The sequence below is a fragment of the Coptis chinensis genome, chromosome 1, assembly GCF_015680905.1.
Source record: "Coptis chinensis isolate HL-2020 chromosome 1, ASM1568090v1, whole genome shotgun sequence".
NCBI classification, from domain to species: Eukaryota; Viridiplantae; Streptophyta; class Magnoliopsida; order Ranunculales; family Ranunculaceae; genus Coptis; species Coptis chinensis.
In genome coordinates, this window is record NC_141456.1 from 77123336 (window position 1) to 77267514 (window position 144179).

The 144179-nt window shown below is 37.1% G+C and overlaps 4 protein-coding genes, 3 long non-coding RNA genes and 2 pseudogenes across 19 annotated transcripts in view; 3 read left to right on the forward strand and 6 right to left on the reverse strand.

The window, feature by feature from the left end:
- LOC147525241 (uncharacterized) overlaps positions 1–1220 on the forward strand; it is a 1964-nt gene extending 744 nt beyond the window's left edge. Inside the window, exons 1-3 of the long non-coding RNA XR_015197878.1 lie at positions 1–7; positions 613–784; positions 878–1220. The exon at positions 1–7 is cut by the window's left edge and continues 744 nt beyond it. This is a non-coding gene — a long non-coding RNA (uncharacterized LOC147525241). The remainder of the gene's footprint in view (positions 8–612; positions 785–877) is intronic.
- A 29102-nt stretch (positions 1221–30322) lies between these two features.
- LOC147525242 (uncharacterized) lies at positions 30323–31006 on the forward strand. Its single transcript, XM_086578785.1, has one exon. It carries the CDS (start codon positions 30323–30325, stop codon positions 31004–31006), a length of 684 nt encoding a protein of 227 aa, XP_086434911.1.
- A 3390-nt stretch (positions 31007–34396) lies between these two features.
- LOC147525243 (receptor-like protein 18) lies at positions 34397–36542 on the reverse strand (annotated as a pseudogene).
- A 4204-nt stretch (positions 36543–40746) lies between these two features.
- Positions 40747–44680, reverse strand: LOC147525244 (uncharacterized). Its single transcript, XR_015197891.1, has 2 exons — positions 44007–44680; positions 40747–41130 (listed from the first exon to the last, which is right to left on the reverse strand). It is a non-coding gene; the product is annotated as an uncharacterized LOC147525244 (long non-coding RNA).
- A 1850-nt stretch (positions 44681–46530) lies between these two features.
- LOC147525245 (pentatricopeptide repeat-containing protein At2g15690, mitochondrial pseudogene) lies at positions 46531–49597 on the reverse strand (annotated as a pseudogene). 11 transcript variants are annotated; one of them, XR_015221152.1, is made up of 4 exons: positions 47894–49597; positions 47366–47384; positions 47187–47280; positions 46531–46927 (listed from the first exon to the last, which is right to left on the reverse strand). The product of XR_015221152.1 is annotated as a pentatricopeptide repeat-containing protein At2g15690, mitochondrial pseudogene, transcript variant X11 (transcript). The 11 variants fall into 11 exon arrangements; XR_015221150.1 differs by having other exon boundaries at positions 47366–47477; XR_015221147.1 differs by having other exon boundaries at positions 47187–47295; positions 47366–47477.
- Positions 49598–64266: 14669 nt separating this feature from the next.
- LOC147525246 (uncharacterized) lies at positions 64267–65004 on the reverse strand. The gene has a single exon (XM_086578797.1). It carries the CDS (start codon positions 65002–65004, stop codon positions 64267–64269), a length of 738 nt encoding a protein of 245 aa, XP_086434923.1.
- Positions 65005–72605: 7601 nt separating this feature from the next.
- Positions 72606–77387, reverse strand: LOC147525247 (uncharacterized). The gene is made up of 5 exons (XR_015197893.1): positions 76266–77387; positions 75687–75766; positions 73934–74011; positions 73338–73621; positions 72606–73247 (listed from the first exon to the last, which is right to left on the reverse strand). It is a non-coding gene; the product is annotated as an uncharacterized LOC147525247 (long non-coding RNA).
- Positions 77388–79021: 1634 nt separating this feature from the next.
- On the forward strand, positions 79022–94436 carry LOC147525248 (kinetochore protein). 2 transcript variants are annotated; one of them, XM_086605801.1, is made up of 8 exons: positions 79022–79312; positions 79402–79467; positions 79552–79698; positions 91251–91364; positions 91453–91542; positions 91639–91761; positions 91839–92301; positions 93864–94436. In XM_086605801.1, the coding sequence occupies exons 1-7, from the start codon at positions 79150–79152 to the stop codon at positions 92285–92287; spliced, it is 1152 nt and encodes a 383-aa protein (XP_086461927.1). In that variant the 5' UTR covers positions 79022–79149; the 3' UTR covers positions 92288–92301; positions 93864–94436. The 2 variants fall into 2 exon arrangements, with proteins under 2 accessions (XP_086461927.1, XP_086461928.1); XM_086605802.1 differs by having other exon boundaries at positions 79023–79312; positions 91878–92301.
- A 16667-nt stretch (positions 94437–111103) lies between these two features.
- LOC147525249 (ubiquinol oxidase 2, mitochondrial-like) lies at positions 111104–114379 on the reverse strand. Its single transcript, XM_086605808.1, is given in 5 exon segments — positions 111104–111419; positions 111849–112335; positions 113725–113831; positions 113834–113857; positions 113947–114379. Coding segments are annotated over 5 exon segments (999 nt in total). The 5' UTR covers positions 114268–114379; the 3' UTR covers positions 111104–111359.
- Between the last annotated feature and the right edge of the window lie 29800 nt (positions 114380–144179).

Genomic DNA, 144179 nt, shown 5'->3' on the forward strand with positions numbered 1-144179 from the left:
ACATCAGGTTTGCTTCTTAATTCTAGGTGCTTTCTTCTTCATTTTTTTGTTTGTTTCTGATACTGTAGCGGCTAGTATCTTACTTACTAGTTACCATTAGTCTGGCTAAGCCAATATACTTTGACAGCAAGTTTGTTAATAGCGTTTGTGAAGCCCACTATTTTGTTAATAGCGTTTCTTAATAGAAGTTTGTTCAACAAGATGTTGCTAGAAATTTTTTGGTATCTCTTTTTTAAGTTTTTTTGGTTGTAAATATGCAGGCCCCAATTCTTTATTGTTGTTTTGGGACCGGGAACCATTGAATCATTGATTTAAGTCGAATAAGTATAATGCATGATTTTCTGTTGATCCTACCTAACGTAATATGTTTGCTTCCTTATCAATGGGTTTTAGTTAAGGCGAAGTTCATGTTGGTAGTTGCAGATTTGGGACTATTGAAATATTGGTTTGAAGGATTGGAATTTATGGCTAACTACAATATCGCTAAAATCTCTATCATATTATCAAATTGAGAAATTCTAACTTTGCAGGCTTATTATTTCGGTGTTAAGTTGAATGATATTGCTGCAATATTCTCATTTCTTGCTGATTTGTTATTACCTTTGGTGTGAGGTTTTAATCATGGATTCTCAATGACGTAAGAATGTAACTTAAGCATGCATCAACAAGAAGCATAGCTATAACACCAGGATGCAGTAGGATGATAAAATGAAGGGTGCTAATAATTAAGCTTTCCTTCTCAAGTTGTCCTTTTGTCTCCTAGCGATCTAGCTTGTGAATTCAGGTATGCTTTTTGTCCTTCATAATACGCTATATAGTAGTGTAGGTTAACTAGTTATTAACTTCTTGCTCATGCCAATTATTTATCTGATTATAGTTGAAGGTGATGAATGCAAATAAGATAGGAATAGAATGGTCTACAAATCCAAAAGCTCGCTTGGAGATCCCAATTTGATGCTTGTGCCTTTGTCACGCGTAAGATCAGTCACATCAGTATGACAAACAAGCCCAGATGGCAAGATAGCTGGAGGTCCATCTTTGAGGGTTCCCATAAGGCCGCAAGTACTTGACTTTCAGTTGATTGCACCAAGCTAGGCGACATCTCATCTAGTAAGTTTTACCTCCTGAGAACTAAGCCTAGACTTGCACCTCATCTAGATAATAGTTCATATTGGGAGTTGTAGACTATGGACTGTTGAAAACACTAGCGTAGGTAGTTGTTCTTGTTTAGATAAGTGCCCTAAGCATCCGGGCTACCTACATGTATTCACTTCTATTGTGGAGCTTGCTGGATTAAATTTCACTGGTGAACCAGCGAGGACAATGAAACAAGCTGAGAAGAATGCTGCCATGGCTGCTTGGTCTGCTCTCAAACAACGTAAGTCTTGTTTTTATGATTCTCCTCTCCAATGGTTATGCAAGTACTTGAATCATGCTTTCTTTGTGTTATATTACATTTGATTTTGTTGGACTTTAGTTCATGCATAGTGCTGATTTTTATAACCATGCATGTATAATAAACAATCTCGCTAATAGAGTTTATGATGCGTTTAGAATTGTGTAGAACTATTTTTGTGGTTTGTGGTAGATTATTTATGCTTTGCTTTGGTTATTTCAACAACAATATTAGGACTGCAACTATGTTGGAAGATCTAAATACGTATGCGAAACAAATCATAGAGGTGAGTGGGTATCATTTCAGTGTCATAAGGACAAAATCTTGTTTTGGCCATATCTTTGTCGTTTCAAATCCAATTTACGAACTATTTTACCGTTGTCTTTGTGATTTCAATGAGCATCCTACGGAACTACTAAAATGTTCAGAACTAGTGCTTTAATACTATCAATTGGTCGTCCTTTGTTATGCATCGGTGTACGTCGAGACTTCAAGCCTTGACATGTTTGGGCATGCCAATGCAACTATGGAACAGGTCATATCGCCTGTCTGAGATTTTGTCTTCATGGATATGATTGTAAGGGGCTTGAAATTTAATGAGCTTTTCTTTGGGTGGAAGACTTCAAGTTTCTTCAGCTGTTCTACTACATACAAAAAGCTTTTAGTTTCTATTTCTGATCACTTGTAATCGTCCGACTACTTTGCACAAAATATTGGCAATTGCGTGAATTCTTCACTACTCTGACTTATGATGATACATCAGTGGTAATCATTTCATCCAAACATTTGTTAATTTAGTAAAGTGATCGACTAGTAAACCGCTCTAATTATATGAGTTTACCGTGCATTTCTTAGTGATTGGTGTATATAATATCTCATATCACTTGTTTGTTTTCTTGTTTAGAAAAGTGTTTATATAGTACATGTGTTAATTCAATTCTTTGCTTTGTAAAGCTACTTTTTATATCTTTCGAGATGATGAGGCTGAATGGAAATGGTGATTTTGAGGTGTAGGATGGTTATGTAAACTTTACTAGGTGATTGGTAGGTTTCTGTTGACTGCAGGTGAAAATGTGAATTGAAATATCAATTATTATTGTTTTTTTTAAATAACTTTGCCACGGTCTATAGCTGTAGCAAAAACATCAAAACCCACGGCCTAAAACCATAGGAAAAACTGCCCTTTTCCCATGGCCCAACATCGTAGGGAAAAGTGACCTTTTGCCACGGATGTTCCGATGGTTTCTGCCGTGGCCATACCGACGGCAATAGCTGATGCAAAGACCGTCGCTATTGGTAGGTTTTACCCACGGTCATGACTGTGGGTAAACTATTTCTGACGCACAAAAAGCCCATGGTTCTGCGACAGTCCAAAACCGTGGGAAAAGCTTTTTCCACGGTTTTGAACCGTGGGCAAAAACCTGTTTTCTTATAGTATACGACAACTTATTTATAAAAAGGTAGTATGTTTATCAGCTCAACAATATATATGTCGAGCCCTTTCAATATTTCGTTATTGTTTACTACTTAACCCACCAATTCTCGTAGTTTGAGAAAACTAAAAATATTTGGTTTTCTCGTAAGTTTAGTCAAACACTGATGAAACAGGTCTACTGAAAAAAGCACATCCATTTGCAATGAAAAGGTAGAGCGAGAAAAAAAATGAAAGACATGCACTAGCATGGAATCAAATGCATGGCCAATATATGAGCTCGACGTAAAGAAACAAAACAAAGTATCCCAAAGAAGTCCAAATCTAAATTAGAAATTTATAATAAACACACAACTACAGTTTAGTATATGGAGGGCACACTATTCCTCTTACACACACCTCGTTAAAATTAGTTCATATAAGAAAGATTAAAACAGACAAACATAATGATATGATTGTACAAATAACTTATATATAACTCGCGTGTCTATTATTTAAAAAAAAATATGTATAGAGATTTATTCAATCGTTAAAAGAGGAAGTTTAATGACGAAGAAAATGTAGGTATGAGCTACGTTCCTACTATGATTGAGACAATGACTAATTTGAAGTGCAAGTAAAGAAGCAAATGGCATGGATATATAAGAATTAGAATTTGGAGAAAGAAAATACCTTAAGAGTTTGGCTTATGTACAACCACGCTTCTTGTCACTGTGATTACAAAGAAACTGATAAGTTATATATTATACCATGAAAAAGAAAAGGAGAAAAACAACATTTAGGCATTATATTGGCACAGTTCTTCCTAAGCATCAAAGATTGACTGGATTTTAGTTTTATGCCCAAATGCAAACGAACATATACCATACAATCAAATAAGTAAATGAACAAAGAAAGAAACTTTGCAAATGCTTCGGAAATATTGAATAGTGAAAAACCTTAGTAAGGCTTATTTTACAGCAACCCAATTTAACTGGGACAAATAAAACAATTTTGAAAAAGAGCTATTGCTTGTGGGAGATAACTATACATCCAAATGTTTTTTACGAGTCTCTTACCCATTAAGGGAAAAATAGACACGTAAGCATAATTAATAGCCTAATATTCAAAACAACATCATTTTATAACGATAACGAAATATGCATAAACGATAGGCTAACACAACCTACACTTTTTAATACAAAACACAATGGTTTAATCAAGCACATGAAAGAATTCTTGCAAACAACAACAAACCCTGTACACATTATAATACAAAACACGAATCTTGAGTACCCGATACACATATATATCGGTTTGGCTAGGGAGACATGAGTTTCCGAGACAGCCAAAAACAGCCATTGGATCCAAACAATCTTGATCAAGATTAAAAAATGAAATTTCGAAATTAACCTCACAAAATACGAAACAAAATACGAAATTTCAAAATTTTCGTAAAGTCACAGAAACAAACTCACGAAGGGTAAAGAATTGGGTTCATTTTCAAACAACAAACATCTCAATTTCTCAATTTCAACTTACTACAAACAAATATCTCCACAATTGTAGCTTGACCACGTGGACTGCAAAAGATCTCCATTGCAAAAGAAGGAAAGACGAAGCTAATCACAAAATTTTTTTTCCAAAAATGAAGGTAATTTAGATTAAGTTTATAACTTTGATTAAGTTTGAGTTTTATAATTAAGTTTTTGTTGATGGGTTTAAAAGATGTGAAGATTGTGTGGAAGTTACTTGTGGTTGTACTAGTCAACGTTATGGTGATCCTATAAGGAAGCTTAGTGTTTATCCTAATGGTGAACTTTTCATCCCTTGTCAATGTACTCCTGGTTGTGAGGAAGGTTTGTTTAAATCTTTTGGAGTTTTTGATGTTGGGTTTGTTAGTTTCTTTGTTAGTTTCATGCATTGCTTGTTTTTGTTGGTTTTGATTATGTATTGGAGTTTATAAGCTTTTTGCATGATGTCTGTTTTCTTAGAGTTCTTAGCCTGTCAGAGTTTTTAGTTTGCTCAGAGTTCTTAGCCTGTCAGAGTTTTTATTTTGCTCAAAGTTCTTAACTTGTCAGAGTTTTTAGTTTGCTCAGTGATAAGAGCCTAAAATTGTAGTTTTAACCCCTTTAACAATATTGCTTTAGACCAAATAAGTAAGAGTTAGTACTGTTATCGTGCTTTTGTGTATTTCAAGCTTCGGAGTCGAATATGTGCAGAAATGCGCCCCTTTTGCGAGATAAAGGAGCAAGGGCTGGTTGCTAAGAAGTTCTATGATTAAAGGCCAAGATTCAAGAAGAAAAAGCATTTTTAAAGCCTGGTCAAAGCTAAAAAGTCAAAGTTAACGCGGGCAGAAACAGCGCACAAAAGTCAGCAGAACTTTCGAAGGTCGTATCTTTGGACTCAGACCTCGGAATTGAGCCTACCTTATGTCAAAACGACCGGCTCAGAAAGAGATTTCCAACAGTCCAAGCATTGACCCAGAAGAGCAGAAGTGGGTGAAAAGTCTGTGGAAGTCAAATCCAGCTGAAAAGGCCTCTATGGACTAAAGAAATTGGGTTTTGGGCTCGATTTTCCGGCCCAAAATATGGCTCCTCAGCCCATGCACGAAAAAGTGGATCTGGTCTCCTCCATTTGTATGGAGAAGACTTAACTCTTAAGGATACCTAGATCTAGATTAGAAAATTAGGTTAGACTCCATTAATTAGTTAGAATAGCTTGTTTTAGATCTAGTGTTTACCTTCAATTAATTAGTGTTAGAACAAAGTAAATTATTATTTAGAATCACTATTAGTTTTATAATAAAGTATTAGTTTTCATTTCAATTTAGTTATTAATTAAATTCTTATTTAGTTTTAGTTGTTTTAAATTCATAAATTAGGTTGTCTTCATTTTGATTCTTAGACTATTGTTAAAATTAGATTTATAAAGTTTAAATTAGTTATTAAATTATGACTTGTTATTATTGTTCTTGTGTTGGGAATGATAGTATAATGATATTAGGCTAAAACCTCTATTAGAGGAGGTTAAGGAAGCCATGTGAGGATGATTGCTTGTTAGAATAGTTGTTATTTAAAATAGAAATTTCACATCTCATTACTCTCACCATTGTTCTTTGTGTTTGATTAATTGAATTCATTTATGTCTTGCTAGATTAAGAGTGGAACGATTCCGTACTCTATATATTGCATGAATATATATGTGAGAGTAGGAAATAAAATATTGATAAACCGTAAGAAAAAGGTTAGAGTAATCTAGTTGAGTTTTTACGGGTTATCAAATGGTGTCGCTGCCATCTTAATCTCGTTCAAGCCAAGAATTCAATTGTTTGAATTCAAGAGTCAATCCCCCATTCTCTACCCACCCACCCTTTTAATTTTTCATTCTTATTTCTTGAATTTTCGAACTGTTCACTATTTTAGGCATAGGGGATGCAGATTCACAGAGGAAAATACTGCAGTAAAGGTATTTTTAAATTTCGAAAAATTCTGAAAATTTACAAGAGTAATACTTAAGGTGTTCTTGATTTACTGTAATTTTATCAGATTTTTTCTAGTTGTTTTACTTAGTGAACTAATACGATCTTTACAGTGCTGCATTTCAGTTTTCAAACCGTAAGTTCTTGAAAAACAGACAAGTAAGGTTACTTAGGCAGTTCCAAAAATTCTAAACTTTTTACAAGAGTATCTATCCTAAGTCAAGAGTTTTTTGTAAAAATTTAACAAGTTTTTTATTTGTTTTGACTACCTAACTAGTGGATTGTTCTCAGTGTGTTTCTGCAGTTTTGCAAACACTTAATTTTTGGAACACCAGCCTATAAGAAGGGTTTGTAGAACTCCAATTGCTCTAAAGTTTTTACAGAAATACATTGGTTCTGTCAGGAGTCTCCAGTAAAATTTTGGCGATTTTTGGCTCTATTTTGATTTGTTAACCATTCGGTTGTTTATATTGTGTCCGAAAACTATTTCACAAAATTTGAAGGGCAGTAGAAGGACTTTCATAGCTCCGATTGATCTGAAATTTTACAAACTACTTGATAGACATCTTAGCAAACTACTGTAAAAATTTCAAATTTTTTGGAGCGCACCCCATTCCCTAGATAGCCTATTTCCAAGCGCGGCCCGCACTTAACAGCCTGGACATTGTGTCAAGCACGAGCGCGACCCGCGCCCTAGATAGCCTATTTCCAAACGCGCCCCGCGCTCAACCGCCTGGACATTGTATCAAGCACGAGCGCGCCCTGCGCTCAACTGCCTGGACAATGTTTCAAGCATGAGCGCGACCCGCGCCCTAGGTAGCCTATTTCCAAGCGCGCCCCGCGCTCAACCACCTGGAACTTGAGTTAGACAGGAGCGCGACCCACGCCCTCTTCTGGAGCAGCCCGCTTTTCACAGGTCAGTCCAAATTTTCATTTCTTCAAGTTATTCAGTGTTTCTAACATCATACAAACACTGAGATCGCATATACAAGACGCTATTCAAACGTGTAGCAAGGAGGCATTCAGGTACTCCTTCTTCCACTCCTCGCCTGTTCTGTCAAAGGAGTTTTAATTCTAGTATAATTAAGCTTGGTTTTCTTAGACATAAATACCACACGCCTATCTAGAACTTCACACACTACACCTGCATCAATGGCTAAAGAACAAGAGACTCTCTCTCTCTGATTTTTATAAAGCCCTAAACAATGGCCCTAAGTCGTGCATCGTTCTTGCAGACCTAGTGGGGGATTTTCGAATTCCCCCTAATATATTTAACTTGTTACCAGTTTTTCATGTTTTAGACCACGAGAAGCCTTACCAGCATATGCATAGGATAGACCAACTTCTCACTACATTCCACCATCCTAGCATAAGTCCAGATCAAGTTAAACTTAGGGTGTTTCCATTCACCTAGCCCGATAAGGCAGCGTCTTGGTTAACTGCCCAAATGCCAAACTCTGTGGTTTCATGGGCTAATCTTGTTCAATTGTTCATGGAACAGTTTTACCCACCACTGAAGACAGATGAAATGCTCCAAAAGATTCATTTCTTCCACCAGAATCCTCATGAATCCTTTTCAGAGGCCTGGAATCGTTTCACTGATCTTCTCATTGAATGCCCGCATCATAATCTTGCGAAGGACACGCTTGTTCGTGCCTTCTGCAAGGGGTTTTTACATCGTCATAAGGAGGTTCTAGATATCATGACTGGGGGTAGTTTTTTTAGCAAAGGAGCCTCATAGGCTTATAAATTCTTAGAGGATCAATCTAAGAGGAACAACAATTGGGGAGGTAACGAATCTTCCCACTCCACTCCTTCTTTTGAGTTTAAACCTGATTCCAAGCTTAAAACTCTTATCGATGCCCTCACTAAAAAGGTAGATGCCATCTCTATTAAACAACAACTCACTCCTATCATGAACATTAAATCTACTCGTTGTAATGTCTGTTTTAGTCTTGAGCATTCCGACTTCTATTGTCCTCTTGTCTATGCACAACCATCAAACTTTCACCAGTTAACTCAACCTCAAGGACAAGGAAACTTTGGTGACCAGAATAGAGGTTTAGTGCCCATGACCCAAAACTATCAACATCAAGACATGAACGCTTAACAAGCCTTAATTCCAATTCAACCATCTACAAACAAATTAGTAGTGACCTTGTTGGAAAAACAAAATCAAATTATGCAACAAAACTCCAACTTGATGAAAGATCAGCATGATTAAAACTCTAATATGATGAAACAAACAATGCAAATGATGTAGTCTTTGTGCCAAAAAGGTTATTGACATGTCTCCTAACCAAAATAATAACCAAACAAAGCGTTTTCGTGTCAAGCAAAGCGATTTAATCCTAAGTCAACAAACACCGCTTTGAAATAAACAAGATTCAATTTGTAATGGTAATATAAACCAAAGGGGACTCTCTGGCATCCTACTACCCTTCGTTCAAGGAGAGTAGTTGATAACAAAGTAACTATGCCTAAAGACCACCCGCAAACAGAAGCTGAAAATGAAACCATACCAAATACTGTAATAGAAACTGAAGACCCTACAACTGTAAAAGTACCAGTTAAACCACAACTGAAAGGGAAAACCTTACAAGACCCAATAATAGAAATTGAAGACCCTACACTTGTAGAGGTTCCAATATGGACACCTAGATGGAAAACGGATAGAGATAAAGCAAAGACTAATAATATTGCTAAATATAGAGATAAACCACCATATCCCCAGAGACTAGTTATGTCTAAAAAGGACGAAAATTTTGATGAGATTAGAGAAGTGTTTAAAAATCTGACTATAAACCTACCTTTTCTAGATGCTATAAAAAGTCTTCCTAGACACGCTAAGTTTCTAAAAGAGTTGTGCACTAAGAAGAGGAAAACTAACATACCCAATGAAGCTTTCTTAACTGAATAATATCCCTCTTTATCTGAACATAATGGAATTGTTAAGTACAAGTACCCTAGTCGTCCTACTGTACAATGCACCTTAGATGATACCTTCATAACAACTGCTTTATTAGACCTAGGAGCGAGTGTTAACTAACTCCCTTTTTATTTATATAAACAACTGGGTCTAACAAAACTTCAACCAACCAAAATGACTTTGCAGTTAACCGATCGTTCTATTACGTATCCCAAGGGTGTAGTTGAAAACATTCTCGTTAAAGTGCAGGATTTTTACTATCCAGTCGACTTTGTTATTCTTGACATAGAAGTTGCTCATGATTCCATTCCCATCATCTTAGGGCATCCTTTCTTGGCAACCGCCAATGCCCAAATCAATTTTCGGGATGGCTCAATGACTCTTTCTTTTGGAAATCTTTCTGTTGAAGTTAACATGTTTAGACAAAAGCAGAGCCAACTAGGTTTTCCTATAGAAGGTGAAGTTATGTCTATTCAAAGTTTTGTATATCACATTACTGCTTCCAACAATCTTGTCCCCACACTAGTAGATACCCCTCTTATGGAAGAAGACAAAGATCATAATTTTGACTCCTTGAACATAACTGAACTAGCGAAAGAATTTTCCACCCTGCCTTCCGACACTACAAGAGATGGAGTAAACCTCACTATAGACGAGATAGATGAATTCCTCTGAGATGGAGATGAATACCATAATTATATGGATGCGAATAACCTAGATGAGGAATTCGATGAGTTTCTAAGAGCCTGTGATGATCCACCCTCTCAAGAACTACCTAAAGAGCCACCTGATACCTTCATTTTCAGATGTGTGCTAATACCAACCCATGCCACCAATAAATTTTATGCTAAAACCACGCACTCATTTTTTCTGTTCCTTCAATCTAAAACTTATCCATACCCTACATATCTTCCACAACCATTCATTTTCTCACGATCATTCACTTGGACACCTTTTCGTTCAAAGAAAAAAAAAAGAAACTTTATGCTCGATTAGGTTCTAGATCCATCAAAATTCACTCCCATTCTACTAAGCCATGCCATATGAAATCTTGGTGCTTAATTTTGGTTGATGGTGCTTTCCATGTTAACTATTTATGGAAAGATCCACAATTATTTAGATTATTGATATATAGGAAACTGCATGTTAATACATATATATCACATTAAGTCTAGGGAATCTGACTTTAAAAGACCCAAGTTTTTGTACAATACCAACTTTCTAGAGTATAGGCCAAACAAAAATTTTCAAACTTAAAAAGAGTTTTCTAATTTTGTTTGGGGGTGGCGTATTTTGGTATTTCATTTCAAATCTTTTTGCCACCCTTTGCTTGTCATGTTTACTCCAGTAGAGTTTGTGTTAGTTCATAATGTAATTTTAATTGTGATTCATGTTATCATATCATTTTTACAATATTTACATTACAGTCGCTTAAATTTTGCCACGTTTCTATGGTAAATTATTTCCTTATCTCTTTACACTTTGAGGATAAAGCATTCAATTGTTTGGGGGTGGGATAGAAACATTTGCAAAAATTAGGCACTTTTAGGATGTAAATTTCACACTTTTCTTTATATAAAAAAAAATTAAAAAATCATAAATATTGTTTATACTAGGCACTTAGTGATAATGGTATTGTTCCCTTCTCCATGATGATATTAGTCTAGAAATCTAACGTAGTACTTGAATTAGGATTTAATTTTTGAAACATAGATTAATACGTAGGTAATAGTCATTGCATCTTTTCATGAACATCTTGCATGAGCATTTTTTATTGAACTTGGCAGTATTTTTCTGAGACCTAAGTTAGAGTAGTTAATACATATCCTATGAGCATCTAGCCTAATTAAAAGCCTCATAAGAGTGAAATATCTGAGTGATGACACAAGGGAGAAGTAAATTCCGAGTAGAGAAATCACACATCCACTTGCTTGATCACCACACCATATCCTAAGCGAGAATTTAGGCCCTCTTTGGATTGATATAGCTAGAAATTCACACCTATATGAAATTTATTATCCGCTAATCACCACACTGAGCTTTTCATTAGCCTTTTCACAAACCACAAATCATTTACCCAATAAAACAAAAGAAAAAATAAAATCAGCCTACCTATCTGGATGAGTCTGAGAAATGGGATGAGTGAAGAAAAGAGAAGAGAAATGTAAACAAAAATTAGTTAGTTGCTTCAGAAAAAAAGAAAATAAGTTTTCATCCAAAGAAAAGAAAAATAAAATAAAATAAAAACTCCAAAAATAGAATAAAAAGAGTCAAAAAGCCAAAATAAAAAGGCTAAGGATGGAAACAAAGTGTAGAAGCAAAAGAACAAGGTTTTCTCTAGTTACATAATATGAAGACCCTACTTTCTCAGACTTGTCTTTTTGAATATCCATTTCCTTCCTTCTTTAACCAACACCTACGCCTGTATCACCTACTAAAGACCTCTAGCTCAATTAGGAATAGGCTGGTGTGATAGTAAGTGGTAGATGTGTTTGATCGACCTCGGCTTCCTTGGATTGTCATTGAGATTGTGAGGAAATGTGTGCCTACTGCACACTGGAGTTAGCAAACTTGAGTGGAAAAATCATAGTGTTATGTGTTTTGACACATTCCTTGTGAGAACCTACTTAGGTACGCTACCCAAAAGTTTCAGAAACGGACCTGCCATTGCATTTCATATCATAGTTCATTGTATAGTTGTTTTTCTTATGATGATTTGATTGTTATGCATGTATTAGTTTAAGTTTTAGAATGATCATTCTTGTTTAAATACTAGTGAAATGTATAGATCATTAAGACATAAATAAGGAAACAATAGTTTTATTTCTTAGTCGTTGTAGTATAGATGAAGTTTGTGAGTACTTTCACTGGAAAACTCTCACGAGGCTATAACTCGTCCACTAGGGAATTCCTAGTGGTTGAAGGCCTTGTTGCATATGGTCAATGCAATCGCACTCGGCAAAACGAGATTAGTTAGAACTCCATTTTTGGTCACTTATTCTAATTTTTCATATTCGCTTGAGGACAAGCAAAATGCTGTTTGGGGGTGGTTTGATAAGAGCCCAAAACTGTAGTTTTAACCCCTTTAACAATATTGCTTTAGACCAATTATATGATTAATAATTAAGAGTTAGTACTATTATCATGCTTTTGTGTATTTCAGGCTTCGGAGTCGAATATGTGTAGAAATACGCCCCTTTTGAGAGATAAAGAAGGAAGGGTTGGTTGCTAAGAAGTTCTGTGATTAAAGGCCAAGATTCAAGGAGAAAAATCCCTTTTAAAGTCCGACCAAAGCTGAAAAGTCAAAGTCAACGCGGGCAGAAACAGCGCACAAAAGTCAGCAGAACTTCCGAAGCCCGTATCTTTGGACTCAGACCTCGGAATTAAGCCTACCTTATGTCAAAGCAACCGGCTCGGAAAGAGATTTCCAACGGTCCAAGCATTGACCCAATCAGAAGAGCAGAAGTAGGCGAAAAGTCCATGGAAGTCAAATCTAGCTGAAAAGACCTCTGTGGATTGAAGAAATTGGGTTTTGGGCTCGATTTTCCGGCTCAAAACATGGCTTCTCAGCCCATGCACGAAAAAGTGGATCTGGTCTCCTCCATTTGTATGGAGAAGACTTAACTCTTAAGGATACCTAGATCTAGATTAGAAAATTAGGTTAGACTCCATTAATTAGTTAGAATAGCTTGTTTTAGATCTAGTGTTTACCTTCAATTAATTAGTGTTAGAACAAAGTAGATTATTATTTAGAATCACTATTAGTTTTATAATAAAGTATTAGTTTTCATTTCAATTTAGTTATTGATTAAATTCTTATTTAGTTTTAGTTGTTTTAAATTCATAAATTAGGTTGTCTTCATTTTGATTCTTAGACTATTGTTAAAATTAGATTTATAAAGTTTAAATTAGTTATTAAATTATGACTTGTTATTATTGTTCTTGTGTTGGGAATGATAGTATAATAATATTAGGCTGAAACCTCCATTAGAGGAGGTTAAGGAAGCCATGTGAGGATGATTGCTTGTTAGAATAGTTGTTATTTAGAATAGAAATTTCACATCTCATTACTCTCACCATTGTTCCTTGTGTTTGATTAATTGAATTCATTTATGTCTTGCTAGATTAAGAGTGGAACGATTCCGTACTCTATATATTGCATGAATATATGTGAGAGTAGGAAATAAAATTTTTGATACCGTAAGAATGAAGTTAGAGTAATCTAGTTTAGTTTTTACAGGTTATCACTCAGAGCTCTTAGCCTGTCAGAGTTTTTAGTTTACTCTGTATTGGAGTTTATAAGCTTTTTGCATGATATCTGTTTTCTTATATTTTCGTATTCAATTCAATAAATGAGAAGATTGAAGGTTACTCATCCTAAAATAGGAAAGCATTCAATCATTTAGTTTGTTTCTACATATGTAATAGGCCATATCTTCATGAGTTTCAAAATTTAATGTTAGTACATGTTTTGTTCATAGGTTGAATGTCAGATTTGTGATGAAGTTGGATACTCAACTACTGAGTGCCAATTTCTATACTCTCCATGTAAAGAAGCTACATATGATGGTATCCGATTGTTGGGCATATCACAAACAACTCGCAATCCAGGAAGGAAATACTTGAAGTGTCAGCATGCTATATGTCGAATTTTTTGCAATGGTTGGATAAAGTTGTTTATGAAAAAAAAATTGGGATTGGATCAAGCACATCAACAAACGAATGCTTTAAGTGTGGTCAGGCAGGCCATTAGATGCCCGATTGCCCTTGGGTAGACTGCGAATGCAAGAGAAATGACTATAGGGGAAGGAGGACTATTAAGATTACCAAGTATGGATTAAATGTTGGAAAAAAGTACTTGAAATGCAAAAGTTGTGGGGGATTTGAATGGCTTCATGATGCACTAAAGATGGAGGAAAGAAAGAAGACAACCACTTTGGCTGCGGAACCCATTATTACCCTAAAAATGACCCTATTAGAATTTGCAAAACTAAATATCAATGGATGAACATGTAATTTGTTTGGTTTCTCTCTGCATTCAATGAATATGAGATACTTTTGGATTTCCTCTCAGATAGCCAACTTTTAGCTTGTCAGAGTTTTAGCTTACGAGTCTTAGCCTGTCAGAGTTTTTAGTTTGCTCTCACTATTCTTTCATTTCATACTTTTAATTTTGACTTGCAGCACTATTTTAATACGTCTGTGTTGTGGATGCAGTGGTCAGACAAGAAGGCCTATAATGAAACCCTGCTGAAGCTAGGAGGTTTGTTTAAGAAGAACTTTGCAGTATATTTGGACTACAAAATTGGCAAGGACAACAAACTAACTGAGGAGATCGCTGCAGCTAGTCCCATATTCTGATCTTACTAAGAAGAGTTCTTGTAATGCTGGATGGTGGTGGATGAAATAAATATTAGTAATAGGGGGTTTAGTTGGGAACCAAGGAAGTATATGTACTTCTAGTATTTGTCTGAAATAGCTAATTATGTAGCTCTCTTATTTTTCTTAGTGAATTATTCAAGAAATAAGAACATAGTTCTGCAAATGGTCTGTGTAGCGATGAATTGATTCAAGTCCAGACTCCAAAATGCTTACTTTGAACAAAAAAATTACTAGCTGACAGGAAGTATGTTACAAACTCTGACTAAAAATAATACTAGCAGCGTTAATACTAACCCAGCCCAAAACTCTAACAGGAAGTATGTTACAAACTCTGACAGGGTATGTTCACTTGCATTAATACTAGCTACGTTCAGCTATCTTACTTTGGAGATATATGTGGAGGGAATTCTTATTATGGATGCTCAATGCGGGTAGTAGTTATGACCCAAATCCTCACCATCTTATTCTGACAGAAAAATAACCAATGGTATTGTTTTCAAAATAACCAAAATTTGAAACTGGATTTGCTATTACAAACCCTTAACCAAAATTCGAAATAACCAATGGTATTGCTATTACAAACCCTTAACTCACATAACTAAAACTGAACATACCCTATCCCTTGCCTTAACTCTGACAGAACTAAAGCCAAATAGATCAATACAAAATTCAAAATTGGATTTGCTATTACACACCCTTAACTCCGACAGAACTGAAAACTTTGACAGACACACCCTTAACTATGATAGAACTCAGCTTGCACCAATAACCAATTCTTCACAACACCAGCTACATTCATCGTAAATGACGAAGTCTTCTCAACAAGTAAAAACACCGCAAGATTCAATCCAAAGCTACTGCAAACATCAAAGGATCGAAGGATCAGTTTACACAAAATGGCAAAGAATAAATTCTTCAGAAGCATTGAAAGATCACAACCACAGCATAATCATTTTCATATATCAAGTAGAGGGTCAGAAAAATACCAAAATGCACAAAGCATGTGCACCCCTCTAACATATCATAGATTGCGTATTAACCAACAAACCAAGCAACCTAGCAGCCAAAAATACTTACATTTCACAAATTACGTCTTATTTTTCTCTAGACAATTTCCTGAGTCATGGTTAGCAATCTTTCCACAGTTTCTACACATTCTTCCTGGATTGTTTAAGGGCTATATCTTTGGGGGATTTCCATCTCTCCGTTTTCTTCTTCCTCCCTTTTGTTTGAGAAATGTTGGGATTCAAAATCAATATCTGAAATAAAGATTTGGAAGTCAAAATCAAAAAAAAAAATTATATCAAATTAAACATTATAATAAATCAAATAACATTAAACACTAAACCTATATCAAATTAAACATTAATATCACAATCATAACCTGTGAGGTATCAATGAAAGGCTCTTCAACTAGATCATCTTCATTATCTTCATCTCCTTCGTTCGAAGCTATATTCAACGTTGAGACATGCTTAGCCATTTCATCCATCTTTTCTATAAAATATGAATAAGCCTCAACACTATTCCCCGCATCGTAAGCCACTTAAGAAATAACCTTGATACAATGAGCCACTATCAAAAGTTCATGGTTTTCATGGCCGGCCACTAATCCAGTATGAAACTCCGTTCTATACGTGTTTTCCTTTTGCATCCACCGCTTTAAAAAAAATGCCTTGGAATCTCTTCGATTTCGTAACACTGAAAAATCTTTAACATGTGACCACAAAGTAACCCCATAAATTGAAAATACTTACATTCACAGTCTCCCTCTAAGGTTCCTCTATTGAAACTCACTTTCCAAACGGACTTCTTCTGCGGGTCTCTGAATTTCACCATGTAGCTTCCGGTTCCATTGTTAACAATCTCGTCCCCATCAATTTTGTACTCCATCTTTGCCTTCTCTAATTGCTCCTTAAATTTATTGAATGCATTAATCGTATAGACCTTCGCAGCATGCATAAGGAGGAAAGCATCTTTAGCCACAATTTGTGAACTACGCTCAGTGCGGTAATCAGCATCTCTTTCATTCCTAGCAATCAAAGCCAAAGATCTCTCATTACCATGTACAAACTCCATCAGCATAGTGCTCGAATTTACGAATTGGTCGTAATGAGAATTCATCAATTCATTACCATGTACAAACTCCATCAGCATACCAGTAAAAAAAAGGTCATTGAGATAACAAGGAACCCATTTCTCCCACATATTATACATTTCTGTCAACCAAGGATTTGCAGACAACTCATTCTTCTCTATTATTGTACACCATCTTCTTTCAAAATCAGCAATCTTATACGAGTAAGAAATAATGTTTTTCAAGTCAGTTACCAGTGTCTCAATTTTAGTAAAGGACAGCTTCTCTTGAAATTTATGCATAATATGCCAAAGATAGTAACGATGACGAGTATCAGGGAACACTTTTGCAATGGTTGTAGTCATCGCTCTATCCTAGTCAGTGATAATTGCAGTTGGCGCATGACCACCCATGGCTGCAAGCCAGACCTTAAACAACCATATGAATGTATGTTCTGTCCCATCAAGTAACAACGCGCAACCAAACTGAATCAATAGCATATGATGATTGCCTCCAGTAAAAGGGGCAAAAGGCATAGAGTATGCATTCATAGGATATGTGGTATCAAAAGAGACAACATCCCCAAAATACTCATACTGCACTTGAGACCTCCCATCAACCTAGAAAAAGTTTACTGTAGTCCTATTTTGATCTAGATCAATAGCATAGTAAAACTGGGGATTCTCGGCACTCTTCTACATAAAATATTTATGCACGGCAATTGCATCACCTTCTTTAGGCATCTTTCTAGTCAAACCATAATGATGGTTCCAGAAATCCTTATTTGTAAACCCAACTTCTTCCCCACTAAAAACAGCTGCAACTTTACCAACAAGTAAACCATTTTCACCAAAAATCTCAGTTAACTTCTTCACCGCTTCAGGCATATTTTTGTTCGATCTCATGCAATTTCTCTTTGCTGGACTAACCAAACTGTGGCTATGGTCATTATCAGTGCAACTTACATAGTATATATCTTCGTTTTTTCTTTTTGTAACACGCATTCTAGTGGGGCAACTACACTTGACAGTGCTAGTATTTCTAGAAACACCCATTTATCCCACTTCTCTCTTGCTATGGACCCCTTCACTTGAACAAACTATTAAATAGCCCGTAACCAAATCCACTCTGCCTTTTTTTCGATCTGTCGACTGAACATGAGTCTCAAATCCCTCTTGTTGACCATATTGTTTGTAGTAAGTCTTTTCATCGTCAACACTACTAAAAGCCATACCTACAAACGGACAACTAGTCTATCTGGGGATTTATTCGACGAAGACCTAACAACTACGTCCTTGTCCATACTGATTGTTACATTATCTCACATTGACTCCATTTCTAAGTTTTGGATTCGAGTTCAAATGCTAGCTAGCAAGGGAAAAGGCAAATCACACATAAAACTATCATACAACTGAAATTTAACATACCATATACAAAAAAAATTGATACCCACAAACTGCTTCGCACAGGAAACCCACAAAAAATAATAATAATGAATTTACCAATTTCAGTTGAGTTGATACGCCATAATTCAAATGAACCTTGCCACTTGATGAGTTTGTTTGCTGAGTTTGTTGAGTTTGTTGTTTGAAAATAAACCCAATTTTTTACCTTTCGTGAGTTTGTTTTTGTGAGTTTATGAAAATTTTGAAATTTCGTATTTTGTGAGGTTAATTCCGAAATTTTGTTTTTTAATCTTGATCAAGATTGTTTGGATCCAACGGCTGTTTTGCCTGTTTTTTTGGCTGTCTCGAAACTCATGTCTCCCTAGCCAAACCGATATATATATATATGCCGGCTACGTTGACATGCTATTCTAACATACTCCCTTGACATTGTTGGGATATTTAGCCTTTACAAAGCCAATGAACATTTATTATTTATACATGATGATTAAATACACAAATCTTATTATTATGCATATGGGTGAACTAATATCATAGGATGAAACCATACGTTCCATAAGTAATATAATTAGAACAATCAAGCATATGAAGAGTCATGTGCGGGAGATTTGATTGTATCTATTTACCTAGAATGCTCACAGTTAGGGGTGAAGTCGGACACTTCACTTATAAGACTGTAATATACATAACTGCTCTATGATAGGATGATGATATCTCAATCATTTGAGTATGACTCTAAGTTTGTATATTGGTGTAGTCACATGACTGACACTGAGAGGATCATAGTGAGAACACACTATAAATTCGTTGTTAAGGTTAGTGTGCAAATCTCACTCTACCAATTAAACCCTAGACTTGAGGAATTGTGAAAATTCATTGTGTCTCAAATTTATTACTTTGAGACATTAAAAAGTAATGTCTATTCATATACTAGACTTGACATTTTGGATAATGAATATAGGTCGTCTTGAATCACAAATTCTAATAAAGGATCCGCCACTCTACGGAGTTATGTATTAGGAAATTGTGACATAACTAATTGAGCTCAAACCCGACCGGTATAAGAAATAGTTTCTTAATGCTCAATTTATGTTGAATGTCACATTGTGTCAATTAACATGGGTGTGACAGTGAATAACAAATTCTCAATGGTCTAATTGTGAATACAAGTGAGGTCGATGGACTTAGATATAATTAATAGTAGGAAAGGACTTTCTTGAAAGTTCATGAGGCCTTATTGTAAATATGGATTTGTTAATGGGCACTTTCCATATTAAAGAGATATATATTAAAAGTGTTTTAGTATATCAAGTACAAGTATTTGTATGACAAGGATTTGTCCTCTTAAGTTAAGATTTGGAATCCTAAATGGATCCCACTACACACACTTACGTATTCTCAAAATTTCTCTATATAAGATAATGACTTTTTGGTGAAAGAGACCATTACTCTTTCTAGGAAAAGTATAACTAAATGTTAGAGAAAAGCAAAAGTGTTTTGTGGTGTGTTGTATGGGGAATACTACTAGAAGGCTGAAAAATACGTTTTTTGGATTCAACTTTGAAAAGTTTTTCTTTATTGTCAATCTCCAATTTCGGCTTTGAAGGTATTTTTCTTTTAATTCATTTTTGATCAATAATAGATTAGCATATTAAAGATATAGGATTAAAGTAATCCCAACAATTGGTATCAGAGCGGGTCATGCTATAATCTATTTTTGATTTGCTTTTAAATAGAATAATCAGATCTAAAATTTTTATATAAGATATATGGTAATTTCATATCTGCATGTTCTAAGTAATAAAGGTACAATTTTTTTTAAGTATTGGAACATACTATTTAAAATTGAATGAATGAAAAGATATATTAACATTGTTAACATGAGATGTTAGTTTCATTAATATGATCTTTTTGTGGCACGTATATATTGAAGGTCTGTACAATTTTTTTTTTTTATATAAATTTTGTACAAGATTTAAAGTCTGCATAAAGTCTGGAGTCTAATACATTTTTTATTTGTTATGTTATGAGTATGACACTGAGTCACACTTAATTCATAAAAAGAAAAACAAAAACAGAATCGGTTAATTGTACATAAGGTAAAAAGACATTGGACTATATAAAGATATAGCTATGGTAGTTGCTACTGACACTTTGAAGACTTGTACTACAGTAAATATTCATTTGCATATGGCATGTGCAAATGTGCAATCCTCTTTGTTTTTTCGGTATGCATTTTCTTAAGGTATTGAGACCACTTTTTATATTAGCAAAATATATTGGGACCACATGTACTAATTCATCTAGTGTAAGCCAGTAAAGGACAAAATATTCTTAACTAAAAGTGGGTAGACTTTGCAAGCATTACACTAATGTTGGTTCTATTGTCTTGTTACTAATGGGTCATAGTGCATGTGCATGCTATTCTTGTAAAAACATAAATATACATAAGTACGTAAGTACGTAAGTAAAACCTCACCTAGAAAATGAATTCAAACCTAATTTTTGTGGATATCATCTACTCACCATCAACATCATCTCTACAAAATTTCGACTCATTTGGAAATCTCTAACTTAGACAAAATTATGATTGCAAAAATACTATTTTCTGGACCGTTAGATTTCTTTTTAAAGATGACAACAATTATTAGCTAAGTTAGAGGTTTCCAAATGAGCTCAAATTTTGTGAAGATGATCTTTTTGGTATGTAGGTAATACCCACAAAACATTAGAGTTGAATTCATTTTCTAGGTGATATTTTACTTACGTACTTATTTTAACTTTAAAATAAGTATTAAAATATATATATATATATATATAATATATATATATATATATATATATATATATATATATATATACATAAAATACAGGGACCATGTGTTGTACTACAAGGTAAGAACTATATTATTTTAGACGTGTGCACAGTTCAATGACTATATTGTCTACTGAAACTAGAAGGAAATGTACAATACTTTTTCATTGCATGAGATGCACAAACACTAGACACATGGTAACTAGTAGTTTACTTCTTGTTATATACATATCTGTTCCAGGAAATATAGGAGTACATGACATGTATATTTTCAAGCACATGATTATTAATAAATTAATAAGTACACATTTCGCATGCTAAATTAGATCTTTTTCTTATATGCATACATGATAGTTATGAGATAACTATTTGCATATGATGCAAGCTATTTAGTTTTTCCACTAGTAAACTGATATATTAATGATAGATCTTTAATTTTAGAATGAGATGCATAGACTGTTAAAAGGAAAAGTAGAAAGATGTCATTGTCTTAACGTTGAATATTTATTGATTAATACCCTCGGTCTATATAAAGCAAGTGGTAAAGGCATTTAATTTACGAATTGAATCCCTTACTACACCGTTATCAATTCAATAGAAATTATATTTTTAGAAGTAGTTAATATTAGGGCTGGCAATGGGTTGGGTAAGAACCGATACCCGATTGGGTCCAAACCAATACAAGCGGGTCTGGGACAGGTAGTTAGCATATTGGATCGGTTCTAGGTCGATCTTGAAAATCAAAGCCAGACTCTTATTGGATTTGTTCTAGATTAAGTATGTACCGAACCGTTATAAGCCTGATCCGATTAAAATTTTTAGTCTTATTCTTCCTAATTTTCCTCCACCATATATTTCTATTACCGCAACATTGCAATATTTAAAGTTTCAAAATAAGATATGCAAAATACAAATATAATATTATGATATGTTTTTTACATAATAAAAAGATGGTTTCTATCTAAAGGAAAATCCTCCCTTACAAATTTGGATTTCAAATCATTCATTATGCCTTTTGGATTTGTGTACCTTGTTTTTGTGTTTAGCAAAAAAAAATTATTTAATATTTATATAACGAAAATTAGGATCCAATTATAAAAAAAACTCGGTTCATCGGGTTGAAATTGAGCTTATTGGTTAGGAACGGATCGGATCGGATCCGGAATCAAAAAAAAGTTTTCGGTTCGGTTCTGATTCTCTAACTCAAATATCCATTCGGGTCGGGTCCGATTCTGGGTCTGTATTGTTGAAAAACGAATCGATTTTGAATTTGCATATATCCGGACCGATCCAACCCATTACCAGCCCTAATTAATATGATCCCTACGGATAAATTAATTTCATGCTAAAATTATTTTTGCCTATTGTATATTCTTGAGAAGAAAAATTCATGTATGGCTAGTGGGAGTGTTTTCCCTTACGGATTTACTATCTCGCGGTTACATTAATGAATTATGATGATGGTACATTTGGCTGAAGTATAGTTGACAACCCCGCGGTTTGTGCAGTTATGTTTTAGTAACAAAAGGAATGATAATGGAAAACATATTACTTGTATGTAAAATTGATGGGTCTACTAGAACTCACCTGATAAAGTTGAATAATTTTGATGCCCTACGGATAAGAGATTGTTCATAAGTTTCCATTGCTTATATTTGTCTTAATGATACAATATTGAGGGTGTTGTATTTTTATTATATAAGCGGGTAATTGGTTTATTAAATTCCTAAAACCAATATTAAATGCATTATAATAATTTTTGTGTATATGTAAATGTTCCAGATATGTCTCAATCAAGTTTCAGTCCCTTAGCATATATCTTGAAAGAGAACGTACAAGTTAACTGGTCCTAATTATGTGGACTGGAAGCGTAACATTAACATTATCTTGACTGCTGAAAGTTACAAATTCGTTCTTACTACCCCTTGCCCCCCCTGAACCAGCATACAATGCTAGTGCAAGGCTGAAAGATGAATACAAAAAATGGCAAAAGGCTAATGAGATGTCCAAGTGTTATCTCCTGGAATCCATGTCAAACGTACTCCAGCACCAACACCAAAATTTTGGTACAACTACTGAGATCATGACCAATTTGCAAGAGATGTTTGGCGAACAAAATCGCACTAAATGTCAGATTGCAATGGCAAACCTGATGAATACAAAATTGGATGATGGGACTCAAGTAAGAGAGCATATCATTAAAATGATTGGCTATGTCAATGAGTTGGAGATCCTAGGCACTTAAATAGATGCCAATTCTCAGGTTGATGCTATTCTTCAGTCTTTGCCAGTTTCATTTAATCAGTTCAAGTTGAACTACAACATGAACAATATGGATCTGACACTGCCAGAGTTAATGAACTCTTTGCAATAGGCTGAAGACTTAGTTAAGGTTAAGCCTAGTGTAATGGTCTCAGAAAATGTTGGTGTTTCCAAGCCTAAGCCGAAAGAAGCCGAAAGACAAAGGCAAGTAGAAAAGAGGTAAAAAGTTTGCCCTTGGAGCAAAAGGGGGAGTGGAGAAGAATTCAGGAGCAAAAGGGGGAGTGGAGAAGAATTTAGGGGCTAAAACAAAAAGTAATGAAAAGCCTGGTCATGGGAAGCGGAATTAAAGTAATCCCAACAGACATACACAGTCAACCGTCAGATCTTTTATAATCTAACGTCCAGATTTACGTCTCTAGTTAAAAAACCTAACAACTAAAAAAAAGGCTAAATCTATGGTGCGCGAGATGTATGGTGCACCATTACATCTCGGCCACTCATACCAAGGGGTGCGTGTGTATTTAATGGCAAAAATACTTATCCAAAGGCCCATATTACCTGCGCAACCATACGACTTGCGCACTGAAGACATGCTCAAAAAAAAAAGGCAAAACTAACATTTCAATTTTCTCACGGAAATAAAAGTCTTCTTCTTCATTTACATTTAAAAAAACTCTGGTTGTCGTTATATACTCAAACAAAAATAGAGAGAAAAAACTTATGTTTTCCCATTTCTACTAGTTTCATCATTTCAAGCAATCGTTGAATATCGATTTATATCAAATATGACATTTTATTAACTCTTTCAAATGGTTTGCATGGAGGAGATGAATATAAGATTTGAGCCTCCTTTTATAGAAGTTGAAAATCATCATCGATTCCAATCCATTTGCTTTTATTTTCTAGATACCCAGAGAAAATCAACATAATTTTTTAATTTATTTATTTATTTATTTATTTTGAATTGTTTTTATAAAAGACCTGTTTTTTGTTTTGCCGATTCCAATAACCGAGTTTCTGAAGAACCCGCCACTTCATGGCAAATCGGGCAAACATTGAGTTGAAAAAGAATTCGGTTGTTATCACTATACTCGAGAAAATAAAAATTAAGGCATCAAGTAGAGTATGGTATTATGAGTTAATGACTAATCATATTTTGATTAAGCATCGTATAAAATATTCATTGAACAAAATTTAAAATTTGCTTCTCAGTATGCCAAGTGCTAACAAGATATGAGGTTATGTCATGAGGTAAAACGCATGATACAAATGACAAGTGCTTATCAATACAAGAAAGTAAAGCATATGAAAGTTAAAAACCAGCTCTTTCTTTAATTCAAATTCAAAAGGTATATATTAATTTAAGGAGCTCTAATTAGTAACAGGTAAATCCGAACTGCCATCGATTAGGCTCTTTTCTGTGTTTGGATTGTTGCGTAGAACTCTTTCATGTTGCACTCATGCGCATAGTACAAAATATCGCGATATATCGCGATATATATCGAGATTTCAGAGAAGGGTAAATAAATATCGCGATACCAATTTGGATAAAAACCAGTGCAAATATCGACGATTTTTGTTGATATTTCGCGATATTTCCACAATATGTGTGATTTATACGATATTTTCGGAGAGAATTGGGTGATTGCAAACTGACGAAGAAGAAGAAGAAAAAAAAAAGGTGATTGCAAACCGACAAAGAAAAAAAAAAGGCTACTCCTACCCTCTCCCACGCAAGCTACTCTATCTCCCACGCGAAATTTTGATGGCTATAAGCTCATTCTTCTCCACTCTCGGTCTCTTGCAGTGCTTGTGAAAATTCAATTGCAGAGCTCAATAAGGTAAGCTTTCTTGTCTCCTCCCATCCATGATTATTTGCTTCGTGTATAACTTTCCAACTCTAAATACTGTTATTTGTTTTAGCACTCATTTAAAAGTTTGTTTTATTAATAGATTAGTAACTTAACTTTTGATTCTTCTCTGTGAACTTTAACGTGTCTAGCATGATATTGCAAACTAGGGTCAAGTGAGGCTACAGAACTCTTTTCACTAGTAATAGTTTTCAAGTTTTCAAGGTTATCTTATTTTGGTAATTGGTCTCAAATTTAGAAATGTTCGCTCCGATTGAAATGTTTAGTTAGTGATTCGATCCAAACAAACTTTAAAACTGACTTCATACTTGAAACCACGAAAGTACAAAGAAAAAATAAAAATAATAAAAATAAAAGTACTACTAACACGTAAATAGAGAAATGGGCATACCATTTACAGCCGGGATCTTGGTTCGGTGATCGAACTACAACAATCGGAACCTCGAACTTCGGGGTTGTGATTGATATATGGCTCAAAAAGTTATCTCGAGAGAGCATTGTAACCATAATTGCTAAGAACCATTATGTAGCCATTTTCAACCTTTGGTTCTTTGAAGGACAACCCCATAGATACTTCTTTGAAAATTTCTCTGTTCACCTTCTTACCATTTTGATGAATGATAGGTTCCTTTCCTTTGAGTTTTTGGCGTGCTTGTGGTGAAACCGACTGGAGTTTGGTCTATTGGCCCTAAGGACAAGAACTAGATGCCCTCGCGACATCCTGCCTCATACTATTTTGAGATGACGAGACATTGTCTTTTCCTTGCTCTCTCGAAGTGGCTCGGATTCTTGAAACAGGCTTGAGTTCTTTTTACATCGCATCTGGTATGAGTCCGAGGTGATTTAGGTTCATTTGTTCTGTCTCTAGACCACAATCTAGATGAAGTAGGCTTTGGTTCATTGTTGTTTCCTCGTTCTCTAAAGTGGCTCCGCTGTGGAAACCGGACTTGCATTGCTTTGTTATGAGTTTGAGATATATTATGTCCATTTTGTGTGTCCCTAGTAACCAATCCAGTGAAGAAGGCACAGTCTCGTAATCTTCCCCTAGGAAAAGGCTGGGAAGCTGCTATTTCCTTTCCTCGACTCGGGACTACGCCGTGGAGTTACACCTCGACGATTGGAGAGGGTAACCACCGAATGTGAAGCTTCGACTTTTGTGTTGTGTCAATTTAATTTCTTCGGTTGACGCTCATAATCACTAGAACTCGGGATTCCTTCCTCTTCCTTGCTTCCTCCACCGATAACATCATGACCAAATAAGATTACTTACATTTCACTAAAGTCAGAAAACAAGCCCAACAATTCACCACAAAAATGATATAAAAACAATAACCACCTGATTTTTCCCATCTTCAAATATCACATCGGCAAGAACTCTATAGTTTTCCTCTTCAATAGGTTCCCAGTTTTATACACTTTCAATAAATTCTTCAATCTTGTTTCAAGAGTCTTGTCATCAACCCCTAGAGCTCTCATTGCAATAAATGCCTTTTTATGTCTTGGAACTTCTGCCATCCCTGAACCAAATCATTCAACAACCATAAAACCACCATTACTCACAAATGTAGTACTAATTGATTTCTTGAAAGTCGATGTATTAATAGCCAGGGCCAGATAACAATTCGGAAACTCGTGATTGTGGCATATATTAGGACATATATATGTTAATTGCTTGCTTGAAAGCTTATGCATGGTTCCTAGCGTTGTTAAAGTGATGAAAGAGCAAGAAGCAGCTAGACATAGCATGTTCTGGGATACGCTTTGGTGCGTTAGATGAAATCATCATTTTTCGCTTTTAGCCTATACTATTTCTCATATTTGTACCCTATAATGGTTTTCAATGACTTAGAACTATATATGAAGGTCTTTTAGGTACAAAACTGATTCACTTGTACTAAATGGATGAGTTAGTAAATGGTGATATTTCGTAGTGCCAATGACCAAAATGTTGCATACTGGTTCGGTTGTTGTAGCACTCCTTTAATGCCCAAGTAGTATGCTAGATTGTCAAATGGTATTAGGCGGCATGTTTGTATCTACGTTAATTGTTGTTGTATATTTGTGTAGGGGTCCCTATAAATAGAGATGCATGATCTTTTTTTATTTTTTGTCTTTCTCATTTGAATATGAAGCTGGAGAAAGAACTACCTCGCTGAAGAAGCTCTTGTTGGCCAGATTCAAGCAAAAATACAGGTTCCTAGAAGTGAGTCTACTTCAATATGATTGGATTTATGTTTTCGTATTGTTTTAAACCGTGTTATTGTTGTTCAACCATATAGCATTTCATTGAAGTGAGAATGTTATGTATGTCTTTTTTGGTAGACACCATTTGATGTGATAAATCCTTGAGAAAAATAGTTTTTTAACTCTTAAGAACATGCGCTTGTAAAACAGTTAACAAAAATGCATACATTCACTCTAACAATATATGCATATTGGTGATGTTACTGGATATGGAGTATGTATGCGCTTCAGCATTATCTATTTTACATCTATTTCAACTTTCAACATGTTTTATATATCTTCTACCATTTCGCCGATTCCTTGAATATTCCTCAGATTTTATCCCTAAGTGCTTAATACCAAACCTTCTCCTATGCCACTAACCACCATAGCAGTCCAGTTTCTGGTTTTGCAAGACATGGTAGTAATCTCTGTGACTTGCGACGATAATATTATGCATGTTTTTTCTTTTCTTTTCCCTATCACGTTAACAGAAAGTATTGTATATCGGATTTTGTAAAGGATGGTGGCGAACTGGTGACCAGGGAGGAGAGGAAAAGGATGGTGAAAGAACGTAGTGATGCGGGGGCATCTATTTCAGGAAAGCGTCCTGCAAGTGAAGTGGAATTTGTGAGGTCGTCGAAGCAGCCTGGAGGGGATGCGGAATTGTCGAGGATTATGATTTCTACTCGACGAACTGCTGCGAGAGGAGGGGCTGGTACTCCTAGGCCTGCTCCTCGGGGGAATAGGAGGGAGTGGTCTCCACTTGAGCTGGAGGAGGTGGAGTTTGTTCCTGGAAGTTCAGCGAAGCAGAAGGCGGGTTCCTCTGAGGAGAGGGCGGCCAAGGTGGCCAAGGTCGCGCAGCATACTGTGTTGCAAACTTCAGCTGAGCGAACTGGGTTAAAAAGCGGGAGAAACATCAAGCTGGGACTGAACTTGAGGATGCCCGCCTTGGAGGAGTGGATGCGTGCACGGGTTTTGGAATGGACACTTTGCTGGAAAGGGGAAGGCTCTTTGCTTTTACCAAGGGAGGCGGAAAGAAGCGTAACACCATAGTCTCGGTGACGAACCGGATCGCCGCCTGGTCTACGTTGATGGCGGTCCGGGGGCGAAAGTGCTCTGTGAAGAAAACGGATCGCAACTTCAAGGTGGCCCCGATCGCGAAGCTATGTCTGGGCGTTTCAGTCTTGGATGGGGACAGGGAGGGAGATGGACACCAAGAGCTTAAGGCGTAATCTAAGAGCGATGGATCCGGCTCAATGCTTGATAAGCTTTGATGTTCGTGGAGGTGTTGATTTATTTTTGATGAAGCGATCCGAACTTAGATGTTATGTGTTATTATGCAGCCGTTGACGGGATATCAAAAGTTGAAGCAAATAGCACTGATCCCCTGAGTTGGAGAGTGGCGCGAAATGGAGAAGGTGAAGGACGAAGTTGGCGAATCTCCGGGCTATCCGGAGATGGAGAAGAAGGAGGCGGAGGAATGTCGAAGAAGAAGAGTAATGATAAGGCATTGGAGAGGATGACATTGGCGATTCTGGCAAAACGCCAAGAAGGGAGGAGGAGCTGGCAAGCTTTATGAATCGAGTATGCCAAGAAATGCAAAGCCGTTGCCAAGGAAGCACGGGATGCATACAACGCTCGACAAATATGAGGACCTAGAAACCACCTACCTTCTATTGAAGTGGAATCGAAACGGGCCCTTGGTACACCGAGGAGGAAGTACTTGGGAATGTCGGGCGATGTTCCGTCCACCAAACATTGTCGTTCTGGATATATGTATCGATCCACGATGAGTGTGTAGAAGTGACTATCGTGGTCGTGGCTAAGGATATTTGTCTGCAATGTTATAAATAAAATATGATGATATAGTTAAGTTACGAATGTCTTAAGTGTTAGTTATATTTGCTTGATTGAATTGTGATTTGCAAGAGGGTAGACCCTACTAACTCTTTGTGCAGGGCGCGTGTCTACCCTATGAAAAACTAACTTGGGTAAAGGTAAAAGAAAAGTTAAATATAGTTATTTTGTATAATCGCGTATATGATACTTTGATTATTTTGTTAAGGGGAATAAGGAACTACGATGCCTATGAGGGAGGAACTACCTGCCTTATCCCTAAATCACTTACATCAGCTTTATGCTTACCCCCTCGTAATATGTTTTTTTGCATGGGGGTGCGTTCTGTGTTGGAACGCAGATGGAGAACAGCAGTGGGAGACCTAATCGCGGCTAAAAGGTATTGTATTTGATCAATTTTATTTGTTTTATGATGAAGTTGTATCATATTTGAGCTCTTTTGTTTTGAAAGATGGGTTTTGATGTATAAGTAGTGTGGAGGACGTGATGTATATTGTTGAGGTTGTTATGATAACGTAGAGATGTATGTATGTTAGTTTGTATTGTATAAGACCTATATTAGGGTTTCTTGGATTTGTTTGTATATAAATTGTTTTCTTTTGATTTGAGGGTTGGTTACTTGACTTAACTGGCACTAGTCGAGATGGTTAAGTAGCCGGTTCTACGAATCAGTATATCTTTTAGTATGTGGGTGTAGTTTTATTGGATTTCCAAGTTATGACAGGATTTAAGTTTATGAAATGTTAAAAATACAGAGGAAATTCTGCCAAAATTTTTGTAGGATTTTTTTTATTCGAGGATTGGTTACTTGACTTAACTGGCACTAGTCGAGATGGTTAAGTAGTTGGTTCTGCGAATCAGTATTTCTTTTAGTAGTTGGGTGTAGTTTTATTGGATTTGAAGGTTATGACAGGATTTAAATTTATGAAATGTCGAAAATACAGAGGAAACTCTGCCGAAATTTTTGTAGGATTTTTCTGTCTCTGTGTAGTTTAGGTTTTGCTTAGTTGGTCTATATCACGTCCTGAGTTTTGTAATAATTAAAGATGTCACGTGTCTTTGGTATTCAGTGACTGTTTTATTGTTATCTTCATTCTCTTATCTCTTATCTCTTATCTCTTATCTCTCTGGAAATGCTAGGGCTAGTTGTTCTTGTGTGCGCGCATCTGTGCTGAAGATTCATATGTGAAGGAATCATCATAAGAAAAGATGATGAAATTAGTCTCAACAGAAAAGATGATGAAATCAGTCTCAGCAGAAAACGTCTCTGAAATCAATGAGAGTTATATTGATAAAAGCATGGGAATAATGATGGTCAATGGTCTGAACGAGACGATGGCTAAGGTTCTAGAGTTTTTGCAAGAGGCAAAGGATCATGATCATAGAAAAGGAGAGGATCTTTTTGATTCAGTGTTGTTTGTTGGGAAGTACTTGGCGGAATCACCTTTTGCCTGCATGCTAAAGGCTCTAGATCTTCTCGAGTACCTTCTTTCCATCAAGGGTGAGGACAAACCAAGACCATTCTATTCTGTTTTATTTATGTTTCCCCTATTGTCCCAAATAACAACCTCCATTGAAGGATGTAAAATCCTGGCTTCAACCAAAGGGCTGCAATATGTTGTAGATTGCCTGATCAAGATGATGGATGCGGTTTATGGCAGTGATGGGGAGGATACTAGTGGGAGCATAGTTTTGGCAAGTGATGTAATTGAACACGTCATATTGACAACTGATGAAGTGGATTGGAGTTGTGTTGGTCGTCTCCTGAAGACGTTAGAGTGTTGGATAGACTCTATAGGCGAGGCATCTATGGACATCAGGGTTACAGGCCTTCACGCTCTCATCATGGATTCAATCACAACAGAAGATCTAATAGATGCGCTATATGATTAAACGCTCAGTGCAAGTGCAACAAGTATTGTAATATGTAGAAAAAAAATTCAAGATTCATTGTTAAAGAATGAAAAGTCAATGTAATATGTAGGAATTCTGAGGTGTATTTTTGAGTATTAAAGAGTAATTTATATTAAAAGTATGATCGTAGGGGGAATAATATATTTATATATATTATGCACGTGTCCAACACAAATCAGGAAAACTCATGGAAGATCATTATAACATAACACCTTGTCTAGAACGAGGTGATAACCTCCAGGACTCATGATAGATCGTTACAACATAACACCTCGTCCAGAACGAGGTGACAACCTAGCACATGCACGCTAACGGCGCGAACGCCAACGTAACGTGTGTTAGTTAAAGTCGTAGCATCAGTCGCGCTTATAAATACACTGTCTAAAAGCTCATTTATTCTCATCAAGACAGGGACTTGAGCTGACAGAGGAAAGGGGGGAACAATGTCTGACTTGATTCAAGTTCATCACAAAATCTTGATATGTAGGCAGCTCGTCCCAAAGCGAGCTCAGTCAAAACTCGACCCATCACAATCTTCTCCATTATTCACACTTGTAAGGACTGATCAAATTCAACCTTTATAATGACCACATTCAAAGAAAATATAGATATTTGTCGATATTTGTGGATATTTATCGATATTTGTCGATATATCGCGATATATCCACGATATTTGCAGTCAGAAATACCCACACATAGTCTGTGGATATTTGTCGATATATCTCGATATATCTCGATATATCCACGATATTTACAAATGCCCAAATGTAATATATCCCCACACAGGGGGATATATCCACGATACATATCCATAAATCAGAAGTCGATATTTTGCCATATCCCGATATTTTGTACTATGCTCATGCGAACTGACAATTTATCGATAGTAACAACACCATTAACTTGCAGACTTGCAATCCTATTAATACAACAGATCAATACAATTTTCTTATTTAAGTTGGTCAGAAATTAAGAGCCGCTTCCAAACATAATTCGTTTTTGAATCATCGACCAGTGTATCCATCCTCAACTTTCGAATTTAAGAGTCAGAGCAGGGAGAGTACAGGTTAGAAAATTGGTAGTTTAATTTCCTCCCCCTTCTTCCCTCTCCCAAAGTGCTTACCACAAGAGGAACCGAATCCTTACAAGGTACACTCTTCTTATAAACATCTCCCAGATGAGAGGGTGAAAACCCATCCCTCAAAAGTGGATCTTTAGAAAGGCGTCAAGTTTTGAGTTCTCAACATTAGAGATGATAATATTTTGTTCCACATTCAGAAGAAGCTCGTCAAAACTATATATATCGGCTATTCAGGCTAGTTCATCTTTGTTTATACGTGAATGAAAGAAGAAGATGAAAAGGTTTTTTCGTTTGTGGAAAAAACAAAATGTCAGTTTTACCCCTCTTGTTTTGGACCATATTGTGTTGGGCAGATCCCAAAAAAAAACAATTATTACAAGTGTGTCATTGGTCCTAAAAAGTCTAAAAAAACAATTATTACAAGTGTACCATTAGTCCCAAAAAGTTGAATTCGAAAACCCCAAGTTTAAACGGCCGGCTAGGTCGTTTGTTGTGCAAACCAAACGATCTGGTCACACCGTCTAGACTAAGTCCAAAACGATGTAGCCATGTCGTTTGGGATTTGGACTTAGAAAAAAACTTACCGGTGTGGTCACATCGTTTGGACTAAGTCCCAAACGACTTGGTCACACCGTTTGGGACTTAGTCCAAACAATGTGCCCACACCGATCAAGATGAAGCCAAAAAACATAACTTTATATTTTTTCAAAGTTCAAATCCCAAACGGTGTGGCCATATTGTTGGGGACTTAGTCCAAACAGTGTGGCCATATTGTTGGGAATTTTTCTAAGTCCAAATCCCAAACGACATGGCCACATTGTTTTGGACTCAGTCCAGACGGTGTGACCAGACCGTTTGGTGTGCACAACTAACGACCTAGCCGGGTCGTTTAAGCTTGGGGTTTTCGAATTTTCTCATTCAGCCACTGTACACATGCATATTCAGCCCTAGTCACGTGCATATTCAGCCCTAGTGTTTACTGTTAGTGTTAGAATATAGTTTTCATGGTTTAAAATTTAGGATGGTGGAAGAAAAGAGAAGAGAAGGGCTGAAAAGGGGAAATTCACGTTGGTTTGGGAGGTGCCCAACACAAAACAACTTTTTGGGACCAATGGCACATTTGTAATAATTGTGTTTTTTTAGACTTTTTGGGACCAATGACACACTTGTAATAATTGTTTTTGTTTTGGAGTCTGCCCAACACAATATGGGGTCTGTTAGTAACAGGACCCTTTGTTAATTAGAAACATATATCCTGTGGCCACAGGATCTAACGGTTGGCTGGGTATGTCAAGGTAATATGTTATAATAGTATGTTGACTTAGCTAGCCTGTATATATACTAGTTAATACCCGTGTCTTCGGCACATATTTCATAAAAAATAACTTAGATAAATATAAATTTACACATGAAATTTATTGTAATGGAATTTTTTTTTTGAGAAGTATGCAACTCATAAATTATAATTTGCTAGAAAACAATAACTTATTTAGTGATGAAGAGCATTTTACTTTAAAAAATAATGTCACTAATTCATTGAAAGCATTTTGGAAACCTACCCGTTATATGAACTCCACTTATACAACTCCAAAAAAACTCCACCATGAAAAATAATGAATTAGAAACTGATTTTTTTGTGGAGATGTTCTCCCCACAATATAGATCATCTTTGGAAAAAATCGATACATTTGAAGATGTCTAGACCTATCAAAAATTGCTTACAATGTTATAATATTATCCAACGGTCCAGATTTTTCAAATTTCAAAACAATTTTTGACAATGTTAAATATTTTCATTTGGGCTGACTTTTCGTAGGAAGATTCTTCGTTATAAGAAGACTATCTACACCAAAAATCAGCCATCAATTCATATTATAAATATACTTTTGGTGGTAGAGTTCATTTGCAGTTCATATAACGGGCTCGTTCTGGAAATAGGTGGATAACATATAACATTTTGAATAAGGAAAACATAACAATTACAATATTATATTCTTGAAACTAAGTTATTTGCATTTGGCATGAATGAAAAAATGTATATTTAGATTGGAGAGTGCCTTCAATAGGAAAGCTTATCAAAATGATTGAACGCTATCATATCCAAAGTTTATATTCATTTTCATCTTTGTATCACATTCACAAACACTAAACTTTAAAAGGAGGATTAATTAAAATTTGTATTAGAGAAAGAACTGAAAAAATTAGAAAGGAGAACTAACTTACTACTTGATGTCGTCTCTTTTGTGAAGAATCGGATTGCAATTCATAAATTCAACACAATCTGAGTATTAATAGGAATCACAACCCTCTTTCCTCATTGTTATCTTTTTTTTCACCATGTCCGAAATGGTACTTGGAATAGTCTCAGTGATATTATTCCTGTTCAAATCCAAGACATGGAGCCTCTTCAACCTACCAATATCAGGCCATAAAATCCCAGTGATCTTATTGTTACTTACTAACAACGACGGAGGGAAGCTTGACGCCTGGTTGTATTGAACGCTATCCAAAGTTTATATTCATGTCCATCTTTGTATACATTCACAAACACTAAACTTTAAAAGGATGATTAATTAAAAATGGTAATAGAGAAAAAACTGAAAAAATTAGAAAGGATGACTAACTTACTACTTGATGTCGTCTCTTTTGTGAAGAACTAGTTTGCAATTCATAAATTCAACACAATCTGAGTATTAAAAGAATTGCAACCCTCTTTCCTCATTGTTATCTTTTTTTCACCATGTCCGAAATGGTACTTGGAATAGTCCCAGCGATATTGTTCTTGTTCAAATCCAAGACATGGGGCCCCTTCAACCTACCAATATCAGGCCATAAAATCCCAGTGATCTTATTGTTGCTTAATAACAACGACGGACGGAAGCTTGACGCCTAGTTGTATTGCAGACCGTTAGCACTCTGGTTATGCTTGACATAGAAAGGTATGCCAACAGATGCAGCAACATTTGTACAACCATTCGGCGAAGTAAGGCTCTTCAAGTTCGTCAATCTTCTTGGCAGTTCTCCTGTAAGAGAATTATTTGAGATGTCCAAGTAAAACAGATTTTCCATCTAGTCAATCCATGGAGGGATGCTATCATTCAAGGGATTCCATGATAAATCAAAAACCTGTAACCTTGTGGTATTCAGTAACCACATAAGAATTTGGCCACGGAATGCACAATTGCCAACAGCAAGGATCATCAAGTTTTTAAACCTAGTAACATTTTGTGGAATTTCTTCCCCATGGAAATTCCTTGTGAGAATAAAGAGTAGTTATATTATGGCATTGCTGAAGTACACCCAACACCCCTGGCAAATTCTTAAAGCTATTGTTTGACAAAAAATAAATGAAAGAAACGCGAGATTTGCAAAATCATTAAGGATCTCCCCATGGAAATTATTCTTAGCAAGGCTTAAGGTTTTCAACTACCTACAACTCAATAGAGTAGCAGGAAGGGGGGCTGAGAAATTATTAGTGGAAATATCATGTGAAGTTAGATTGGGCAGTCTTGTCAAATTGAGACTGATGTTCCTTGTAGGAGAATTGTTCCAAAGGTCGAGCACTTGAAGCATTGGACAAAATGATAGAGAATATGGTAAAAGCCTAGAGAAAATATTGGAGTGTGCACTGAACTGCTCTAGTTCTCTGAGATTTCCAAACACATCTGAAACAGCCAAAGTTTTAAGTCTGAAAAGCTTACTTAGTCTTTTGCTCAACTGCCCAAAAAAGTTGTTAAAAGAAATAGATAGCTACTCCAAAGATGTCATCAAATATAATGTCTTGAAGATGGCCAGAAAGCAAATTGGAATCAACATGCAGCTGTCGAAGAGTCGTACTGCAATTGGTTAAACCTTCCGCTATGTGCCCTCCAGAAGAATTTGAAGGCGTTGCAAATTTTTGTATCAATGCGACCATTGAAACAATTACCACTTATATTGAGTACAGCAAGATTCAGATAAGCATCAATTTCAAGCAAACCCCCAGTAAAGAAATTGTTTGATATATTAAGCGATAGGATAGACGTCAAACCACCGAGCACCTGTGAAACTAATCCAAATAACATGTAGTAGCTAAGATCAAGAACCTCCAACTTCTGCAAGTTAGAAAGCTCTATGGAAATATCACCTTCCAGATTATTGAATGAAAGATCAAGCAATTTCAACTGATCTAAACCACTCCAGATTAAGGCCTCTACCATGTAAATTGAATCAGGGATGTAGATTATTGCAGGAAACACCATCCCATTTACAACAAACAAAATTATTAGACCACGCCAAGATAATGGAACCATTTGTAAGGTTCCCAACAAACTCCTTCAATGCCAATAAGTCATTTGGGTCACAACTCTAGTTCAGGGGTTCAAGACTCAAAGATGAACATATAAATGGGGCAATGAAAACCCATTTGAAGAAAGTAAGTGACATAAAATCCATCATTACCATTGCGGAAATCCAAACTAACTAAGAAGCTTATAGATCATAAATAAACAAAACTCACTGCTCGCTAAGGAAAAAAAATAAGGAAAACCAAAGCATTAAGCAATATAAAAGAACTTGAACATAACTTACATGAGATTCTTAGTGTCCACAGCCCAAGCGAGAGGGAGAGTGAGGGGTAGATGGAGGGACATAAAGAGTGAGATGGAGAACGAAAGGTTTAGTTCTTTAAATTGGTGGGAAGTTGGAGGGGCAGAAAGAGGGAGATGGAGAACGAAGAGTTTAGCCTGCTTAAATTGGTGGGAAGTTCGGCGGGCTTTTAATAGCTGGGGTTTTTAATTCTAAATGGTCGAGGTGTATTGAGTCTTGACCCTCGATTTATACCCGCTAAAATCGAATCCCAGCCGCGAGTCAGGAAACCAAACTGTTTTGTTAAGTTGATATATATATCGAAAGAAAACGAAAAACTAATTGCGTCAGTTGGGGTCGATCAACAAATACTTATATACAACTTGGAATACATGCAGGAAAAGAATAAGAGATTTAGAGTATAGAAAATATTAGTCTTGCAAGCTGAGAATTAAATTAAGCACTATAGCCATCCACTTACTTCAGACAAATACCAATGACATCATAGCTCTCAATTGTTACCTTACAACATTATCTTTTGGGTTGTGCAACTATTTTATTGTGTATCCATTTGCCAAAAAGTTTCTCGAGAAGAAAATTTTTGTAAACCTTTTATGTAACAAAGAGTGGCATAAATTCCTATTTGAGCAACAATATAAGCAAAGAATTAGAAAAATAATCATGAAAAGTTTAGGGGAAACAATGTAAGCAGAGAAAAAAAAAAATGCACTGAAGTGAAGGAACTTAATAAATTAGCTGGTCAAGGGCTCTGACCTTTGAAGTGTAGCAGGTTAGACGAAGTGCAAAAGATTTCAAGCGGTGCGACTTGTGCCTGATGATCTTCAACAACAAATGAACTATATGCTGAAATTAGTTTTGGAAACAATTCATTAAGAGCAAATGCAATATACGATTTGATCATGGAGTAGTACAAATCAAGTAACCATGACAATTCTTAACTTTAAACACATAATTTGGTAATGATTCGCTCAAGGGATCCAAACTGTTGCAAATACTTGGTATTTAATCATTTCAACATCACCTCCATTAAAATAATTTAAACTCGAGCATGAGTTGAACTCACCGTCTCAATTTAAGAGTTTTTCACACTGATGTAGACGCTGAGATGAGTATTAATATAGATGTCATTCATATCTGTATATTTTTATGCATTGCGTCACACTGTTTAGTGTTTTAGTAAAAAATGTCCTTATTGATAAAATTATGAAAACCAAACAGTTATAGATTGCCCTTTCACCGGACAATAAGAAAAAAAAATAAAAAATTCAAAGCCGAAATTGGATATTGACAGTAAAGAAAAACTTTTCAAAGCTGAATCCAAAAACTTAGTCTTCAGCCTTCTAACACACTACAAAATACTTTTTCTTTTCTCCCGCTTTTAGTTTTACTTTTACTGGAAAGGCTAATGGTCCCTTCTACCAAAAAGTCATTCTCTTATATAGATAAACTTTGAGAATTCGTAAGTGTGTAGTGGGATCTACTTAGGATTACAAGTCTTATCTTAAGAAGACAAGTCCTTGTCATACAAGTACTTGTACTTGATATACTAAAACACTTTTTATATATATCTCTTTAATATGAAAAGTGTCCATTAACAAATTCATATTTATAATAAGGCCCCTAAAACTTTCAAGAAAGTCTTTTCCTACCATTAATTATATCTAAGTCTCTCCACCTCACTTGTATTCACAATTAGACCACTGGAAATATGTTCTTCACTGTCACACCCATGTCTAATTGACCTAATGTGACATCCAACATCAACTGAGCATTAAGAAACTATTTTTTATACCAGCCGGGTTTGAGCTCAATTAGTTATGTCATAATTTCCTAATACATAACTCCGTAGAGTGGTGGATCCTTTATTAGAATTTGTGATTCAAGACGACCTATATTCATTATCCAAAACGTCAAGTCTAGTCTATGAATAGACATTATTACTTTTAACGTGTCAAAGTAATAAATTTGAGGCATAATGAATTTTCACAATTCCTCAAGTCTAGGGATTAATTGGTAGAGTGAGATTTGCACACTACCCTTCACAGCGAATTTATAGTGTGTTCTCACTTTGATCCTCTTAGTATCAGTCATGTGACTACGCCAATATACAAACTTAGAGTCATACTCAAATGATTGAGATATCATCATCATGTTATATAGCAGTTATGTATATTACAGTCTTATAAGTGAAGCGTCCGACTTCACCCCTAACTGTTAACATTCTAGATAAATAGATACAATCAAATCTCCCACACATGACTTTTCATATGTTTGATTGTTCTAATTTTATTATCTATGGAACTTATGGTTTCATCATATGATATTAGTTCACCCATATGCATAATAATAATATTTGTGTATTTAATCATCATGTATAAATAATAAATGTTTATTGGCTTTGTAAATGCCAAATATCCCAACAGATGTACCTTTATTTGATTCCCGATGGGCCCATGAACTTTAAGGGTCATACAACTTATGATGGCTGGTAGTCATACTGATCGTCAATCTACTTCTTGGTATTCTACCTTTGTTGGTGGGAATCTTGTTTCATGGTGCAACAAGAAACAAGCCAGGTCCAGTGCTGAAGCTGAGTATAGAACTATGGCTCATACAACTTGTGAGATGATGTGGGTTTATTCACTTCTTTGTGAGATATTGTTGTTCCTTCTCTTATGCAGATGTTTTGTGATAATCAAATTGTTACCTTTGTTGCCATGGTATTTCATGAAGGTACTAAGCATGTGGAGGTTGGTTGTCATTTCAACTAGGACTTAGTTATGAGCAAAACGACAGTTACTCATTTCGTGCACTTTGGAGACCAGCTTGCGGATCTACTCACTAAGCCGCTACTGCATATTTCATTTAATTCTCTTTTTGTCAAGTAGGGCATTTGTGATCTTTATGCTCTAGCTTGAAAGAGAGTGGGGTGTTAGAGTTCTTGTAGGCGTGAGAGGTGGGCTTTCTATATTGTAAACAGACTATTTTATTATATAAGAAAAAGTGAGAGGAGGACGAAGATTAACCAAGCCAAACTCTCCTCTATTAACTTTCATCTCCATTAGCAATAATAAAATTTCAATTCATCATTGTCTGTCCTGTCTCGTTAATTATAGTAAACTTTCTTAACCATCTTTGTGAGTTTGTGCTCATTTTGTTCCCGATTAAAATGCTGACTTTTGAAATCTCGTAGGTTAGCACATATATGGACGCGAAAAAGCTTTTGAAATACAAAATTATCAGAGGATCATGCAATTTTTGGGACATATGCCAGTGTCAGTCACATTCCGCAATAGAGACACTCCGATCCCTTGCCGGACATCCTGGCCTGGGCAGGCAGTAGAGCCCTTAAAAGGTGTACCGGATCCTCAGATCCCAAATACGGGAATCCTAAGGTTGCACTATAGTCTATAGAAGAGGATGCATGGGGAATCTACTCATATCCACTCTTATACGTACTAGAAAATATTTGTGTCCAGTATGCTATCTTGCCCACACTCAGTCCTCCCCTAACGATTGGTACGCAAATTCCGTTGTTGTGGTCTTGTGGAGTAGCGCGTAATACACTGTTCTATGATATATTTGAGGACGCAATACCATATCAGTGATAATCTTGAACGCCATTTATGCACTGCATAAATCACCGCAAATATCTCCTTATTGTGTGTGGAAGCAAATCCATTCATTTATTTGTTTAGGATCAATCAAGATAACCATTTGACCATTTCACACGCATCCATTCAACGCATCCATTCAATATGTATAGAGACTTACAAAGCTCCAATGGAAGCAAGAATTCCTGAAGCATTTGGATCATTTTGTTCCAGAGCAAACGAACCATTCTAAAGTATTGCTTAATCGGTGCTGTATCTTTAGAACACATACTGTATAAGTCGCAAGCAATGGTGCTTCTACCTAAAGCAGTGAACCTATACCTACTACAGGGCAAGCAGCTAGGACACCACGAACAATGGGGTGTCTGCCTCACCACTGACTTTCTCCAAAATAACCAAACTCCACAATCAGCTAAAATATTATGAGTCTGTTCATCTACTTTTTTTCGTAACACACACTTCACTTAGAACCTTCAGTTTCAGCCCTTTACATGATTACTCTCACGTTAACTTTACACTTTTCCATCTTTAATTAAATGTCACAACCTAACTTTACCAATGGCAGATTTCCAGTAAAATCCCAAGGAAAAACGTGCGTATATAAACACCTTTCTTTAACTAGGAAAATGAGATTATCATCTAAAGGGTGGGCAATCCTTGTGAGGGCATTCCCTTTATCTGCTTTAGCTGAGCTGACTTTGAGAAAGCAGTGGGTATCAGATTTCTTCGGGATAATACACTCAAGTATCTATTGAGATGACTTCCAGTATCTTAAGATACTGAGAAGGGAGCATTCTTGTCTCACACCATATCTGTTGTTCCTGCAGAACACCATATTGAATGTGTCAACAGTTTAGACCAAATTTAAACCGTATAGAGCTTCAAAGCAATCACTATACTACATATATAAACTGACGATTGAACAGTAAATGGAAGATCATGACTCTTCTTTAGGACTTGGGAGCAGGGGCGGATCGATCTCACCCCCCTTCCAACTTTTCCATCAAAAAAAAATAGTAGTTATAATAAGACACTATTTCACCTTCAAAAAAAAATATTAGTTAACATTTGTACTAGCAGCCCGCCTTGATTCAAAATCCTGGATCCGCCCCTGCTTGGGAGTGTCAATTGGTTAATTAACAGAAAAATTGTCAAGCCTTTTTAAACAAAACCAACTCCAATGTAAACATTTAAAGGAAAAAAGATTATAACTGATGCTTAATACTATCCATTAGTGTTTAAGGGGTCGTTTGTTTTTCTGAGCCTATGAATGCTTTGAATCTTTGAATCTTTGAATGGCTCATCCTCCTCAATACTAAATGCTGATTCTTTGAATTCTAAAAACATGTTTGTTTTCTCGTTAGAATAACACTGCTCAAGGTTTGAATATAAATCATTCGGACAATTTTACTCATGCTATCTATTTTAAACACTAACTTGATTTCTTGTTAAACAAAATATATATTATATTTGAGGAGAAGAGATGGATTATCGAAAAAAATAAATGATAAATAAATTTATTTAAAATATGCTTTCACAAATATATTTTAACGGTTTATTTTCATATTTTGTTTATTTTCAGAATATATATATGTAATTCTATTTTTAACAAAGTGGATATCATTCACCCAAAAAAAATGAAAAAACCCGTGACGCCAACATCAAATTTTGAAGAACCTATTTTGAAACCATAAAAGTCAAGGTAAGAAGTAGATGGGTTCTTAAGATGGGGTTCTTAAGAAAGGGCAAGAAGAGACTTTTTTGTTTCAAGTATTAGAATTCAAAGATTCGAAAGAAATTTTGGTCTTTGAATCTTTGAATGCTAAAAAGTACACTTAATGCTTAAACTACTTAAAAAAAACAAACAAGTTTTGAGGCTCTGAATGCTTAAAACTTAAGTTTAAGAGGCTCTAAATGCTGAATTAAAAAAAAAACAACCCCTAAATGAACTTCCATGGTACATAATTTACAATTATTGTGCAGAAATGCGCCATGATAACAAGTCCCAGGGAGTGTTCAACGCACAAAGAAACTATCAGTTTTCCCTCAACACAAGAAAGGATGGCATAAGGCAAAAAAGGATGAATTATCCTCCGATTCCCATCCATGCGACACTCAGGCTGATACCGTAGTAACTCCAAAACCCAAGGTTAGTTTCCACCATAGGTGGTAGAGAACTCTGCTTCCTTCCATAACTCAGCCTTTGTCAGTAAGTTTTGTTGTGCTTGTTGTCTCTCTTAACTGCACAACTTCTAGCCACCCGGTGACACTCATTCATCTCATAAATCGCTGGGTGCCGGGAAGCGGTGGTGAGTTGAGTTGAGCTCGACAAATACAAAAGTTTACAAGGATTGGTTCTCGTAGCATAACACTACAAGCTACCAACTACCAAACTTACCTCATCAATTACAAACCCAATTTACACGACAAGAGTATCCCAATTACAAATACAATCTTGATATGTGACCCCTTCAAAGCAAGGACTTGCCCAAACATGTAGCTGAAAAACCCTTGTGTTTTCCTCATTCCACAAGTTTCATACAAAAGCACTAGGAAGATGTTCCGCTATCCATAAGGCCTTGTTAGAAAGCGGTCACGAATTTACCTTTCTACTAAGCGCCTCCCAGATGTTAGCCGGTACGACCAAGGTTTGTTAAAAGGCGAGAAGACAAGCTCCCACACTTTCTTTGAAAAGGCACAAGTGAGAAGAATATGATCTACGCTCTCCTTTTCCTCTTTGCATAGAGAACAAATATTTTGGAGTTCCATACCTCTTCTATTCAAAATATCTAAGGTTTTAATTCTCTCCAAGAAAGCAAGCCAACAAAAGAAACCCACCCTAAAAGTAATTGAACTCCTCCATATTTTATTGTAAGGAAAGTTATGCATCACTTCCTGTCCTCTTAATTTTTCCAGTTCTTGGTCGACACTTAGTCGAACGACGTCACCGTGAACTCCTTATTGTTTCACGCCCATCTCCTCTTGTCCCTCTCCCCCTCTTCATAAATTGTAGACAAAAAAGATTCTTAAGTATCACTTCTCCCAATCATTCAATTCCCTTCTTAACGTTACATTCCACTCTACTCCATTCACCTCTCCAGTCATATAGTCTGCTACTTTTGCATTCTTGCTAGTGGCCAACATATAATACATATGTATATATAATTCACCAAATTTCTAACATACCTATTTCACCAAATTGCTACCTCAATGGTGTCTCTCGCACCCAAATATCATCCCAAAAAGAGATAGACTCTCCAGTACCAGGTGTGAAGTAACCCCTTCGAGAAAAATCATTCAACACATTAACAATGGCCCTCCAAAGCGTGACCCCATATGGATTTGCAGGATCCTTCATAAGCCACTTCCTAGCCCCCTCGCCGTACTTATCCATTACTACCTTTCACCACAAATGCTCTTCTTCCTCCTCATACCTCCACAACCATTTCGCCATCAATGCTTTGGCATGTGCAAAAGTTGTTTTCACCCAACTCTTCTTTGCAGTATTGTGCTCAAATTTAATCAGCAAAAGCACAGAAAAATGTTTTGAAGAAAAAAGTAATAATTTTTAATTAGTAAACAATAACTACCAAAGTGAAAGTCTCGTCAATAAAACCCTCTATAACTAACACTAATACTAGTGCAACAAAAGACGTTTGATGTAGAAGTTAAAGTTCGCAATCTTGCATTTTGTTACCTGTAAAATACTAAAATCCAAAACACTTGCTCTAGAATCCCCATTCACGGAGCGTCCTTTGAAAGTCAGGAACCAAATTTTGGAACTTTTGGAACGCTTACATGTATGTCAAATTCTGCACATCTTCACTGCAAATTTCGAAGAAAATTAAGATAAATTTCTGAATCCTACTTTCCAGTAATATTTTACGCATAGCACATCAAAAACTCTTAGCTACATTACATCCGCAAATAACTGATTAGTTTTCACCACATAATCCTGTTCAAACATTCATAGAATATTATCATAGTCGTGCTAACACTTCGCGAGTTAAGTACTAATTCTTACGAGCATTCCAATTCCCGTTCTCAAACGCACCCTCAATGTTCTATAAGCGGAGTGGGAAATATATGAAGTATGACGAATGTCAGTGATTTAAGAATTTCTAGGAGAAGTTCTTTCCTTTTATTGGTGAATTAATACCACTTTTCTCAAACTCATTCCAGCAAAAAAAGGAGTGGAAAATATCGCCAATTATAGAATAAATAGCTTGCTTGAGTCTTTATAAAAGTTTGTCTCCAAAGTGCTTGCTATCAATTAACATCATCTCGTATTTTCAAATGAATCCACGAAGGAAAGACAAATCTTACACGATTGCCTTACTAGAATTACACGGCACTATTGACAGTCTGCGCGTCCTTATAATGCTCATGTTTTTGACACTCACCAGTTTGTTTGTAGCTTTAATTTTTTTCCGAGAAACTCTAGATATTGTTTCAAACCATACCAATTTCATGGAGATTCGCTATTTAGGTAAAAAGTTGACACTTTGAGGATACGCAACATAACCAATTTCATGTAGATTCGATATATGAGTGAAAATAACTATGATATTCCGAGGATACAGGAAAGAAAATCTAACATACACTTTACCTATCTTATTGGTAAAGATAGATACGTAACATCAAAGGTGAGTACAAACACATAAATGTCATATCCCAAAACCCAAAGAATAACAACTCTAGGGTTTTCTTTAAAGATATAGGTTCTTTTTATTTTCATCTTTGTAGATTCAACCATGGCCCAAAATATCGCCGAGATATCCGATATCTCGCCGATATATCTCGGTAAATTGGTACACCGATATCGATATTTTTGACATATATCCACCGAATATTGAACCTCTTTTTTCCGAGATATATCGAAATTTCCGATATGAAAGTTTATATCACCGATATAATCGATATTTCTGAGATAATCGATATATATCAGTTGACTTTTTGACCGATTGTTAATAACTTAATATTGAAATTTCCGATATATCCGAGATATATCGGCGAGATATCCGAGATATATCGGTGAGATATCTGATATTTTAAAAATTTGGACTAATCACAAAAAAAACGATATATCCGATATATATCGGTTTTTGGGTATACCGATATATTAACCGATATCGAAATTTTGGGCCTTGGATTCAACTAATTGTTTCTTCTGCCGATCTTTATTTATGTATATCGAGGGAAAAGATAACACAGGTTCTCGTAGAAAATAACATGATCCGATTCATAACATGACCATATTCCAGATGCAGTCCGATGCTTATACATCTATTAGCCTCATGCAATAGACAAGAAGATCATCCAATGAAAAATATGTTAAAGTTGCGACAGTATCAATATGGTGAGGTCCAATGACCAAGGCCCAAAATTCGATGATATATCGGATATCTCGGTTTTGGTGACTAGTCTAAAGAAGATCATCCAATTTTGAAAAATATTAAATTATTAAAAATTGGTCAAAAAGTCAACCGTATATAATTATGGTATCGAGGTCCAATGACATCATCTCGACAAGATATATATCGCAAATATCAATCTCGATTGACATATTGCCAGAATGACATCAGACAAGATAAAGATTGACATATTGCAGAACATCCAGACACAAACAGCAGAACCTTTACGCTCGGGACGAATAGGGTATGATTAAGCAACCAAAACATATTTCACTAGAAAAAGAAAAGAAACCAAGATATCAATATGCACAAAAAAAGAAAGTAGAAGTACCTGAAGTGTGACAGCAAATCAAAATGTCATCAACACAAACAACAGGATGAACACAGCAGTTCACATAACATGGAAATTGAAACACCAGTATAAAGACATTGCTTGGGCTGGAGGAAAGCCTGTGGCGGCTAGTAAAACATCTCCAAAATCACATTAACACCAAATATTAGAATATAACAGTTTCAATCAAGGATACGATACCACTTTGAGCCCACACAAACATTGGTTCTTTAACATCGAAAAAAGTGGAAAAAAAAAAGTTTTAGAAAAAACAAAAGATAAAGGTGACGAAAACAGGTTCACATACACGATCCTCAGATGGTAATACTTGCCAAAAGCACCAGTCTGGAAAGCCAAAACTTATTGAACCGTAGAGCTTGCAAACAAGAGCAACAAAATTCCAAAGAACACTAAACAACCAACGCAATGCATGGCAATAGGCAACTGAATCAGCAGTCGAATACAAACAGAAAACCTCAAGGGAAGATTGATTACTTTATAATAAATGTCTAAATGTATAATAAATTACAAATACTATGCAGAAATGCACCACAATAACATGTTGCAACATGGGAACTATCAGTTTTTCCTCAGCACAAGAACGGATAGCATAATACATGCAAAAGGATCAATTATCCTCCATTTATACGTCATTCTGGCTCATGCCACAGTAACTACAAAAGGCAAGGATGGTTGCCACCAGAGGTGGTAGAGAACTCTGCTTCCTTCCATATCTCAGTCATTGTGAGTTAAGTTTGTTATGCTTGTCATATCTCTTAAGCTGCACTTTCAACGTCTTCCCACCCAACTGACCCCCATTCATCCTAATAATCACGGCATGGGAAGCGGCTGGTGAGTTGTAACTGACAAATCCTGCAGATGCAAAGGAGATACAGAGACTGAAGCGCATAGTTTATTTAAAATCTAACTTAAATGTGTAATGCAATGAGCACGATCATGAAGTTTTAAGGTTCTAGATAAAATGACCTTCATAAAGCTGATATGAAAATCATCTAAATGTTTTCTTGTGTGCTGGACACTTGGAGGATGACTTCATGCTCAACACATGAAATTTTTATGGAGTATTCGAATTCCCTAATTTCATATGCAAAGAAGATAAATATGTGCTTACCATAGCATTTGCTAACACCCGTTGCTTTATAGAAGACCTTAGTACTCCTTAGTACTCAAGACCCCTCCAAATGCTTGAAAAGCATCTGCTAGCTCTTGACCACCAAATTCTTGAGGGATGTTAGAAACAAGCAGACATTTTTTTCAGTGAATAATATATTCATTTTTCAAAACGCTCACCAATGGTGACTCCTGCAATCTTTGATCAAGTTTCACTCAGTGTACTTTCAGCTTTTAAAGTTAATACCAATAGATTCGAGGCGGGACTTGTGACTTCTATGCCTACACAACTCTGCATCTTAAAAATTGTCAAAAAATATGAAAAACAATGACACCTGGCATCCCAATTTCAAAGACACCCTTGACATTTCCTAAACGAAATGTCTCAATTTCCTTGTCAAGGCACCTACTTTCAACCAGACAACGATTTATCGAACTGAATCCGAAGACATTTTTTACGAGAACAAAGGCAATAAGTTTGTGAAGAAAGCATTATGTATATCCTCCTAGGATCAGATTTACAATGACCAAATCACACCTGAACTATATGCTCTCTCTAAATTACTTCTTCAATCACTAGCAAATGCTTTGTCTAATACCAACTAATACCAAACCTGATTTCAAAAACACGCGGCACTAGTAATTGTATTGCATTTTAATACATGGAACAGCCAAAATAAGATAAATTCAGGTAACATAAACTCTTACCATCACATCTTGATGACAAAACCAACAAATCTTCACCAGTAATCACCACATGAGCATTTTCCATCCTTGAAATGATGGAAACGTTTGTTATCCCTTACAATCAACTCCCTACCAACAATCTTCGCCATAATCTTAATCGCATTGTGACAGTCACCACAAATACGGAGATTCTTGATAATCCTAAGAGGCGTTCTCGCTGGTGTACTGATCAAACCATAAGCAATGGCCAACCTCTCACTGTGATAGAGCAATGCTTGTTCTTTGGCTTCCTGATCAATGTCATGAAGTACATATCTAGTATCCGGCACATAACCTTGTTCCTTTGGTTTCTCCTCATTCTTGTAAGGAGGCAAGTGACGGTACTCATTCACCCTGTTTTTCCCATCAAGCAAGCTAATAGCAGACCGCTTTTTCGGAGGTGGTGTTGGTATCTTCTTTGGATTCGCCATAGAAGGGACAAGTCCAACCATCAATTCCTCAGCTCTATCCTCAAGATCAGTATCACCATGAACCCGAGCGACCTTCATCAACGCCTCCCAAATTTCTGCAGTAGGTTCAAACGGCATCTTCTCAACATACTCCTCCGCTTCAGTAACATATCCACACTTACCAAGTACATCAACTATCCCAACATAATGTTCAACACTAGGACTAATCCCATACTCATTTTTCATCAAATCAAAATGTAGAAAACATTCTTCAATAGCATCAGCACTACCACAAGCCGCAAAAACCGCAAGAAAAGTCTTCTCATTCGGTTTCAAACCCAACTTCCTCATCTCTTCAAACAACTGTAACCCATCATCACCCAACCCATTCGCCGCATACCCATTCATCATCGCATGCCAAGAATCAAGATCCCGGTCCAACATCCTCTCGAAAACTTGTTTGGCCTCATTCATACTCTCACACTTCCCATACATTTCAATCAAGTTATTCAACAAAACCAAATCCCCTCTCATTTGCGACTTAAACAACAAACTATGAACCTTTTTCCCCTCGTCTAAATACTTGGGATTCCCACAAACATTCAATAACTCATAAAACACATTAAAATCCGCATTATAACCATTCCCTAATATCTCCACAGCCTCTTTAACCTTCCCCTCTTTACACAAACTCAATAAATCAACTTCTTGTGTTTGAACCATTACCTGCTGAGGTGGAGGGTAGTTTGGATTTTGCTGCTGCCATTGATTATTATTTGGTGGCCCACGTTGCTGAGGTGGAGGGTAGTTTGGATTTTGCTGCTGCCACTGATTATTATTTGGACGCAAACGTTGCTGAGGTGGAGGGTAGTTTGGATTTTGCTGCTGCCACTGATTATTAGTAGGGCTAGGGTTTCTTTGTTGCCACTGATTATTATTGTTAGGGTTTTGAGGTGGTGGGTAGTACTGATTCTGGTTCTGGTGCCACTGATTATTAGGTTGAAAATGTTGGGGATTGGGGTGTTGTTGTTGTTGTTGTTGTGTTTGATGGAAGTCATTTGGGATAGAAGAAGTGGTGAGATTGTGATTACGAGATGAAGATAACAGTAAAGGTGTGATTTTGAGAGTGGAATGAGGGTGTTGGAAGAGGGAGTAATAAATAGATGATGGGTTTTGAGAGAGGAGTTTGGAAACTCGATGAATGGATAACAGAGAAGAAGACGCCATTAATTAAATTTAACTCCTCAATCAGGGGTTTATGTTCTGTTTTGTAGGGTTCTTGTTTTTACGCCCGTATTCATTTACACCTTCTGGGCTTTGGCCCAATCAGTGTTCTGAAAAAGCTAGACGGTCCGGACGGTGGGAGCGCGGGCGTTCTAGGCAAGCAAGAAATGGGCCTCAGCCCCTCAATCCAATCCGGCTATATGTAAATTCCTCCCTCACAACATACCCGTATAACCTCCCTATTATTTACATCTTGCTAATTAGCCTCCCTGTTTTCCAGATTATGAACAATTTGCGGTCTAATTCTTATCCCCCAAAATTTTCTATTTCCCATTCTACCCTTTTCATTAAATCAAACTCTTAAATTAACTGGAGATCCTTACATTGAAGAACACCTTTCCAATAAAGCAGACAAACAACAAAGATTTTTCATCCTTACACTAAAAAATAACACCGATTTCATTGTGACAAAAAATGGATTTATAGATAACCATTTTATAGATACAAAATTGAGTTGGGGAATGGGGGAGAAGTTGAATCTACTTATTGCTGGTAGTGTATTTGTGGAAATGCCCATGGGAAATACAATTGCATGAACCACAATCATTTGTCTATACATTTCTCTACTCGACGTTTCTTTGATACCACATGTGTATAACATTATGATTTTTGGTTATATTGGTGAAAGAATCATAAAGATGTACCAATTATTATACTCTTTTCATTAATTGCTTTGGGCGAGACAAGGGTTGATGGATGAAGGACATCGTGATTGGAAGAAGCCATGAGCCTACTACTGCCATATTCAATTTGTTCATTGGTGGATACTTTCCATTTCTAAAACACAAGATATTTTCAATTCCAAGAATGAACTAACCATTTGCACCGTACCAACTTTAAAATCCGAACAAGCTCAACTTCTAATTTTCATGTGAAAATTTAAATTTACATAGTAGTGTGACATATGACAATTTGAATTTACATATGAAAATTTAATTTTACAGAGTAGTTTGATATATGAAAAGTTGAATTTACATATGACATTTTAAGTTTACATAGTAGAATTATTTGTGAAACAAAACAAGCCTAATGAAAAAAATGTATGGAAATATATTTTTAAATATTAGTTTTTGAAACTAAACATGTCGGTAAAAACTTAGATAACCTATGAATTTTCATAGTTGTTTAACCTATGCAAAATTGTATTTACATATAAAAATTTAGATTTTCGTAGTAGATTACTAAAATAAAACAATTCTAATATTGGACGTATGCTATGAAAATCTTAATTACACAAAAGATTAACCTATGAAAATTTTAACCCGCATAAGATGTGATGTAGGAGTTCTTTTTGTTCAAGATGGTTATTGGCTATTGAAAAAATGAAAAAAGTATGGTTTACAATAACATTTTCTTTCTGACATTGGACTACATTTATTTCCACAAAGATGAATAACAAATACGACTCATGAATCACCATTGTAATCATACAACTTTCACCCAAACCAAATGCTCAAACCCTCGCATTTTTTTTGTATGTGATGACCTTGTATTATGGAAACTTAAAACTACATAGCAATATCACTACATTTTCATAGACATTTTTTTTCTAACATCTGAGTTTTGAAAGGTGACACAAGCTATGCAATGAAAATTCTTATTTTCATATGCAAATATGAAATTTCATATACATTTTTTCTGACATTTGACAGGTGACACAAGTTATGTAAATATGAATACATATATGAAAATATGAATTTACATATACACATGGATTTTCACAAACGTTTTTTTTTTTGTCATCTAACAAGCGACAGTCTATGCAAATCTGAACTTATATATGCAAATATGAATTCTGATAAACTTTTTTCTGACATGACTATGGAAATCTGACAAACACATCAGGCTCATTTTTTCCATTACTACCAGAATTCAAAGATCAAGAATTCAAACAAAATTAGTATCCAAAAGTTACATTCAGAATTCAAAGACAAACTGATATTACATAAAAGATCAAAGATTTACGTCCTTAATTCAAACAAAATTAGTATCCCAAAGTGATCCACCAGACCACCAATAAAACACAACACATTATTTCATGATATTCTTTCTTTGCCTCTTCCTCCCCATTTAACTCAGTCTCTCCAATGTCCTTCAACAAAAATTATAAAAAATTTGTCCAAAAAGAGTTTCTTTCGCCTTGACGATATGAACATCTCTAATTCTTCATTTTAACTCTTGAAAAAGTGATAACATAGGCAAAACAGTATAACAAAACACCTTGGTAGAGCTAGTAGGTTTTACCTCCTGTTGCAATAAAGGGAAAAATAATAAATAAGTCTGTTAAACTGACATTTCAAAATTTACTTTCACATATATGAAAATACAAATTTACACAGCAAATTCAGCTATGCAAGTAAACGCACAAAAATGTAAATTTACATAGTTATTATTGTAACCAAAACCGTACTGCTGAAAGCAAGCATACATATGTAAATTTACATTCACATAGAAATATAAATTTACATTCAAATTTGCATAGGCTATGTAAATATGATACAAATTCAAATCTTCATATCAACTACAGAGTATGAACTTCATATCAACTACAAAGTGTCAACTAATATCAATTTCAGACAACTTAAAATATGATTCTCACCTTAGATTTCGTTTATTTACAAACAAAATTAAAAAAAAAAAATGATTTTTACCTTTGATTCCGTCTTTTTATCGGTAGTTGATTTCCTTTTTGTTTGTGACATGGAAACTTTCGATTTTTTTGTTTTGTTGGGTGTTTCTCTCTTATTTTTCGGTTGTTTTGTCATCTTAATTTGGTTTTGCAGGATATCTAGGGTTTATAAGAATAGAGGATGCAGCGAGAAGAAAGAGAGAAGATAAATTTGAGATCTAGGGTTTTATATGTGGGGGGTATTTTAGTCAGTTTGGGTATTTTAGAAAAATATGGGGTTTTTATGGGTTAGTACGTAATGAGGGGGTTTTTATGCTGGTTATGTATCAATCAGGGAGATTAAACCCAAAATCTGTCTAGGCAAGTGCTTAGACTGGAGGCGGTTTTTTTTCCTAAGGAAGAAAATCATTTATCATAACTCAATAAATAAACACAAACAAAGATACTTATTACAAAAATGTGTAATAGTTGAAGAATATCGACTTCATATAAAAATATATTCTTTATTATAGTGGCATATACTTTACATTAGACTTGTCTTTTAAACTCATTCAAATCTTATGCCTACACGGGTCTTTAATTTTCGACATTTAATCATTAAAAAAAAAAAAAAAAAAAAAAACCTTGACTGGACCGCATAGACCCGCCTAATCGGTCTGCCTAGACCCACCTAGTCGGTCCACTGATTTTTTAAACGACTTGGGCCTAGGCGAGTCGGTTGGGCACCGCCTAGGCAGCCGCCTAGACTGATTTTTAGAACAGTGTGTACTGTGTACAATCATAATACCGAATACGCCAGCCCCTAGAATGGTTCAACTAATGTACAACTTAAGATTTATAAGGGTGTCAATGGTACCGTTTAACAAGAACTGTAGAAAAGAGGTTCCGGTTAGAACTATTTAAAAATGGTTACTAAAAAAACCGGACTATGTAGAACCGGAACCGAACGTCATCGTACTTTTAACATAAAAAATATCGAAATAAAAAATATAAAAACTCAAAACGTTCATTTATATATTACTAAATTTTATTTATTAGTGTAATATATAGTTCATTTAATGTTATAAACAATATAAAAATATAGCTTACATCCTTAAATATATAGTTTTATTTAACTTATTATTAAATTATTAAATGACATAATTACTTATATTAAATTAATATTTAAAAAGTGACTCGTTCGTGTGTTATTTTGTGTTTTTAGTACATATTTTTTAAGTACATATTTAAAAAATGTGTATAAATAGCTAATCACTTAAGAACCGAAATGAATAATTGGAACCGGAAATACCGCTAGGAATCGATGGTTATGGATATGGTTCCACAATTTTAAGAACCGGAACCAGAACTAGAACTGGAACTGTAAAATTAAATGGTACTACTTGGTTCTTACAACACTAAGAACCGGACCGTTGATACCCCTACTTAAGAAGAAACAAAAACCCTAGCAATTCTCTCCCCAGTAGGGCCAAATTTTAGGTAGCATTAATTAAGAAATAAAACTTCGCTGATAATTCCATGTGCAATCAAAGTCTAAGGAGGTTATTACTCGCCATATCGATACAATTATCAAACCTATTTGAAATCTTCAAGGATAACAAGAGCTTTTCCAAATAAGCAACAAAGGTTAGTTTCGATAGCAATGCTTCTTCTTTTGCTTCTTGATCAATGTCATTAAGTACATATCTAGTGTCTGGCACAAAACCATGTTCCGTTGGTTTCTCCTCATTCATGTAAGGAGCCAAGTGTTGGAACTCATTAACCTTGTTTTTCCCATCAAGCAAATTATTTCCAGTCCACTTCTTTAAAGGAGGTGTTGGTATCTTCACTGGACTTGCCTTAGCTATATCCTCTTCTGAAGTGTTGGTATCTTCATTTGTATGTATCTTCTTCAGAAGAGTCAAGTCCAACCATCAGCTTACTGCAACATCTAACAACATTCATCAATTCCTTAGCTCTATCTTCAAGATCAACAACACCATGAAGTGGCGTATTTAAACTCCCTAAGTTTTGTTTTCCTGGGATCGGGACAAGAACAACCTAGAACAAAGAATATTAGCTTAGTCATCCATTAACATTTGGGAAGAATGCATGCACATCCTCTGCAAAAACATTGTTTAAATATTAACAGCTATGCAGCAAAACCTAATGCTAATTGCAAATATAACCAATCTACTATTTAAAAAACCAACCTACCTACCTTTTCGTGGCACTTTGCTAGCATCATTCAGCTTTGACAAACGATATTGAAATTCCCTCAATTTTGCTTTCTTGGAGTCTTACTCTTTTCTAAATTTTGGAGAGAAATAGATGCATATGCTATATTTAGCATTGTTTACCTATCAAATCTAAATCAAGAACATGTACATCAGAAGCTACTGCTATTTGCAACATATAACCAAACTAATAAAAAGGAAACCAACCCGCATACATTTGCATAGAGAAACACTTCAAATTCTGCCATCTCACTTTGTGCTATGCATTTTTCAGCTTGGACCTTCATCTTTTGAAAAGATTGGGTATTCAATTCCTAACCACCTCTTACTACGATGTAAATCATATAAACCATATAGACATGTTTGAACTTCACATACAATAGTACTTAGTAGGGTGTTCAAAGTAACAACATTTGGGTAAAAAAATCCATTGTCTCGGTTCTTTACGCTCTATACAAATCCCTTTAAGCAGGGTGTTCAAACAAACCACAACGGGTTCAAATCCTTGTTTAAGAAAACTCTCAAAAACAACAAATCCCAAATCCACTTGATCAATATTGTAGTAATAGTTAAATAAAATGTTTAATTAGTGTAATAATATTGGTTGTAATCCAGCAAAATCAACCACTTTGGACACATACAACGCAACAAAATTATGCTACATTTGGACAAGCACTCTTAACAATTTTGAGTAAAAGGGAAAGTGGAAGGCAAGGGCATCCGACTTAAACAGTCGAACAAACCCAAAAACACATACTTGGTTGGGCATTGAAACAAAGAAGAACACCCCCCTTCTTTAAGCAGGGTGTTCAAACAAACCACAACCGGTTCAAATCATTGTTTCATAAAACTCTCAAAAACAGCAAATCCCAAATCCACCTTATCAATATTGCAGTAACAGTTAAATAAAGTGTTTAATTAGTGTAATAATATTGGTTGTAATCCAGCAAAATCAACCACTTTGGACACATACAACGCGACAAAATTATGCTACATTTGGACAAGCATTCTTAACAATTTTGAGTAAAAGGGAAAGTGGAAAGCAAGGGAGAAGAACCCCAAAGGGCAATCAAACACATTGAAGAAGTTACGGAGAGATCTCAATTTCTTATACTCAACATCATTTCAAGATATATATATAGTTCTTAATTTCTACTAAAAAGAACAAAATAAAACTATAATGTATGTAAAAGAGCAAGTTCAATGGAGGGCTACTAAACCCTTGCCACATAGGATTTTTAGGGTTTTTACTTTGTCTGGCCAAATATGGCAGACCAAAACTTGAATTTCATTCCAATCGCTCTTTTGTGTTTTGAAGTGCTAAATGGATACAAACAACACAGTTTTTGCCGTTTGTCTATTAGTTTGTAGCTTAGGTTGAGATTTTTTTGGACGGAGACGACACAATTTCTGTCGTCCATCGAAATTTAACACACAGACGGTAAAAACTGTATCATCCGTCTCCCGAAACTTATTATGGCAGTTGCTAGACAAAGCCACAAATTTAGTTGGGTTTATCATACTAGCCAAATCTAGAAGCCCTTCTAGCAGCCCCATTGGAATGACATTTTGGTTTCTAGGGTGCTAGTAGCCCATTGGACTTGCTCTAATGAATAATAGATAGGACAAAGTAAATGAGGAATCTCATAGATGATAAAGAAGGTAGTATGATAAAAACACTATCTTATTCTACCTAAAATAGGAAAATTACAAACCTCAACAAACCTTTACAAGTCAATAATACAAAAATCCCATTAAATGCATAACTGTAAATGAAGGGTATTATGATAACTATGTAATCAAGGCTCGTGTATAGGGCTGTCGATGGATCGGTTTGGGTCGGGTTTTGAAAATCCAAACCCGAACCAATAAGAAAATTGGGAACCTGAAACCGAATTGATATTATTATATTTCATCTGAAACCGAGCCGAACCGATAAGATATATTGCAAATTGAAACCGAACCGAAAACTATAAAATCAATTAATTTCAACCACACAATTGATAAACATATACAAAATTAATCATAAATATTACTAAAATGTCATCTTATCAGTTTGGGTTCATATCGGTTCGGTAGAGGGCAATATCTTATCGGTTCGGTTCAATTTCAAGTCGGTAGAGGGCAAACCAAATTACCAAATCCCAAACCGTTTTTTATCGATTTGGTTCGGGTCGGTTATCAGGTTATCGAAACCCATTAACAACCCTACTCATGTAGACCAATAAAACAAAATCATGTACCTCCGGCGTGAACATGAATACAACAACCAATAACACCACATACCTTTACTTGAGGTCTTTGTGTTATTTGTCTTCAATTAAGATATGTATAATTAAGATAAGTATGCGTATGCACTACTAAAAAAAAGACTTTTTGCCGCGGTCGTTGACCGTGGCCAAAACTACCAAAAACCGCCGCAAAAGCCGAGAAAAAACTTCTTGCCACGCCCGTGGCAGTATTTGGTGTGGGGAGAACGATTTTGCCACGAAAAAAATGTAGTCGCGGCTAGAAAGTGTACATATTGTCACAGCCCTTACCGCGGCCAAATGTTTGAATAATGATAAGAAAAATGAAATTCAAAATGTATTTTGCCATGGCCAAGCTGCAACAAAAGGTTTCAAAATTTTTAATTTGTGCTTCTGGAAAAAAAAATTCAAATACCTTCTAGCCCCGGGGATGGTTGCCACAAAAGTTGCTATATACTACCTTTTTGCAGCAGCTAGTCGCTACAAAAGAGCATTTTTTTTTAGCACCTGAATTGATTTATTTTTCCTCCTAAAACTAGCAGACCTATTCCCTGCACCTGTATACAAATAGACCTTTCCAAAGAGGTGTTTGGCCTTGTCAGTTTCTATAGCTTGTGACATTGCATTCAGATGCACATATATCTTGTTGCATTTAGATGCACATATATTATTTTCTACAGTTTTATTATAGGTTTGGCACCACAATTATATATTAGAATTTACATGATTCAAATAAAGCAACGATACTTGATTGTTTAATAAGGTGTAATATGATATTCTTTGGGATTCCTCGGAACCTTTATTGTTGTTATTTACTTTAGGTGTGTCAAGCACCTACTGGTAGAAAAGTGCACCACTTTGTGAGAAGCTTAAGGTATGAGACATACACTTAGTCAAGATTAATAAAATGTCAAACTTTGTGAATCTGAAAGTGATTTGTCTGTTAGGCACTGGGTATTGGTGCACTACCCCAAGATTACAAGATAAGTGGTTTTGTTGTTATGCCTGGTGATAAGTAAATTTTAATAGATGTAAAAACAATGTTTCTCCAGTACTAAATCATGCATATCAAGTTATTATAATACTCTTTAAACATGTTGATATAGATGATCAATCGTGTTCTCCACTCTTGCTTGTATGTATTTAACACAAATTTATATTAAACTAACTATTGCACTAATGAGAGAGTAATAATATGCTATGAAAACAATAAAATTAAGTGCTAAAACAGTAGATATAATGATAATAAAAAAGATTAGAGAGGGGAAATTCCACCACGCGTTTCGATTGACTATTAGTTAGTTATCGAATCGCTTGTTTGATCCCTAGTGAACACCAAGTCGTCTTAGATCAAGGCTTTAATAGCATGATAGTTTAGCTCCACCACAAATCTCTTTGATGGTGGCTCTAAGCTCTAGTTATCCGTTATGAGCTCTATCTCTAGACACTCACAATGAAGAACTTGAAGTTCTTATATAAAACAATAACTAAACTACTAACAAATCATCCTCATGTGGCTTCATAAACCCCCTTTGATGGAGGTTTAACCTTGTGCCATCGGAATCATACTAACTAAACAATAAACTAAAGACATAATATAAAAGACAAGAATTGAATTAATAACTAAAGCTTTTATTTGAAAGGTTCTAATGGAGGCTACACTACAAACTAATTAATTAAACCTAAATTAAACTAAAAAGAGGGGAGATAGAGAGAGACCTAATTAAAACTAAACTATACTAATGAGGGAGTAACCAAGTTAGGTTTAGCCTTAACCCTCTTTATATAGGAGAGGGTTAGGGTTATATTTTCGTGCATGGGCCAAAAAGGGGGACTTTGGGCCTCTAATGTGAGCCCAAAGTCCATTAGGTTAAGTCTAAAGAAGCAACCGCTCCTGGAAATTACTTCAGTGCCCTTTTCATCTGCTTTTATAGCTCTTATTGGGGGCAAGACTGGGTCCATTGGAAAGCTTATTCTAAACCGGTCGTTTAGACATAAGGTAAGCCCAATTCTGAAGCCCGAGTCCAAAGATACGCCTATTTGAAGTTGTGTTGACTTTTATATTCTTTTTCTACCCGAATTGACTTTGACTTCCTAGCTTTGACTGGGCTTGAAAATGCTTTTTATACTTGATTTTTGGGCTTTAAATATAGAACTTTTCTAGCAATCATCTTGACTTGTTTTCCAGGCAAAATGACATCTTTAAGCATATAAATAGCTTCAAGACCTGAAATACACAAAAACACGTAAATAATACTAACTTTTATTTATTATAAATATAATTGGCCTAAATGTAAAACTATTAAGGGGTTTAAACTACACTTTTTGGTGCTTATCACCTGGTATTGGTGCTCTCCAATGATCAACACCATGAACAACATAAAGGTCAATGAGGAATGTAGAGTTAAGGAGTGGTTTGACGTGGGATAATACAACTACCACTGCTTTTGGTCTTTTGCTCGGCATTGTAAATGGTTAGCTTCAATGCCTTCTTTGCTATGTTTGTTAACCTTTTATTTTGGTTGTTTTTTGCTTTCATCTTAAATTCATTGTTTCTGGCCTTAATTTGACTTAGTATTTTAAGCCTTGCATATATATATATATATATATATATATATATATATATATATATATATATATATATATATATATATATTTTGGAACCATTGATGTTAATAGAGTATTTTGATTTAATGAAGAAAAAGAAGGAAAGGCGTTGATGTTAAAAGTAGCGAGTATGATTGAATGTAGTTGTAGGTGAGGGTTTTTTTTTTTTTTTTTTTTTTAGTGGAAATTTTATTGATAATGAATGATAATGAATTTTACAAATAATTATGACAAGTGTGCAACAAGCTTCATCGGAAGTCTTTTCTGAATAGCAAATCCTATCCTTTAAAAACAAACTCGTTAGAACCAGCTGTCATAATGTTACTGTCCATAACTTTCTGAAGTCTCTTGAGTAGTTCAACAGACTGTTGTTCCAAGAACCCAAAAGTGTCGAAACTGAATGGAATAAAACAATGCTGGTTAGTCCTACAAGCTTCCCCATGCTTCTCCATTTATCCTGTTGCTGCCCTCTTAGCAGCTTCTCCCACCTCAAAGTCACCATTCCCCAACCCTACCAACAGAGAGACTCTAGTTACATCAACACATGCATGTTTTCCCTTGGACCAACTGTAAATCAAGACATCCGCAGGGCGAAGTGTCGATCTGCCCTCATTCGGATCAGTGAGAAAGTTAATAGGAGCCTCTTTCTTCAATTGTACCCCAGCCCTCCAAAATGCATCACACAAAATGTCTCTAACATAATCATGTCGGTATTTAAAACAAGAAAAATGTCTACAATGTACTGCATGGTCTCCAAAAGCATCTAATCTACTTTTTTTACATACAGGGCAAAGACCCCCATCAGAATACAGAGGAATCATAAGATGGTACCTAAGAATGGCACGATACTCCACCTGTGACATACTGTAACGCCCGTATTTTTTTAATACGTATTTTTATAATTATTAATTAATTAAATTATTTATTTTCAAAATTCGTCGGACTGGACTTCGGGATATGTGGGCCGGTTTTTGGGGCCCGAAGTTCAGATTGGGCTTGGGTTTCGGACCCAAGTATATAAACACTTTTTTCTAGAAAATAGGGTTAAGAGAATAATAAAATATTAAAAATGGAGGCAGAGATGAGAGCTGGATTTCTGGAGGGTGGAGCTTTGGCGCTTTCGGACTTCGGAGAAATTCGTAGGAGCTGTTCATACAGGTGAGTAGCTATTTTGCTATTTCACCGAACTTATGGTTTTCTGTGTATTGATATTGTTCATTATCCGTTGTATTGGACTTTGTGCCATTGGTTTTATTAAATTTTGTTTAATTTGGATTTGTATTAAGAGTTTAAACCGTCCGAAACTTTGGTAAAATTGGTTTTTGAACCGCTAAAGCTTGGAAGCTTGAAACTCCCACGCACGCTAATGGCGCCGAATCGTCCGCTTTTGTGTGTTTTTAAATTTGTCGGCTTGAATGGGTTATTGTTGTGTTGTTTGGTTTGGAACTTCAAGGACCTTGAATGGCGGTCGGATCCGAGGACGACCACGCATATCGCATCTGGCCGGTTGGGCTGTTTTGGATTAAGGGGTTGTCTTGGTTGGGTGAGAAATGGATGAGTGGGGGTTTGAGTGAGTCTTTGGATGTTGGTTGTTGGTGAATGGACGAGCCGCCAAAGCTTTGAGGAAGCTTTAATGGCGAAACATTTTTCGCGGTTATTCTTGAACGATGCGTTTTTGTCTTGATTTTTCATTGTTTTGAACGATTTTGGTTATTGTTGTTTGGGGTTTGATGAATGGCGGTTGAGGGGGCTGTCGATTGGAGCTTGGAGCAAGCTTTAATGGCAGTCCGAAATTTGTAGATCTAGATTGGTAAAGTTTGGTTTTTTTTATCTTTTGAGATTGTTGCCTTTGTTAATGTTAGTGGGTTTTTCATTTGGAGTAAAACCGCCTAGTTTAATGGGGTGGTTGTGTGGAGGTTAGTGGTGGCCGGATTTTTGGTGGTGGTGAAGGAGGAGAACTGCTGGAGGAAGGAGATGACCGGGCTTGGGCCCGGCCGGTCTCTCTTCTTTAGCTAGTTTAAGTGGTTGGGCCGAAATGTTTTAGTGGCTTGGCCGAAATTTCGATGGAGGAAACTCCGAAATTTCAGTTTTAGTTTTATGTGGGCCGAAATCTAATTTTCGTGGTTGGGCCAAAATCTGACTAGTTTTCTTGGGCCAGTTTGATTAGTGTGTTGGGCCAGTTTTGTTTTCGTTTTGGGCTAGTTTCTAATATTGCTTGGGGCCAGTCCATTGGACTTAGAATAGATCTAATTGGGTCTTTAAATGTTTAGACTTTCGGGTTCTAAGGTTTGGGCTTGGCTAGTTGGGTCCGAACTATGACCTTGGTCATCATGAGCCCATGAGCCATGCACCTTTGCCTTTAGCCATGAACCATGGCTATGACCCTGGACTTGTCGAACACGAAAACGACAATTTGACTTTGACCACGACAGTTTGACTTTGACCATGATATGTTGACTTTGACCAGGCCATGTTGACCTTTGACTTTGACCGTTGACCTTTGACCGTTGACTTTGAATGTGGAATGTTGACTTTTCTAGTTTTTCACATATTTGATTATATAAAATAGTGTCGATATTATATAACTTGGTTGGTCATTATCTAATTTAGATTTGACTTGAGTAGTGTGTAAATCATATATATATTGGGCTTTGATTGTGGATTGTGGACTGTTTATTTGTGCTACGTTTTATGTGTATATTATATGGACACATATAGTAATAAAACGCGGTGGAAGCTTGTATAACTTTGGTTGTTATTATCTAAGAAAGATTTGACATTGATGTTGTGTATTTTTGACACGTGACGATATTGAGATATTAGGAGATATTATATTCCTAATACGTTATAATAAAAATGTATGTGATACGTTGAAGCATTGTGACATGAGATAATATGCTGAGATATTTATATTAATGCAATATCTTGGAGAAATGTATATACACTCCATTATTTTATATGTGAGATGCTAATATAGTATCGGTGAATATTTGCCCACGGGATTGTGGCGTAGTGCAATAATATATTGGCACGTGAAAGAATGAATTTTGGTTATGAGATATAATTGAGATGTTTCTATATATTATGGCTTAGTGCAATAAGGTAATTGACCTGCACGTGATATAGTGGAATGTTTATGAGTCATTAACGTATGACACCTGAATAAATTACATAACGAAAATCCTAGAACCTGACTACCACAACTCATGTGATTGGCCCTTCTGGCGTTTCAGTTAATCTGAATGGCCTTCGGGCGGCCCTTCTGGCGTTTCAGTTAAATCTGAATGGCCTTCGGCGCCCTCCCGGGCGAAAATAATAATAATTTGATTATTCCGTTCGCAAAATAGAACGATGATGCGCAATATTTTATGCCGAATAGTGGCAGTACTTACATAATTGCTTTCGTGTGAGGATTTACCTGGTGTGCGGCATCCCGCTCAGGGTGGTTACGCACGGAGTGGTTCATTATGTAAGGGGAGGCATGTGGATGTACATGTTCGGCGTTGGGTAGCGATTGTGGTAGCCAGGGAAACTAGGTAAGACATAGATACGACGTGATTTTAGGGACACGCAAAGAAAACCTTAATTAATATAATTATGGTAATATGTTTGTTAATGATGTATATGTAGATAGATGATTATATATGGTTTTGCAGAAGGGTGGGTCAAACTAATTACTTGGGCAGAGACGACCCACTCTGTGATTGAGCATGAAATGAGGTACGTATATAATATGGTTGTTTGGTTATTTGTTTAGTTGAACCTAAGGCGCCTCGATGGAGGAACTACATACCTTATTTATTATGTGTATAGTTTGTTGTGTGGTTAGTGGGAAGTTAAAGCTTTCTCGATTGGAGGAACTACCTGCCTTAATTATTATTCTTAAGGATGTTATATTTGTCGTTGAAAGTTAAGGCGCCTCGGTGGAGGAACTAACTGCCTTGTGGATTGTGTTTATATTTGTATAAGTATATGTTGTTTTTAGGCTACTCACACCAAAGATTGTTTATAATGTCTTGACCGACGATTTGCATGTTTGTTTATCGGGTGTGTTCATTAAATGAACATAGTTGATAAGTCTTGACAGGTTTAGTGATGAAGAAGATTGGTTGCTTTGCTTGTGGTTTGCGTTAGCATTGCATCTCAGGATAAGTTTTGTTTTCCCTTGAGGTGATATAGATTTTCAGTTGAGATAAGGTTATTTGCATTTTCATTTGTAAATTGTTTTTGGTAATGAAGATGACTGTTGTTTAAGTTAAAAATTTTATTGGTTTTAATTATCCGCATATTTTAAAACTGTTTATGGGTTTTTGGGAGTGGAGAGTGCGTCACACCTCGGAAATCGAAGAGTCGGGGACAAATAATGTTTTTTCCGAATTCTGTCAAAATTCGGGGTGTGACACATACGCTGTCCAAGTCCCTCCATCGGAATAGCAAGTAGAAAATCTTTTGCATGTTCCGACTGTAAGCATCCAATGATTGCTTTCTGACGAGTAGAGAACTCAAACTCCCTCTCAAGACTAGTAACAATCTTACTGTAGAAAGCTTCCGCCAAAACTTTTTATGGTTTTGAGGGGACGGTAGCATTCACAGCCACAGAATCAAGGTCAAAATCGGGAAGACAGAGATGCAATACACTAGTAGCATCACCAAGGATCTCACCCATAGGCACTGGACCACAACTCCTAAGAATGTGGTTCTGAAGCTCTAAAGTCTGAAAACGGGAGGCCACAAAAGCAAAAGCAGAGACATCAAAGGCACAATAGATACCTAACCCACCAAGGTGCAATGGAAGCGTCGCTAAACGCCACTGCAAATCACTGAAGCTAGGACCATCAGAAACTATAATGCCCTGCAGAACCATGCGAATGTGCTAATCAAAAGTCTTCGCTGCCTCCCAAAAAAAAAGTGGTGGACAAGTATGAACTGCAAAAAACAACTTGGAGAGCCTAGCACAAGCTCATAAAAGTGCTAACTCACACTGTGGATCCTCTAATGCAGCTAAACGGTCCATCGACGTCATAACCTTTTCAACACGCTTACGAGCAAGACTTATGACAAAAGAAGAATCTGTGCTAACTGCCCCTCCAAGTAACCTAACCCCCTGCTGAGGACAAGATAAATCTAAAGGAAAGAGACCAGGAGTGGAACGACGCGGATCTAGTGATGGCCAAAATATCTCAGTTTTGGCCACATTAAGAACTAACCCATAAGAAAGCCATTCTTCCTGAATGATACGCAGAGTTGCCGCCACTTGTTTTGTATCCCCAACTAGAGTCCCATCATCTAAGTACCAAGCCTGGAGTAATAACTGACAACTTGATTGGATCTGTAGAATCAGAGGGTGCAACATTAGTGCAAAGAGAAGGGGACCCAAATGATCACCTTGCTGAACCCTAGAAGCAGACCATATGTAATCATCCCCTAAGTATAATCTTGCAGACTGACAATACAAATACTCAACCCAAGGGGAAATAGCAAGGCAGTGAATGCGAACCTCTCTTAACATAGTAGTCCGATCAACCATATTAAAAGCATTCTGAAAATCTACTAGCAACATATAAAGAGATGTACTGTCACTGTTAGCATATATCATGCGATTAACAGCATGCAAAATCGCCTCTGCTCCACCAGGGACACCGACCCCATACTGAAAATCCTGCAAGTACCCTACCACCTCTTTGGAAACCCCTTTCATTGCAATTTTGGAAACAAGACGCCACCAAACCATACCCAAAGCTATCGGACGAATGCTATTATCCAGCTTAAGAAGTGGAGTGAGCAGAGCACTCGCTATGAATTCTGCTAACGGCTACGGACATTGTCCCTGTAACCACAGATTCACCACCGAAGCCAAGGCATCTAACAAGTCAGATGATATAGCTGCTACAACACAACTCATGGCATCTAACAAGTACTGAGCACGGAGACCATCATGACCACAAGAAGTACCTTTTGGAAAATGTAATACTATCTTGTGGCCTATTCTTGACACTTGATTGAGGTTTTACATATTGAGTGAATATATGACCACTTGACCCATTTTCCTTCACCTACTCAATCAATCTTTATAAGCCAAAGACCCATAAGTGCAAACCCGATTTTTATTAGTTAGCGAATTTATACACCTCCATTTTTAAAATAAAGTATAGACTTGTATTCATTCAAAGAATTTCATTGTGAGGATGCATGAATGATTTGTACTTGTTCATTTTGTAATTTATTGACCACTTGGTTGTCGATTGGAATCTAATGGAAACCTCAAGCCTTGTTGTTCCTGGTCTTACACTCAAATTGGTTAATTATCTTTGTGTATAAATGTACTATTATATTAACCTCTTTTGACATCTAAGAAAACATTAGTAGAGCAAAAGTAGAGGCAACATATTAAAGCAACATATGACCAAGAGCTTACTTTAATCAAATTCCAAGAGTAATAAATACGTTAGACTTGTCAAAACGTAACCATGCTGGATCAAGTTATTGATAGCCCTGCACATATTGAATGTTTATGTGCCTGCAAAATCAATATAAACAGATAATATATTGGAGGTTTCATAGTTCAAACTGGTCCAAGCATCCAAGAATTGCGTATTCTTTCTATCATGTATTCAAAGAGAAGAAAAAAATGATATGCTAAAAAATAAGCTACAACACACAATGTAAGATCTTGTAAGGCCTTTTTGCGCCTAGTAAAGAAATCGAGTCATTGCTACATGTAAACATACAACCAATTAATATAGTAGCAATTAAAGTGTTCAAATTGAAATCCAACTACTATTAAAGAAGATCTCTATGTAACAACATTCTTTGTCAAAAAAGTTGAGGTTTCTTGAAACTCAAAAATAAATTGTTATTGTTTCTCTGCTCCCATCAAAAATCAAATTTCTTTGGTATAAATTATCAAGGAAACATTTCAGGCCATCAATATTTGATCATACCATTTCTTGTCAAATGGAACTTGGTTGTGTTGTTTCCTATTTGTGGCCATCACCGACTGAAGAAAATGAATTAAAGTCCTTCAAAGTTTTCAAAACTTAATTACTAATGATACCTGAGACAAATATCTTTGAGCTTAGAGTGTTATAGACCCATTAGGAGTTTTTGCAAGGTAATTACACCAATTACCCATTATTCATAGCGATGATTTTCATTCGAGAATAAGCTCATTGCATCCTAAGAACGAACGAAAGAATAAAACAAAAACCAAATAAATAATAAAAAAAATAACGGTAGTAACTCACGTTTGGCAGAAGGTTCAAGGAGGGAATCAACAGGGGCATTGGCGACCATGGCTGTAGCAGCAGAAGGTGGCCACTGTATTGTGTTTGCTCCTTTGTTCAAGTAACTGATCATGTATACAGGAGTGCGAGAGAACATCTTTATTCCCTACTCCATAGCTTTCCTTCAAAAAAAAACAAAAAGAGTGGATAATCAATATACACCAACAATAGAAGTTTAAGAAAGATCAAAATAATAATGGGAAAGCTAAAAAAAGGGTGGGAAAGAAGATATACGGAGATAAGCAATAAGTTACAGGAAAATCTCTTATGCACCTTGTGAGGGAGTAATATTCACATCTAATGAATATCACACGTGTCTAGCATATATAGAACTACCAACCGACCTCGAATCCTTGTCCTCAGAGCTCGCTTCATAGTGACTCAACTCAGACAAGCAACCTATTCAACTTGCGCCCAGAGTGATGTCACCACTAACCAATCTCACATACTCGACCTGCGAGCTCGCTTCAAAGTGACTCGAGTCGAATAGACGATCTCACCCAGAAGCGACCTCCATAGCGATCACTCCTCTCGCTTCACAACGGCTCGTAACGTATGTCTTTATTACATCTATCAAGACTGAAGCTTCAGGCACGCATCTCATTGATTATTCATAACTCGCCATCATGGCTTGTAAGTGACCTGAAGACCTGGATCTGACCTGAAGCGGGAGAGCAAAAGGCGCGAGCACCTTGCCTATATAGAGAGAATGAGGAACTACGTCTGACCTGATTCAAGTTCCCGCCCCAGAGAGAGAACTTGATACGTAGGCAGTTCGTCCATATGAACTCAATCAAACCTAACCAACCATTCTATCTCCTCCAAATTACCTACACCTGTAAGGTTAGACGAAATATAACCTTTACATTGGCGCCGTCTGTGGTACGATCTCTTGAGAAAACCACAATCTTCAAATCAGTTTCCCTCAAGCCCACGAAGTGTGGAAAGCCTACAGGAGCAAGTCAAGAACCTGGTCAGCCAGCTTGTGACAATGAACGAGAGCATTACTTTCCTCCGGCAGGAGAACCTGACGTTGAAAAACCAGGTCGCAACCCAAAGTTCAAATGGTATCACCGCTGAGGATGGTATCAACGAGGTGAATCAACAGATTAATGAGCTGTCCAAGTGAATCGACTAGAGCACCGTCAAGTGCGACGCTACACAGATCGTACAGAAGATGCTGAAGACGTATCGAGCTTCCCTTTTCACAATCGAGCTCGCTCCTTGTCAGACCATCTACAACTCGAACTAGGGGCTAGCTTCAAAGAATGCGAACGAGATCAACTCAAAATCAAGGACGCTCAATGCGAATCATACACTAGGGGCTTCGCCAAAGAACAGTCGCTCCGACACGAGCACCTCACTAATCTAGAGGTATCTACCACCATTAACAAAGGACCTATACTTTTAGGACCAGTTAGGATTGAGCTATCATGGTATCATACCACTGGATGACCTCATCCAAGAGCAACTCATCATGTACTCGCCTCACGAGATCACTCCAAAGTGACTCAAGCCGAGTGGACGACCTCGTCCAGGAGCAGCTAAACAGGTAGTCGCCTCATGAGCTCACTCCAAAGTGACTCCAGCTGGGTAAATAGTCTCGCCAACTGGGGACCTATACTTATAAGACCAGTTTAGGATTGAGCTATCATGGTATCATACCAATGGACGACCTCGTCCAGGAGCAATGTACTCGCCTCATGAGCTCACTCCAAAGTAACTCAAGCCGGGTGGACGACCTTGTCCAAGATCAACTCCACATGAACTCGCCTCACGAGCTCACTCCAAAGTGACTCAAGCCGAGTGGACGACCTCATCCAGGATCAACTCCACACGTACTCGCCTTACGAGCTCACTCCAAAGTGACTCAAGCCGAGTGGACGACCTCGTCCAGGATCAACTCCACACATACTCACCTCACGAGCTCACTCCAAAGTGACTCAAGCCGGGTAGACGACCTCGTCCAGGAGAAACTCAACATTAGAACGGCCACTCATTCTACTGAAATGCCACCCAACCCACAGATCGGTCACAAGAGTCTTGCTAACTGAGAACCTACACTTCTAGGAGCAGTTTGGGCTCGAGCTGTCAAACCAACGATGATCTAAAGATGGGAGCAACTCAATGTTGGAACGACCACTCAGTCTACTAAAATGCCACCGAACCCACATATCGGTCACAAGAGTCTCGCCAACTGAGAACCTACACTTTTAGAATTAGGTCGGGCTCGAGCTGTCAGACCAACGACGATCTAAGGTAGGAGCAACTCAACGTTGTAGCAGCCACTCAGTCTACTGAAGCACCACTCGACCTACCAAACAGTCACTTGGCTTACAGAAATGCCACCCGACCTACCAAACGGTCACCCGGCTAACAGAAACGCCACTCAACCTACCGAACGATCACTCGGCTTACAGAAATGCCACCCGACCTACCAAACGGTCACTCAGTTAACAGAAATGCCACCCGACCTACCAAACGGTCACTCGGCTAACAGAAACGCCACCCAACCTACCAAATGGTCACTCGGCTTACAGAAATGCCACCCAACCTACCAAACGATCACTCGGCTTACAGAAACACCACCCGACCTACCAAACGGTCACTCGGCTTACAGAAACGCTACCTAACCTACCAAACGATCACTCGGCTTACAGAAACGCCACTCGACCTACCAAACAACCACTTGGCTTACAGAAACGCCACCCAACCTACCAAATGATCACTCGGCTTACAGAAACGCCACCCAACCTACCAAACGATCACTCGATCTAAAACAAGGAGCAACTCAACATTGGAGCGGCCACTCAGTCTACTGAAACGCCACCCGACCTACCAAATGGTCACTCAGAGAACATCTCCCCGACGAGCTCATTATAGCTCGCTTCATAGTGAACCAACGGTCTCTCCGTGAGATCGTTGAGCAGTTACCGAGCAGGTTGCACGAATACTGATTCACGATCTGCCACCATATGAGAAGGCAAACGATCACCAAGAAGACTATAAAAGAAGACTCCATTCTCCATCCGCTGGGGCTGGATCAACTCCATCCGCTGGGGTTGGATTGACTCCCTCCGTGAGATGCCCATATCTACTCTGTCTTTCTCCATGCTCTCCAGAATAGACCTCTCTATCTGCCCTAGGCTCTACGCCTCACACGCTATCTTCTCCACTCTCCACAAACACACCAAATCATCCCAAACATGAACTAGTCTACCTTGATTCAAGCTCCCCTAGAGAGAGCTTGATACGTAGGCAGTTCATCCAGAACGGACTCAACCAAAACCCATCACAAATTCCACCAAATGAGGCGGTTGCTATTTTTACTCACACTTGTTCGCATCCTCACATGTGCTAAACACGTGCTATCGTTCTCTCTCAGCAGATTGCTCCTCTGCAAAAAATAAAATAAAATGACCTACTGAGATGGGGCTGTGTGAGGGAGTAATATTCACATCCAATAAATATCACACACGTATCCAGCATATACAAAACTACCAACCGACCTCGTATCCTCGTCCTTAAAGCTCGCTTCATAGTGACTCAACTCAGACAAGCAACCTATTCAACTCACGCTCATAGTGATGTCACCACTAACCGATCTCACGTACTCAACCTGCGAGCTCGCTTCAAAGTGACTCGAGTCGAATAGACGATCTCACCCAGAAGCGACCTCCATAGCGCTCACTCCTCTCGCTCCACAACGGTTTGTAATGTATGTATTTATTACATCCATCAAGACCGAAGCTTCAAGCACGCATCTCATTGATTCTTCAAAACTCGCCATCATGGCTCGTAAGTGACTTGAAGACCTGGATATGACCTGAAGCAGGAGAGCAAGAGGCGCGGGCACCTTGCCTATATAAAGAGGATGAGAAACTATGTCTGACCTGATTCAAGTTCCCCCCAGAGAGAGAACTTGATACATAGGCAGTTCGTCCATACGAACTCGGTCAAACTTAATCAACCATTCTATCTCCTCCAAATTACCTACACCTATAAGGTTAGACGAAATATAACCTTTACACACCTTCTTTGGTCGGTACTTGGATCATGTGAAAAACGCTTGATCACCGATCCCAATTGAATGATACCTATTAATTCTCCCTTCACCCCTTTCAGACTTTAGTCCTTCACTCCTTTGTATCCCTGTCATTTGTTTGTTTGGATGCAATACACATTTTGCAGTAGAATTGGTTGGGACCTATATCTGCTAGCTGTTATAGGTTGTCAAATAGTAAAACTAAATTGGAAACAACAGTAGGAAGTTTTTTTTTCTCAGTCTAACTTCACGAACCTCGTACAATTAACAAAAATCAACTTTTCAACAAAGCCATCAACTTATTGAGTTTAGCCACTAACCTGCATTGATCTCATTCATTGCTCTTTTCACATGCTCATCAGGTTTAATATCCACGATAAGAGTCTAAACTATTTCATATCCGTAATGCGACATTGCCTGTAACACCAAAATAAATAAGAAAACTTCTACTGTTGATAACTGTGGATTGAAAATCAGTAAAAGGTAAAAACAAGTTTTTAAAACTTACCAACATTGAAACCAATTTGAGAGAGTTTTGTAACGACGGAGAAAGCACGGCAGAGAAAGTGGTGAGAGCTTTCTCTTCTCTTAGCCATCGTTTTTGTTCGGTGAGAGAGAGGGAAAGAGGCGTGAAGGGTTTTTCTTTTGGACTTTCCTTTTTGTTCCTTTTTGAAGTTTTTTTTCTTTAACTTATCGTGGTGAGCAATCGAAAAGAGTAAAAACGGGCGTGTATTTCATTTTTTCTGCCGAATCATTAGTAAAAGCTGAGGTGTCCACCTCAAAGAAAAAAGGGGGCTGGCGTGGCTTCCTGGGAGCATTCTCAACTGTTCAGTATTAATGGTATTTGATTTAATCTGTTGTTCTCTAATCTTAGTCCAGATCTCTGAAGCTAAAGTCTTTTTGGGAGCCCATTCGAAGCTTCTGGCAACATTGCATACCCATCAGTAAATTCACATGGTAATTGAACTCATTTTGATTCCATGAAAAAAAAATCACACTCCATGCAAGACTTCAAGAAGCTAACAAGCACCCCAGATAGAAAACCCAAGTGTTTATGGATATATGCATTAATCTCCCTGGAGAATTGAAGTTTAAAGAATGAATTGATGATTGGGTATCAAACTCACAAACCATGATTTGGAGGTTTGGGCATTTAAAAATTGATGATGTAAATCTGTTAATGGAAAATTTTGATGTTTGTTTTCTTTATGTTCTATCCATAAAACTTAAATTTGCAGAAAGGGAGCTTTGATTGAAATCTTAATAATGAATTCTGATATATGTGTGATTTTACTAAAAGAGCAATTTAATATACAAATGGGCACCATAACTACGTCGAAGCGATAAATTCATTGTCTCCAGATTCAAAGAAATGATGAACTAATTTTCAGAGATCTAGACTATAGATCATAGGTAGAGAGCAAATGAGGGAGATGACTAATTAGTGATTTTTATATTATTTCTTTGTTTGCTTAAAAAGAAAAAAACTGAAAAAGATGAATGATATTGTGCTCTTAGTTGTTACCGTAGTAACTCAAGTTGTTGAAGTGGACCACTCAATTAATGTTGTCCCGTGGGCAGGATTTACATGCTTGTCCACAAACTCGTTCTCTACTAGCCATTTAACCCCGCCCCATGGCCGAACTTGCTACATAGATAGCTAAAGACTTGAGCCAAACTTTTCTCAGTGCTCGGACAAATTACACAATAGAATAGCATCCAACAGAGGAAAATAAAATCCAAACACATTGGCTTCAATCCAGATTGTGATGAACTAATTCTATTTAGTGTTACAGAATCATCCAATCAACTCAATTAATCTAATTTAACATTACCCGGTTAAACCCATCTTTAAAATGCTCACTAAAATCTGTTAATCAATGCACTTTCTCAATATTGAGATCCAAATATAATCGATTCATTAGCACAAAACCTATACTCCAATTATCCAATATACCCAATTTAAATCGAAAACAACAACACCCAAAATGCATTACAGTAAAAACTTCAATACGCAATAAATAAAAATACGCATATGAATCTAATAATTAAAAAGGTGTACTTGGTTAATGAGCACCATGTTCTAGCTTGGGCATGTGCAAGATGACGATGACGACATTCTTTAGGAAGAGAAACCAAGAGAAAATCATCCTACCGAAACAAACACGTAAAATAGACTCCTAAAAAAAATGTTTCATTGGTTTCTTCACCACATCTTCTTTGATAATAGCTTCGCAAACAACAGACTTGCCTTGACCTTCAATCCAGTTGACAATCAATTCCCTTGCAGAATGTGCACTTAAAATCTGCTTAATAGTGGCATGAGTTTGATTATGCGAAGACTTAGGCCTTGTTGTTACATCAGTTGGTGGTGACCGAGTATCAAGGATTTAAGCTCTTCAGGTACTTTTGGAGTTGCTTCTTTAAGATGGAGGGCTTTGAGATGTTCTGATGGTACAGGTGCCGCTTTAGCTCCATCTATTTTATTCTGCGACAACATCAATTGATGGTAACTAAGTATAAAGTTCTTCCAGTATTTCCTGAGTTGTTTTTTTTAAGCTGGACCGCTTTCAGCTCTTGAGATATATAGCACAGGTGTTGTTTCAGCTCCATCTGTTTAATTGTGTAGATGAAAGTGTCCCATGACAATTGGAGTAATGCAAAGTTGCAAACCGTAAAGAAAAAATATATTTCAAACCGTACCTCGTGACCTCAATGGCATTCAAGGGGTAGAGCCCGGCAAGTTTCCTGTCATGATAACTCATGTTTGATCTTGTTGTTAGGAGCTTAGGCTGTAACTTCCTCTCACTGCTAATGATCTCATCATACTTATGGCTCAGCCCCAGAAGGCAACCAGTTCTAGTCTAGACATCCTTTCCCATGCGTAGATGGAGAGCTATGTAGGTGCCCTTGCTCCTCATCCTTTCTGCCAGTTTGTTTCCAAGTTCTACAATTGGTGTGGTAAATTGCATGACCTCAAACGCCACCTATCAAACAATGTAAAGCTACATATATTACTCTGAACATTTCATATATATCAAAGTGAAGGGCCAACTCAGTTTCCATCCAAAAATAAAAAACCAAAGTAACCAAAGTGTTTGATCTTTGGATCAAAACACTCTCTTTCTAGATTCTACTGAATCTATTAGAGAACTATAAAATACGGATGCCTCTCATACATGTATTTGAAATCAAATTAGATGTTAAACATGTTAAGCAAAGGCTCTTAATTAGTACTAAATAAAAAAATTGATGGTTATATATACTTATGGAAGTGAATATATAAGACTGGAACTTACCTTGCATCGAAGCTTTTGAAGGTCTGAAGGGAGATCCTTGGAGAGCAGTCTAGAATGCGTAATAGCAAGACACCATCTCTGTTTAGTTGCAAAAAATTAAAACAAAACAAAAAAAAAGTCAAATATGGCATCGACAACTTCATTATTAATGAAAACATGCAAACCAATCAGACACACTTGTAGGCAAACTTATCAAACACACTTGTAGAAAAATAACAACAATGATTGAAATTGAATGACCTCAATTTTAATAAATACAATTAGGAAGTAATGCTTAACCAAATACCAACATAAGCAGAACAATAATATGTGCAAGCAATTGATTTTGTGTATTTGGTCCACAAAGAAGTCCAAGACATTCATTTTAGATCAAATTCTATTACCAATGAAAACAATGAACAGACTTATTTGGTCAAATTAATTTATGTGTCTGACAACTCTTGCCTACATCTTGTCTAATTGGACTGGACGGTCTGTTCTCCTCATGTCCGAGTAAAATGACACAGATACATTCAGATGGGCACCATACTGTCATCTCGTAGCTAAGGCCCAACAGAAGAAATGTTTAATTTCCTAAGTTTAGAAGTAACATCTCACACACCAATTTGTTTTTTTATGCAAAAATGATTGGCCTAGCGTGTTATGCAAAATTTCTAACAATAGGTAGCGTGATTGTTAAAATAAGAAAATAAAAGAAAAAAAATATTACATCTAAATGAATGAATCCTTGAGTCATTTCTTCCTCTGACAAATGGCGTTCATGTCCGTACCAAGCCAACCAATATTGACAGTAACATGAATTGTGGAGTATCTTACCGCCCCGCAAGTTCTTACATAATTATAGATCCTCAAGTTCTAATAATTTTGTGAAATGGTCCTTGAAGCTTGAGGTTCCTATGACTTTCATCAACACATTGTCATTACATAGCCACTGAAGCTCCTACTTTGAAACAAAGTTAAAAACCACTAAAGTAACCCATTGTGATAACTACATACACATTTTTCTACAAAATTATCAATAGCAGGTTAGGAAGGTTCTGATGCATGTACGCAAAAGAATTTTTTTAAAGAAAATTGATTATAATTTTAGATATGATCATTTTTCTGGCTAGACATGGGATTTTAGTTGAATCTGCTACTAAAGTCTTGTCACATTATTATTCTAGCTAGATATAATATAATTAATGGGTCATTGACCTTGGAAATAATCATAATAAATGAGAACTTAATGGTAAAGGAACTCCAATGAGAAGTACTCCAATGTGACCTCCGTCTTAACAGTAAATCTATCTCCTAAACACGGAAATTCCTTAACAACCTGCATATCGTAATACCACCAATGTGATCTACATCAACTAATCATTGAATATTGTATAAAATGGTTGCCGAAATGCTCGCTAGAAATTCTGCTGGCCTAAAAATTGAACTAAATATTAAACATGACTTACCAAAATTGAGTATCCCCTATCTATTCAAACAAAGTCACATAAACCTACTTCAACACCAAGATATAGATTTAGAACTCAGAGTCATAAACGACTATTACCTCCCAAAAGTTAGTACAAAACTTAAATTTTTTTACTTATGCGAACTATCTAAATCATTGTCACTATTTTCGACTAAATCGGGACAAAAACTTTAAAAATTGATATTGGTTCCACACATCCCCACATTAAAGTTTTCTTTAGTACTAATACAAAACTTTGACATTAAGAAATCAAATTGGCCGGGAAAATGAAATTAGAGAGATTACCATAAGGTGATTTGAAAAGCTATTCGGATGAAGCAAATTCCAATGTATGTGCCGCTTCCTTCCTTGTCAAATGAAATAAGCTATTCGGAGGAATCCCAAGACGAAGAAAGATAAATAAATGAAAAGAGAACATAAAGAAAAGTGCTTAGCAATCAAGTAATTTTCATCGCATTGCCTGTTGCAATTAAGTTACGCTCAATTTGCACCATTCGACCAAACTACATTTGAAATTTTCTTTAAGGCATATCATTGACCCCCACCAAGTAGTGAAGAACAAAAACATTCATAAGCAAGACAATTGAAATTGATGAGATCTAACAAATGAAAAAATAATTACATTATTCATTTATTATGGAATATATTAGGAAACTAAATGGGTTAATAAGGTTAACTACCATGACATTTCCATAGCACAAATTCATCCTGAAAAATGTAGTCAACATGTTGATCTTATTGTAGGTTAGCCAAAAGCTAAAGAACGAAAATAAATTATATTATAGAAAAAGAAAACTTCATTGTTGCATTAACGGAAGCACTAATATATTAGAAAATATAAGGATGGGAAAAAAGGAAATGTACCTGGCTAAAGTTTGGTCCTCGTGATTTGATCTTTTGCCCCATCCTCATCAAGTCCGGTGTACAAACATTAAGTTCCTAGGCCCTTCTTAAGATCATTGTTACACGTGCAATATGCCTTAGATCTTTCTAACTACACCCAACCTCATTATACTCACCCCCAAAAAACAAACACTCATTACTCAACTGAAACAAAAATAAAGATACCCAATTCCTAAAAAAATGTTAAATAAATAATCTTCATGAGACTAAATTCAAAATACCCAATTGCAAAGAGAGGGGTTGAGTGAAAACAAATAAAAATTTGAAACCTGATTCACAAAGATTGAAAAAGGAGAATGCAACAGTTAAAAAAGGCAGTATGCGATAGGCCGCCATTAGTATCACCGGTTGTGGTTAGCATTCGATTATTCTATATGGTCGTTAACGTTGCACTTGATAAAAGCAGATTAGGATCAATTAAAATTTATCATAAACTGTAATGTAGCAACACTTTCTCATAGACACAAAGGCAAGATCTAGAAGATGTTAAGAAAAGCATTTTTTTTAAATATTACTCGCCCTCTGGCCTCAAAGGAAAAATGAAAATTTTGTTAAAGCACCAATTTACCTCTTCGAGTTGGTGTATAGTGTATACAAATGTTTCTTGAAAGAGATTTCCTTGCACTATTCTAAAATCTTAATTTAAAAATCTCTGATACAAAATACTAATAGGCTCGAATATTTTAGATTTTTCAAGCGCCTCATACCAAATACAGGAATCCATCATAAAAAAATCTCTTAAGTTATATTTTAAAAATCAAAGTAGCTTTTAGTCAATCAGACAGTCAACAGAATGAAACTTGAGTAGATAACACTTTCTTTTCCCCTCATACACTACATATATCATTTTGAACTAAAAGAAACAAAGGGAATAAAATATGATAAGAAATAAAGTACTCCTAGGAATGTGTTTGCACAGACACTGTTATTGGTATTGGAATGATCAGGTATTAAGTGTTGGATTAAGAAGAATTCCAAAAACTGGACAAATATTAATGGACTCGGTAATAAATTTTACACAATCTAATAAAATACTATATTTGACGGGTTATATTATGGAGTATACTATGATAGACATCAAATGATCTTAAAAAAGGAACCAAAGCACCGTGCACATAGCCTATGAAAAGATCGCGGCAAAGATAGCTCATGAGCATATGCTATTAATGAAACCACGTACATACCCCCTTTGTTGGGGTCACCAAGATATCAACCTCCTTGAATATCTCCATGTGATAATGCATAATCCTTCGCCTACATAATTAGATAGAGGAAGGTTGTTGGAATGAACATCTTATTATTTTAATTTTGAATGCTAAAAATGATCTAGATGAAAAGACAAAAGTATTTCATTGTGATACGATCAACTTTACTAAATAAGTGTCGGTATGTGGAACTATGAACATGCATGTTTCATCTTTTGATATTATAAGATATTTATGTATATCTAATAATATGCAGATAATATATATCAATTATCATTCAGTGGTTCCCTTTTAGAGGACCAATCCAGTAGCTTCACATCAGTAACAAAGATGTTTTGAAGAGCCAAAATTTATTTTTAAATGAGAAAAGACAATTATGATAATTAATATAAAAAAAACCAATAGAACCCATAAGCATTACAGATTCTTCCAACAACCTCTCATGGCATAATTACAACATTTGAGTTCACAAATCCGAATTTTCAGTCCTAGACTCCTAACCACATGCAACCAATTTATGAAATGAATAATCTGAACATAGTCTGAATAAATGCAAAATTCAACCTCTCACCCAACAACAGTATATTACTATTGGATAATAATAATAGAAACTAATCAAATTTATATTAAACAAACATGGAAAGTAAACACAGAGAACAGAGAGCAAAAAACTTTACTTGGGACAAGTACAACCCATGGTTGTTCCCAAGCCTCTATTAAGCAACAAAACAACCAGTTTGTCCAAAAGCTTTCTAGTCTCTGTAGGATCTGAAATTTATTCCAATTAAATAGATCAAATAATCGAAATAACAAAATGCGGATATCAAATATCAATCAATTCTTCAAAAACAGCTATGATTACCTTCGGGAGTAGGTTTCAAGGTATCATAAGGAACAACAACTTCATTGGTTGGAGTCTTAATCTTACTCCACTCTACATGTTGTGCTTCTCCTTTTTTTTTTGGTTTTGGAGAAAAAGGTCGAGAGAGGGTTGGGCGAGTTGACTAATTATCAATCTGTGCAGAGAGCTTTTTAGCTTATGTTGGGGGTGTTTTCTTTTTATGTTTTTCTGTAGCCGAACAAAAGAGAGAATGGAGGTTCGGGGTGGGGTTTGAGTTTTGACAAAAGGTTTTTTTTTTATTTAAGACTGTTACGCGACTAGTTTCCAAAATTGAGCGTGAATTTGTTTTTTTATCAGCCGAATCATTCTAAAAGCTGAGGTGTCCATCCAAGAGAAAAAAGAGAGATGATATATTTTACTGGGAGCATGGGAGCATTCTCAACTGTTCAGTATTACTGTTTTTTGATTATGTGAATTCAAAGAAAAACCAACAAATGAGTATGGAATATGGCATTTTCAAACTCAAAAAAATCAGAGAAATAGGACAGAATAAAGTTTTAATGGGTTGGGATTTGGGCTTTAAAAATTGTCACATGTCCGATTCGATTCGAATATCCGAACCCAAGCCCAACCGACCCACTCCTTTCCGTTTAGGAAAAAAGAAAAAAATCTCAGGCCATTTCATTTCAAATAAAAATCCCTCTCATTTTTCATTCCCAGTTTCCCCTCACTAACTCTTTCAGTCTCTCACTCTAAAATCATTTATTAGATCCAAATCATAAATAGTACATAAAATAAAATGGAGGACTCAATACCAATTTGGAAACAAATGACCGAACTCCGAATCAAAACCGACCGAGACATTTCAATTACACAAAACCAAGCCGTAAATTTCGCTCTCTCTTTACATAACTCCCTCCAATCCCTCTCCGCCACGTCTCATCTCACTTCCCAAAACCAAGGTCAGTTCAGTCAGTCAGTCAAAACAATAGAATTAAATTCTAGGGTTTGTTTAGTAATTTGTTATTATGATTATTTTGTGATTGTGCAGTGAAGCTTGGAGAGGTGAAAGTTGAATTGAGAAAAGTAGAGGATGATTTGGTTAAAGCTCTGGCAGGTAACGTTCTCGTAAATTACATAATTAAATATGTCCTGAAATGGAAATTTACTTAATTACTTACTTACTTACTTGGCATTGTAGTGAAGACGCGTAAAGAGGCTAAGCGTATAGTGATATCAGATTCTATTTCAGCTGTGAAAGTTAGATTGCAAGAATTAAAAAAGAATTTGGAGTATAATAAGTCGAGGAAAGAGGAATATGCTGCTATTATGTCTAAACAGTTGTTAGGTAAGTTTTATATGGAGTATCCTCATTTATGTTTTAAAGTTTATGTAGATAAGGTAGTGAATAGTTTTATTTGATTGTTTCATGCTAGATTTTTGTTTTTGTTTTTGTGATGTGTTAACATCATACCTCTTTTAAAGATTTTTTAGTTTGTTGCCATGTATCTATGTATCTCGCTCTTCATGTCACTTCATTTCGAATGATTCAGAATGTAATAAGTGGCCCCCTTTGGTGGGATCTAAAGTTCACAATAGTGGCCAGATTGGGTTTTGGGCTCTGGTATGATTCTGATTTTGGCTAATCTTCAGTTTGGGTTTAGTTTGAGACAGCCTCATAGTGGCAACCTTAGCATTGTGTTCAGCATGTGGACCCAATTTTATGTAGATCAAAACTTTTACCAAGTCAACCTTCAAACCTAAGTCTGTATTTTTCAGGGTGTGTCCAACCTTGGGAGTGTTTATGGCTGTCATCAGACAGTTCCACTGGGATATTTTTTGCCTCTTATTGACGAGACGGGAACTTTTTTGTGAGCTTAGAAGGCTAGTGAGATATGAGGGAGCTTTTTGGAGACAAATGGCAAAACACTTTTGAGAGGAGGATGTGGGGAGAACACAAAATATTTTTGCCAGATGGCAAATTCTAGAAGGAATCACAATTACATGACAAAACTGGTGGTGGACTTTTACCTAGGAAGCACGGATACCGATACACGACACGGATACGACACGATACGGATACGCAGACACGGATACGTCATGGACACGTTTGAATAATATATATATAAATATTATATAATTGAGCATTTTTCACTAAATTCAAATTAAAATGGCAATTCTACTTCATAAAATGACCAATTCAAACACATTAAGCAGCAACTTACATGTATAACTTGGATTCACTTCATCTTTCTTCTCTTGCATCTCTTCTTAACTTGGATTTTATTTCACTTGTTTTTTTTTTGTTGAAGTTCCAAAAAAATTTGTTGTATGTGTGAGATTACTGTTTCCTGCGTATCCCCCGCGTGTCGGAAATTAAAAAATTAATTATAAAATCAGATACTCCAAATCGCGTATCCGACACGTATCGGATGCGTATCGGGGCGTATCCGTGTCGGACACGGATACTTCACCCTTAGGGACGTATCGGTGCTTCATAGACTTTTACAAGATATTGTACGAGGACGAGGTGACTCATAAGACGATTCTGAGTGGCATAGAGGTTAAACTCTTTGATGCTGCTCAAATGGGGTGGCTTGAATGGGTTTTTGTTGAGGAAGAGATGAAGGAAGCAGTAGATAGCTTGGCAGGTGAAAAGTCCCCTGGTTTGGAAGGGTTTCTTCTGGTGGCATGTAAGAAGTGCTGGAATTTTATGAAGGGGGACATCATGAAGGTATTAAAAACTGAGGCATAATACTGCTCATACCTGCTTAATTCCCAAGGTGGAGGGAGCAGCGTCTCTTACAGATGTTAGACCTATTAGTCTCCTTGGAGGAGTTTGCAAGATTATTGCTAAGACTCTTACTAGGTGAATAAAGGCGGTGGTTGCTCCTCTCGTCTTGAAGTACCAAGGTGCATCTGTGGGCAGGCAGTAGGCAGATTCTTGATGGTGTTGTGACTGTGAATGAGGCCATTGATTACTATGACAGGGGCAACATTCCGCGGTTGATATGTAAGATGGATTTTCAAAAGGCCTTTGATCATGTAAGCTGGGAATTTTTAGATTTTGTTATGCAAAGGATGGGTTTCGGTGAAAGATGGAGGAGGTGGATTAAGACTTGTCTATCCTCATTTTTTAGTGAATGGACCGTGTGGTGTTTTCAGTAGTTTGAGAGGGGTGAGACAAGGTGACCCCCCTTGTTACCCATTATTTTCATTTTGGTAGCAAATGCTCTTTCCAGACTTATGGAGTTGGGGGAAAAGAAAGGTTATACCCTGGGACTTAAGGTGAAAGTGATTTTCATGTGATTCGAAGCTATGTCTGGATGTTTGGGAGGTGGGTTGGAGAACGCGTCTAGGCTTGTGGATGTATTGGGCTGTAAGGTTGGTCATCTTCCATTGGTTTACTATATGAGTATAGCAGCGTGGGATCTGGTTGTGGAGATTTAATTCAAGACCGGCCACTTGGAAGAGGAAGTTTCTGTCCAAGGATCAAATCTGCCATTTACTGTTGGTCTTTGCTAATTATTCCAGCAAGTGTGGCAAATACGTTAGAAAAGTTGATGTGTAATTTTCTTTGGGGCTCAACTAAAGAAGTTACAAGATAATCATCTCATATCTGGGGAAAAAGTGTGCACGCCTAATGAGGTAGGAGGAATTAGAATATGAAAACTTAAAGATATTAATATTGCATTGTTGAGTAAGTGGATTAATAGATTTGCCATGGAGGAGTCATGTTTATGGAAGGAAGTTACTACTAACATGTACAGAGTGGAGGACATGGGGTGGTTTTCTAAGCCGGTCTTAGATACATATGGATGCGGGTCATGGAGAGGGATCATGAATAACAAGGAACCGTTTATGAAGGTATGCAGAATTGTGTTGTAGTTTTATTTTAATCAAAAGGAAGAGCACTCTTTACTTTTGTGATCAGTTTCATTCTATTGTTTTATACAAGAATTTGTTTTGGTTTTTGTAATGTTTTGGCACCATATCTCTCTGACTTTTTTTTGTTCCTTGCCATCTATCTATGTATGCCGCTCTTCATGTTACTTCATTGTGAATGATTCAGAATGTAATAAGTAGTACCTTTTGGTGGGATCTAAAGTTCACAGTAGTGGTCAGATTGTTTGGGCTATTGCATGATTCTGATTTTGGCTAATCTTCAGTTTGGGTATAGTTTGAGACGGCCTCATAGTGGTAACCTTAGCATTGTGTTCAGAATGTGGAGCCAATTTTAGGTAGATCAAAAATTTTACCAAGTCAACTTTCAAACTGAAGTCCATATTTTTCAGGGTGTGGCCAACTGTGTAGTGTTTAGGGCTGTCAAGTGTCAACACACAGAGATAATTTGCCTATTATTGAGGAGAGGGGAACTGTCTAAGAGGTAACTCATAGGCCAGTTCTGAGTTGCTTAGAGTTTAAATCCTTGGATGCTGCTCGAATGGGGTGGCTTGAACGGATTTTTGATGAGGAAGAGATGAAGGAGGCAATAGGTGAGTTGGTAGGCGAAAAGTCCTTTGGTTTAGAAAGGGTTTTTTTTTTGGTGTGGTGTTATGTAAGAAGTGCTGAAATTTTATGAAGGGAAACATTAGGAAGGTATAAATGACTTCTATGCTAAGTTACATTGACATGGACACGTGTGTCCGTATCCAACACCGAAACGAAGTGTTTGACACAGCAAAATATTAAAAATTGAGGTATATCACATACAATATGTGTTTGTGTGTGTCTAACACGAACACGTGGATACGTATCCAATACGGATTATTTTTGAAATATGGTGTGTCCATGTTACATAGCTTCTATGATAGTTCTTTTCTAGATTGGAGTCGTAATACTAATCATATTTGCTAAATGCCAAGGTGGACGGAGGGGGTGGATCTTACAGATTTTAGAGCTATTAGTCTCCTTGGAGGAGTTTGCAAGATTATTGCTAAGACTCTTACTTGGCGAATAGAGTGTGTGCTGTGCACTCAAGTTGATGAAACTGCCGACCACCTTATGTTACACTGCAATTTCAGTAAAGGTGTGTGGCAAAAAATTCTACAACCGGTGGGCATTGATATCAACCAGGCTATCTGCCCTCATTCAGTAGTCTCTTGCCTTCATAGCTGGGTGTCGCCAAATACTACGGCGTATGGGAAATGCATTTGGCCTTTGGTTCCTTATGCCACGTGGTGGTCTATCTGGAAAATAACGAATGATGCCATCTTTAACAACAAGCCAACATCTATGGAAACCACAATTCATAACATTAAAGTGAACTTGTGGCTTTGGACATCAATGCTTTCGGAGAGAAGGACTACTGTTTTGGGAACTTAATGTAAGAGTGGGGATCTGTTAGATCAGTTGTATCTTTGCTAGGATTTTTCACTTTTATGTTTCTTTTTTGTTCAACACCTCCTTGTATTGGTGAGTCTCTTACTTATTTTTGTCTTACTTTCTTCTCATATGAATAAGATGTCAATTTATCAAAATAAAGGTGGTGGTTGCTCCTCTAGTTTCCAAGTACCAAGGTGTATCGGTGGGCAGTAGGCAGATTCTTGATGGTGTTTTGATTGCTAATGAGGCCATTGATTACTATGACAAGGGCTGCATTCCAGATTTTGTTATTCGAATGATGAGTTTTGGTGAAAGATGGAGGAGGTGGATTAAGACTTGTTTATCCACAACAAAATGAATCTCCGTTTGGTTTTTCGGCAGTTCGATAGGGGTGAGACAAGGTGATCCCTTATGACCTATTCTTTTCAATTCGGTAGCGGATGCTTTTTCTAGACTTATGAATTTGGGGAAAAGAAAGGACATACTTTGGGACTTACGGTAATTTTTCTTCAATAAATTTTCGTGGAGCATAAAGACGAATATTTTAAAAATGTGAAAGTGATTTTCATGTGGTTCGAAGCTCTGTCTGGACTGAAAATGAACTTTCAAAAAATCATGATGTTTGGGATATGGGTTGGAGAATGTGTCCAGGTTCGAGGATGTTTTGGGCTGTAAAGTTAGTCATCTTCCGTTGGGTTACCCTTTGGTGCGAGATATAGCAGTATAGAGATGTGGTATCCGGTTGTGAAGAAATTTAATCTAAGTTACATTTACATGGATACATGTGTCCGTATCCGACATGGATAGGAAATGTCTTACACGGTGAAATATAAAAAATTAAGGTATATCACATACAATATGTGTCTGTGTGTGTTCGACACGGACATGTGGATACGTATCCGACACCGAGTGTCCATGTAACATGGGATTTAATTTAAGATTGGCCAGTTGGAAGAGGAAGTTTTTGTCTGAGGGTCAAATCTGCCCATTTACTGTTTGTCTTAGCTTATTGTTCCAGCAAATGTGTGAATTTATTTAGGGTTCAACTAACGAAGCTCGGATACCATCTCATGTATTGGGGTGGTTTTGTAAGCCAGTCTTAGAGACACATGGATGCAGGCTAGGGAGAGGGACCATGAATAACAATGAACAATTTATGAAGCTATGCAAATTCACTGTTTGAAACGGTCCTAGAGTGAGATTTTGGGATGCTGTTTGGGTAAGGCAGAAACCTTTGAAGTTGGATGGGTATCTATAACATTTCCAGCAGCAAATATGTTGGTGAGGGCTGAAAACAACATCTGTTGGGATCTTCATGATTGGGAGGTGGTGTCACTGGTTGACTTGTGGCGGTTGCTTGAAATGTCGATCACCGATGCCGATGTTACATTGATTTGGGTTGGTGATAAAAATGAATTCACTGTTAAAGCTTGTACTAGTGTGCTTATGAACAAAAGGGTCATTGATTTGGGTGTTCGAATTCAGGACTGGCCATGGAAAAAGCTTTGAAAAAGGTGTTCTTTTGGATATCTGTTTCTTTATGTGGACACTTGTGTCTAGGAAGAACTTTGACATCGGATAATTTGAACAAGAAAGAGATGCGGACAGCAAACAAATGTGTGAATTACGGTTGGGAAGAAGAGACTAGATTCCATTTGTTCAGGGACTGCTGCTTTAGAAATGAGATATGGGATTACATGATGATTTTTTTTGGATATAGGCATGTATTTTGTGAGCTTGTAGTAGATTTGTTAAAGGGCTGGACATGTGAAAATTTGTTGGAGATTGGGGGAATCTTGTGGAGTTGGTTGTTTCACACCATGTGTTGGTGCATATGGAGGGAGAGAAATTCCACGATTTTCAAGGAAGAGTTTAACGACATCAATCGAATCATTTGTAGCAAGCATTAAATACTGTTTGTGGGAGTTGGTTCCGCATGATGCTAGGATTAGAGGGGTGGGTATTGAACTATTGAATTTTGGGTTCAGCATGATGTGTTTGTGGTATCTGATTTAGTCTCTCACCAAGTCATGGTTTGATGTAATGTTTCCTCATGATTATATTTAAAAGTTTGTTTTACTGTTAAAAAAGGATATTTTACCTTTTATCAAATTTACCATTTATGAAAAGGTTACCAAATGTTGGGTTTGCCATTAATACCCTTTGGGTGTTCGCAGGCTTGTGCCTATCCCATGTGACCACTTTAAAATTATTATTAGGTTCTCTTTCCCATCAGCTTAATCCTCAAGCTTTTGTAATTTAGTGGTTGCGGTACCAAGTTGTCTACTTTGTAAATTTGTGTACGACAATTATTTGGTAAGAAGTCTATGTATAATTTGATGTTGATTTAACATTTCGAAAATCTGGTAGAAAATTTGGACAGACATTCTTGGTAAGACAAAGCTCTGCGTAGACAACATTTGTTTGTGTTTATCTAGGTTTCAATTTAAACTTGTTTATATTAAAGTAGCCTTCTTTTGTTGGCTAATTATTTAGAAAGGTTCAAAACCATTGATAACCTTAACCGGAGGGGTATGAATTGTCCAAATCTTTGCCCATTGGGTTAGGGGTTGGAAGAAATTGATCATCTTCTTGGGAGTTGTCCAATAGCTACCGATCTATGAAATCTATTCTTATACCCAATCCATATGATGGAATAAATGAATAATGATAATTAGAAACGTAGTTTAGTTAGTATTTTCTATTTTAGTAGGATTTGGTATTGTTTGAGTTGGTTTCTAACTAGGATTCCTTGTGCTCCAAAGATTGACTTGTATATGTAAGGCCTATGGCCTCACAAATTGGTTGGTCGAATTATTTAAAAGAATAGTGTGATTTTTGAATATTTGTGTGGAGATTTTACTATTTTAGTGTTCTTCTAAAATCCATTTATCCTTTTCAAAGTAGGGTTCAAAATAGCCCTAGTTTATAATTGGTGTGTTCAATTGAAGTTGCTTTAGCCTTTCACATCAAAATTGGTATCAGAGATGAGTGTGTTAGTGAATCTTTTTGATACATGTTGATTTGGAGGATGATACAGACCCATTTCGCAACGTAATTGAAGAAAAATATACAAATTTTATTTGAGTGGATGCCCTTCATTTTGTAACCAGCCGACATGCTTTCAGCCCTTCCATCAATGTCTCTCAAAACTTCAGAATTGCATCTGCATTCTGACCCCATTCTGATGCCCAGCTCTTTCCCCATTGGTAAAAGTAAAACTCTTAAATCCACCCAGTCATCAGAGAATTGCGTTTCTGTACCGTTGACACATTTCCGAGCATGGTCAATCGAATCTGCATGGTGCTGGATTTTGGAGACTTTCAATTGCCAGACCTTAGTTGTCAGTATCGTCCACTTCCACCTCTTGAAAACAATGAGGCGGATCCCCAGTTTTCTTCTCCGAGTTTATTTTATCTTTCATCAAGTCGTTTTAGGAGATCATCCGCCTGGATGGGCTCATCAGGGTCTTTGTCAGTGCTGGGATCCTTTCTTGACTTTAGAATTCCTTTGGCATTTCATTTTCATAATTGTTAGCCAGGTGGTCTACAGATTTCTTGCGCCTCTGGACGAATGCACAAATTTTATATAGTTGTATGTGCATGAATGCACGTGAAGTAGCACTATCTTCAACTCCCGCTTCTTTGTTGACATTTGAATTTCGAACTTGGTTACCACTGGACCTGCCTGTAACATAAGCGACGTTGAAGTTTCTGGTTCCATGCTCCCTTCTCACGGTATTTGGTTGTCCTTTCCGACCACGTCCGCATATGACATTATGACCTATTGTCTATCCCCCGTTTCCATCCTTCTCAATCCTCCCCAAGTGCAGATTAACAATTCCAGGCATCACCTTCACGGGATAAGTAATACCTTAATCTTTCAATGGGATAGAATGTGGGATCTTAAGTGGATAAAACAATCTTCCACCAATATTTTGACTCTAGAGATTGCCTAAATATGCACTAAGTTCTTCATCAATTCTTTTCAGTCTTCCAAAATTTTACACCAGTGTTTTGCAAATTTATAGAAACTAAAGATGCATAGGGATCCCTTGGAGCTCCCCTACTTTAACTACGCAACCAGTCAGGATCAGTTGTTTCTGGGACGGGCTCACATCTTCTCAGTAAGGTTCAGTCGGTGATGTTAAGTTCTAGGTGCCATTAACAACTAATCTGTTTCAGTCGGTGATGTTAATTTTTTTATTATTTTTTTTCCAATAAAAAAAAAATCTGTTTCAGCTCTGCTTGCAAGTTCGACCACAGCTCTGTAATGTCTAATAGACGTTAAATGTGGGGTTTTTACCATACTGAAGATTCTTTTTATTAAGTTTGGAATCTTTCCCCAATCAACTTCTCTTACTCAGTGGTTACCCAATCGAACTGCTCTATCTGCATAGTTTGATCTCACCACTACCCTCAGCGTTCCTTTAGTTTGTTGCACCACCACTTCCCTTTGCTGATGTAGGTTACCCACATGAATTCTTTTGTCACTAAAAATCAGCACAGCATCGTTGAATGTCGTCCATCCTCTCTGGTTCTGAATTCTGATCAGCTGGGCAGCAGATCAAAGTTTATACTTTTTGAAATCTCTTTTATATGGAGAGGATAAAATGAAAGACCCTGAGCTATCCTTCTTTATTTCCAACGTTACAACGATGTCATCAAATCTTTTTTTTCCAATGAAACCCACTCTAGCCGCTCTTCTCTGTTATGTGTTATCCATTTGCCTGCTGAAAGATGGAAATCTACCTCCACCTTAAAGCCCCTTCCCCTCTCCACCACTCTGATTCTGCTTTCCCCATCATAGGAGAACTCAAAAGTATTCAACTCCATCTCCACAAAAGCGTTAGGAACTGACAGTTTATATTCAGGGTAGGAGCTTTCAAAACATGCAACAATTGGCAGAAGTCAAGTTTGCGTGCATGTGGGTAGTATATATTACTACTACTTTACTTATATAGTTATAGTTTCCAAATATTTGGTAGAAAACTTAAGTTTTTTGCTTCCTTTTGCGTCCTTTCAATATAGCAATCAAATAAAGAGGAGAACATTAAGAAATATTAGTATCAATATAAATAAATGAAAGGACGTAGAAAGCTGCATAAGACAACGATACCAAACTTTCAAAACAGCAGACATGCACAACACTAAAGGTTGAAGTTGACGACTCGTGCCCAAATGTGGGAGACATCCATTTGTTTTATGGCTTTTACTCTTTTCGAAGTTCATGTATGATATATGTACTCAAGAACCATGTCCAAGTGATATTCTATTAATATTTTATTGTTATTATATTATAACTATAGTTTTAATGATTATTACTATTCAGTATTCTGTGCAAATGTTTTTTTTTTTGGGTAAAATTCAATTCATTAATAATAACATAAAGATATAGTGTTACAAATAATAGGCTAAGTAGCAACGAGCTACTCAATGCCCAAGAGGATCCCCTATGCCCGGTTACAAACCCTTTTATAGTTGGGTATCCCAATTACAAATAAAGTCTTGGTAAGTCACCCTTTTGAAACACGGGTTAGCACATGCCCAATCGTGTAACTTCTCTTTGATCCTTTCCACTACCTTGTGGATGTCTTTTTCTAGTTGCTCAAACATTCTGGTGTTCCTCTCCTTTCACAAGTTCCAAACCATAGCTCTAGGGAGGTGACCCGCAATCCATGATGCTTTGTTAGAAAGTGGTTGTAGTATGAGTTTGCTACTTAGTGCTTCTTTGATGTTAAAAGGTGCCCTCAAAGGTTTAAGGAATGATGAGAAAAAAGAGTCCCAAATATTCTTCGAAAAGGCACAAGTAAGAAGGAGATGATCCACACTCTCCTCACTCACTTTGCAAAGTGGGCAAACATTGTGAAGTTCCATACCTTTTCTATTCAAGACATCAATGGTTTTAATTCTCCCTTAGAAAGTAAGCCAACAAAAGAAAGGCACTTTAAATGGAATTGAATCCACCCATACACCCATATCTTTTTGTAAGGAAAGTCACGAATTATCTCTTCGTCTTCTAGGTTGTGTAAAACATACTCTTTAGCCAACACATGATAAAACGACCGCACCGAGAACTCCTCTTTGTTGTCCCACAACCAAATCTTTCTATCAACCGTGCCAAACTTTTTCCCCCTTATAAATACTAGCCAAAAATGATTCATAGGATTCAAGTTCCCAATCATTTAAATCTCTTCTTAAAGTCACATTCTACTCGACTGTTTGTTCCTTTCGTTCCGTGTAATCTGACACTAATGCTTTCTTGTTAGTGGCCAACACGAAGATGCCACTAAAATTCTCCTTCAATGATGCTTCACCTACCAAAATGTCTTCCAAAAATGAAATAGATTCTCCAGTGCCGGGTGTATAGGTGATACCTTTGATGAACTTATTCCATCCATCCACAATGCCCCTCCAAAGAGTATTTCCATAAGAATTTGAGGGTTCCTTTACGATCCATTTGGTAGCCCCCTCACCATATTTGTCCACCACCACCCTCCACCACAAATGCTCTTCCTCTCCAAATCTCTACAGCCATTTTGCCATCAATGCTTGATTCACGAGTAAGATGTGCTACACCCCAAACCTCCCTCATCTTTAGAAAGACAAAGCCGATACCACTTCACAAGATGAATTTTCTTTTCTCCACCCACACTACCCCATATAAAACCCTGAAACAACTTCTCTAGTTTCTTTACAACTGTCAAAGGAATAGGGAACAAAGAGAGAAAGTAGGTAGGGATATTAGACAAAGTGGACTTGACCAAGGTACATCTCTCGCCTTTAGATGGGCATTTAGACTTCCACCTCGCAAGCCTAGAAGCAACTTTTTCAATCACTTTCCGCCAACTAGCTATGGACTTGCTTCTAGCTCCCAATGGCAATCCCAAATAGGTCGTCGGCAACATCTCAACCTTACATCCCAACACATTTGCAATTCTCATTAAGTTATCCACTTCCCCAATGCCATAAAGGATGGACTTGGATAAGTTGATTTTCAATCCGGAGCATAACTCAAACCAAGCAAGGAGATTTTTTATGGTAATCGCTTTCTCTATCGTGGCACTAGCAAAGAACATGGTGTCATCCGCGAATTGCAAGTGAGAAATAGAAATAGCCCCCTCCTTATTAGAAGCTTTAAACCCATCAAGGAGATCCTCATCCACCAAAGACGATATCATTCTACTAAGTACCTCGATGCACATAATAAACAAAAAAGGTGAAAGAGCATTACCTTGTCTTAATCCTCTCAAGCTTCGGAAAAAGCCATGTGGAACACTATTGATAAGTATACAGAACCGAGCCATAGAGATACAAACTCGAATCCATCGTCTCCATACAACTCCAAATCCCATCTTGTCCATGACAAAATCAAGAAAGTTCCATGTGACGTGGTCAAATGCTTTCATAAAGTCCACTATGCCTTGAAAGTTTGTTGTCTTGCTGATACTTTTTTTTTCCGGTTTACCAGTTTTGGTACATTCAGTTTCGTAAACGTAGAGCAAGTCATTTTTAACGTTTCTTTTTCTAGTTCTCTGCCTCCGTTTAGTTTTAATCGAAAATTTTCTGTCTGAAGCTTTGGCAACACTTGAAGAAAAGGCTAACCAAGGGATCCAACACAAAGAAGACATACAGGAGGCCATCGTATGGTACAATAAGGTCCTTGGCTTGCGAATCGAAGGAGGGCATGGTAACTTTAAAATCCTTTGACAGTGCATGCCATCAACTTTTTATCAAGTGTGATATTGATTTTGTGTACATAACTTTGTCATCTTAAGGTGTCAAATTCATTTTCAACAATATAAACATGAAAGATCCAAAAAAGGAGTATTCTTTCACCATCTTGCTTGCACATGATACCTACACTTGTAAGTATTACCTTGTTTGTTATTTATATAACTACTTTTGCTGTTAATTGTTAAGATATTTCCTTAGAAAGACTTGAGTTTTATTATGTGTCTCAGTGCTGACTTGTGACCCTCATATGGACGGTACTAAAGAGCTGATCCAAGAGATGAACCAAACTAATGGTTTGTTCAAGTTTGTAAGAACAATGAGAGAGAAGTTCCGAGCATCTGCGTCACTTGGTAAAACTTCACAACTTGTTACTTTACCTATTACTTGCATGTGGTAGAACTGTACTCATTTTGACAAATCTATGTAGCTCTCCTACAACTCTTCCACATCATTTATGATTTTCCAGGATCTCAGGCCCAACTCTTCCAACTAGATTCATCCACCGTTTCTGTATCTGGACCAGCTTCATCAGTTTCATTTGATGGAAATGAATCTGTAGGAAAAAAAAGTAGATCCCAAGGTCAAACTGAAGAATTCAGTAGAAGTCCGAAAAAGGGTAATCAAGGTCGAGCAGGCAGACCTCCTCAATCTGCATCACCTATTTGCAGCAGCGTAAAGGTATCTGAAGAAGTCAGTAGAAGTCCGAAAAAAGTTAGTAGTGGCAAAGCTGGTAGACCTCCAATTTCTGCCTCACCTGTTCGTCGCAGCCCACGCTTTAAGGTACCTGAAGCATCTGAAGCTCATAGTAGTAGTCTGGAAAAAGTTAATCCTGATCGAGCAGGTAGATCTCCTGGATCTGCATTGCCTATCCATTGAAGCCCACGCTTCAGGTATGCCATTAACTTGTGTTGTTTAGTTTTACATCTTGTTTAAATTACACCATTCTCTGTTTGAGTTGGAATAAAATTAACGACCAAGCATGTATACGTTCTGAGAAATCCCTTTCTTTAGAAAGCATTTTAGATTAACCAGAAGGAAAAGAAAGACGAATGGCATTATTTGTTTCACAATACTCAGGAGCCACTTGCACAGTTTCATGCTAGTGCTTACATTAAAAATCATTGTCAACTTTGAATTTTTTTTAACAGCTCAGCTTTTTCGATTTTGCAATCATCTTTTGACGTAGTTAAACATTATCAAATTAGTTGAAATTTTATAGAGGTGATCTTCATGGTTAGTTGAACACATCCACAAAAAAACTAGGTTATAATTCATGTTGTAGGTGAAGTTATGGGGCATGGTATAAGCTATGGTATAAAAAGTGTGGTAAACGGAACCTGCTCGTGTATATATATAGGACTTGCACATTGACCTAAAGGCTGATTTTTGGTAGAGAAGATCTCTCTACCATGGATAGCATCTCCACCAAAACTCGTCTCAATTAGATATGTCTAGCATTATCAAAAACTCAAAAAGAGTGCTAAACTCGTGGACCGTTAGATAAATATCAAACTTGAACACAACATTTGATAAGTTCATTGTAGGGAGAACATACACCCAGAAAATCAGATCTTAGTTCGCTGGGTAGGTTGTGGATGTCAAAATAAGATGTCAAGGTAGCCTTACCATATATATATGGGGGTGGTTATATACTTATACGAACTCCACCTTATAGTGACTCCAAAGTTACTCCACCCCTAAAAGTGGACTTACAAGATGAATTGAGGACTGTTTTTGGTGGATGTATACATTCCATAATCAGCTCAATTGAATTTGGTTAACCTTGTCAAAAGTTGTACCGAAATTAAAATAATGTAGACCGTTGGATACTTCCATAACATTCTAAATGATTTTTGACAAGGTTCAAATAATTTGATTTCTTGTGAGGATGATCTCTATTGTGTGGAGTATATCTCCACCAAAAATCAACTTCTAATTCATTTGTTTTTAGTGGTGGAGTTCATATAACCGTACCCATCCTTTTATAAATATCACATGCTAATATACTATAACACCATATTTGCAAGTTGGAAACTCTTAAAAGGCACGGGGGGCCTAAAATGTAATCGGGAGAGCACTTGGTCAAATTCGCCAAGTGGATGGTCCTTAGTTCCAATCATAGGCTTATTCTCGATTTTTTTGTTTTGAAATTTAAATTTAACTTATTTATCAATATTTTGTTATTCTGACCAAGCGTTAATAGTATGCCATTGCGTTTTTATATGTTTTTCTGTAAGGTGACTCGTCATATATTATACGCACATTCATAACAGGCAGTGAGGTTACTCATAACCCCTCAATAGGCAGTAAGGTTGAATGTGATTTTCGTGCTTTTATTTCATATTTTCATTAAGGGCCTTATATTGGAATTCATTCATTGCAAGCAATTTCTATGAGACACGGTACTGGTTAATAATACGAGTTCTGAGTAGAATTTACTGGCTTGTGGCAGGTGAAACAATTTCCAAACGAAAATAGGGATGTCTAACCCCTCAATTCGTATCAGCCATTCATTTGTAGATATCCTTTTCAATCATCTAGACAATCGTCATGTCACAATGTTTGGAATTGCATGGCAAGAACAGTTGCTGAACAGTATAAAGCATGACTGTTTCCCTATGTATTTTTGGGCAGAAGCAAGCCATAAGTTAGCAGACTGACAAGGGCTGTATCTTAGTTATCAAGTTCTAATGATACTCTAAGCGGAGGTTGCTCGTGGATGCAACATTTGAACAATGCAGTAAGACATGACCTGTTGCTGTGTAATTTCAGTATTGGGGAAGTAATGATAATGTATGTTCTTGTAAGTTATTCCTGTAAAATCTTCTTCCCATGGGTACTAGACTACTCGTTGGATGAAAAATTCAACGCCTCGGTATGTAACCGTTGTATCAATTTGAGTATACTGTTTCACGATTATTTATCCTTTTTAGGTGGATGAGATGTTCAATTTGAGCAGGCGGATCTTTTCCACATTGATTTCTGAAACAATTCAGTTTGCTTATACATGTAAGATTTACTGTAATCCGAGTCTGTTAATTCTTATAATCTCCCGAGGCCCTGAGTTTTGGTTTATGATTTGATCGACTTTTGACTGTAGAAGATATTTATATTTGATTTGTTGTGTGGTACCCTCAATAATGATGCTCCTTGTTTTACTGTAAGCGTCTAAACATCAATGCGCGAGTCCGAGCCTCAAATTCACCCTTTGCTGTAACCGAGCTGGTATTCTCGGTCTCTTATTGCAGCCTGAAAAGTACATTCCATAAATTTCTTGAGCACAAGTGCACAACATGCTAGATTGGCAGATTGCCAACGATTTATTACTTAATAATAATAATAACAATAACTGCGGTTGATCACTTATTATCAGCATCTATATAAATTGCCAACGATTGTATGCAGTTCACCATCGTTACTTATTCTATATACATCAAATTCAACCATTGGCCAAGGTTGGGTATAAACTATGTTCATGATGACGAGGTTGGTTATAAACTATCCTATATTGATACATTTCCCTCTCCATTTATATATATAGTCATTTTCTTCTTCAGACATCTAATGTCATACTCTTTTGTATTTTGATATATTTTTTTAATTTGGAGTTAATTTCCACGCTCCTCGGAACAATAATCAAATCTAAGGTGTCTGGATTTATATAACTTAGTAAAGGATAAGGGGTGGTTCCCGTTGCTTATAAAATAAAAAGCTTAGTGAGGATAAACCAAATTCTGTTTTTTCTAATTTGTTAACGTATTGGTGAAGCTCCTATTATTTTTGTCACTTCATGGATTGTTTCTCTGCAGAGTTGGGTAAGGTTGGCCTTCTAACTCACGATAAAAACAATTAGAGATAAATCAATAAAATAACCAGATGCTTGTATCACGAGATGCATAATTCTGGCGTGATACTCCACAGTCTAACTAATGATGTATACTTACGACCGCTTGTCCGCATTTCATTTTAGTATGGCGTAAAAATGAGAATGAGTTTAATCTCTGCTTGTTGTGCACTTATGGCCCAATGTCAAAACCAGTAACTGCAAACTTGTTTTCTTTGCCAACCGGGTCTAGAATACTCATTATTCATTATTTTTTTCAAGTATGCAGCGCGAACTTGACCATCTGCGGCTGAGCTGATCAAAGAATAAACAGTCTCATTTCACTTCATCATCATATAATATAGCATGTGACTAGTGTCTCTAGTTTTTACCACTTTATTTGAAACAAAAACACATGCTTTCTTTATCCACTTCCAAAATGTGTACAAAAAGCAGAACATTTTGAATTATAGAACATTAACAGGGAAGAAAAATTGCTGCCACTCTAGTGAAAGGCCATCAAGTTACTGTGCACAAAATATGTAGCCAAAGTGTCAAAATGCCGAACAATAAAAAAATTCCTAGTCATGGTGTTTAGCTAAAACCAACAACTCTATATCTACCCCTTCGTCCTATAGAACATCAAGACATATTCTAAAGTTTTGAGAGGTTAGTTCCTATCTTCCTAAGGCATGGCGAAAGGTCCATCAGCTTTGATTCCTTCTCTCATGGTGGGAGCTCTAGGATTTGCTATTTGTGCACCAATCCTACTAGAGAATATTATACCTCTTCTCCTTCAATTAAAAGAAATTGCTTTCCCTCTGTTCATAGTGCTCACTGTGTTGTTGCTGCTGCTTATTCACTTCTTTGGTGATTTCTTCCCTTCAATCAATATGTTCTCCACAACCGGACAACCATATGGTTCAAGCTATGATGCCGAGGGGTTTGGCATGGGGTCTCTCCTGCTGCTTTTACTCTTTTTGGTTTTGTGTAAAATGATTTGAGTTAAAATTTTGCTCAGTATTGGAAGTCAGGCATGTGTCTAAGTATCTGGAGTAGCCAAGTAGATCATGGGGACCAAATTAAACTCCCCATTCCCACCATATGTACAACTGTTAGTCGGTCAGCACCAAGTTATGTGTTGGTAGGATTGTAAACCAAGTGAAGGGCAACTGTATCACCCAGTTTGCACCCTGTGTGTGTTTTATTTTGGTCAAATTGAAGTAAGAACTTTCTATGCTCAATTTTTCCGCATAATCGTGCAGTAGAACTTTCCAGTGCAAAACTTCTAATCGAGCAGTAGATATTTACATGCATTTTAAGTTGGGTTGCTTTTATTTTTTACTTTTATGCTTTCCACCGTTAGGCCATTCATGCAAGGCTACCAGAAGCCGGTAGTCTAAAAGAAATCAGCTTTTTTGAAGTAGCAGCAATCAAACTACTGGTGGATCCATAAAATCTGGTTGGGGTGATGGTAGTTGTGATTGCCAAGAACACTTACTTCCAATTAATGTTCTTAGTTCACACAATTCATGATGAAGATACGAATGAAAGATGAAGAAAAGCGATTTTATTGATTGATGATAAAGTTTGTTACAATTTCTCTTTGGCTCTCTCTTTCTCTCTCTCTCTCCTGTTTATACAGTTTTTTGTAATCTGGATTGAATGAATCTTTTCTTTCTCATCCAGCCTTTTTATAGTCTTCCCAAATGTCTTTGACCCAACTTGCTTTTGTGTCTTTCCTATTTCTATTCTCTTTTCCCCCTGCAAAACATTTCAAATATCCCTGACATCTATTGAGATCTCAAGTTTTAAAATACTGAAAGAAACATATCTATGATTACGATATTTGCCCACTACATCGCCCATTCTCGAAATCTCAAAATTTTCATTTGAAATTTCAACTTTTCGAAAAGCGGTTATATCAGATAACGGATATGAAAACTATCGGGTCCAAATAACCACCCGGTCCAATGCTTCAATATTATAAATTTAAACCTGAACCGTTTCTCCCTCTTTACCTTCTGGTCTTCTTCTTCTTCAACTTTCCAGAAGGTTAATCTCGTTTTCTTGAAAACATATCACTCTTGCAACCTATAAGGTACGTTTTTTCGTCCTGCACTTGGTTAATCTTTCTAAAACATGCATTGAAATACTTACTTTAGTAATAATAGATACGATAATTTGTTTTAACTATAGTTTTCAATTGAATCCCTTAAATCTGCTTGTGTGCTAAATGCTTATGCAATGACATACATTACTACTTTAAACTTCAAAACATGTAAAAGTTTGAATATTTTTATTCATAACATTATTTGTATTTTTTTGTTTGTTCTGCTTAACTATCGGCATATATCACGATATTTCCGATAATCCAACACTTTGTTATTCCGATATATATACATCGGTATTTCCGATGATTCAACTTTTATATCGACATTGCCGATATTCTAATATCATGCTGCTAATAATGCTTTGTAAATCTTGAATTGACGATATTAAAAATAACTTTGTCATCCCTTCTTTGTGTATAGTCGTTTCAATGACCAGTGAAGATACCACCTCTGATGCTAGCCTCCATTATGAGGATACTATATCTGATGATATTCTTTCTGATGATATACTTCCCGACGATAGACCTCATAGCCAAAACTTTGCTTCCACTTCGACCACTCGATCTCGGCCTCAGATTTCTTGGGAACTAACTTATGTTGTAGAAGGCATTCCCTGCCATCCCTTTGAAGCCGGCGACTCTGAATCTGAACGCGATACTATCGAAGACACCAGTCAATGGCGCGACGGACTTTGCGGTTTTTTCATAAAGCGACCAAACTTAGCTTTAGTTCAAGCTGCCTATCAAATTCCCTCCTCCCTTTATTTACAACATTATGCTGTACTTGGGCTTTTACTCAGTGTCAGAGTGGTACCATAGACGGAATCATTGTTACTGTTGGCCAACTTGTCGTTGGACTAAGATTTCCTTTATCTGATCTCGACTGTGAAGTGCTGAACCATCTGAATATTTCCCTTGGTCAGGGTATGGGTAACTTCTGAAGATTGATGTTTGTTTGCAACTATTATAATAGCCACCTTTCCCCTAATAGGTATGAAGCTGACCGAATCAGGCTATCCGATATTCTTATGCACTATCGATTTTGTAAAAAGATTATCGGATATTTTTATCCCAAAAAACATACCCAAAGAAACATTAGGGGTATATTTCGTAAAAATCGTAAGAGCGACAAAGAGTGGACCAAATATCTGATTGTTGTTATGGGTAAATGGGAAAGCGCCGATAGCCCAGCAAATCCTCCTTTGAAACATCAAGTCTTCAACTCCGTAGGTATGTCCTCCCTTTGATTTGTTTTCGCTCTTTATACCTCGGAAATCCCATATCTGATATCACTCTTTTTTTCGCGTTTTCAAGATTTCTCCTCATTTTTTGAAAGCTCGTGTGAACTCCGAGAGTGCTCAAACTTCTAGAAGGAACTCAAGAAACCACAATAATATTAAGATCAATGATAAAGAAGGGAATCCCAAAATCACTATTCCCCTTCCTGATATCTCAAACTATCGCGCACCTCTCTATGTACTCAGACACCGAGCTCTTCAAAAAATGGGTCAATCACTAACTCCCACTCAATCTCCTTTAACAAATTCCTTAGACGATCTTCCCTTTCTCGTATCCTCCTTTGCCTTGCATGGCTTGCCTCCTAAACTTTCCAAAAGTTTCTATGAATATTTAGATAACAATTGTACCATGACTCCCAATCTTTTTCCTGAGATTAAAGAAGAGGTTCTTGACTTTTATGAATATCCAATTTTACAAAATATATTTAATGAGCATCTTTTATTGTATACAGACATGGCTCCTTGAATGCCGATGAATCCCAACGCTGGTCGCTACTTATCTGAGAAAGGGAAAAAGAAAGCATCTGAGCCCTCCTCAGCACCAACTGCTGCTGATAAACAATCTGTTCCTTTTTCCATTCCTACTAAGCATACTTCTACTGCTACTAAGGACAAGCTTCCTACTTCTCAGCAAAACACTTCCATCCCCCCTTCAACTACTACTGTCCTTTCTAAGAGAAGAAAAACCCATTCATGGGGTGAGAGTGGTCTTGCCGATGGTCAAAATCTTAATTCAATTTCGTCAGCCGATGCTAGCCAACTCTTCAGACCTTTGTTTTGCCTTACTGATGGCAGCGATGTCCCTCTAACAGCCTCGTTTTTTGAAGATACTAATAAGGACGAGTTGGGTGTCGCCTTGGCTAGTAGCTGTGTTCTTCCCAAAGACAAGCTTGTCGCTATCAACACTAATCCCACTGAGCGCCTTACCCAGTATTGCGATTACATGGAGAAGGTACTCATGTCTTTCCTTTTCTCATTTCATCCTGATTTCACCTTTCATTTTTGTTATCTTTATAGGCCAAAGTGCTTGCCCTGGCTCAGTTTGATCTACTTCATAAACAAGAATGCGAGATCGGGCGTCTTAGAAAAACAGTGACCTCCCCAAGCAATCAGAATTTGATAGACTAACCCGAGAGAATAATGGCTTCAAGAAAGAAGTTGATCACTTGAAGACTGATTTGAAGCTACAATCTGAAAAAGCTGAGAAGATCTTCTCTGATAAACAGGCTGAACATGCCGAAATTGTGCAGAAAATGCTTGAAGATTTTGATGCCGAAAGAAAGAGATACGAAGAAGCCTCTGAAGTTGCTGATGCTGAGTATAATATTGTCATGGTCGCTGTAAATTCTCTTGGCGACAAGTTGGATATTTATAAGCCTTTTGTTCCACGTAACATTCTTGTGGAAAATGACATGATTTCTGATGATGAAGGAGATATAGCTCCCTTTAAACCTACTGTGGTTGATACCATCCACCACCTCGCAACTTACTCCTGATGCTGCTCAAAACACTGATGCTACTCTGTCTGATGTTGATGCCCTTCTCAACAATCCTCCCCTTTAAACTATCATCTTTTTCACTTAAATGTTGTATTTTCTGAACAAGTAATACTTTTTGATTGCTATAATTTCTAACTTCCACTGGTTTTTTGCCATGAATGTTTGCCATTATTTGAATTTATCCCTTATTTGTACTTACAACCATCGATAATCAAATTTTTCGATACCTTCAACAAGGAAAGAATATCAGCAATATAATATCAACAGAAAATCAAATTTTCGATACCCTCAACCAAGAGAGAGTATCGTTGTTACTTAGACATGTATAAAAAAAAATAATATAATTTTCGATACCCTCAACCAAAAAGAGAGTATTGGCGATACTTGGACTTGTAACAAAAAGAACATATAATTTTCGATACCCTCCACCAAAAAGAGAGTATCGGCGATACTTATACTTGTATAAAAAAAAATATAATTTTCGATACCCTCAACAAAAAGAGAGCATCGCTGATACTTAGACTTGTATCAAACAGAAAATATAATTTTCGATACCCTCAACCAAAAAGAGAGTATCGGCGATACTTGGACTTGTATAAAAAAGAACATATAACTTTCGACACCCTCCATCAAAAAGAGAGTATCGGCGATAATTATACTTGTATAAAAAGAACATATAATTTTCGATACCCTCCACCAAAAAGTGAGTATCGACGATACTTATACTTGTATTAAAAAGAAAAAATAATTTTTGATACCCTCCACCAAAAAGATAGTATCGCTGATACTTAGACTTGTATCAAACAGAAATATAATTTTCGATACCCTCAACCAAAAAGAGAGTATCAACGATACTTGGACTTGTATACAAAAAAAATATAATTTTCGATACCCTCAACCAAAAAGAGAGTATCGCTGATACTTAGACTTGTATTAAAAAGAAAATATAATTTTCGATACCCTCAACCAAAAAGAGAGTATTGCTGATACTTTGACTTGTATCAAAAATAAAATATAATTTTGATACCCTCAACCAAAAAGAGAGTATTGCTGATACTTAGACTTGTATCAAAAAGAAAATATAATTTTCGATACCCTTAACCAAAAAGAGAGTATTGCTGATACTTAGACTTGTATCAAAAATAAAATATAATTTTCGATACCCTCAACCAAAAAGAGAGTATCGCTGATACTTAGACTTGTATCAAACAGAAAATATAATTTTCGATATCCTCAACCAAAAAGAGTATCGGTGATACTTGAACTTGTATAAAAAAGAACATATAATTTTCAATACCCTCCACCAAAAAGAGAGTATCGGCGATACTTATACTTGTATAAAAAAGAACATATAATTTTCGATACCCTCCACCAAAAAGAGAGTATCGGCGATACTTATACTTGTATCAAAAAGAAAATATAATTTTTGATACCCTCAACTAGAAAGAGAGTATCGCTGATACTTAGACTTGTATCAAATATAAAATATAATTTTCGATACCCTCAACCAAAAAGAGAGTATCAGCGATACTTGGGCTTGTATCAAAAAGAAAAAATAATTTTCGATACCCTCAACCAAAAAGAGAGTATCGCTGATACTTAGACTTGTATCAAACATAAAATATAATTTTCGATACCCTCAACCAAAAAGAGAGTATCAGCGATACTTGGACTTGTATAAAAAAGAACATATAATTTTCGATACCCTCCACCAAAAAGAGAGTATCGGCGATACTTGTACTTGTATAAAAAAGAACATATAATTTTTGATACCCTCCACCAAAAAGAGAGTATCGGCGATACTTATACTTGTATCAAAAAGAAAATATAATTTTCGATACCCTCAACCAGAAAGAGAGTATCGCTGATACTTAGACTTGTATCAAACAGAAAATACAATTTTCGATACCCTCAACCAAAAAGAGAGTATCGGCGATACTTGGGCTTGTATAAAAAAGAAAATATAATTTTCGATACCCTCAACCAAAAAGAGAGTATCACTGATACTTAGACTTGTATCAAAAAGAAAATATAATTTTCGATACCCTCAACCAAAAAGAGAGTATCGCTGATACTTAGACTTGTATCAAAAAGAAAATATAATTTTCGATACCCTCAACCAAAAAGAGAGTATCGCTGATACTCAGACTTGTATCAAAAAGAAAATATAATTTTCGATACCCTCAACCAAAAAGAGAGTATCGGCGATACTTGGACTTGTATCAAAAAGAACATATAATTTTTGCTACCCTCCACCAAAAAAGAGTATCGACGATAATTATACTTGTATCAGAAAGACAATATAATTTTCGATACCCTCCACCAAAAAGAGAGTATCGGCGATACTTATACTTATATCAAAAAGAAAATATAATTTTCAATACCCTCAACCAAAAAGAGAGTATCGATGATACTTAGACTTGTATCAAACATAAAATATAATTTTCGATATCCTCAACCAAAAAGAGAGTATCGCTGATACTTAGACTTGTATCAAAAAGAAAATATAATTTTCAATACCCTCAACCAAAAAGAGAGTATCGTTGATACTTGGACTTGTATCAAAAAGAAAATATAATTTTTGATACCCTCAACCAAAAAGCGAGTATCGCTGATACTTAGACTTGTATCAAAAAGAAAATATAATTTTCGATACCCTCAACCAAAAAGAGAGTATTGCTGATACTTAGACTTGTATCAAAAAGAAAATATAATTTTCGATACCCTCAACCAAAAAGAGAGTATCGACGATACTTAGACTTGTATCGTTTAACAAACATAAATCATTGCAACATACCTTTATTATTGAATGATTTGTAATGCCTCATCCTTTGCTGATATCTCGCCTGATATTATCATTTCTGTACTTCTACGAACTTTTCATGCCTGATATCTGCCTCTATTTTTGATATCAAGATTTTTTTGATAATACGCCTGAGATCAACATTTTTGTCATTCTTAGGACTTTTTATGCCTGATATCTGCCACTGTTTTTGATATCAGGACTTTTTGACAATATGCTTTATATCAATACGTCTGTCGATATCAGGACTTCTTACGCCTAATTCAAACATTTCTATCAATACTAGCACTTTTGACAATATGCCTGATATTAACACGTCTGTTGATACCAGAACTTTTTACGCATGATGTCGTCATTTCTGTCGACACCAGGACTTCTTACGCCTGATATCTGCCATTGTTTATGATATCAGGACTTTTTGACGATACGCCTGATGTCAATATTTCTATTGATACCAGGACTTCTTATGCCTGATATCTGCCTCTATTTCTGATATCAGGTCTTTTTGATAATATGCCTGATATCAATATTACTATCGATACCAGGACTTTTTATGCCTGATATCTGCCTCTGTTTCTGATATCAGTCCTTTTGACAATATGCATGATATCAATATTACTATCGATACCAAGACTTTTTATGCCTAATACCTGCCATTGCTTCTGATATTAGGACTTTTTGACGATATGCCTGATATCAATATTTCTATCGATACCAGGACTTTTTATCATATGATAACACCATATATTTTTACATGAAAATTGAAATTTGAAACTTGAATCCATTTGTATTGAATGGAAAATTCATCCTACACAGTTTAATTCCCCATAAAATTTGAAAAATAAATTATTGATAGAATACCTTCAGATTATTGACATTCTGAGGCTTTGCTAGCAATTCACCATCAGCCTTCTTTAGATAGTACGCTCCATTTATCCCCACCTTGTGTACAATGTATGGGTCTTCCCAATTTGCCGAAAACTTTCCAGCTCCCTTTTCCTTTGTCGCATGTGTAACTCTTTCATCACTAGGTCACCTTCTTGGAATTTTCTTTCTTTAACTTTCTTATTAAATGCTTTTCTGAGCTGCCTGTGATAGAAATCAAGCTTCATTCTTCTTTGCTCTCTTCTCTCTTCCAAATTCAAAACTTCTGCCTGCATCCCTTGGTCATTCAACCTTTTTTCCACAAGCATTGTCCTTGATGTCGATACTACCATCTCAGCTAAAGTCACTGCTTCCATACCATAAGCTAGAGTAAATGGCGATTCCCCCGTTGCTATTCTTGGAGTTGTTCTATATGCCCATAACACACTGTTTAACTCATCAACCCATAAACTTTTCTTATCCTCCAGCTTCTTTTTGATGTTGTCTATAATGGTCTTATTTGTTGCTTCAACTTGCCCATTCCCTTGAGCGTAGTAAGGTGCCGATGTAAAGTGCTTAATCCTGTATGATTCTAAAAAATATTTCACTTTACCACCAATTAATTGAGGCTCATTATCCGATATAATAGCATATGACAATCCGTATCGGCAAACCACTCTTTCAAACAGAAAACCGATGATGTCCTTCTCTTTGACATGTTGCAAGGCTATCGCTTCTACCCACTTAGTGAAGTAGTCAGTTACTGCTAACATGAATCTTTTCTTCATTTTTCCAAGTACTAGAGGACCCACAATGTCCATCCCCCATAATGTGAACAGCCATGGGTTCGAGACACAATGTAACTCCTCTGCTGGCACATGAATGGCATGTCCATGCTTCTGACATTGAATACACTTTTTTGCATATCGCAGACAGTCCCTCCGCATTTGTGGCCAAAAATATCCCTGCCTTGCAATCTTACTTGCTAACGATCTTCCTGTCGAATGATTCCCACATTCCCCTTCATGTATTTCTGCAATAATTTTATGAGATTCTTCTGCCGATATACATTTAAAATGTGGTCCTCCTGGATTTTTTTGATAGAGTTGATTGTCAACTAATAGATATCTTTCAGCTCTTCTTTTTACCCTTCTAGCCTTATTCTTATCTGCTGGCAGTTTTCCTTCTGATAAAAACAACATATAATCGCTCAGCAATGACGCCCCCAGCGTGTCTATTTCCATCACCTCCGTATGTTTTATACTAATACTTGGAGCTTGTTGAACATCGATATGCAACAAACGACCTTCTTCATTTTCGAGCATAACAGCTACATATGCCAATGCATTAGCATGTCGGTTCTCTCCCCTATCGAGATGCTGAAAAATAATCTTCCTGAAATCTTTGAGCTTTACTCTTACCAAATTAAGATAGTCTATCATGTTATTGCATTTTGCAGAATATCCTCCATTGATCTGGCTTATCACCAACTGAGAATCATTGAAAATTGATAAGTCTTTGATGTTTAATGATTTAGCCATCTCCAAACCTGTTATTAGAGCCTCATATTCCGCCTCATTGTTAGAAGCGTGAAAACCTAAAGTAACTGCTGACTCGAGTCTTTGGTTTTCTGGAGTTATCAGCACGACGCCGATATAACATCCTTTTTGGCTTGATGATCCATCTACAAAGAGCCTCCATCCATTTGTGCCAACCGAAGGATCATCCTCATCCATTGCATTATCATGCTCTTGTAACAATAGAAGATTATCTTCTTTAGCCTTCCAATCTTCATCTTCTGTAGGAAAATCTGCTAAGAAATCAGCTAGAACTTGGCTTTTCTCCGATACTCTATTCCTATATTCAATCCCAAACTTATTAATAAGAACTGACCACTTCGCCATTCTGCCCGACTTAGCTATCTTAGCTAAGGTTTGCTTTAGAGGAATATTTGTCATTACTACTACTGAATGGGATTGAAAATAAGGTTTTAGCCATTGAGTAGAATATAGGAGAGCTAACACATACTTTTCTAACATTGAGTATCGAGTTTCAACTTCGAGCATTGTTTTAGATTGAAAATACACAGGTCGCTCAGCTCCATCTTCCATTTTGACGAGTATTGAACTGATAGCGAAATCCAAAACAGCGAGGTATAAGAATACCATATCGCCTTCTTCTAGTTTTATCAGAGTTGGTACTTCTTGCAGATACTTTTTTAACTCGGCGAACGCAAGTTCGCATTCCTCACCCCATACAAACTTTGTATTCTTTTTCAACAATTTGAATAAAGGTTTACATCTATTGGAAGTTCGAGATATAAACCTATTCAAAGTTGCAATCCTGCCTGTAAGCTTTTGAATTTGCTTTCTTGTACTGGGCGAAGGCATCTGTTGGATAGCTTGAATTTGATCTGGATTAACATCAATTCCTCGTTTTGTGATGATATATCCAAGAAATTTTCCTGAACTTACCCCAAAAGTACACTTTTCAGGGTTAAGCTTCATATTGAACTGTCGAAATATTCGAAACACCGTATCCAAATCTTGAACATGATTACTCACCTTTTTTGATTTGATGACCATATCATCTATGTATACTTCCACAATATGCTTAATCAGATATTTGAATATCTTTTCCACCAGTCGCTGACACGTTGCCCTTGCATTCTTCAACCCGAATGACGTTCTAATGAAATAGTAAATACTCCCTTCAACAACAAATGTTGTCTTCAATTGATCTAATACTGACATAATTATCTAGAAATAACCAGAATGACCATCGCAGAAACTCAACAATTCGAACCAGGCTGTTCTATCCATCAGTTCGTCAATTCTAGGCATCGGATAATAGTCCTTCGGGCATTGTTTGTTAACATCTGTGAAATCAACACATATCCGAACCTTGCCATTCTTTTTCGGGACAACCACAATGTTTGCAACCCATTCTGAATTATCAATCTCTTTGATGATTCCACATTCCAGCATTTTATGAATTTCATTTTGTACTGCTTGCGCGTATATCGGTCTGAGCCTTCTATGACGTTGATGAACTTTTCCTTCTCACATATTCAACTTATGGGAACATATCTGAGGGTCGATACCAGGCAGATCAACCATCGACTAGGCAAATATATCTTTATTTTTCTTTAAAAAATCGACCAAATCACTATTGATTCCTGAACTCATCTCTGTTCCAATGAAAGTGAAGCGACTTTCATTGTCTTGCCTGATATTGATCTTTTGCACTTCTTCCATTTTCTTACTTGGAATTATCTCAGACTCCATCTTCATCTCCGATATGAATCTAAAGTCCTCCTGATGGATTTTGCTAACAGGTTTTGGAGATGAACTTTCCATTAATTGCTATCTGGCGACTTCCGAGATGCCCCTAGTGTCCACTTTCTTCTCTTTCATCATACCCTTCACGGTAACAAAATTGCACTTCTCAAATTCTGACTGGTCGCCTCTTATCTCATGTGGCCCATACGCTATCAGAAATCTGATAACTTGATAAAAAGTAGTCGGAACTGCTCTCATAGCATGTATCCCTTTTCTTCCCAAAATAGCATTATGATCTGAATGATGCTTTATGACTATAAACTTAGTCATAATAGTCTGTGGGCCTGCCCTTACTGGCAACTTGATTTCCCCTGCTGGTCTTGTTGAGGTTCCATTAAAACCATACAAATTAAACTATGGTTCTTTTAAATGGGACTCATCAAATCCGATGCTTGTATATGCTTTCCAAAACAAAATATTGACGGAACTACCACAATCCACCAATATCTTTTGCACATCATAACCTGATATTCTTAATGTAATCAATAGAGCATTATCATGAGGTAACATTACCTTTAACAGATCGTCAGGTACAAACATAATAGCTCCAGGTATACTTGCCATTATAAGAGCAGGGTCTACTGGTATTGGCTCCACATTTACCTCCAGCACCTCCTTGACTGTCGATATCTTTCGAATTTTATCCCTTATGATTTTCTTCTGTGGGATAACCCCCTTATATATCATATTAATCACCCATAACGGCTTATCATTCATCACCGCCGCTACCTCTGGTCTAACATCAGCTCTAAACTCCCTGAGTTTTCCATCTCTCATTAATCGATCTACTTCCCTGAGCAATTGAAGACACTTGTTCGTCTCATGATTCTTTACCTTGTGAAAATTACAGAAAGGTTTATCTTCTATCTCCCGAGGCTTGTGAGTCTGATGTTGGGAATAAGGCTCTTTCCCAACCCTCCTCAAGATATCTTCCAATGTAGTATTAATAACGACATAATTGGATGGATCCAACTCCTCTTTTAATGACCTTTCGAATTTCTTCTTCTGTGAAGGTTGACCCTCAGATTTCGAATAAGACTCATTCAACTTCCTCTTATCGGATTTATGATGGGTCTCTTCTTTTGCCGAGTTGCTTGCCTCAGACACTTGTAACACCGGTTGAACTAAAGCTGATAGAACACCCTCTTCGACTTGCATGTCTTTCTCGGCTTTATCATAGAGTTCTCTCTGAGTCATAATATCCTTTCAAAGCATATACTTGTGCATATCGGATGCAGGAATGAGTCCTGTTTGAAATGCCATTACTGCTGTCATCTCTGACTCATCCAAATGTTCTACTAACTGCGCTTCTGCCTTGAATCGCGACAAGAAACCTTTAAGAGATTCCTTCTTTTCTTGCTTCAGTTGGAACAAAGGCGACACCTGCTTTGGTTTCACCCGCTGATGTCCATAATTGGTTAGAAATTTTTCTTCAATCTCCCTATAACATGATATTGATCCCTCGATCTTGTAAAGAACAGAACCACTTTAATGCCTTCCCCTTCAGACTTGAAGAAAAGGACTTGCATAACAATGAATCCAGATATGCAGTTCCCTTATATATCGAGAATTGATGCCGGTATGCAAAGAGATGGTCCATCGGATCCGATGAACCATCATATTGAGTGAATTTAGGTAATTTAAACTTCGGCGGAATAGGCATCATTTCGATACTTTGATCTATCAGATTCCTACTAACATCATCCACCAACTTCCTTATTGACGCTGAAGTCTTCTCGAGCACTTGATTTCCCAATTGTTTTAACATCATTTCTTGTATCATTTCTTTAGTGATGGGCTGTGGTGTCGGCATTTCAGCTACTGGCGATATTTCTGCCCCTTTCTCATTTCTTATTGATGCCTTTCCCCTATCATGACTACCCAATTTCGAACTACATTCTTCCTCTTCTTCCTCCTAAAAATCCCCAACCACATTACTTGGACCTCCCTTATTCAACCCTGATTCTCCTTTCTTCATTTCTTGATTCTCCTTTAGCAAAATCGCATTCTGCCTCTCTACTTCTTTCAATCTTTTCAATACTCCCTGAAGTGACACCTCCACATTCATATTTGTTTCCATCTCCCCTCGACTTACTGAAGCTCTTGTGTTTCTTGTATCCGATTGATTATCATTCTCTACTCTTCTGTTGTTTGTTTTCTTCCTAGGAGCCATTAAAAGCGAATTCACCCTCTTCTATCACACTTCCTTCACTCAAATATGTATAAAACTCTGGATTCTAGATCGTAGAAGAAGAAAATCGAAAAGTTTTTTGTTCTAGATCCACAGACGGCGCCAATGTGATTGCCAAGAACACTTACTTCCAATTAATGTTCTTAGTTCACACAATTCATGATGAAGATATGAATGAAAGATGAAGAAAAACGATGTGTTTATTGATTGATGATAAAGTTTGTTACAATTTTCTCTAGCTCACTCTTTCTCTCTCCTGTTTATACAGTTTTTTGCAATCTGGATTGAAAGAATTTTTTCTTCCTCATCCAGCCTTTTTATAGTCTTCCCAAATGCCTTTGACCCAACCTGCTTTCGCCACGTGTCCTTCCTCTTTCTATTCTCTTTCCCGCCTTATGCCTGCAAAACATTTCAAATATCCCTGACATCTATCGAGATATTGGCCCTTATGCCAATATCTCAAGTTTTAAAATACTGAAAGAAACATATCTATGAGTACGATATTTGCCCACTATAGTAGTCAGGGCACATACACACTCCATCCAACAACTTTGAGGCTACAAACTCCTCAGCTGAATTTTGGAGATTGGTATCTTAGGTTTGCGTAGTCCCTTGGAGATGTTACCAGTTGCTTTACACCAAAAATTTCTCAACTAGTCGAGAATTGCAGCACATGAAGTAAATCGATACAGGTAACTTGGATTCCTTGGCGAAGTGAAGGTTTCTTTTCATCGGAAACTACAAAACTTCTCACTGTAGTACGTTGGAAGTGATGCCAAGTGTTTCTACACAATATGCGGTCTTTCCCAAAGTTCGTGCATAATACTGTAAAAAGCGTTGACGATTACATGATATTTGCACAGAACTTCATCCTTTCAGGGCCTTCCTCACTTCCATGAATAATAACAGGGCATTCCCAAATATAAGCACGTACTCCCTCGGTATTTAAGCAAATGCACGTACTCCTAGATGCCGCCGAAAACAAACACAACTTCTATGCAAAAGGAGGTGTGAAGTTTCTGGCTAAAACGAAGAAACCAAGAACATAGACTAAATCCAGAACAATATAGAGGGAATAATCAAGAACAATACAAGAATTAAATGAGACTAGTAAACCGATTTGTTAGTGAAGCACACTTACCATACTGCAGTATTTTCCCTTGTATCAATTCTATGGTGACAAACTGACAATCTCTTTAGACATGCCTCATGTGCCCACCCAAAGTTGATAGTATTCATTGTGACTATACAGTAATTCGTGCAGCATTTAAAAACACATTTCTCTTTTGTCTTTATAAATTTCAATACTTTTCCAAATGTTTATGCAGAATTGGAAAACTTTAGATCCCAAGACCAACCATGGCCCAAAATATTGCCGATATATCTGATATATCATCAATATATATCGTTTTTTTGGTACACCGATATAGATATATTCGTTATATCTCAACTGAATATTGATTTTTTTTTTTAATATATATTACAATTTCCAATATAACGATATATATCGACCAATATATATAATATATCAAATATAAATTGTTGATTTTGACCGATATTGTTGACTTTCACCGATATATTTACGATATAATAGATGATATTTACGATATAATCAACATACAAAACAAAATTTTGACTGGTCAACAAAAAAATAAATATCTCTAATATTTCTAATATATCCGATATAGTTTTTAAATATATCGAAATATTCACCGAATTCGATATTTTGGACCCTTGAGACCAACAACAAAGCAAATCTACAATTTAAACTCCAAATATACATCCATGGCACGTGACCAAAAAGTACATTACAGAAGAAAAAGAGTTAATAACCATCCAGAACAGTACGCATAGAATAAGATGATATATAAGATCTTCAAACAGTTTCAAGAATCTTTAACTCCTAGTACTTGGAGTAGAGTCAATACTAGATCAAATGAACCCTGTACTAAATCGAGTTTTATTTGCGAATTCATATTGCTGATCACCAGGTATTTATATCTTCAGAGTCAAGCTTCAGTGATATCCAATTGGTGCAGGTGCCTCCCGAAGCTCATGTCCTTGCAAGTGTATGTCCTGCAATTAGTTAACCACAACAATAAATTAAAAATAAGTCCATACATAATCAAACTGCAATTCGCTAGCTAACATGACATTATCAAGGAAAACAAACGAAGTACGTAGGTTCTGATCATTGACAATGTTTTCTGGATTATTCACACTTAAATTCTAAGCAAATCAGACACCGAGCAATACTTGAACTACGGAGTATGTGACAATGGGGAGTTAGTATTCAACCACTGGACTCAAGTTGTGGCCTAACATGAGCAGCTGTATGTGAATTACAGGCAGTCCTAGGACTAGCACAGTCGGACTGTCTACTATTTCTAAGAGGAAGTGCACCTGCTACAAATTAACCAGGCCACTGTGCTTCACACAAAATAACAAAAGATGCGTTGCTTGCAAATGTATTAATATAGTTGAAAGCCATTACTGAATTCTTACCGAAGCGAAGTGATTAACATCACGATGATGTGCTTCATCAGCTCTCACAACCATAACAACATCACGAAGAGTAGACCCAGGTGGTAAACGCCAATAATCAACAGCAATTGCTGGAGCAGGTACATTCTCAATGGTACCCTTGTCAAGTTCCTTCAGAAATTCAGTGTAAGAATGAATTGCCTCCTCTTCAAGGTACCCAACAACACGATGAGCAAACTTTGGAGAAACCAAGTATGCTAAGAAATAAGCATTGAAGAACACGCCTTGAACAGTGAAGACGAGGGCTCGCTCATACCACCTGGGGTTTGACACTTCCATAAAGGTCATGAGATGCATTCTCTCGTTCTCTGCTTCTTCCAACAATGCCTTGATCCATCCCCCACTATGCTCGAATCGCCTCAAGGACTTGCAGTGCAAGAGCATTCCTCCGACCATTCCTGGCACAGCCGCAACAGTCTCTAACATCATTGCTCGGCAGCCATATCTCCTCTGTACCATAGTAACAAAAGTTAAGATTAACTTGCAAACCACCAATCTGACTTGAATAAAAAACAGGGTAATTTGGCAACCATGGTGATAAGAATTCCACTACTTTTAGAATTCTATTCATGTTTTCTAAAGATCTACCCATACTAATTCGTTCTGACCGTGACAACGTCCATACATAATTTGTGCCACAAAAGTATCTCCCATAAATTTCACTTTGTGCAAGGTCTAAACAAACAAAACAAAAGTCACTAGCGTAAGGCAGTACTTTGAAACGATCCAGAGGAAATGTGCAATGACTTATAGTGCAGTCAATAATTTTAGCAGTGTACAGTCTACAAATGAATTTGACCACATTTAAAACTTTGGCATCTAGCTTTCCATACCAGCTTTCTCCATGATACAAGGGAAACATGGTTGGAGATCTTCCCTATAAAAGAAGGAAGAAACATAGAGATCTCTCTTTTTCCTGTTAAAAGCATATCCTCGTAATCAAGGTATCGTTCTAACCTGGGTCGGTGTGTCGTTCCAACACATCGATCAACTTAAAAGCTAACATGCCTTTTTACGGATTGAAGGAGGGGATTGGGGGTGGGTCCATCATCTGTCATTCCAAAACAACAAGTTGTATGCATCGTAAGAAACTTTTACATTTTATCCAATAGCAAGTAAACGAGTGATTTTTTTGCTACCAGCGGGATTTGCTCCAAGAGCTCCAAGCGAAACAGAAACCAACCACGTGTCCACTAAAAAGAGACTGACAGTTATCAAATTCCTTCCTTAGAACAAACTTCCTGATTTGCCCCCACTAAAAATAGAAATAAATAAAAAGAAAAAGAATTAAAAAAATCTCATTGTGACCAAAAACTAGATTTTGTAACTGGTTAAGTTTTTTTCTTTTATTTTTTTAAAGTTGGGGGTAAATCAGAAAGCATATATTAAGGTGGAAATTTGATAACTATTGACCCTTTTCAGTGGACACTTGGTTGGTTCCTCGCCTTCCTTTGGAAAACTCCAAGCAAAAAATCACCCCCCCTTGTTGATTTCATTGCAATCAGAATTGGCTTTGCAATACACTCAGAACCAATTTATTGGGTAAAAATACCATAAGAAATATAGAAAAAAAAGATCACCAGCATATATTACATCGCCAAGATAGATTCAGACTTCCCATTTCTTTAATTAAAATACACCACTTGCTTTAAATAAAAATAGATACCAACAACTCCCAAAATCTTGGAAACCAAAACTTTAGGAAGAACAAAAATAAAAACCACATGCTTTAAAGAAAAACATAACAAAGCAACAACTTCCAAATTCTTGGAAACCAAGGAAATGGAAAGAACCATTTCATAAATCATTAAAACTCAACATGAATTAAATCCCTTACCCGGAAAAAAAGATGTCGGTTGGCCATCGAAGAGATTTAACAGTCCAATAAGCAAGTTTGTCCATAAAAGTAGTCGGAGCATGATGCTTCTTCAAATCAATAGACGTGTGTCTGCCTTGTAACTCTCCCATGGCTACATTACATCCCAAAACAAACAATATTTCAGAAAAAAAAAACATCCTAGTCCTAAAAATTAAAAAAAAAAAAAAATCATGTTCTTACCCTGAAGCATTTCCACTTCCAGTCTGTACCGTCATCCTTAGTAACTTTTGGAGGACCAACTCCCCAGTAACTAGCGATCCTCTTCTCGTCCACCGTCGGGGCTGTTCCACTGGCTGTGGTTTGTTTCTTGTCTTCTTCTTTATCTAAAGCCATTGTACTTCCATTTCTTGCACCAAGAACAGCAGGTACCCTAATCCATTCTCCATGCATCAAACTAGTTTTCCCTGTAAGGGCATGTTCATTCTTGATGACAGTACGTACTGTTGTCGTTGAAAAGAGACGTGGCCCAAATTGTTTCAGAACTCTACTGTTCATAATCATTGCAAAACAAGGATGCAGAACTTTTTTCTTTTTTGTTTTAACGTAACGTATCGGTCTTTTTGTTTTGTTTTGTGTTGTGTCGGTTTGTGTTGAATGTGTGAATGGGTTTTATAAAGGGTTTAATGACGGTGTGATGTTTATAAATGGCATTAGCGCGTGGCGGTTATGATTTTTTTTCTAGGTTTAACTGCTTAAGTCGGTCATGCATTGCGCGTGAAAATCAAGCTTTTAGATGCCGTTCCACTACTCCAGCAACTATTTTAGACCTTTTCAATTGATTTTTCAATTATTTCTATACAAATACAACAGAGAGTAACCCTCAAGTTTCCTTTTTGCCTTTTTCCTTTTTCTTCTCACCTTATTTTTACATTAATGTTTTCTCCTAAATCCTAGCTAAATGTATGATGATTGTGTAATTAAGGAAGGGTTAACTAGTATTATCTCTAGATAAACCAATTAGAATTTCTCTCTTACTAAAAACAATTCTAATTGACTCATCTAGTAGGCTAACGTTAACCCATTAAAAAACAGAATAAAATCCCAAGTTACTTTGGGGTTAGTAGGTGGATGCGTGTAATGATATTAAAAACAGTTGCTGGGATGTAATGTTTTTACGGGTGATTGCAGAATCAGACACTGTCTAGATTTGGCAGTTTTAATTTTTTAATGCAGGGGACAGTTTTTTTTTGAATATCGAGTCAAACATGGGAATAAATCTTCGTTGTTAGCACACACTTCTCAGCTGTTTATTGTCTCCATTCATCTGTTGATTCTTTTCCGTGTTTTGTTTTGGTCTTTTAGAACAAATTAAAGCTCTTGAAATTAAAATCTTGGCAAAGAGATTGTTTACGTGTTTACTTTTGTATCAATTAATAATTAGGGACAGCGGGCTATGTGTTTGTGGTTAGCATCAGAATTGCTCTTACTTTGCAACTCTTGGAGACCAAGTCTAAGAGTTTCTTGGAGCGCAAGAATGGTGGCTCTAGTCAGTCAAAGCTGTCAAGAATCAAAATGGTTGGTGACTTTCACAATTAGAAGTCCCTTTTCTATATAATTAAGAAAGCTAAAATGGATGCACCATCTGACCGATACTAGACCAAAGAGGACTGTCGTGCCAGTTTGTTGAAGTTCATTTTCAAGGTGGTGCGAAAGACCAAAAATAGGGAATCTTTTCATGAAAATAGTTAAGGGGATGGTTATATATTTATATGAACTCCACTCTTAAAAGTGGACTTACAAAATAAATGATGCTAATTTTTTGTGGAGATATACATTACATGATGGAGAACACTCCCACAAAAAATTAGCTCAATTGAATATGCTTAACTTTGTCAAAAGTTATTAAGTTTAAAAATTTGAATTTGTTGGATAATTTTGTAACATTCTAAACAATTTTTACAAGGTTGTACATCTTCAAATGAACTAATTTTTTGTTAGGATGATCTCAATTTGTGGACTGTGGAGAACATCTCCACCAAAAATCGAGGTTCTAATTTATTGTATTTAGTGGTGGAGTAACTTTGGAGTCACTTTAAGTGGAGTTCATATAACCACCCAAAATAGTTAAATTACACTTTTACAACCCCCAATAGTTAAATTACACTTTTACTTCCAAACAATTATGAGAAATTTAAATTTCATAGTACAAGCGGGGAATGTCTACCATCACATGCATGACCGGGTGACCATGCATGCATTATTGTAAACAATTTTACACCCTTTAGGCCTGTAGTGCTGCATATGTCAAGAAACCAAGTTGTTTACTCCTAAATGCTTAGTTCTCAATTTGCGTTCACGACTTGTAGAAAGACTATTCAAACCCCACAAGAATTACTGTCATGGGTGGATATGATGTAGCTTGCCAAGACAATATAATTTTTGTTTGATTGCGGGTGCCGACTAGCAAAGTCGGTAAAATCTTTGGGTGATGATACCAAAAGTCCGGGGCTCGAACCCGCCAACATCAAAGAGTTACCGATCTCATTTAAAACAAACTTGCCAATCCAAAAAAGAAAAAAAAGAAAAACAATCAACCAGTGACTTGATGACCATTTAACCAACTTTAATACTACATGGGTGTGAGAGACTAATATACACAACTAATGTATTTTATACATGTGTCCAGCACAACTCATCATAAAACACTTTTCTTAACGAGCTCATAACAGCTTGCTCTAGAATGAACCAATGACTTCCAAGGAAGATCGCGAAGCAGTTCGATCAAATACTTATTCTTGAACTGTCAGCTTGATGTGATATAACAACGGTCAATAACGAACGTGACAACTATCTTCATCAAGACCAGAGCTTCAGCCATGCTCATCAATGATTCACCATTACTCTCAATCAATGCGCCATAAAGTCTCACATCAACCAGACCTGACCTGACGGAAGAGAAGACAAAAGATCGCCAAGAAGACTATAAAAGCAGAAGAGCAATTACGTCTAAAGAATCCAAGTTCACCAGAGAACTTGACACAAAAGGAGCTCTCCATCTGTTCAAGGCTCTACACCCCATGCTCAATCCTCCCCAGAACAGCTCTAGGTAGGATCTTCTCCACTCTCCATTTCACATCAGAGAGCCCAATTCAAACAGGAACTATGTTTGACTTGATTCCAGTTCATCGGAGAACTGGATACGTAGGCAGCTCGCACATACCTGAGCTCAGTCAATACCACATTTCCACGCAATTCCCTCTATTTTTCCAGAATCGTAAGATTCTGCACAAAACAAACCTTTATATTGGCGTCGCCTGCGAGTCAAAGTTCTTGAGAAAACTACACTTTTCACTTGTTATTCTCAAACTCATGAAGCATGCATAAGAATCTACCAAAATTTCATTCAACTTTAGCATCAATTGAAGTAAAAAAAATCAGAGGGAAGCAATCAGTCGAATCAGTGAATCAGCAATTCAAAACCGAGAACTGGCTAAGCATTTTCAAATAAGATAAGTTCACTCATTTCTAACTAACTAGTTCTTACAAGGCTTCTCTATCCCCTTTATCTTTCTTTTGAATTGATATATTTAGATGCCAGCAACATGGCAACAAAGTCTTCTCCTAGTTAGAGAGAGATAACTTTCAATAGAACTTTGGACTCAAAAGTTCAACAGATAGATTGTACATGCGACCTACGGTTTTCTCATAAAGGAGAAACATTGTAATTGGTCTTCTTTATATTTCATACAAACTCAGTACATCAACTTTGCACTCCACACAATGTAGATTAATTCGTGCATAATTTGAGTACCTTGCATCTCGCTCATTGTCAAGTCGTCTACAACACAAATTAAGGGCTAGCTGCAACCAGTATTGCACGACCAATTCAATTTATTTTGGAGTACTAGAATTATGAAGTTACTAATGCTATTAAGTCTACCATTTCTACTAATGGCCGGTCTTCCACTATAGATCGATAAATTGTAGGACGTTTCAATACCAGATACTTTGCAGATTTATTAAATGTTCAAACACCAAAGTATGCAAGAGATGGCGCTTGTTGCTTGGCATATCTCTTACGTTCCAAACAGGGGGGATAGCTACAACCATCTGCCCATGTCCAGACCAATTCTAATTTGAACTCAATACTCCATACATCTCCATAATTGTTATACTTGATTTCTCCTAGTTCCTTTTTGATATTAGGTTAATCTATAGCAGGTCATCAGCTCACAGGAACTTGAACGGACATCATCTCTAGGTCATCCACAGATGAACACATAACATCTAAAGCTCGCTCCTTGTCAGTTCGATTACACCAAACTATGGCTCGCAACAACAATAATGTGCGCACATACAACCCAGCTCTACGAGCTCAATGCTCGATTTTTATAAAAAACTTAACATTTATTTTGAACTAATTCTTTTTTGGTATTAGTTCGATCTAGTGCAGGTCAATCAAATTCCAAACTGGGGGTTGGCTAAAACCATCTCCCAATTGGGGCTAACTATTGCCATCTATGCATGTTCAACTTAATTATTCGAACTCACTGCTCTATGTATCTCTAGAATTACTACTGTTAGTTCGTACTCCTTGGTGCTAGTTTGCATTTTTCCAGGATAGTTAAACTCCAAAAATTAGGGTTAGCTATTGCCATCCGCGCAAATACAATCAGTTGGATGCTCACAATTGCAACCTGGATCTTTATAGGAGACCAAATCCCACAGGGCTTTATCAAAGAACAAACAAGAATCAGAACTCTCTAACATGACCCACAATCTTCTCACTAATTGAGGACCTATACTTCTAGGATCAATTTAGTGAAGAAATTCAAATCAAAACGCTCCGAATCTCACTAATTAAGGACCTATACTTCTAGGATCAATTAAGTGTAGAAATTCAAATCAAAACACTCCGACATGAGCTACAATCTTCTCACTAATTGAGGAGTTATACTTTTAGGATAAATTTAGTGTAGAAATGCAAATCAGAATGCTCCTACATAAGCTAAGGAAGATCGTCATGTAGTTCGACCAAATTCTTATTCTCGATCTGCCAACTCCAAGGAAGATCGCCATGCAGTTCGATCGAATACTTATTCTCGATCTCCTAGCTCCAAGGAAGATCGCCATGCAGTTCGATCGAATAATTATTCTCGAACTACCAGCTCCAAGGAGGATTGCCACGCAGTTCGATTGAATACTTATTCTCAAACTACATACTATTGAGATCTAAGATTCAACACAGAATTACCATACCATATCATTCATGAAGGCGATCTCCAAATCTGGTACTACTCAAATATAATAGTAGTTTACCAACATATTGATACCCCGACAAGGTTCAATATTACTATATACTATTTACAAAGCAATCTCCAAATTACAATCTTAAAGTGACAACAAACACCACTTGAATCAATTTAATTCAATTTAATCTCTTACCATATTGAAACCTTCTTTACAGATCGATCGAGCAAGAGCCACAATTCAATTTCAAATTCAATTAAGATAAATATCTACTTGTTAAACTCACAAAATATTTTTGTGAATCTTTCAAACTACAGGGTCCCAATCCCATACTCCCCCATAGGAGCATCAACGGAGTCTTACTACGTCAATTTAATTCAGCACAATTCAAAGGAGTATTCAAACCAAATATATTATGGAAAACTACTTATCAAATGGCACACCATACCATTTCTTATCGATCCTTATTCCAGTACAACCAAAATTAGTCTAACCCAATACTACAAATTGCACTATACCATTCAACATACTAATACATAACCAAAAGCTTCAAAAGAATTGCATGAGTCATCTCAGGAAACCAGTTCACAAAATTATCAAAGTATCAACAAACTACATGATCAGCTCCCAAATGTGTATTTTAGTACTCTTACATTACTACATTACAACCCTTCTTACACATAATGAAAAGACAACTCATAGTTTTTTTATTGCATCTTTCAGGTTACAGAGAAATTCAGATTACTTATCATAAAAGATGCATTTTAGCACTAAAATGAGTCTTAATTACGCTTATTATGAAGACTCAAAGATGCTATGAAAAAATGCTGAAAAAATCAAAGTCAAAGTCAAAGTCAAAGGTCAAAAGTCAATGACTTAGAACCAAAGAGCTAAAAATCAAGTTCTCAACTCAGGAGACCAGAAATAGATGTCCTTGATAAGTGCTTAAATGTTATATATTTATGCTCAATTATATATTAGTTAGTTCGTTTAATTTATTCGTTTGATTTAGTTAGTGTATTTTTGATGATTTTGCAGAAATTGAAGTTAAGTTGATTAAATGTGTCAAAACTAAGGAAAATGCATGAGTTTGAGATTTGGTTGGCTAACATTGGTTTTACTATTCATGGGAGGTGTCTCGAAAGAGGGTGAAATGGGTTATTATTTGGATTTGGATTGCATTTGGATAGCTGTTCATTACATTTGGATCGCTGGATGGGCCTTTGATTGGGTTTGGAATATTGGGCCCAATGATAAGTGCTCAAAAAGTGCAATTTAACCCTCGATTATGCCTCTTGTTTAGCCATCTTAGTGGACTAATAATGTTTGTAAGTTATGTTTTAAGATCTATAGGTGAAAAAGAGAGTTTTGTAGAATATTAGAGAAAAATGGGTAAAATGGAGCAATTCGGAGCATTAAGGATCACATGGGAAGCCCGTGGACAATCATGGAGAAGGTCAAGGAATTGAAGCTATTAAAGATGCGACTTGGACCTATTTTAAAGCCTATTTGGAAGCCCCAGGCCAAAGAATTCGTTGCTTGGACCAAAGCCCGCAAAAGAGGATAAAAGGATAGAGCAGAAGAGACAAAATAGGCTTACGTGTCTGGGACGCATGGATCGAGCGTCCAGACGCATTGATTATGTCTAGGACGCATGAATAGTGCTTCCAGATGCATGAATCGACACTGTAGCCAATTCCTTCTCAGTTTTGAAGACGAAGTTGGACTCTGAAAGAAGTCTATTTGTATTAGGAAACAAATGACGGTTTGGAATGCTTTTAGAGCTCATTGTAACCCCTATAAATAGAGGACCTAAGTGCCTCATGTAGATTGCCAATTCACTTATATTCTTGTCTCCAGAACTTGAGGCAGAGAGAGATTAATAATAAAAGATCAGTTTTAACTAGCTGAGTCTTAATAAATTAGTCTTTCTAGTCTTATGTTCTTCGACTCTTCTTCTTCTTCTCGTTCTTCGTGTTCTTCCTTCTATATGGAAGGCTAATCTTCTTCTTCAAGGGAGGAGATGAAACCAGTGCTTAAGGTTTAATGATTCTTCTGGTTCATGATGTTCTTCAATCAGGTTAGCTCTTTATGTTTTTAGTTATTAGTTCCATTGCCCACACCAGGTGACCAACCTCTTTTTGTGTGTTTAGATGGTGTATGGATGATGTAGATAGATGATGATCGTTGAACAAAAGAGAAGCGTATCAAAACCTAATTATCCCTCACTAAGTAAAGGATGAGTAGGGTATCGCTCCACTTTTAAGTGTATGTTATGTGAAGAACAGACTTGAAAGGGGTTTGAGGGATTAAAATTAATGTTGTAGAGATTGTAGATTCTAATGCTAAACTAAAAGCTAAACTAACTAAACTATTGAGAATTTATAAGAGAGAGAATTCAAGAGATTAGAATCCACCAATACTTTTAATCTATGACCTTCGCTTCATGGTTGTTCTTACAAGTAGACTACAATTAGGCAATCGAGAAAGTGCCGATGCCCTTTCGATGAAACATCGTTAGCAATTAACTCTACTTAAGGTTGTTCTTATGTTTATGCTATTAATATCTTCTTTCCTTTTATGTAAGCTCGGGCAGCCATTCAATGTATTACCAAGAGCAACATCAAGGAGTACTTCCTAATAGGGCAGCCATTCAATGAATCACCACTTAAAGGCAAACACAAAGAATACTTCCCTAGGCAGCCACTCCCTGAGCTACCCTTCTAAAGGCAACACAAAGAATACTTCCTAACTCTAAAGAATTACACTACAAGAAGAAAAGTAAAGAACACTAGCATGATATTAATATTGCAAAAACATAAACCCTATTCTATACTTCCATCCCCTGGTGTGGGCAATGGAACTAATAACTACAAACATAAATAACTAACCTTGATTGAAGAACACCATGAACCGTAAGAATCATTAAACCTTAAGCATCGGCTTCATCTCCTCCCTTGAAGGAGAAGATTAGCCTTCCATATAGAAGGAAGAACAAGAAGAAGAAGAGTTGAAGAACATAAGACTAGAAAGAATAATTTATTAAGACTCTGCCTCAAGTTCTGGAGACAAGAATATAAGTGAATTGGCCCATTACATGAGGGACTTTAGGTCCTCTATTTATAGGGGTTACAATGAGTTCTAGAAGCATTCCAAACCGTCATTTGTTTCCTAATACAAATAGGTTTCTTTCAGAGTCCGACTTCGTCTTCAAAACTGAGAAGGAATTGGCTACAATGTCGATTCATGCGTCTGGACGCATTATCCATGCGTCCTAGACTTAATCAATGCGTCCGGGCCGATTTCGATCTATCCGTCGACGCACGCCAACGCGTTTGATGCTCGATCCATGCGTCCCAGACGCATAAGCCGATTTTCTCTCTTCTGCTCTATCCTTCTATCCTCTTTTGTGGGCTTTGGTCCAAGCAACGAATCCTTTGGCCTTGGGCTTCCAAATAGACTTTAAAATAGGTCCAAGTCGCATATTTAATAGCTCTAATTCCTGGGCCTTCTCCATGATTGTCCACGGACCTCCCATGTGATCATTGATGCTCCGAATTGTTTCGTTTTACCCCATTTTCTCTAATATTCTACAAAACTTTCTTTTTCACCTGTAGAATCTTAAAACACAACTTATAAACACTATTAGTCCACTAAGATGGCTAAACAAGAGGGCATAATCGAGGGTTAAATAGCACTTTTTGAGCACTTATCACAACTCCCAACTAGCCTTTTGCTAGTCTCTTTAGCAAATAAGATAAAAATAGATAAGTGATCAAAATCACATCCTAATAACAAAAATAAAATCCTAACTCATTTTCGCAGGCATCGCGATTGCATTTACCATATGCAACAAGGCTTTAAACCTTTAAGTTCCCCAAAAAGGACGAGTTATAGTCTCGTGAGGGTTTTCAGGTGATATACCCACAAAATCAATCAATAGCATGTTTAAGAATGATAGTATTTTTCAGAGAGAGAAATTCCTTACCCACTTAGTGCTTACCCCAATAGACAGTCTCCATTGCTAACTACATTTTCTGCAAAAGACTCATAGATTATGATGGGAGATAGTAAAAATTGACAAAATTCTCAATCAAGGCTTATGTGTGTACTTAGTCAATCTCCTATACTCTCCTATCCAAGAAACGGAATCCCTAGTTTACCATAGGTAGATAATCTCGACTTTCAATCCTCACCGGTCATACTCTCAGAAAAGAATCTCTCTCGTAAAGATGGTCTACTATTTTACCTCATGTATGTGGGGAAAAGAATAATGTATCTGAACATCCCACATACTACCTTGAAAAACAGACTTCAATAAAATTAGTCTCATGGAAAGAATGTCAATCACATATGAAGTGTCGGGTCCTTCACTTTAGCATCCTCTCACCTATTCTAGACTTAGGTACCATACCGTAATGATAAGTCATGGGTTGTAACTTGGCTTGGGTATTGGTTTATGAAGGAAAGGTAAAAGGATTCTAAGGTTGTTTCAAAACACTAAGGGTTTTGCTTCTTTCTTTGGAAGATTTCTTCAAATTACGTATTGCAGAAAATTCTTCCTTTATCTTAGCTTTTCCATCCATTCCGCAACTCTTTCTTTTTTTTTTTTTTTTTTTTTTTTTTTCAAAAAACTTATATATCCTTGATTATTACTGGATATGCTTGTTTTCCACTAGCTTCTTTCACTTTGAAACGTAATGATGGGATTCATTGTATCTCTCTCGTATTTCCTTGTAATCTTCCTTTTTGGTCTTTCTTCCTCCTTGTGCCCCTCGTATTCTCCTGCAAACATATGGGTATGGCTGATAAAGATTTTGGCTATACTTCTTGTCCGAGTTGGGTGAAGGGTGAATGGTAGAGGTTTTATGAAAGAAAATGGCTTATTGTAAGGCTCAAAAGGGTTTAACATGATGGTCCTACTAGGTGGGATAAAGGCTGAATGGGTTCACTACTTGACTTATCGGATGATACTCTGCTTTGAATAGACTACAAGACCTAATGGCTATCTCCCCAGTTGATGTCACTTCGTGATTAACCAAATTAAAGAATAATGAGACTATATTACAACGACATAAAGAACTGAAAGATGATGAGTCACTAAGACTCGGATTTTTCGTAAGAACTCTCGAAAAAATGAGTACAAAGCTCAAGTCTCACTCGCTAAGTCTAAAAATTCTACTTCGGTTTACTAGGGGTTTAAATCTCTTTTCTAGCAAAAGTACACAAAACTGACCAAGTATTATGGTGGTGCCTTGATAAAAAATTCTATCAATAAGAACTATGTCCGAGCATAATAAATAGTCTAAGCGGTAATGAAATCAATAATATCAACTATCTATCAAACTCAAGACTAAAGCAAGATGTAATCTATATCCCAGACTCATCATTAAAATTCATTTTTCTCATGCTACTGATATAGAAACAAAAATATTTTAGTTTTTGAAAACTAATTTTCGAAATTCATTTCTCAAGTACACCCTCCCCCTACTTATGCATGCATTGACCTCAATGTATAAAGAAGTAAATGAAATGGATGAGAAAAAGGTAGGATATTACCATTGATGCCGAATATCAGAATTAGTTCAAGAAACAAATTTTTAGGTCTTTTTACGTCAGATCCCCAAGACATAATGTGAGTCTTTTAAAGTCAGATCCTCAAGACTAGAATTCCCATTCCAAAACTGATCTCTCAACAACATGCTTACTTCCTATAGACATTTTATACTTTCGGTCTACTAGAGTTATGAGACTTTGACTCGGCTTGCAACTCCTCTCAATGGGGACAAAGTTATGAAAATCGAGAGGGCCCTACTATCGCTGGCACTTATACTAATGAGATCCTAAGGAGTCAAGCTTTTACGACGCCATTTTCCTCATGCAAAAACTTAAACTAGACAGAGTAACAGTTCAGCAAGACATAGAATGTAATCTTTAAGGTGTGTAGGTAACTTACCCCAATTTTCCACTTCAACAAATGGTCCGATAAACCCGGATCCTTGAGAAACATGGCCTCCACGCCTCCAAAGAGGTAAACTCCAGAAAAGGGCTTTAGTCGATGAGCATTGACTTTGAAACGAGTCCTTCTCTTTATGTCTTCTACTTCAATAGCTCCAAAAGGTGTGACATGTCTTACTATAAACGGTCCCGTCTATCTAGATCTCAGCTTTCCAGGGAAAATTTCTAGACGAGAGTTGTAGACCAGAACCTTCTCTCATCGTGTTCAAATTCTCTCTTTAGAATTCTTCTATCATGTAATGCTTTAGTCTTATCCTTGTAAATCCTCGACTTATCATAAGCATCAGTTCTCAATTCCTCTAATTCATGATCCGAAGCTTCCTCCTTTCTCCTGCTTGATCTAGGTTGAAATTCATCTCTTTCACTTCAATAGGCTTTATGTTCTAACTCAACAGTAGATGACACGCTTTTCCATATACCAAGCGATAGGGCGACATCCTTATGGGTGTTTTGAATGCTGTTCTAGATGCCCATAGTGCATCTTGGAGTCTAAGAGACCGGTCTTTCCTAGATGGATTTCTTCATCTTCTCCGTATCACTCTTGATTTCCTATTCAAACTTCTGCTTGACCATTAGTCCGAGGGATGATATGGTAAAGCTAGCTTGTGAATTACTCCATACTTTGCCATAAGATTCCCAAATACACTAAGTAGTGAGAACCGTTATCACCGATGATGGCTCTCGGTGTTCCAAATCTTGGTAGAATGTTCTTCTTCGAAAAGTCCACGGCGGCTTTATGATCGGCGGTCTTCAATCCATTTTGAAACATAGTCCACAGCAAGTAGAATGTAGGTGTAACCAAAAGAAGGAGGAAATGGTCCCATGAAATCTATACCCCATACATCAAAGATTTCGAGATAAGGATCGGTTGTTGAGGCCACTTTCGAACCTTTTCGAGGTTTTACCCGAAAATTGGCATCTCGGACATGCTTTGCAATAAATATTTGCATCTTTAAAAAGAGTAGGCCAATAGAATCCAGCTTGTAATACCTTTGTCCCGCAGATGCGTTATGGGCCAAAGTGTCCTCCGCAAGGTAGATCATCATGAGAATGATAAAATGGATTCTGTTCCATTTCTCTCGATGCATCTTCGAATAATTTGATCCAACACTTCTTGAATAAGTATGGATCATCCCAAAAAATAATATCCGCCTTTGAGTAGAATAAATCTTTTTCTTGCTTGCTCCAATGTGATGGTACCTTTGTCGGTCACAAGATAATTTGCAATGTGGTCGTACCATGGCACTTCGATATCTTGAACAAGCTGCTTCATCGGAAAAGTCTCCGCATTTGTAAATTGTCTTCCGTATTCTCCACTAGCAATCTAGAAAGGTGATCAACAACGACATTCTCTGTTCCTTTCTTATCACGTATCTCCCAAATCAAATTCTTGTAAAAGTAGTATCCATCGGATCAATCTTGGCTTGGCATCCCCGCTTAGCGGTAAATGACTTTAAGGCGGCATATGGTCATATAGACAATCACCTTTGAACCTATCGATATTGTCTGAATTTGTCAAGAGAATAGACGACGGCTAAGAGTTCCTTCTCAGTGGTAGAATAATTAATCGAGCTCCATTTAGAGTCTTGCTAGCATAGTAGATTGCATATGGCACTTTCTTGTCTCTTTGTCCTAGAGCGGCTCCTATAGCATAATCGGATGCATCACACATGATTTCAAATGGCTCGGCTCTAATCGGGGCCATCGAATGATTGGTGCTGAAGTTAGTGCTTCCTTTAACTTCATAAAAGCTTCAACACATGATGTATCAAAATCAAAGACAATATCTTTCCCTAACGGATGTGACAAATGGGTCTTGCAATTCTGGCTGAAATCTTTGATAAATCGACGGTAGAATCCCGCGTGACCTAGGAAGGCACGGATATCTTTGATTCTCGGTTTGGGTAGATCCTTTATAATATCAATCTTCGCCGATCTACTAGAATTCCTTCCTTTGAAACTTGGTGACCTAGCACTATCCCTTCCTTTACCATGAAGTGACACTTTTCCCGCCTTCGGAACTAAGTTGGTATCGCAAGAACAACGTTTAAGGACTAAGGAGAGATGGTGTAGGCAATCCTCAAAAGATGATCCAAAACTGAAAAATCGTCCATAAAAACTTCCATGTATTTCTCCACCATGTCGTAAAAATACTCATCATGCATCGCTGAAAAGTGGCGGTGCATTGCATAGACCAAAAAGGCATACGACGGTGGCGAATGTTCGAATGGACATGTGAATGTGGTCTTCTCTTGGTCCTCGGGGTGAATATGGATTTGAAAATATCCCGAGTAACCATCAAGAAAGATGAGTAAGCTTGTCCAAATTAATCTTTCTAACATCCGATCGATAAATGGCAATGGAAAAATGGTCTTTCCTCGATCGCTATTCACTTCACAATCGTCGATGCAAACTTTCCATCCAAATGAATCACGGTTGGAATCAACTCATTGTTCTCGCTCTCGATCACTATGGTTCGAACTTCTTTGGCACAACTTGAACCGACTAACCTATTGACTATCGAAATAGGGTAGATAATGCCGTCAAGGAGTTTGACGACCTCTTCTCTAACTACTTCCTTCATTTTCGGATTAAGCCTCCTCTCGTGGTTGCTTAGAAGTCTTGGAATCCTCTTCCGGATGAATCCTATGTTGAACTATCATAGGGCTGATCCCCTGATATCATCAATTGTCCAACCTATAGCTGACTTGTGTTCCTTTAAAAGTGCTACTAACCTGGATTCCTACTCCTTAGTCAAATCTGATGCAATGACTACTGGGTAGGTTCCCAAATCTCCCAAGAAAACATACTTGAGTGTAGACGGTAAAGGCTTCAATTCTAGCTTAGGTGGCTCCTTCTTAAGCTCTTTTTGTGGTCCATCAAGCATAGGCGATTCAAGTTTTTCTTTGAATTTGATGTCATCCATGACGGTGATGAATCCAAAATCGCATTGATTGATTTCAACACTAAGTTCCTCACAATCTGAAATCCGTCGAGCTTTCAATAACTTATCGCCAGGATATGAATGAGTCGATAATCCCTGTGCTAACGCTCAATCATGCATACCTCGTTCAAAGCCGCATACTTCCCCGGTTGGTTCTTTGTAACATATGGAAAAAACATTGGTCTCGACTTTCATATTACCAAAGGATAACGCCATATTACCGTTTGACAGGTTGATGAGTGCATTTGCGTGGCCAAGAATGGTGCGCCTAGAATGATTGGTATTTTGCCTACCGGATGTAGGTTACGTGGTCGAAGTACTATGAAATCAACCGGATAATAGAAATCTTCGATCTTGACTATGACGCGTCTTCAATTAGTCCTCTAGGTATCTTCACCGATCTATCCGCCAACCGTAAAGTAACATCACCGGTTTTAGATCCTTCAAGCCCAACTTCTCGTGAGGCGAAATATGGTAGAAGATTCACACGGCACCCAAATCTAATAAAGCTTGTTCCTCCAAAGAATCTCCATTCTGCATGTAGCAGTTGGACTTCTAGGATCTTTCGGTTTCCACAACCGATAGATTTTGTAGGTAACGATGAACATCTTTGAGCGATAAAAGCTTTTCTAATGTTGGTCTTAACTTCTTTACTAGATCTTTCAGAACTTTGGCATACGAGGGAACTTGCTTGATGGCAAATCGAGAAATGGGATATTAATCTGCAAATTCAAAATACATCGCAAATCTCCTTGTCTTCGGTCATCTTTTTCCGGTATTCACTAGTTTCAAGGAAACGGTCTTTGGCGGATTCTTCAATATCGGTTCTCTTTTCTTTAGCGGTTGGCTTGGTAACAATTAGTGGAGTGACGAGAGTCACCGTGATGGCTTCTTCTTACTTACTTCCATAGTAGTTCCTTCAACTTCTTTTGCAAATGTTTCTTGGCCGGTGGCATAACACTAGATATATCCGGAATGTTAGAACTGGGTGGGATGGTGGGGACATAAGTTACCTTAGGCTCCACGTAATCTTTTCCCGGTTCATAGACAATCTTGTTATCAACTTTCTTGCCCCGACCTCGGTGGGTGACAGAATTGACTTGGGCATTCGACCGAGTAATCTCCAAAAGTTATCCACCGCAAGATACCTCTTCTTTCTTTTTTGGTTGGCCTACTGGCTTGTAATGCTCCTTTTTGATCTCTCTGCAAGGCGGCATGATTTGCCCTATCCGCCTTGAATGACACTAAAGTTATTCTCCAACTTCGGGTTCTTTGATTTATGCGTTTCATTTCATTGACAATGGTGGTGATAGCTTCTTCCAGATGTGGGATAAGCGCTTTGGATCGTGGGGGGAATATATCCACTCATAAGATCCGTACTAACTCTCCGTTTGTGTTGGCTTGGTATTGGTTCCGTACGACCGCTGATTTCTCAGATGGTTCCGGGCGGTTTTGGAACCGATCATCGGTTATGATCGAACCGATTGGACCGATTTTGAAATCCCGAGGAAAATTCTCCGATTTGTATTTTGTGGCTTCCAATAATTACCCTCCCCATTGGGCCGGTTATTTCTTCCTAAAGAATTGATACTACATGCCTCTTGATTAGTATCCGTGATAAAGACGAACACTCTTCGGTGGTGTGGCCTTCATCGTAACATAGCTCACAAATGGTATAACAAGGCTTGGATGGTGTTTAGGTTTAGCTTGGAAATTGTTTGGTTTTGGAGGATTCATGGAGAACCGATCAAACTTCTTGTTCAGATTTTCAAGTCCCGGCTGATAGGCTTGCCATAATTGATAGCATTGCTTGATTTGGGTCTTCTTAATTGTGTTGCCAAATTTCTTCGCACCCCTCCACTCTAGCTACCTGCCCTCGCTAGTACTCCCATTGTTGAGTGTCTTGACTAAATTCTAGAAAGTTGTAGGCTTCCTCTCCATCCAATGATGTAAACTTACCTTGATGCATTGGGACCGTCATCATCCGCTTGTTCATAGTAGAAAGTCCTCGAAAAAAAATGAGCTAGTGTGCTCTTATCATAACCATGATGTGGACATGAGACTAGCGGATTATTGAATTTCTCCCGGCTTTGATGACATAGACAGAAACCAATCGCTTCCACAAAATTAGCCATGTTAACTAGGGATACAAATTACAGGAGATTAGGGATGTTTTCAAGAATCTAACTATAAACCTTCCCTTCCTCAAGCTATAAAAAGCTACCACACCATGCTAAGTTTCTTAAGGAATTGTGTACCACTAGGCGAAGACCAATATACCAAAAGACGCTTTTAATAGAACAATTCCCAACTCTATCCTCAACATAATGGAATTGTTATACAAGGACCCTAGTCGCCCCATAATTGCACAATGCACCTTAGGAGATTCTTATACTACCTAATCGCTATTAGGACTTGGGGCTAGTGTCAACTTTACTCCCCGCTTATTTGTATAGACAACAGGTTCAGACGAGATGCAACCCACTAGAATGACGCTGCAATTAGCTGATCGGTCTTATGGCATCCTAAGGGTGTCGCCGAAAAATGTTCTCGGTAATAATTTAGATTTTACTATCCCATTGATTTTGTCATCCCATTAATGTAAGTCGTTAATGACTCGTCCCCATCATCTTGGCTTAATTTTTCTCGTAACCGCCAATGTGCTCATTAATTGCCGCCGATGGTTCAATGTTCATGTCTTTTGGCCATCTTGTTGCATTTGAAGTCAATGTTTTAAAACAAGGACACAAGATTATCCGATTCGCCTATGGATGGGAGAGGTTAGCATGATCGAGAGCTTCGAGATTATTTCCAACAACACATTCCCGATAATCATATGCCCAAATTTCTTTCCTTTGGAAGATCGGACTCCAATATTTTCTATCCCTACACTAGTCGCATACACATATTACGGATGAGGAGGAGATAGATGACTTTCAAAGATATAGAGGACTATCATAGTAACGAGGGTATGACCAATCTAGATGAGCAATTGGATGAGTTTTTAGAGAAGGTGATGAATCACCCTATCAAGAACTACTTTGCACAACATCCACCCTCGATTACCCCTCCTTCCACCTTTCAAAGGAATCGAGTTTGCACCGATCCCGTTGTTTCTTCTATGCTTCATAATTTTTAAATCCACCTAGTAAACAAATACTGACGAAGGACAAACCATTTGACACCTTCATTTTCAGAATTGAGACGGTCCGGTTACACACACAATGAATGAGTTTTGTGCTAAAACCACATCCTCATTGTTTTATGTGTCTGTCTTTCTACAACTTATCCATATCCACCATATTCTTCACAACCATTCACTTTTCCACACTTATTTACTAGAACACCCACTCATTCAAAATGAAAAATAAGGTGCATGATAGGTTACATAATAGGGTTATCCGACTTCGCTTTCCATTTCACTAGGTTGAGTCATAGGAAATCTTGGTGCTTGATTGTGTTTGGATATGTTTTCTCGTGGATATTTATTTATGGAATGATCCACAATTATTTTAGTTGTTGATATATGATAAACCGTGCATGTTCATACATACGCCTAGATAAAGTCTAGTATTTGACTATAAACCACTCAACTTTTGTGTTTGGTGCATTTCCTTTCATTTCCATATATTGGTGAGTGCACCATTAAGGTAACCGGGCCCTCCCTATGGAGTTTGTGGCTGTAAGTACCGGATCCGAAGTCCACGTTTGACATAATTCACGTTTTCCACTCTTGCATGTTTTCTCGGATTTTTGAGTCATGTTCCTCTATGGGGTGAATTATGTCTTTATTGTTTATTGTTTTTCTTTTTAAAATTAAAAATATATATATATATATATTAAAGAATAAGCATAGTAACCTAGGAAGTCTCGGGAATCTGACTTTAAAAGACCCACTGCTAAAAACAAATTTTCTAAGCTTCGTTGTAAAAATTTGTTTGGGGTGGGGGTGTTCGTTTCGTGCTAAATATTTATGTCCCATTAGAGTTGCTTAGGCCGCTTTTATTGTATTACGATTCCGGGTTGACATAATCCATGAATTTAGAGTTCAATTGTTCAAGATAACGTAAGTCATGCACGACTTCAAGCGTTTTCCACTATCTTATATGTCATCCACGGTCGGAATAGAGTGTTTTATGGATCAGTGCATTGGAAATTCTCTCCTGATCATTTCCATATCTCATTCGCAAAAATCGGACCGGTAACGGCCGACAATTTTGATTTGAAGTTTCACTAAAAATCGAAAAAAATCACAAATTTCGATTTTGGGCTTCAAGGCCCAACCCGCCTCACCGACAAAGCCGACCGCTTCCTTCACCTTCACCATCAGTTCATCGGTTTTTCTCCATCCGCCATTAATCCACCACGCCCAAAACTAAAAAACAAAATCAAAATAAAAAGAAACAAAATTTACCCGCCCAAATTAAATCCTAACCCAAATCGATTCCAAACACCACCCACCACCACCACTACCGATTTCCATCACTAAAACCACCGAAAAATTCAAAATTTTGGTGCTGCCGACCACCACTCCACCACCACCACCTGGTTGCTTCAACCGGTCTATTAAAATCACACCACTACATCACATTTTAAACCCCACTACATTCCAAACTTCCAATGGCTCAACAACGCCTTGATTTTTGTTCTGAGCAAGCTTTTTACCGCACCACTTTGCTGCGCCATTTTTACGGTGTGAGATGATAAGTCGAGATCGAATAGTTTCGTGGTACTTTCGACTGAAGCCTATTACCACGAGGACTTAGTCCGACGGTTCTATGATCTGAGGGAGTTGGAAGGGACTAGGATTTTTGTTGTCAGCTTAAGAGGGAAGGAAGTGAGGTGGGTTGTTGGTCGAGATTCTAGGCATTCCGCCTAGAGTCCATCCGATGTCACCCCGCAGGAGTCCCAAAGATAATGGGGTAGAGCCATTGATGCACGACGATTATTGGAGGGACTACAATACAAAGATCGCGATTAGGTCCGACAAGCTTCCCTTAGACCAACCAACCGCTACGCTGGATTGGTCTAACATCCGGGGAAGGAAGGTCCGACATTGGCTAACAAAAGCGCCTCCATATCTTATGGATACTCCGTGAGCGAAGTATGACTTACTCAAGATCTTAGAGTTTTTATCGAGCAGCATGATTAGGGGGAGTAGGGAGGACCGTTGCCCCTCCCCGTGGTTGATAACAAAGATCATGCTCAAGTTGAGAGCGAGCAGTAACCGATCGGACATACATCACTTTCTACCGTAACCCCCGTGATCTATAAGGAGTGTGTCCAACGGGTTTTGGAGATTGGCCGAGGATAGAGAAGAAGAAGAAGAGGATGGAGGAGCTTGAGAATGCCGAGGAGGCCGGGGACATCGGGATGCCTCTCGAGGATGAGGAGGACTTGACCTATTTTGACGATGATGCTTGGAGAGGTGGGCCGATGATGCGTAACGCATGGTCGCGGGATCCATCGAGGCATGCGTTAATTAACACTATCTGTGAAGACCTCCGACTCGACTGGCAATGATGCATCACAACTTCGAGCTCCGCACCGGAGAGAGGATCGAGAGGTGGGAATGATGATGAGCTAGAAGCTCAGCGCCGGCCCGGACGAGTTATCGACATGATTCCCACCTCACGGGACTCTCCTTCGAGGACACACCATCCAGGCACGAGCGCCATCGGAAGGATCTAATGGGTGCTCGCTCTTCAGAGCACGAGAGCATCTCCGGAGATGTTCCCTCCGCCACCGCCCGAGTAGCTAGGGATAAGATAGTTTGATGTTTTATGTTTTATTTGTAATTTCATTATTGTTATTTATTTTAATGCAAGTTTATTTCCGTAATTTGAATTTTGTAAGTGTAATGTACTCCAATGAAAATTTTAATATAATGGGTCATTTTATTATGTGTGGTTGTTTAATATTGACCCCACCTTCCCAACTTGTTCGGGGGGGGTGGTTTTATCAATTCAAGCATTATTTTTATAACCCTCGCGTGTTAGAATTTATTATGGAGTCAAGGTGAAAATTTGGACGCTTTTAGGCATATCTATGATTGAGTATCATTGTAGGATGAAATCTAGATTAAATAGGTACATTCTATCATAAAATCAACCTAAAAGATACCGGGTTTGAATTAGAATCAAGGATATGAGTTGTTTCCGCTTTTGGGGGTTTGGAAATTTTAGGATTTTCGAAACTGCCGAATTAGTTTTGGCAACTTCCCCATCCATTTTAGCAACTTTAAACCTATATAAACTTGATACAATCTATCCTCACAACCGACACTACACCTAAACTCCATCACTCACCTTTCACTCCCCGCCGATTCCCTCGTTTTCGACTCATTTTGCGAAGTTTTCTCGAACGGACTTCAAGGCTCAGATATTTTTCTGAGTTTTTGTCGAAGGCCCGCCAAGCCTGAGCTAATGACCAAACACCGGAAATTTCAATTTCTTCAGAGCTTAACCTCGGCCTATCAAAGCGACTCACGCCTCGACTTCCGTGGACCAAAAAATTTCCAGTTTTTCGCGTGTAGTATCCGGATCATTCGCAGCTATTCCAAAGCGTAATTTTGAGATGACATCTCCAACATTGATACCGGAACAGTCTTTCGAAGATTTGTTCCAAAGCACTATTTATGGTGCTTCGGTTTCACATGTTTATCACATTCGCTGGCCGAGCCGCTTTTATGGTAAGACCGGATGCACTTTATTCTCCGACTCTAGCATTTTATTTTTACGATAACTGCATTTTCTTTGAAAGACCATCTCCATCAACATTGATAATGAACCAATGGAAATTACCGTGTTCTTGCTAGCATTTGTTCTTGGACGGCTATGCCACGAAATACAAGACCCATGGTGCTATTGGGTCGATAATATGTATGTCTACACTTACGAAGTTTGCATGAGTGAGATGGCGCCGGGCATTTTCCCGATTGAGGACCGCGGGAATATAACGCCGCCTTTGGTAGCCGGCCCATGAACATAGGAACTGTTATGTTTTGGATCATGCTAAACATTTTGTGGGAATGGCGTTTTTCTTCCGCGGAATGATGCCACTTGCGGCGCCTTCCTTGCTTTTAGCCACGGTGACGATGTGTCATGACCTTCCCCAACCTTGATGTCTAGTTTAGCTCGATCCCATAGCATGAGGCATAAGTACCTTCTTATGCCCGCTCTAGTTTCTCGATTATGCTATGTTTCTTTTCCTGCTTTTTGTACACGCTTCACGGATTGATTACGGTCGACACCGCATTTAACCCACCAATAGTATTATTCGATCTTTTCGTAATGACTTGGCAAGGGTGGAGGATACAACCTCATCTGTTACACCCTACACCCCGCCGTAACCAAGTGGCTCTTACTAGGTTAGCAATCATAGATGATAAATGGCGGAAGCCCGGCAAATTATCATGGCATGGCAGATTTAAAGGAACCTCACTTCTTTATGGAAGAAGAGGATGAGTAAGATGACGAGTAGTAACGGGGGGATAAGGTAAGTTTTCATTCTAGTTAGTGTCCGCTTATGTCCCAAGCAATTTCATTCTTGTTAACCCCATAATGGGTAGAACTCGATAGAGTTGTGGTCGGTTTTATTTCCTATATTAGTATCGCTCTAACCTTGTTTTTAGATGTTCCTGGGGAATTTCACGCTGACTTCAATGGTATTTTTCCTACCTCTTTTATTTAAATGCTTGAGGACAAAGCATGCTTTTTGTTGGGGGCATAGAAACACGGTAATTAAGGCATCCGATAGGGATATAGATATGTATAATATGCATTTGTTTTCTAGTTAAAATTTTAAAAATTCAAAAATATAAATAAATAAGTTCATGCTATACACTTAGGAATAGTGGTATTGTTTTCCTTCTCTATGCTCTTAACAATCAAGAAATCTCACGTAGCTTTTGCATTAGAATAATTGTTAGAAACTTAGGTTAATATGTAGGTAATAATCTTTTTATCTATCTATAAATATATTACATGAGTATCTATGATTGTTAGCAGTAAGTTTCTGAAATCTAGGCTAGAGTACTTATTCTACAAATCCTGTGAGAATATAGCCTAAAGCCTTATACGAAATGAAACATTTGAGAAATGACACAAGGGAGAAGTAAAATCGGGATAGAGATATCACACGCCCACTTGCTTGATCACTATGCCATATCCTAAAAGAATTTAGGCCCTCTTTGGATCGATATAGCCAAAAATTCAAACCTATGAATTATTTCCGCTTAGTAGTCCTCTCCGAGCCTTTCTTTAGCCTTTCATAAACCACAATCCTTTACCCTACCCCGTTACAAAACAAAACAAAACAAAATAATAAAAAAAATCAACCTACCCAATTTAGAATAAGTCCGAGAATAGAATGAGGAAGAAAGAAGAAGAGAAAACCCGTGGTAAACAAAAGTTAGTTAATTGTTCAAAAAATAAAGAAAAGAAGTTTCCATCCAAGGAAAGAAAAATAAAAATAGAAATAAAATAAAAACTCTAAAGATAGAATAAAAGGGAGTCAAAAGCCAAAGAAAAAAAAAAGAGAGAAAAGAAAAAGAAAAAAATATGGCTAAGGATGGAAACAAAGTGTAGAAGCAAAAGTAAATAACAAGGTTTTCTTTAGTTACATAATATGAAGACTCTATTATCTCGTGACTTGTCCTTTTTGAATATCAATTTCCTTCCTTCTTAAACCATCTCCTAATCCCCGCAACACCTAATAAAGACCTCTAGCTCAATTAGGAATAGGCTAGTGTGATAGTAAGTGGCAGATGTGTTTGATCGACCGCTTCCTTGTTGTCATTGAGATTGTAAGGTAAAGTGTGCCCAATCGCAAGATCACTAGAGTAGCTAAACTTGAGTGCAAAAATCAGAGTGTCAGATCTTGACTATTATTGTGAGAACCTACTTAAGGACGCTTATTCCGAAGTTTTAAACGGACCCGCTAGACATTTCATAGTATTACTCATTGTATATATGTTTATTATAGATGATTGATTATTATGCATATATTAGCTTAGGTTTTGACTTGGTTATTCTTGTTCATAGCTAGTGAGATGTATAGATAGTTTGGAGCATGAATAAGGAAACAATAGTTTTATTTCTTAGTCGCCAGAGTATAGATGAAGTTTGTGAGTACCTTCATCGGAAAACTCTCACGAGGCTATAACTCGGCCCACTAGGGAATTCCTAGTGGTTTAAGGCCTTGTTGCATATGGTCAATGCAATCGCACTCTACAAAACCGAAGTAGATAGAACTCCATTTTTGGTCACTTATGTTAATTTTCATCTTTGCTTGAGGACAAGCAAAATGCTGTTTGGGGTGGTTTGATAAGAGCCCAAAACTGTAGTTTTAACCCTTTAAATAGTCATACTTTTAGACCAATTATGTGAGTAATAATCAAGAGTTAACACCGATTACGTGTTTTTATGCATTTTCAGGCTTCAAAGTCCATTATGTGCAGAAATGTGCCACTTTAGCGTAGATAAAGGAGCAAAGGTCGGGTTACTAAGGAGTTCCGTGGATTAAAGGCCAAGTTTCGAGAAGACAAAGCCTTTCTAAAAGCCCGGCCAAAAGCTGAAAAGTCGACGCGGGCTAAAAAAAGACACAAAGTCGCCAGTAACTTCCGAAGGACATATCTTTGGACTCAGAGCTCGGAATGGGGCCTACCTTATGTCAAAACGACCGGCTCGGAAAGATCTTTCCAATGGTCTAAGCCTTGACCCAATCAGAGGAGCAGAAGTGAACATAAAGTCTATTGAACCTAACTGCAGCTGAAGAGGCCTTTTTGGACTGAAAGAATTGGGTTTTGGGCCTGATTCTCTGGCCCAAAACATGGCTCCAAGCCCATGCACGATTTTTGGATCTGAATGTATAAAACAAAAGCTTAGCTCTTTGTTAATGGAGATAGTTAGACCTAGATTAGATTTAGATTAGTTAGCCTCCATTAATGAATTCTAGATCTAGTTTTTCATGTAGATTAATTAAGTTTAGTTCCATTTCAATTATCAGATTAGATTAAACCTTTGAATCTTGTTCTTCATTTTGATTGGATCAATAAAGTAGTATTTTTATCAATTTCGATTTTGTCATTTCCATTCCTAGATCTAATTTCAATTCCCGCCTTTATTTCATTTGAGTCATTAAATTAGATTTCATTATTATTGTTTAATTAAGTAAATTTCAATTTTTTATATCATGTTTAGTTTAAATGTAATCGGAAATTATTACAGTAATGATTCTCGGCTAAACCTCCATTAGAGGGGGTTGAGAAGCCTTGATGAAAGCTTGATTCGAATATCGTAGAATCGTCGTAATTTCCTTTCCACTCTAGAAAACGATTAGTTCACCATGAGAACGGGTTTAATCGCTCACATGCTAGTTATCAATTTGGTAGGAATGTCATGTGTAATTAGGGATTAGGAAGAACCAATTGTTCATGGGCGATTCAATTCGGATTACGATGATTCGCCGTTAATAGATTAAGTCGAAAGTTAAGGTGGAATCAATCCCCTCTAACTCCTTATCATAATCATCAATGAAGATTCCCTTAGTTATTCCCATCGTCGACTAGTTGCATTTCGTGGGTAGTTGCATCGTAGTCTAGTTGCCTTTTTCGTAAAATCTCTCATTAGACTTTAAGTTTAGAGTACTTACACTAGAGAACATAGCATGCGGAAGGACTAAGAGTGGAACGAATCACTCTACTCCACTATATCTCATAGACTTGAGAGTAGAATCTTGATAAAAACATAAGCATTATAAGATTAGTTTAGTTTTACTTACGTTTGTAAGTTTCATCACTTTATTTCATAGGTAAAGCTATTCAATTTTATTGTTTATCACCGCCAAGGAAATAATCAACAATACCAACAAGGTCAATTTCAAAATAATTCTAATGCTAATTATCAGACCAACCGCAGCCTTGTTCCAGCTAATCCAAATCCCAACTATAATCAACAACTTCTAAGCAATAATCGAGAACTACTACCGGTTGCACAACCTGCGCCAACCATTACGGATAGGACAAATGAGACTTTCTTGGCTTACATGAACCAACAGTCTCAAATTTTAACGTCTATCCAACAATCACTTCAGCAATTGGCGCAAGAAAAGAGTCGAAAAGGCGTTGTTTCCTGATAAGCGCTTCCAAACCCTAAACCAAAGCAAAACACCTTTGAACTGAATTAATGCCCTCGGTCCAAGCACCTCTAACCAAGGTGAGGTGCATGCAATCACTACTCTACGATCCGAAAAACTGTAGACAATCGATAACGTGATGCCGATGATCAACCAAAAGAAAAAGAGGGTTCCAAGGAATCTATTTCTAATAATGAACCTACGGAAGATTCCCGTGATTCAACAGAGTCAACACCTCCAATGTAGGAAACAAGCAAGTAGACCCTTTTGCCAAATTCCGCCCTAAGGCACCATTTCCTCGCACGCTTTGGCAAAGAATAAACCCGATGAGAATTTTGCTAAAATTTGAGAGACTTTTCAAAATTTAACAATCAACTTACCTTTCTCGATGCCTTAAAATTATTACCAAAACATGCAAAATTTCTAAAAGATATGTGCACCACAAAAGGAGAACTAATGTTCCTTAACAAGCCGTTCCTCCTCAATCAACCTTCCATCACCAACACAATGGTATAGTAAAATACAAGGACCCTGGTAGACCAACGGTTCCATGCACCTTAGGTGACAAATACACGGCTACTGCACTACTAGACCTAGGAGCTAGTGTGAACTTACTTCCATATTATTTATTTAAACAACTAGGTCTTCATGAGCTCAAACCTACCGCCCTTGTAAAAGTCCAAGATTTCTTCTATCCTGTAGACTTTGTTATTTTGGATACAGAAGTTGCATGTGATTCCATTCCGATCATCTTAGGATGTCCGTTCCTCGCCACTGCTAATGCTCTTATTAATTGTCAAGATGGTTCCATGACCATGTCCTTCGGAAATCTTTCGGTCGAGGTGAATGTGTTCAAGTTGATGAAACAACTTCCAGAGCCTGACATTGATGGTGAGGTCAACAGGATTGACAGCATTCCGCAAGAGTATTTCACAAACTCTTTTCCTCAAGATGAAGTGTACCAATTTCTTTCCTTTAGCGAATCTGAATTTGAAGACGATGATTACACACAAGAAGTAAATGAGTTATTAGAGTCAGTACCATTATTTGACCCTACAACAGTGATGTCAAGTAACTTGGATGATCATCAATCTATTTACTACATGGATGATGACCTTTCTCAAGAATCTTTAATACCCACTCTCCACCCCCCGAATTAAAACCACTTCCTTCGAATTAAAATACGCATGTACTTTGATGCCGATGGTCGCCACCCGCTTATTATTTCTTCACAATTAACTCGACGATCGTGAAGCTCGTTTAATTAATGTCATTCAACAACATCGATTCTCGCTATTGGATGGTCCCTCGATGACATTAAAGGCATTGAACCTAATGTGTGCACCCATCGTGATACACTGAAGAAAATGCTAAGACGTCGCGGAACCACAAATACGCTTAAACCCTACCATGAAAGATGTGGTCGGGAGGAAGTGTTAAAATTACTAGATGTGGGTATTATTTGCCCTATCTCGATAGTGTTTGGGTGAGTCCTATACACGTGGTTCCAAAGAAATCGGCATTACAACAGCGAAATGATAAAGATGAATGCATTTCCGCCAGATCCCAAGAAATGGCTTAATATGCATCGACTATCGCAAACTTAATGCCGCCACCCTAAGGATCACTTTCCACTTCCATTCATCGATCGATGTTCGAACGTTTAAGCCGGTCATGCCTATTAACGCTTTCTTGATGGTTATTTGGGGTTATTTTCAGATAGTCATCGACCTCGGCCGATCAAGAAAAGACAACGCTCAATCGTCCATTTGGTACATTTGCATATAGATCTAATGCCTTTTGGCCTTTGCAATGCACTTGGTACTTTTCAACGCCTTTGATATTTCATATTTTCGTTGATATGGTTGAACGGTTTATGGAAGTATTCATGGATGACTTCTCAATTTATGGAGATTCTTTCGATACCGTCTATCAAATCTTGAAAAGGTCTTTACACGTTGTGAAGAGAAAACCTTGTTCTTAATTGGGAAAAATGTCATTTCATGGTTACTAAAGGAATAGTTTTAGGACATATCGTTTCAAAGCGACGTAATCGAAGTCGACAAAGCTAAGATAGAAAAATTGCTTCACTTCCTATACCAAAAACAGTTCGAGACATCCTCACAAGATTATTAGGACACGCAGGTTTCTATAGGAGATTTATTCAAGATTTCTCAAAGGTTGCTAGACCTTTAACCAATCTCCGCTTTAAAGATGCCGCTTTTGATTTCGGTTCCAGTTGCAAACAAGCCTTTGAGGTATTAAAACCGCGATTAACTACCGCTCCCATAATTCAACCACCGATTGGTCTAAACCTTTTGAATTAATGTGTGACGGATTTTTAACTATGCTATTGGAGCTGTACTAGGGCAACGCCGGAGAAGATAAGCCGGTTGTCATTTACTATGCGAAAGTAAAACCCTTTAATGAAGCTCAACGTAACTATACCACCACTGAGAAAGAGTTTCGCCGTTGTATATGCATTAGATAAGTTTAGGTCCTTACCTAGTGGGTTCTCCAACTATTGTCTACACCGATCATCGCGCACTTCGTTATCTATTAGCTAAAAAAGATGCAAAACAAAGGTTGATCCGATGGATTCTCCTTTTAAAAAGAGTTTACTCTCAAAATTAGAGATAAAAAGGTAGCTTAAAATGTGGTTGCGGACCATTTGTCAAGACTTGTCGATGTTGATATCGATCATTGAACCTATCGTGATTCCTTTCCGTGATGAACACTTGTACTCTATTTTTTCGTCCCCCTTGGTACCTTGGACATAGTAAATTACTTAGTTACCGAGGAAGTTCCTTTATCTTGGTCTCAGAATGACCGGAAAAAGTTTTTATCCATCGCGGAAATTCTATTTCTGGGATGATCCCTACCTCATCAAGTATTGTTCAGACCAACTAATCCGCCGTTGCATTCCCCGATCGGGAACACAACGATGTGTTATCCTTTCCGCCATGAACAATCTTGTGGTGGTCATTTTAGTGGTAAGAAAAACCGCGCCAAGGTTCTACAATGTGGTTTTATTGGCCAACATTGTTTAGAGATGCACATGAGCATTGCAAAGCATGCAATCGCTGCCGCCAGTTAGGTCGCATTACTCAATGCAATATGATGCCCTTTAAATCCCATTCTAATTGTGGAAATCTTTGATGTATGGGGCATCGACTTCATGGGTCCATTTCCAAATTCTCATGGCTTCCTATACATACTTGTAGCAGTTGACTATGTGTCAAAATGGATCGAGGCATTGGCATGTCGCGGTTAACGATCATAAACGGTCGTTTTATTTGTAAAGAAAATATTTTCGCCGATTTGGTGTTCCAAAAGCTATAATTAGTGACGGGGAAAACATTTCGCAATAAAATTTTGAATCATTAGTAAAGAAATATGGAGTCACGCGACAAAGTGGCAACTCCGATCATGCTCAAACCATTGGTCAAGTAGAAGTCTCTAATCGAGAAATAAAATCCATTTTGGAAAAAGCGTCAATCCATTTAGGAAAGACTGGTCTCTACGATTATCCGATGCCTTGTGGGCATAAAGAACGACTTTTAAGACACCTATAGGGATGTCTCCGATCGCCTCGCTTTTGGAAAACATTGTCATCTGCCGGTTGAACTTGAGCACCGTGCTCTATGGGCCATCAAAAGCCTCAATTATAACACTAACGCATTTAAAAGAGAAAATTACAGCTTAAATGAGCTTTGAGGAAATTCGGAGTGATGCCTATGATCTCGAAATCCTATAAAGCCAACATGAAAAGAGTGCATGACAAGCACATATTAAGAAAAGAGTTCAAAGTCGGTCTTTAAAAAAAGTTTTGATGTACAACTCAAGATTACACATTTTTCCAGGAAAATTAAAAACTCGATGGTCGGTCCTTTCATCGTCTCTGCCTCCTCTGGTTGTCACACAAAAACTCTATTTTTAAATCGAAAGTATAAATGTCTTCTCGATAATCGAGCAAACGTGCCTCCGTGAAAACAATGGGTACCAAAATTTCAACTCCTTCTTTCTCCTCCCTTTTCTATTCTCTTCCTCGCTAACTCCAACTCATCATTTGGTCCAAATCTCACCCATCTCGAATTGGTAATGGTCGAGTACTTTTTTGAAAGCTTAATGCGAAGCGAAAAGGGTGGGGTGGTGTATGAACCGGCCAAACTCCTTTTCTGTCTAGGTCTTGATCTTTTATCCGAGATGAGCCGTATAAGGTATATTATTGTCTGACACCAGCTCAACAGGATAAACTTCGTCGTCGTCCCGTTGCTCCCACAGGTTGGGATTCGTCTTGAGGATCTAACGTTAAAAGACTCACATTCGTCTTGAGGATTTGACGTTAAAAGACTCAACATGTATATACTCGTTTTTTTTATTAGCACCCAGCATGGTGCCCAAAGAGAGTCGTGATATGCACCATCGGACATTTCTTAGTTCGTACGGGCAATGGATTCCACCAGGCCAACCCCGATCAGTTTTCTATGTGGCTGTTTTGGGGCGGTTTGAGGCTATACCATATGTACTAAAGGTAATATTATTATTAGACCATTGCACATTGGTCAGGGATGGTACAGTCTTGAACCCTAGGCCCCCAAACATAAAGGTTAAGCCACAGTCTGGCTGGATTGGGTTCGCTCAGAGCCGACATGAAAGTTGCCTGAGTTAAGCTGTTATGATGTGTTGTTTTATTTGGATTTCTGGTGTTGTTGACACGTTCTTCTCGACTTGTACATTTGTATATAAAAGTGTAAATAAATAAAAACGAAAGATTGTTAAAAAAAAAAAAAAAATAATGTTTGAATGTGATTTTTTTTCATATTCTAGTGGATGGCATTTTTAATGCTAATCGTTTTGATATCTCATCCGTTCAATTTGGAGTTGAAACGAATCGAATTTCAACGTTTGAAATTTCGGAACATTTAGGGACATAAGGGAAATTTCTGTAATTCATTTGTACTTGGGCCAAAATTTTGACCCGACCCAAAAATCAATAATCCGGGTACAAAGCCCACGCGTCCACCCCCCTCATTTCTTCTTCCACAAAAATCGGATCTTGGTCCCCCCACAATCCACCACTGGCTGGCTACCACCGCTGAATTCGACCAAGCACGGGCGAAAA

Bases quoted from the DNA above. Each gene is read 5' to 3' on its own strand.
- LOC147525242 (XM_086578785.1), top strand. From the start codon at position 30,323: ATGATGAAATTAGTCTCAACAGAAAAGATGATGAAATCAGTCTCAGCA.
- LOC147525246 (XM_086578797.1), bottom strand. From the start codon at position 65,004: ATGAAAGGGGTTTCCAAAGAGGTGGTAGGGTACTTGCAGGATTTTCAG.
- LOC147525248 (XM_086605801.1), top strand. From the start codon at position 79,150: ATGGAGGACTCAATACCAATTTGGAAACAAATGACCGAACTCCGAATC. The intron at 79,468-79,551 runs GTAACGTTCTCG...TTGGCATTGTAG, and splicing joins TTTGGTTAAAGCTCTGGCAG to TGAAGACGCGTAAAGAGGCT. The intron at 91,762-91,838 runs GTAAAACTTCAC...AAATCTATGTAG, and splicing joins CCGAGCATCTGCGTCACTTG to CTCTCCTACAACTCTTCCAC.